We start from the raw sequence: 144,179 nt of genomic DNA, 5'->3' as shown, positions 1-144,179 counted from the left end.
CTTCACCGAAATTACCAGTTTTATTTAGACAGTTGGAATGGGGTAAGAAATGGTCGTGGCGACTTGTGAGGTAACGGGCGAGTTGTGCCGCCCTGGAAATATTCTATGTTTGCAGTTGGGCGGCCGTACAGGACGCTCGTCAAAGCCGCGGCTCGGTAGCAGCTGCGTTATGCGGCACAATAGCTGGACCAATTGGTGCCCACCGTTAACGAGGGTCCAGGCGTGGTGTGGGTGGGAATTCCATGGTGACGCTCTGTTGATGAAAGGGACTCGTATGACGGTAGTGCCAAAGATGGCAGACTTCGTGAAACCATCAGCGCAGACATTTCACAGTTCATATGGAAATTAATAGTAGCCAGAGGAATCATGATACCTTAAAGAAACATGTACGTTACCATTATAAGAACGACGATTCTGATGATGTGATCACATTTTCAATATAATCATCAGTTTAAAGTTTGGTATCTGACTGTAAATTATACAAGTAACACCCAGCAACTAATTTACGAAATCTAAACGGTTCATCCGATTTTGTCGATCGATGTGTATTTAGAAAGCTATTAGTGTAAACCTAAATTGGTATAAATTACACGCATGTAACTTGAATAGTACATGAGTTATTGGAGGTCAAAGTGGCCGACTACTGTCGATCGCGTCACGCCATAAGTACTCCAGTAACACGAAAAAACGGTAGCAGCAGGCTTATAAATATAAATATTCGTCTATGTCTTTGTTTATATCCGAAATATACTACACATGAAGAAATTGGTTAAGGGGCTCCGGAAAGGCTCAAAATCATGAAAAGTTCAATTTTTACTTTTTTGCGTTTTCTGAATATGCAGACTATTACCTTTTAATAGATACATAATTTATTCAATTCCGAAGACCACAACTATTTTTAAATTTTTTTTGAAATGTGTTCTACATGGGCGTGACCCACTGTGGCGCTGTTAAACTGCTGTCAAATGGTGTTATTATTAACGCACGTGTTCATCAGGTACATTTTAGTGATGTGAGATAAAGTATGTGTTGTGGCTAACCTGTGATGGTTCAATATATATCGCTGGTGTGATTGTCGATTGTTTCATGTTTATTTACTCTGTCATTATCTCTAAAATATTCGTAATTAATTCTGTTTCTTGAGTCTCTGTTTTGTTGAAGTATAATAATGAGTATAAGTAAAGTTATTAGAAATCCTCTGAAGGCTTTTAAGAAAAGGAGAAATGTTGGAAAGCCAAAGGTATGTGTTATTACTGTAAACAATAAATACGATAACCAAGTGAGTGAACCTAACGTCTCAAGTACACCTGCCCAAAGCAGTCAAAGTGGGAAAGAAAATACTTCACAGAAGAAGCTTGGTTCAATGAGTGAAAACTATCAATGTTTTATGGGCGAAGCGGATGTGAATGAAATATTTGATATGTCGGTTCTCAAAGGAATTTTTTCAAACTGTGTAAGATGTATTCATTGTAGTGAAGTTGGTCTGGAACTCTTCATAATAAAGCACGTAGGACTTGCTAGTGAAATACAACTGAAATGTGATAAGTGTTCATACATGACCACCTTTTGGAACAGTGTTGCAGTATCTGTAACTGAAGAAAATGGTAGCAAAATCTACGAACACAACAACGAGCGATGCTTGCTTTAGACAAGGAACGCCATCGGGCTGCAGACAGGGCTGTAAAGAGTCTAGAAATACAAGCAAGAGTAAACAGGAGGAGGAACAAGAGGAAGCTGGAAGAGGAGTTTGCAGAGGATGAAGATAATCCATCCTATGGACCTGGGATGCACTAAAAAGTTAATCCAATCTTTGTCGCTCGATTCCCAAAACTTTTATTTTCTCATACTAATTACATGTTTTCTAAGGATCTTCCAAACATATTTGTTTCAAACTTTCAGTAAATGTTACACAGTACCTTCTGCATAATTTAACACAGCCTTTTTCCAAAAAACTGTATATTTTTGAATATATAAATAAAAAATTGCAAAAAAATGTTGTGAAATTTCATTACAATTGAAAAAAAATCATCTTTAATAACTGAACTAAAATTTTGTAAAATCCCTGTGTTAAGTTGTAGCCCATATTCCAATAAATAATCTGTAAAAAGTTCAACTTCCTACCTCAAATACTTTGTGAGGAAAGATGTAATTTATAAGCGTTATTTTAACATTGCAAGTATAGGGCGTCCCGGAGCCACTTAAATATTTACTGAGTTTTAGAAAGCACAGAGACATTAGGATACTGGCCTACCTTTTGTTCTATTCCTTTGATATATGTCTATTTAATCTGTTTATGTATCTAATAATGTGATGGTCCAGTCGTAGGAATATTTATTTAATTTCAAGTTATTTAAATGTAAATCCAATATTTAGAAAGTGTTTCAATATGTTTGTGAGTGTGCGTTGGCTTGGAGACAGGGTGGGAGCGCTCTAGCCAATCACAGCGATCGTTCCAAAAAGGACGCGTGGAGAGACGTATGGAGGTGGGGGAGGAGCATCGTTTCCGTAGAGGAGCCCACGACAGTACTGCGCGGCGGACGCGCGGTCGTGGCAGAGACTTGGAGAGTGTGGAGCGGTTTCTGCATGGTCGTGGCAGAGAGAAATACTTCGGAGTGCTGACTTGTGCACTTGTGAGATTTCCGTGGCGTCTACAGTGAAGACGTAGTGTGCGTTAAGAAATGAATATCTCGCAAGCTATGTTGTTCTTCATAAATCATTACGTGCAGTAGGAATCTATAGCTTCCCTGTTATTCAACTTATATTTTATTTAATTGCTGGACCATCGACACCAATAAGTGTGTGAATAAATATACCGCATTCTCAAAAGTACTTCTTCTTTCGTACTCATCATTTAAAGTCGTTAAGATTTTATGTAATTGCAATCTTTCATTTATGAATTTGTACCATACATTCGCAATTTCTGAATGATAGGAACCTATGACCATCCGATTCATGTGTGTATTCATTTTGTATACTATAGACTCAGCAGTATTTGGCTTGTAATGCGGCAACTACGTATCCCAGCACCTAGACAACGAAACCAGCCAAAACCTTTAAAATTTCAACCCTGAGTCGGAGGGTACGTAGTTGTGGACCATCACATCACATGATCTCATTTTTTATTTGAAAGACCGCACACTGCTCTCCATATTGTGCTGCATACAAGGCATACTCGATCAGATTCGTGAAACGTGATGCAGACTGACAATGCACATATCACTGAAGATCAACAGTACTGTTACGCTCATCAACCTGAAATGACAAAGAGCTGTCGGATATTACACTGAAAAACACTTTACACTGTAAAATTTGTTTGTTGAGGTGCTGAATCGCATTACAAGTTCCCTGGGGAAACTGAATTATGTTAACAGTGCTTTCATCCTCCCCCCTAAAGACAGAGATGTTGTTATGTCCAGATTAAGAGCCAGGCAAATGTAATGAATTATTTTCCACAAGTGACTAGATGACGTGTCGGATGTAGTATTGAAAATTATTCTCTCCCATGTTTTGCCAGGTCAGTGACAACATTTTTGCAACTAAACATCCCATTTTAAAATTTTTTTCCCTAATTTGCATTAAAGTTCCTAAAGACTGATATAAAGAACCGGAGATTATAATTCACTGATAGATGTTACTGCCATTGTTATATATGAATGTGTCTTAGCATTCATCGACTGCACGAGCTACTCTATATTATTTTCGCTTGAAATGATATAGTGTGGTTTTCACGCAGTGCTTGCACGAAACATGACCGATTGGCTCGATAGACAGCATTTTCGGGGATAATAAGAAGCTAAGACTTTGTCGATAGTACTACCGATTACTAACATCTCCTCTAGACGCTTACTTAAAGTAAACTTAGTAACTTTGCGACTTGTGTTGCCGTACAATTTTCTGAATCTGCTTGATCAGGTTGAAGAAGCTCGGATATCAGTAACGTTCACCTCCCTTACAATCCAGAGAGCCTAGTCTCGTAGATTTCCCTCGGTGACCGCGTATTGACTCTCACGAGCAGTTCTAAATCTTTCGAATGGTTTTTCTTTCACACTTTCGCGAGTTTCACTTTATCAAATGTTTCGTACTTTGTGTAAATATTTCTTCCGTTTATACAATTCACTTTCAAATTTTATGAAACGAAACAATTTTCGGAGGCAGCCTAACACAAAGTTATTTCTACCTTCATCGTTTAACAAAGGAATTTCAGTCTTCACTTTGTCTCTGAAATCTATTATCTTCCACGTTTTCTTTGAACTCAGATGGAACTTTATTTTGGTGTGGGCTTAATACAACAATTACCATTCGAACAACAGTTCACGAAATCTTCAGAGTCATTTCCTCTTTCTTCTAATGTTTCCACAATTTTTAACAAATATCGACATCATTCGAATAAATGACAAAGAATGTTAGTAATAATTAACACGTATGTAGATCGTCAGTAGGAGAAGGTGGTTTCGATTGCGTACAACAAGTTTCTCATTTTATCTCTGCAACGTTGAAAGCATTAATTTGGTACCAAATTATGGTGAAACTATGGAACCTGCACAGATAGATGCTATTATAAAGCATTTACAAACAACATACAATGAAAATTACTTCAGCTTTCGCCGGCCGAATTGGCCGTGCGGTTAAAGGCGCTGCAGTCTGGAACCGCAAGACCGCTACGGTCGCAGGTTCCAATCCTGCCTCGAGCATGGATGTTTGTGATGTCCTTAGGTTAGTTAGGTTTAACTAGTTCTAAGTTCTAGGGGAGTAATGACCTCAGCAGTTGAGTCCCATAGTGCTCAGAGCCATTTGAACCATTTTTGAACTTCAGCTTTACCTCTATTGTTAACACATAGCGATACCAAAAGACACCAGCAACTTATTATGAATATTCAGTGAGCTGCAGATTCGAGCGAGTAGTAACTGCGAACAATTGTGTCAGTGGAAGTATCATTAGAAACAGAAATTTGCTTCACAATTTACGATCCAGTTGTGCACCGTTATCTGTTTACCAATGTGCCGTCAATCGAGGACAAGTGCCTGCCGTGTTGAGTATGCGTTTCCCGCTACTGTTACAGTAGTGATGTACATTACTCCAGTCACCTGGTGAGCTACATATTTGGCAGTTTCCAAAATCTTTAAAAAATACTTGTAGTGTGTCTTATCAGCCAAAATTATGACATTGCATCTTTTTCTGTTTATTCTTCCTATATAAAAATTTTTTGGTCCATATTCGATATGTCGAACTGAACTCTTCCCTTGTCATTATATTGCTCTTTGCCAATATGTACAATTCGACTGAAAGTGTATCTAAACGTGTGAATGCAGACCTAGTAACCCACAATGACTTTGATTGAAACATAGAACGTTCAGCGTCACGGTACTTGGATGTATTATGCGTAGTACGACAGTCTCGTAGTACGATTGAGTTCATAAGGATAAATATGGCGAATGAATACAAGACATCACATACTCTCTAACAACAGTATGTGAAGCAGTCATACACAACAAACATTCAAGTGTTGGGAATTTAAACGACCGGCAAAATGTATCACTTGTGGGAGCAGGCAGGATGAGCCAATGGTGACCCTATATTACAGCTGTATACAGTGACCTTATTGACTAATTGCACGAGCACAGTGTGAATATAAATCAGTTAGTACCGCGTACAAATACCCGTATTCAAGCAGCACCAAATTATCCATCTGAAAATCCTATGAGCATAAAATCTGTGGAAGCCAAATTTAATGAAGGTCTGCCTATACATGTAACTCTCCCTATGGGTCTGAATACGATTCAAGACTAATTCAACGTATAGAGAAGACAATTATTTGGAGAAAGTTGCAAAAACTGAATGACTGTGAACATGCGCATCGAAAAAATTTTGTAGAAAAGTTTTTGTTTGTTTGTTACCTGCTTCAATCCTACCCTGGCAACAACAACTTTTATAGTGATGTGATCAGGGTCTCTTACAGATAATAGCACTAAGGTAACGAATCAAATAACGGTTTATCAACAACAACAACTATACATTTTTCAAAGTAATTTACAATGGTTTCTTAATAATTATTCCTTTGAATGAAGCCATTGAGGGACCAGTTGTGGTGGGTATAAAGACAATCTTGAGCACACGCCTGCAAAGGCCCCTTGAATCCGGTGTTCAAAATAATGCTACGTAACAGCGTTAGTCAACAGTTAAATGTTGATACTTGTCTTTTTTGACATAGCATAACACGAAAGCTAAGACCTGGAGCAGAATACACTCCAGATATTCTCACGAACGTCTCTGCTCAACCCCACATCTGTTACCACGTACAGCTTAGCATATCCCTTTAAATCAGGTGGTTCGAACTCCTGCCGAAAATTCACCATGGTTCTCACTGTGCATCAGTTATGGTAACGCCTATGATTTTGTTGGTGAACACGGTTATATTTGCAACGTAGTCTCATGGGGTATCTCCATCGAATCGAGGTATTCGTATAGATAATCCATATTTTGTCACAAACTGAAACATTCCATGATCGAATATATGATGCTCTGGTGATAAGCACATCCTCCTCTCACATTGTCAAGAGATGCATGTATGAATCGTAATGAATTCAGGAATCAGAGGGCTATTTATGTCGTCATTTGGTTGGAAAATGAAATATACCATATTTAACGGACTATAAGCACTCCGTTTTCAGGCCGCAAGTGGCCCATCGGGACCATCCGACCGCCGTGTCATCCTCAGTTGAAGATGCGGATAGGAGAGGCGTGTGGTCAGCACACCGCTCTCCCGGTCGTTATGATGGTTTTCTTTGACCGGAGCCGCTACTATTCAGTCGAGTAGCTCCTCAATTGGCATCAAGAGGCTGAGTGCACCCCGAAAAATGGCAACAGCACATGGCGGCTGGATGGTCACCCATCCAAGTGCCAGCCACGCCCGACAGCTCTTAACGTCGGTGATCTCACGTGAACCGGTGTATCCACTGCGACAAGGCCGTTGCCTAACGGACTATAAGACGCATCTTAATTTTGAAGCAGTCTTTTTTTTTTAAAAAATAACAAAAAAAATGGTTCAAATGGCTCTGAGCACTATGGGACTCAACTGCTGAGGTCATTAGTCCCCTAGAACTTAGAACTAGTTAAACCTAACTAACCTAAGGACATCACAAACATTCATGCCCGAGGCAGGATTCGAACCTGCGACCGTAGCGGTCTTGCGGTTCCAGACTGCAGCGCCTTTAACAGCACGGCCACTTCGGCCGGTTAAAAAAAAAAAAAAAAAAAACATTTTTACCGTTTTTATTATCGGATTGCAAAGCCAGACTAAAAAAAATCTTAGCTTATGGAAACCGAACTGATCTTTAAAACCCCTGAAAATCGTCTTCTGAACCTTCTCCTCCTCCTCCTCCTCCTCCTTCCTCTTCGTCGTCATCGGTGTCCTCTTCACCTACGAGATGGTCTTCACTGCCATCGACATCGTTGCTTATGCCACACTTCTTGAAGGATTTAACGATAATGTCTTCCACCACTCTAGACAATAACTGTTTTATCCACTGACACACTAGTTTGATTGCAGGTTGTTCTAAAGCTCCCTTTGGCGTGAATTCATGTCCGGATTAGTCAGTCATGCAGTTCTTCTGTTCCTCTCTCATATACACTTTATATGGTTCACTTATCGAGACATCAAGAGGTAGCATTTGTGAAGTAAGTACTCCCACAATAACAGCAAACTCTGCATTACGCTGTCTCGATTACTCTTTCACAGAATTTTTCAAGGGACTGCTAAATTTATCTAGCATAAGAAGCGAACCCTTCTTCAAAGAAGCACCTTTCATTCTCTGCCACACTCTTTTAACCCACAAATTCATACGAGCTTCGTCCCTCGAATCCTTTTAGTGTATGTGAACATTAACAATTGGCAGTATTTCAGAAGTTCTGGCACTGTTCGGCGCTTGAAATGATCGTCGGATTATACTGAGTACCATCGGCGCAACATGAAAGGACAATAGTGTAGTGCATTTTTTCATGTCCACTTGTTTTTATAGTCAATGTTTTAGCACATTTATGGCAACAGTTCTGTTACTCAGTACATCAGATGCCAGAGGAGTTTATCTATATTCGCTATTTGGCTTAGTTCCACACTGATTTTCTTTCTGTGTGGAGTAATAAAGCGATGGAAGGATAGTGTTTTCTCTTCATATTATTGTGGCATTTTCTGACATATTTTGGTTTTAGTTTGCATGCTAAGTCCATGAAGCTTCATAAACCTGTAGCACCAGCCATTTCCACCCTTAAAGGCTGTTAAGTTCCACTGTAGCACTAACTTATGAGCGTGTCTTTTGATAATTTTCTTACTAATTCCAATGACATCTTGGCGGTGTCCTTGAATCCTTTTGAATACGTCATGTTCTAGTTTTTGCCATTTTACATTCAATCCTCTATTTTCACATTTAGTGATCCTAATATATTTTTCAGTTATTATTTAGCAACGCGCCAATCACAAATGCTTTTTTCTGTTCGTGGTGGGCCAAAATGCCGCTCAGCTGCTCTGTTTTCATGTTCTTTTGCATATGCTGTTACTTTTTATTTTTGCCCAGATCGTATGAATACATCTTATTTTTCCATTACGAAACTAGCAACGACCAAAAATAATGTACCGCTACCGGAAACCCAAAGCACTTTCAATACAAGTTCACCGGCACCGTAGACTGCGACCACGCATCATAGGCTAGACAGTGTTCTGGGTGTGTGGCGGCGGGGATGGAGGGAGACAGTGTTAGCAAGCTTGTGAAATCCCAAAACTCATGTGTATAGCATCGTTGCACTGCTGCTACCACTACTGTTGCTAGATGGAGATAGGTCTCCCGCAGCATCGAATATATGGCCATTTTTAAGGCTGGCAGGAATTTTAAATCAAGCACTGGACATTTCTATATTAATTTCGGGTATAAGATCGACCTGAATTTTGGAGGAAACTTTTCGAAGAAAGAAGTGCGTCTTATGGTTTGTACAATACTGTTGTTTTGTACATTATCATGTACAATACTGACGTTCTTCAATCTGATATCAGCAAAGTCTTGGAAAAGAACGTGAGCATCATAATTGCTCAAATTATGGAAAAAATGGATATGTGTCGTGACAGTTTTGATTTCAAGTTTCATGAACTGCGTCACCACGAAATTTCCCTGTTAGGTGACGTGGTCCCAATGTAGGATTTCAGCTTTTCTATGTAGTGGCAAAGCATAAATATAAGGCATCATTTATCTGAGATTTGGTAATAGGAATTTTTTTGCTGTAAGGAGCTTCAGCACGCTATGCAAGCTTTTCGAACTCAGAGAGTAACCTCTCGCAGGACTATCACCAAAGTATTATTTGGATTTTTGGAGTCTGGAGTCGTACGAGCATCTTGATATGCGGCCACACGCGGTATGTGTCATTTTGTGAAAATGCTGTGCGAGGCAGTGGGATCTCTTTCACAGTGAGCGAAAGGGACTAGCAAACATTCAGAGTTCACAGTGGTGAATTTTCCCAAACTTCAAGAATCTTTAATCCTCACTAGGCACTTCCCCATGTACCAGTTCCTAACTCGAAGAGTCAATCAGATGCCTTTTTACATAAGACATCTGTGCCTAAAAAGTTGTATTTGTTAATTTTGGTTCAGTTGGACAGAAAGCTGGTGAGACATGTTCTTCATCCAGACGTAGTGAAGCTTCTCACCCTTCGAGAATAGCAGTCATCTTCTTCCATGCTGTCTTTATCTTCCTTCTGATCATAAACGTGAACAGAATAATCTTGGTTTTGCCTGTTTAATATGGGAAAGTTTGAGGTTAAGACAGAGAATGATATGCTATTAAAGATAACGTCGTTAGATATTCTATATTTATCCATAATACATGCATGGTCCAGATAATTTTTGGCACAGGACAGAAGTGGCCATGCGAAGCAATATTCATCCACCTCAGCAATAATTTGAACATTAAGACATTCCTGTTTCTTTAGTTATATCGTCTAGAACAGGAATGGAACTGGATCCTAACCATTAACTAGATAGAAAACATGCAAGAACACATCGAGGTGGAGTACGTGTCTGAGCACGTTATCCCTTGTGTGAGCACAAAGTTTTTCATAACATGAGCGCGAAAACGATGTACTTTGTACACATGTATCCTACGGTCGCAGGTTCGAAACCTGCCTCGGGCATGGATGTGTGTGATGTCCTTAGCTTGGTTAAGTTTAAGTAGTTCTAAGTTCTAGGGGACTGACGACCTCAGATGTTACGTCCCATAGTGCTCAGAGCCATTTGAACCATTTTTGTACACATGTATAAAATGGCTCTCTTTATGGTATAGAGATAAACATGGATGAGCCAAATTACGGATTAATTAATCATTGCCTTACATTATATGAGACAAAAAACTGCTTAGTTAAGTAATAATAAAATGGACTTTCATTATATCACTCTGTTCCTGCACTCAGTAACGACCCAGCTCCAAGAACTGAACAGCGCAGTTACAGCAGCTCCCAGCCATTCGCTTATTCTATTACTGCTCATCTCATAAACATCTACCTCATTGTGAGATTGTGCTGCTAGATCGTAGTGTGCGTCACTTTCTTGCATAGACCATAATTTTTTCTCACCTAACTGGCTGTTAATGTTATATTACAGATGCTCACTTGGATGTATGACAACACACCTTAGACTGTGTTAGCTGAAGCAACCTTCAAAGAATGGGTATGGGCTCACAATTGTTAAACAACAATGGTATGGTACAAGGAAATGTAATTTGTGGCCGGTGGTCTTTATTCACAGACAGACCCAATCGAGGCTTAACAGATCCACTTTCCATTATATCAGCAAAATGGCTGAATATGAAGCTCTAGGTAAAAACTGCAAACCCCTCTGCAATTAACTCCTCTTGTAATACCATGGCATCTTTCCCCTAGATTTTGACAGTGCTTTTCTCTACAGGATTATTGCCGCCTTTCTGGGGGTAGCGTGGGCGTGGACGGTGGGGGGGGGGGGGGGGGGCGTTGTAGCGACATAGCGACTTCTCACAAAGCAGAACCGCTTCACCTAATGGCGGCATACTGCAGGTCACACGATTTCAGTGAGCTCCGTTTCGAACACTCCTCGGCAAGCAAGCATTAGCGTTATCAACGTGGCACTGCAGGACCAGACACCCCAGAGTTGTCCAATGCAGCTATCTTAATCGTTCATGAGTGTGTGGATGTCACTGGATGTTTTGGATACTCGTAAGATTCACATGAATGGGACGTTAATAACAGCTGAACGCCTGTATTCAACACACTCAGAAGTTTCAGCTGCAATTCGTCTGGTACTGATATATGGTTTACTTTTCCCACCAATTTAACCAGCACAATTTTATTCTCTCTACTGGCACTCCATGAGTGTATGAATTACTATCTGAAACGCATCGAACTACTATTGGTTCGTACTGGCAATTTAAAATCCATATTTATTATCTTCAAAGGAGACCATTAATATTGTGAGTGGAATGCAGGCACTAAAGCAGTTGTCTATCGATACATCTATAAACCATCTTGCATTTCTTAACGCATTCAGTCATGATGTTGCTGAGACATATGTTTTGAGAATCAATATGATTCGAACATACCTTGTGCACTCGAGCTCGATAACACTAAGTCTGTATCGTGTTTCTTGAAACAGAGAGGCGAATCCAAGAAATGTAAGCCGCAAAGCGTTTGTTGGCAGAGTGCTTCCATCGTTCTTCACGCCCACAAATCCTTCTTACAAATACAGGAAACTTACACAAATGAGTTCATATACACACTCAAAGCATCTCTATCGTATGAGCCCGGAGGTATTGACACAACTATACCACTTCTTTGATGTAGTTTTTTCTTCACCTCGGTATGATGTTATACGTTTCCAGAACTTTCAATGAAATTTGGTTTTGCTTGACGAATATAAGTAGGTAGGTATCGGTAAGCGATACGTCCAGTAGTATAGTTAGGCGCCTTTTCATATGAACGCAGCCCATTCTGGAGTGGATAGATATAAAGTTTTTTTTTTTTTTTTTTTTTTTAACCAACGGTGATGGTCTCCATCATCTTTCAGATTCCTGTAGTTCCCCGTCGATGTTTTCTGCGTCCTGTTCAGGCTATGGCAGTAACTCCTACAGTCAGAGACCCAATTGCTGATAATGAGACCAATGCCGCAACTGGAAACAAAATGATTCCACAAGGTATCTTAAGTACTGGTAAAAAAAAGCTTAAGCGTTTTAACAACACTTATCCTCTCTTTTGCTTCAATGTGCCCTTAGCCACTGCCACCGTTGACTAGATGCCACATGTTTAAAACTGTCTATAGGTTTTTGTTGAGAGTATGATATCCGTTCATATTTTACTTCAAATTTATTCAAGCATCCAGTTCAAGTCTGGCACACATTGCTTTATCAACTACGAATGCCGCAATACGTTGTCCTACGTTTATGTGCCTTCTTCAACGTATTTAGTTGACTTCATCAGCTACTACTGCAGACACTGTCTAGTATATTCATTCCATTATCGGCTGAGATACACATTTTCTCAGTTTCGTACCAGATCCACAGTAGTTTTATCCAGGGATATATACTTTAACTGGCGACAAATTCCTAACACAATGTCATGTTACAGCAGGGTTGGAGGTTTGTCCTTTTTATACACTAAATCGTGGAAGTTCACCCAATTTTGTGATTTGCTGGTAGACCGATCTTGTTAACTAAAGCTTTGTTATATGAACACCTCATGAGACACGCTACAAGGAACACTTCTTGTTCTGTGCTTTCTGTAATTCCTCTATGTATAAACGTATCGCAAATTCTTCAGCTTCACAGTCCTTTAAAATGTAAGACCTCGGGTCTGTTCGTGGCAATTTGGAAACTGTAAATATCTGCAGTGACCAGTTCAGCAGATAAGTCTTCTCAAACGCAGTTTCGTATTTTGAAATATATACGAAATAAATTACATTAAATTTCTGCTTTTGTGAATCAGCCAACTTAATGTGATAGCATACTGCTTTTAGGAATCTATTATAAAATACATTAATTGGTCTCGTTTTAAGGGTATGGTTTCAAATAAGATTATACTGCTCAATTATATATGGGAGAATCTCTAGCCATATAAATGTGACTTGAAGATTACGTTTAACCCATATATAGTTACTTTCATCCTCTTCAAACGTTCTACAATTGTTGCTTTCGTGGATATTTGTTCCGTATCGGTCAATTACCGACGTCAAATGTCTATTGTAAAATCACCTTCTTGTTCAGACTGAAGATTGTCAGAACATCGATTTGTCCCCATCCGTTCCAGTTGTTTAAACATCTTTGCAAATTCCTTCCCTGTCTTTGACTTCACAAGCATGGTCCGGGAAAATTTGGAATGCATGTCGAGGACCATTAAAATATATTTGATGCCCATATTCGAATTTAAATACTGATGTAACTTTATGAGATCACTGTGCCGTAACTCGTTCAAACTTCGTAATATGACACTTCTAAGTGAGAACTATTTGCGTGCAGGTTTGTGAAGCTCATGAACGACAGTCTCAGTACTGTTGATGATATACCTTTTTCTGACCTCTGAAGCAGTTGATATGATTTCGTTCACATGAGTTGTATTTCCTGCTGCAGACGATGCTGTGAATAGTAACCTATTTACGTTTGGTTTTTGGGCCTTATTGTATATATGATCCAGAGGTAGAGTGTGTCTTTCGTATAAATCTCCTTGCCTACACCTGTACCCTTTAAACGTTGCTGAGTGAGACTGTTCACCTTCTGATTTCTGTCAAACAGCCTCGTTCACTCCAATAAATTTACTCTTTGGCGTCAACATGATGTTATATACTAAGCCAGTTTTGTGAGGGCACGCAGATTATATGAACTCTGAGACTGTTTCACATCTTTTGTCTTCATAAAATTATGTGTATCCGTTACTATTGCGTTGCCTTTTTCTACAATGTCATCCTAAATCGCTCCTAGTTCGACAATACTTTCCAGTTCTATTCATTCTTCGTTGATTGTCTCGGTTTTTCTGTCAACGTCCAGACGTACATGTTTCCCAGAATCAGAAAGGGAATCTAACACACGCGTAAATTTGTCCTCAGTGTACACCATCTTTTAAGCAGAAAGTACCGGTAGCTTCGTTTATGCCAACCACCATTCAATTCTCTCGTTTCATTAACAAACAGAAATCCATAAGTGATTGATTCCAGTAATCAGTGCATATGTTAAAAAATTCACTGAATGTCATGCCGGTTCCTAGTTAAACTTAATCAATGCGTTTTAAATTCATGTTGTCTTGTTTGAAGGCTATAATATATCTCGCATTATCGCTTAACGACTGCTTTGGAATCCTGGATTATGGCCGGCCGTGTGGCCGAGAGGCTCTAGGCGCTTCACTCTGGAACCGCGTGACCGCTACGGTCGCAGGTTCGAATCATGCCTCGGGCATGGATGTGTGTGATGTCCTTAGGTTACTTAGGTTTAAGTAGTTCCAAGTTCTAGGGGACTGATGACCACAGATGTTAAGTCCCATAGTGCTCAGAGCCCTTTGAACCATTTTTTTCCTGGATTATGTGTGGCTCAAATCAGAGACATCAGGTTTCATACGTGGGCCGAAACTAAACTCATTCGCGTGTCAGATCGTGGTTTTCCACTGCTACATCATAAAACAGGAATGCAATGTTTGCTTTTAAGTGGTCAGGTCGTGCAATATTAATACTTTCCCTGAATGTCTGGCTGGTTACGCCATGAATGCCATGAGAAATTTTCTGTAGTAGATGGTATTTGGCTGAAATAGTGTTTTTGATAATATATATACAACCCCAAAATGGGTTCCCTTCTGGATGTGTTAATAGCGAAAAGAAGAAAAGTCTTCTTGCTGTCAGATAGCTCAATAATCAAAGAACATGTTTTATCAGGAAGTAACATACCATTTCTCTTCTTTTCACAGTTTCGGATACCATTGCAGAACCAGTTGCTTTCTACAAGAGCCCTGTGGCGAGGTTTTTTCGTCTACTCGGTGATGGTGATGAGTGGTTTACGTCAGTAAACAGGAACTTTAAAGATAATTTTTTATTTATAAATTCTTACATACATAACATATATGGAACTAATTATGTAAGTTCACAGTTCTATACCTATACGTGAAACAATTGCTTCATACATTTCCAATTTTATCCATGCACAGCATAAATCGTAGAATTGTATGGTGGTTTCCTTTGATGGTCGACATATTTTGTGTGTCACCACCAACAGACTAATACTCGATTGGTCATAGAACCAGTAGGTATATGAATGCCAGATTGGTCGACATTCTGTATCATGGTTTATTGTATATCGGGCAAGCATTAGATTTTTAAAGGTGTGGCTCAAGGATGAGGTTACTCAACGAAGCCCACTAACCTACAAGCAGCTACACGAACTCAAATCACTGGAGAATCACAAGATCTCACAATGATGGAGGTTTCTCTGCTTGACTCCAAATGCACTCAACTTAAAGCTTGCAGGATCCGGTTTACGACGAGGTCGTACATCTTGTCCGTGACTCTCTCTCTCTCCTATTTCTTGATAGTACAATGCGTGCTACACTTCTTTGGAACTTCTCGATGTACTCCGTCAGTTCTGTCTGATAAGGATCCCGCACTGAGCAGCAGTGCTTCAAAAGAGGATGGACAAGCGTAGTGTAGGCAGTCTCTTTAGTAGATCTGTTGTATCCTGTAAGTGTTCTGTCAATGAAATGCTGTTTTTTGTTTGCCCTCCTCACAACACTTTCTATTTGTTCTTTCCACTTTAAGTTGTTCGTAACTGTAATTCTTACGTATTTACATGAATTTACGGCATTTGGACTTGTTTGATATATCGTGCAACTGATGATTAACGGATTCCTTTTAGCACTCATGTGGATGACCTCATGTTTTTTGTTACATGGAATCAATTGCCAATTTTCGCACCATACGGATATCTTACCTAAATAGTTTTGCAGTTGGTTTTGGTCTTCTGATAACTTTACTGGACAGTAAATGAACCTACGATGGCTGTTAAGATTCTCTCCTAAATAGTTTATATAGATTTGCAAAAAGTGCCGACAAACTGGAGCTTGCAAAAGTACTTATCCAATACTTTTAGCAGTCTCCCACTAAGCGGAATTTCGTATTTGTTGCAACAGCCTCACACTAGTAGAAATGCGAGTTCAGAACTGCTGCTGCCTAATCTAAATGTGTGGTGAAAAAATACTTTACAAAATCATACTCTAACATATGGGTGCCAGGGTTCTTTCCGTCTGTAGCAATCACAAACGCACAGTAGAGATCACTGCACTCGAATATTTTACTGTAAATGCGCATCCCCACAGCACACACCTTTTCCTGCCAGAACGCACTCATTTACGCACTCGGCAGGTATATATCTGCCTAATGTTTTCAGTTGTTTAGGCTGGTACATCTGCATTTCGGTCTTGTATAAAAGAAATGTTAGCTATTTTTGAATTTTGAATACTTCTCATTTACCGTTTTTGCAGGTAATAAGACAATTATTCGTACTTGTCATTCTACCAGTTTGGCAATTTTACAACTGGTTTTACCCACTTCTGGGCTTGGCGTCCTACTAATTTCTCAGTTTTACAACTAGTTTTTTCAGTTTCCGGTTTTCGCGACCTATCAATTTGCCAATTGTACAGCCAATTCTACGAGTTTCTCACCAAATTTATGGTTTCTGGATTTGGTACCCTTCTCCAAAAGTTGTACAGATAATATTAATGCGTCACTGTTTTAAAGCGTCAAAGTATCTTACCTCGCCATTTTTAACTCTGTTTTTCACTGCAACTTTGTGTAATTGGAATAATAATAATAAGTATTTGGTTACAATAAAGAAAAGCAATTTAATCCTATTACTACAGGTCACTGCACTACGATGGAAAACATATTGTCTGAAACCTGTGCGGCCTCTTTATAATCGAAGAATAGACAGCAAATATCGGTGCTCACGCTATCGAATTATGAAAATAGAAATTGCTACAGGGTAAAGGGGTTGAGCTTGCACGCATTTGGCTAAGACCATCAGTGCTCCCAAGAACCCACAGTGTTTGGTGACGATTGTTAGGCGTGTTAACATGGGGCTGAAGAAGGCACTCATGGCAAAGAGCATGGGTCACATGGCAGTGGTGCCAGTTTGTCAGTAGATCGAGTTTCACTAGGCATAGCCTGCACCTCAGTAGGTATCGGGAGGGGAGGCTGGCAAGGCTTATAAGTGGGCCATGGTGGGATCACTCATGGAAAAATTCCTGAAGTTGCTGGTGTTAGAGCTGCAGCTATTTTAGGGTGAGGTCAGCTGATAGGTATACTTGCTTAAAGGATGTCCCTCTAACTAAGGAATCACCTTCAGAGGACGTCATGTTTCCAAGTGCCGAAGGAATTAGCGTATTTCATTAAAATATAAGAGGTATTAGACATATAGTTAGTGAATTGCCTATAGATGTTGACTCTGAAGTTATTGGTGTATCGGAGCTCCACTTCAATAATTTGACAATTCAGAGGCTTCCTTTACCAGGATACAGATTAGTTGGCTGTTTTTCAAGGAGTTCCTTGCGAAGGGCGGAGTGGACGTGTACGTGCAAAGACAGTATTCCATTTGAGTAGATAGACATATCACGGCACTGCAATGAACAGATATTTGAATGTTGCGCAGGGACAGTTGAATTTGGTGACATTCAAGTTCTAATTCTTGTTGTTTATAGGTCCCCTAACTCTGACTTCAGAGCATTTCTGCTCAAGCTAGAGGGGGTTCTTGACTCAATTTATAAGAAGCACCAGAAATTAGTTACATGTGATGACTTCAGTATTAATTTTGTATACGATTGTGCAAGAAAAAGGATTTTGCTAGATCTCCTAAATTCATATGATCTGATGCAGACATTTCTCATGCTCCTTAAGAGTTGCTTTCCATTAGAACGTTCTTCCGGTAAAAAGCAGACTGCGTGGCTGACTAGTGGGATAAGGATATCATGTAGAATAAAGCGAGAATTATATCAAAGTGTTAGAGGTAGTTACAATGAAGTTACGGTAGCCCATTACAAACAGCATTATAAAGTGCTTAAAAATGTTATTAGGAAGGCAAAGAGTAAGTGATAAGCAAACAGAATAACTAATTCACAGGATAAAATTAAAACCATATGGTCAGTTGTGAAGGAAGTGTCTGGTCAGCAGCACAAGGTCGACAATGTAAATTCAGTTCGTAGTAAAAATATCTCTGTTACTGAGAAATCAGTTATATGTGCAGTATTTAACAATCATTTTCTGATCATTTCTGATGAATGAAACAAAAATCTAGCTTCTACAGGAAATCATGTAAGTCCTTTAGCAAATGCATTTCCAAGATTGACGTCAGAGATATTCGTCTGTGATACTGAAAAGGGAGAGATTGAGTCAAGAAATTAATCACCACAGGCTAAGGACTCTCATGGATTTGATAGAATGCCTATCAGAATGTTAAAGTACCTTGCTGCAAATTTTAGCCTTGTATTTAGCCATATTTGTAATTTTTCCTTTAGGAATGGTCAGTTTCCTGAACGATTAAGGTACTCAGTAGTAAAGCCACTTTATAAAAAGAGAGAAAGAGATCATGTAGACAATTTTAGACCTATTTCTACGGCATTTGTTTTCGATAAAGTTATTAAAAAGGCTGTCTCTGTGATTATAATTGATCATTTTATATCACATAATTTACTATCGAATGTACAGTTCGGCTTCAGAAATCGTTTAACAATTGAAAATGGTATATTTTCTTTTTCTTTGTGAGGTACTGGATGAGTTAAACAAAAGGCTTCGAACGCTAGGCAGGCATATTTTTTTGGCTTAACTGAGGCGTTTGATTATGTTGACCACAAAATATTGCCCCATAACTTGAACCAGAGTTGAGAATGACTGTGATGTTGGGTCTGGCTTTGTACACAAGGCAGACCAACAGGCATTACATGCATTGACCAAAAAATGGATAGTGCATTGCAAATGGCTAGTTGCTAGCTGAAATCTAGATCTGCCAATAATTATTCCAAAGGGCGACTGATAGCTGAAATCTATTATTTACAAATCAAAATGACGGTCGCTGCGTGCAACAGCGTCTGAATAGAGGGTAACCTGAAAATAAATCTTGTTCAGACTGAAAAGCTTATGTGCACGAATAAGCATGGTTTTAGAAAGCATCGTTCGCGCGAAGCTCAGCTTGTCCTTTTCTCACATAATATACCGAGAACTATGGATGAAGGGCAGCAGGCAGATTCCATATTTCTAGATTTCCGGAAAACATTTGACCCGGTGCTCCATTGCAGGCTGTTAACGAAGTTACGAGCATATGGACTAAGTTCACAGATAAGAGAGTGGCTCGAAGACTTCTTAAATAATAGAACCAAGTTTGCTGTCCTCGACAGCGCGTTTTCATCAAAGATGAGGATATCGTCAGTTATGCCTCAGACAACTGTGATAGGACAACTGATATTCTCTATACACATAAATGATTTGGCTGACAGAGTCACTAGCTGTCAGGGGTCGTTTGCTGATAATGCTGTGGAGTACGGTGGGATGTCGATGTAGATTGACTTTTGGAAGATACAAGACGACTTAGACAGCATTTACAGTTGGTGTGATGAATGACAGCTGGCCCTAAATGTGGACAACCGTAAGTTACTGCGGATGAGTAGGAAAATCAAACCTGTAATGTTAGGATACAGTATTAGTAGTGTCCTGCTTGACACAGTCAAATCGTTTAAATATCTGGGCGTAACGTTGCAAAGCGATATGAGGTGGAACGAGCATTGTGATAGGGAAGGAGAATGGTCGACTTCGGTTTACTGGTGGAATTATAGGAAAGAGTTATTCACCTGTAAAGGAGACAGCAGATATGACATTGGGGCGACCTATTCCGGAGTACTGAGCGAGTATTAGGGATCCGTAACAGGTCGAAGCAGTTCAGAGGAGGTGGGCAGCTACATTTGTTACCAGTTGGACTGAACAACCGAGATGTTTCGGAAACTCATATGGGAATTCTTGGAGAAAATTGACGTTCTTTTGGAGAAACACTATTGAGAAAATTTAGAGAACTCGGATTTGAAGCTGACTGCCGAACGATTCTACTGCCGCCATCATACACTGCGCGTAAGGACCACGATACGAGAAATTAGGCACACAGACAGTCGTTAGGCATACGGTGGCATAAAGACAGTATTTTTTGCCTCACACTATTGGCAAGTGGAACGGGAAAGGAAATGACGTGTAGCGGAACAGGGTACCCTCTATCACGCACCTTATGGTAGCTTGCTGAATATCTACGTAAATGTAGATATAGATTTAGACGTAATTCCTCTTGGCTAACTATGGTTCACATCCATCACATGTTTTGTCTGTTAATAAGAAGTAACATCGCTATGCTAATTGGTAATTATTTTTGTTTTTATCATTATTTCTGGAATTCAAAATCACTGTCATCAAGATTTTAGCATTTTAAAGCCACGTATTTATATTTCTGATTTTTACCTAAATAGGCATAAGTAATGTGTCGACATGCTGAGTTTAAGGCGCGCGACACACACAAAGAGAGAAAGATTAGTAAGATAAAGCGTAGTGAGGGAAAGAGAGGGACAGTCACACAGACACACACACACACACACACACACACACACACACACGCAGATTAGATTAAATTAGATTAGATTAGTTTTTCGTTCCATAGATTCATGCTGAGGCGATCCTCGTGGATGCAGAACATGTAAATTTTTTTTAAAGCTGAAATAACAATACTAATAGTATCAATATATGCTATACATCATTTGTTTTTATTAAAAAATTCGTCAATGGAGTAGAAGGAGTTGGCCACTAGTAAGTCTTTCAGGCTCCTTTTAAACTGATCTTTATTTGTAACTAAATTTTTTATGTTTGCAGGCAAATTATTGAAGATGAGTATTCCTGAGTAGTGGATCCCTTTTTGAACTAAAGTGCTTTTAAGTCCTTGTGCAGATCATTTTTGTTCCTGATATTGTATGTATGAACTGAGCTGTTTGTTGGAAAAAGAGATAAATTATTGAGGACAAATTTCATTAAGGAGTAAATATACTGAGAGGCAGTAGTTAGTATACCCAGTTCTTTGAAGAGGTTTCTACAGGACAAAAGTGAATCTACTCCCCAAGTAATACGTATTACACGCTATTTGACTCTGAAAACTTTTATTTGACTTGAAGAGTTACCCCAAAATATTATACCATATGACATTATGGAATTAAAGTAGGCAAAGTATGCAAGCTTTTTCATTTGTATGTCGCCTATGTCCGCTAACACTCGAATTGCAAATACAGATTTGTTAAGGTGTTTCTACAGTTCTGTGGTGTGCTCCTCCCAACTGAATTTATTATCAAGTTGTAATCCGAGGAATTTGGGACTGTCAGCCTCTTCTATCTGCTCTTCTTCATACTTTATGCATATGCTGGGTGGAAGCCTCTTACAGGTTCCGAATTACATATAGTGAGTGTTTTCGAAGTTTAATGTCAGTGAGTTGGCTTTAAACCATTTATTAATATCCAAGAAAATATCATTAGCAGATCTTCCTAGAAATACACTCGACATACTATTTATTGCAATACTTGTGTCATCTGCAAACAAAACGAACTCTGCTTCTGGTAGTGTAACTGATGAGAGATCATTAATGTACACAATAAAAGGCAATGGCCCTAAGATGGATCATTGTGGCACACCACATATAATTTCTTCCCATTCTGATGATGACTGATGACTTAATTCACTAGTCTCTTGCACTGACACCCTTTGTTTCCTGTTAGCGAGGTATGGCTTGAACCATTTTGCAGCACTGCCCGTGACACCATAGAATTCTAATTTATTTAAAAGGCTGTTGTGGTTCACAGAATCGAGAGCCTTTGACAAATCACAGAAAATACCTGCTGCTTGTAACTTGTTATTTAATGAATTAAGTACATTTTCAGTGTAGGTGTAAATAGCCCTCTCGACATCAGAACCGTTCAGAAATCCAAACTGTGTTCTCGATAATATGTTATTTGTGGTCAGATAATTGAGAAGCTGCCTGCACATTACTTTTTCTAAAATTTTTGGGTATGCTGACAAAAGTGAAATCGGTCTGTAGTTTGATGGTATTTCTTGCTCCCCTTTCTTGAATAGAGGCTTAACATGTGCATATTTTAGCCAGTCAGGAAATGTCCCAGTTACAATTGACTGGTCACACAAGTAACTCAGAAAGGTACTAAACTCACAAGAACATGCCTTAATTAACTTTGTTGATATTTCATCGTAACCACTACAATGCTTTGGTGTTAAAGATTTTATTATGAAAGTTATTTCTTTTGGTGAAGTGAGTGACATATACATGTAGCTGAAGCTATTTTAAAGGCTAGTTTCAGATATTCAAGGGCATTATTTACTGATCCTGACAATCCCATTCTATCAGTAACGGATATAAAGTACTTGTTAAATAGATTTGCCACACTATGACCATCGGTTACTAATGTGTCATTGGAGCTGTTCCTGGTCGACAGATAGATTTTCCTTTTTGTCTTACAGGAAATCTTTATTCCTTGTGTAATCCACGGTTTTATTATAGACTTCGGTTTAATTTGAGTAACTTTTAGAGGAAAACAGTTCTCAAACGTGGTACTGCCCTTGTTCATGAGTGTATTACATTTTTCATTCATGTCATGGGCACTATAAACATCTTTCCAGTTCATATCTTTGAGCAGTTTTCTAAAACACTCAATTTTTAGTTGATTGACTACTCTCCTGTACTCAGATTTAGCAGTCTTGATAATCTGCTTAGAATTTACACCTAAAACAAGGAGCTGCATGTCATGATCTGATAGTCCGTTTATAACAGGTTTTATGATATGATTTTGTTCCTTTGATTTGTCTATAAAAATGTTATCAACGGCTGTCCTTGAGGATTTAGTGATCCTAGTAGGAAAGTTTACAGTGTGAGTTAGATTGAAAGACAACATTACTAACTGCAGTAATTGTTTACTGGAAGATTGCATTAGAAAATCTGTATTAAAGTCACCAGCAATCAAAATTTCTTTGTTTCTTCCTGTTAAATAACCCAAAAGAGCTTCTAGATGAATTATGAATAGATTATAATTTCCTGCAGGTGCTCGGTAAATAGTTACTATTATATGGGATCTGTTATGGAACTCTACTTCTATTGCACATGCTTCTAGATCCTGCTCTGAACAGAGTTTATTAATGTCAATGTTCTTGAATTCATGACAGGTTTTAATAAATGTGGCAACTCCTCCCCCATCCATATCTCCTATGCAGAAGTAGGAAGCTAGCTTCAATCCTGAAATGTCTAACATATCTATACCAGTGGTTACTTGATGTTCCGAGAGGCAGATTATGGCAATTTGATTAGATGAATTCATTTCATCGATACAAATGAGTAGTTCATCAACTTTCTTTCTGAGTCCCGGAATGTTCTGGTGTAATGAAGATAACTGATAGTGCATACTAATGGGATTATAGCTGCTTTGGTGAAGATGAACTGGCAGTGTCTGATTACTTTCTGTTAAAAATTGTTTAAATGGAGGCTCTATGCTAAAATCTGACTCCTGTTCATCTGTTTTCTCAAACTGAGTGTGTCTTCCAATCTCTCTTAAAACTCGTTTTCTTCCCCCCTTCCCTACCTTAAAAAAGGCATCCCTCTGACACCTGTGACCACTGGTATTTTACCACTTCTGACAGTGTCCCCCCTTAAGTTTTCCCCTCCCTTTCCTATTGAGGTGAAGGCCACGTCTGGTGTAGTCCCACCTACCGATAGCATCCACAGGAATCAATCCAATATGGGACACTATATCCGTCCTAAGCAGCCACTCCAACTCCAATTTCACCCTCCCTACGGAAGAGTTCAATTGAGGCCGATCATCGCGTTTCAACACAGACACAAATCCCACACTCGTATGCTTCGTTGCTGATGCTATCTTCACCAGGTCACTCTTTATGGAATATTCAGAGTCTCTGTCAATGCTACTTCTCGGACCACCCACTATAACCACGGCATTCTCTTTTGTGAAATCCTTGCATAAAGAACCTATATCCTCTGTTACCTGACCCAGATCTGCACTAGGCTTGAAAAAGTTTGTGACCTCGTACCCTGGACCTAGATTTCCCTGCAGTAGTTGGCCAACACCTCTACCATGGGAACAAACTAACAACAGACCTTTCTTTCTCTTTAAAAATTTCCCTTCTTTTTTCAAGTCCTTGAAAGCTTGATGTGCCCTTTATACAGCTTCAGCTACATGAGGCTCATCCGATTCTGACTGAGGCAACAGGTCAAATCTACACTCCTGGAAATGGAAAAAAGAACACATTGACACCGGTGTGTCAGACCCACCATACTTGCTCCGGAAACTGCGAGAGGGCTGTACAAGCAATGATCACACGCACGGCACAGCGGACACACCAGGAACCGCGGTGTTGGCCGTCGAATGGCGCTAGCTGCGCAGCATTTGTGCACCGCCGCCGTCAGTGTCAGCCAGTTTGCCGTGGCATACGGAGCTCCATCGCAGTCTTTAACACTGGTAGCATGCCGCGACAGCGTGGACGTGAATCGTATGTGCAGTTGACGGACTTTGAGCGAGGGCGTATAGTGGGCATGCGGGAGGCCGGGTGGACGTACCGCCGAATTGCTCAACACGTGGGGCGTGAGGTCTCCACAGTACATCGATGTTGTCGCCAGTGGTCGGCGGAAGGTGCACGTGCCCGTCGACCTGGGACCGGACCGCAGCGACGCACGGATGCACGCCAAGACCGTAGGATCCTACGCAGTGCCGTAGGGGACCGCACCGCCACTTCCCAGCAAATTAGGGACACTGTTGCTCCTGGGGTATCGGCGAGGACCATTCGCAACCGTCTCCATGAAGCTCGGCTACGGTCCCGCACACTGTTAGGCCGTCTTCCGCTCACGCCCCAACATCGTGCAGCCCGCCTCCAGTGGTGTCGCGACAGGCGTGAATGGAGGGACGAATGGAGACGTGTCGTCTTCAGCGATGAGAGTCGCTTCTGCCTTGGTGCCAATGATGGTCGTATGCGTGTTTGGCGCCGCGCAGGTGAGCGCCACAATCAGGACTGCATACGACCGAGGCACACAAGGCCAACACCCGGCATCATGGTGTGGGGAGCGATCTCCTACACTGGCCGTACACCACTGGTGATCGTCGAGGGGACACTGAATAGTGCACGGTACATCCAAACCGTCATCGAACCCATCGTTCTACCATTCCTAGACCGGCAAGGGAACTTGCTGTTCCAACAGGACAATGCACGTCCGCATGTATCCCGTGCCACCCAACGTGCTCTAGAAGGTGTAAGTCAACTACCCTGGCCAGCAAGATCTCCGGATCTGTCCCCCATTGAGCATGTTTGGGACTGGATGAAGCGTCGTCTCACGCGGTCTGCACGTCCAGCACGAACGCTGGTCCAACTGAGGCGCCAGGTGGAAATGGTATGGCAAGCCGTTCCACAGGACTACATCCAGCATCTCTACGATCGTCTCCATGGGAGAATAGCAGCCTGCATTGCTGCGAATGGTGGATATACACTGTACTAGTGCCGACATTGTGCATGCTCTGTTGCCTGTGTCTATGTGCCTGTGGTTCTGTCAGTGTGATCATGTGATGTATCTGACCCCAGGAATGTGTCAATAAAGTTTCCCCTTCCTGGGACAATGAATTCATGGTGTTCTTATTTCAATTTCCAGGAGTGTATTTTCAAGATTTATGACAAAGCTGTCTGATGCTCTCCTTTGCCTGTTCCCCCCATTACCTGTTGCCACTTCCCACCTGTGTTCACCCTTCTCCCTCTTTAACCTGTCCAGATCCTCCCTTGCCTTGAAGAGCTGCAATTTACCCTTCCTGTTCCAGTATTTTCCTATGTCTACTGCAGATCCTACAATATCACTGGTGAGCCTCATTAATGTCCCCATTTCCCACGCAACTAAATTCGGCCCAATGAAAGAAACTACAGCACCCATCACACCATACCCCGGAATTAACGATCCTACGGCATGTCACACACATCTCACTCATGGTAAAAACAGAAATCGTATAAACTGATTTAAGTACTTACTAAAACGTAAACAAAGGACCCTAGAAACTATTCAGGCAGATATAAATATATTGAAAGAGTACTGAATAAAAAAACTGGTGATTACATATAAGTTTAAGTCAGTGTTTACTTACGATACGCGCGCGAGAAATTAAGCCTAAAATCCGTGCTATAGGCGCGAGAAGGAAAATCAACTTCTTACCCCGTTTAATCTTCTTTAACACTTAACACTTCCACTAATGTGACAACACCTATACTATATTTATACCAACTGGAAACGTCTACCTCTAAGTTTAATTCACTGCTTACTTACGATTCGCACGCGTGAAATTAGGCCTAGGATTCGTGCTACAGGCGCGAGAAGAAAAATACGCTTCTTACCCCGTTTAATCTTATTTTATACTACACTAACACTTCCACTAATTTAACAACACTTATATTATATTTATAACACCTGTACACGTTTAGAAATAGCTTAATAACAGCGCTTTTTATAATTATTTAGTGCAGCAAATATTCGAAGAGTCCACGTCGGCGCAGTGTTGCCAACCAGAGAGAGAGAGAGAGAGAGAGAGAGAGAGAAAGAAAGAGAGAGCTAGAGAGAGAGAGAGAGAGACAAACAAGCGCCCTTGCTTTTAATTGAGTCTTGAGACACACGAGTACCAGAAAAACTACTGCAAAGAACTTTCTGAAATCACGGTAGCTGTTACTCTAATTCGTATGAAACGCATCATTTTTTCGGTTTGTTATACGCGGGAAGCCGTTAAAAAAAAGTTGATTTATTGGATTGCATTGTCCTTCTTCTCTAGAGCCCATTTCAGTGTAAGCAATATCCATTCGATATTTCAAACGGACGAGACAAAACCATTGTCTATTACTCCCATACATATTCAAAATGTCACCACGTACGTTTTTCTTTAACTGAGCGGTACGACGGAATTTCTGACACTCGCTTCCATTTCATAATTATGTTCACTTGCAATCAACAAAATTCCACAGGTTTCTAACGCCATTCGAGTAAAACGTCGATGATGTTTCTCAGTCTGCACCACTCATTTTTAAAACTTCTTCATGTACGTCTGCATCCATATTATGCAAACCACTTCGAAGTGCATGGTAAACATTACTTCTCGCTGTGCCGTGTATTAGAGTTTCGTTTCCGTACGCTGCACGAAAAATATGACTGCTTAAATATTAATTACTGATATCGTTTATTCGCGGTTATTGCAGGATAGATTCGCAACGGTTTATAGTGTATTCCTATATTCCTCACGTGTCACTGGTTCTTTGTCGGGATGGTTGGCGTTACCATCAAGCGTGGGCCATTTCGAATTTTTCAGCATGTCTGTTACACTCCAGTTGGTCAAAAAAACATGTCACAATTCGTGCTGCCCTTCTTTGTGTATTTTCAATACCGAAATTTGTTTTTAATTCGTGTAGGTTCCACATGTGAAAGCCGTATTCTAGGATGAATGGCACGAGTGTTTTTAAGCAATCTGTTAACTAGAGGGACTGCAATTTTTTACTATCCTACTAGTTACACTAAGTTTTGCACCTACATTGTTTACGACTGAGTCGTTATCATTGCAGTTCATATCGCTACAAATTGTCACAAGCATGCGTTTGTGTAAGTTGACTGACTCAAATTGTAACTCATTGATGTTCAACATTTATCATTTTGTGAAATACAGAATTTTACCTATTTGAATTCTTAAATCAAGTTACAAAACTATACACTGCTTTGTAGTGTTACCAAACTCTGACTTACTCTTTGTGGAACATTTTTTTCAGACGGCACTGAGATATAGATAATTTATTCCATTCACAGAATCTGAGTTTACTATTTATGTTATCTGCGAGGTCATTAATATCGAACAAGAACAGCAAGAGTCCCAAAACACTTCTTTGCGACAAGCTGGAACTTACTTCTACTTCTTGGCGGCTTGTGTTGGCTATACGCAACAACTCGCATAAGATGATTTATAGTACTATTAACTAGTTTTAGAGCCACTGAATGCTCGTCAACAGATTGAAGTGATAGAGTAACATTAATCTTTGAATCATATACAGCTAGACACTAGAGACAAGGTGGTGGCGAAAGCAACGAAATTTGGTGTATTACTCACTCAAAGGTTTACGAAAGGAAAATATAAATAAGTTGTACGATACTTATATTGCACTGCCTTGTCGTACACTCCTTCACGCACATACACACATAATTCGGATGCATTTGGATTCGTAGTAAGAACGCACTGAACGTGAATACAAGGAGTATGACACGTTGCTACCTCGTTGTCCTTGACATGAGAAGCATTACATCTATAATCGTGCACTAAACAACTGACAGTTCGTCATCCACAATGCATATAATGTACTTTTTTTCCGTCGATAACTTTCCTTATTAATAAATCCTCAGTCCCCTTCTTCTCTTCCTTTTTCTTCTCCTTTGCCACTCGCACGAGATCGAAGTTCGTGAAAGTCTTCTTCATTATCCAGCAGATGTTTCTCTCACAAGTCCTTACGTACACAGTTTTGTAAAGTCTCTTCGCGTCTTCTAAGGCCTCGTCGCCACTGCAATGGAGACCGAGCTGGCACTGTTGTTACGGTAGGCTGTGTTTGTGAGATCGTGAAACGGCTTCTGGGGCAGTACACAACTAAGAAAATTTCTCCCTGCCACTATTACACAGCTATAACTCAGGTTCAGGTAACAGGATACGAGAATGAAGGTTCTACAACACTAAACAAATTAGTAACGAAGTCCCACAGATCAATTAAAAAGGGTTTACTTACCTTTGTGACTTTTTGATTAACGAAGTCTGCAACGCTGCATGTAATTTAACACAAAAAGGTCCTCACTGGCTAAGTGCAAATAATGGTAGGTAAAGTTCACAGTACATAGCAAATAAAATTTAAAACAACTGCCAGTTTATTTATAAGAGTTCCCTAAACGACGTTTCCTGTCTATGTCAGTCCTGAACGATAATCTATAACCAAGTAGGCGAGACCTGCTCTTCTATCTTCCAAGGAGGCCTCTGTCCGTTGTCGTCCGGCCATTGGCAGATTGTACTTGGCCGGCAATTCGCCGAGGCGACGTGGCGCTGGTGGAACTTGCGCAAGTGGCGAGTCTCTATGGCACTGGCATCGACTCGCATCTTTGCGCCTGTGCTGCCTTTGCCCTGGCTATGTCTTGTTCGGACGACACAGAACACAGTATATTCGTCTTTTTCGTTCATTCTCTTCCTTTCTCACTGTGTGCTACCATTTGTACCACGCTCTTGCCAAAATAGGTGTCGTGCTTCCTCAAGAGGTGCCCATACCACTGCAGTCCTCTGCCTTGAACCGATGTTGATATATCCGTCACAGTAAACCGATCCTCTATGTTCTCGCTTCTTTCACTGCGGACTCTGGTGACGCCACAAATTCTTCTTAACATTCTCATTTCAGTCACATCTACTGACTTATAATATGCCTTAGTTGGTGCCCTTGTGTCTCTCCATATAGCATTCCATACCTCAATACTGACTTATACACCATCCCTTTAATCGTCAAATTTGTTCTTCTATCGCACAATGATGCGACATTTTCCAGTTCATCCAACAAATCAGCATGGCTTTTTCTATATCTGACTTACCATTACTAGGCATTGTTGAACCTAAGTAGGCCTACTTAAGCTACAAACTTTTTCCAACTTTTTTCCATCCAACTGACCTGTTTCCTCTAATTTTTCTTCTAGATACATATACTCAAGTATCTTCCTTACAAAATTTTTCCGCCGCTTTTCTCCATTTTTCAGTCTCACTTCCAGCTCATTTTTGTTGGTGCTACATAACACAGTACTATATGCGAACATAATACGCTCTCTAGCACCTGCTGATGCTAAATCGACGCCAGATTTAAAATATACGGACTCTGTACATAACTTTGATGAAACGTTACTTCAGCTGGTATCCAGTCTGTTTGCCATACATTGCTTTTTATACGAGTTATGGGACCATTATACATGTCCCCAATAATAAGTAGATATTTCTCTGACACTTTACTCTCTCTTGTACAATTCCAAACCTTTTCTACGTCTATAAGAATTACATGAGATTCCTGCTTCTTCTCTCCGTGTTTCTCCAGAAGTTGCTCAACTGCATAGATTTCATGCATTATTCCTTTACCCCTTAAGATTCTGAACCGTTTGCAGGAGCGCTAAGATTGCACCCGCTGTTCCTCTGCCTCGTGATGACTGGGTGTTGTGTGATGTCCTTAGGTTAGTTAGGTTTAAGTAGTTCTAAGTTCTAGGGGACTGATGACCATAGCTGTTAAGTCCCATGGTGCTCAGAGCCATTTTTAGCCATTTTGCACCCACTGTTCCTTTACCCGTTGTGAAGCCGAACTCTTCAGTCCATATTCCTGTTCCTTGACAGAGTCGTGATTCCCTTATCTTCCCTCAGATCTTTGTAGTGTGTACCATTAGTTTCATTCCTCTAGAATTACTACAGTCCTGAATGTCAACGACTTCCTTGATGAATTGGAGTATTGTAGTGTCTGTCAAGTCATGCGGAGTACTTTCTTCCTGGTGTATCTGTTGCATCAAACGCCAGAACACATCAAACCCTTCCCGATCAAGACACTTTCAAGCTCCAACAGGGGTTTCATTAGGACCTAGAGCTTTTTTACTTTTCGTTTCCTTCACAGCTGCTGCCAGTTCTTCGGTGGTTATATCTGCAGCGTTCTCTGGAAAGGAATACCATCTCCAAGAGCTGAACTTGGATTTTACGCATTAACCAGATGCTCAAAATGTTGTTCACATCGTTTCCGAATACTGTTTTATTCTAGGAGCATCATTCTCCCCTCAGTCTTCATGTGTCTTACGTGGATAAAGTATTTTGGTTCCTTGTGTCATGCTCTAGCTATTCTAAAAATCTCAGCACCCATCTTAGTAGTCTCTACCTCTTCATAAACTTTATTCCATGCAACGGCGTTTACTTTTGCCACAGGTCATTTAGCGGTTTTATTTTCCAGCCTGTAACTTTCTGTATTATTGTGGCATACCTTTATGACTTGATTTCCACTTGTACCTTATCGTTTCGATAAATTCAGTCAAAAATTTCCTTTCATACCCTACACGATCGTACCATCCTTAATAAGCCTTGGTATGATACCGAGCCGAATGCTTTTGGAAGTCAAGAAGTGCTGCACGTGCCTAACTGCTCTGATCCATAATTTTCAGGATTTCATACGGGGGAAGTGCCAATTGGTTATCAGAGTGTACAGAATGTCAGTAACACTGGTGCTGGCCAATGGTTTTGTTGATCACTTCTGCTGCTCTTATGGCAGACGGGTGTGATCTAACTACAGAGCACAACTTTCTGTTTCAAGGTTCCTCATTATATTATGCTTAAAATAAGGCCTATCTCAGAAATAAATTATAAAGAGTACAATGGAGAGCTTCCATTCGACAATGCATCGTTTTTACTTTCAGCGACTTCATCTGCTTCTCAAAACCGTGGACTCGGAAGTTCGGGCCTGCTACTGGGACAATTAAATTCGAAGAGTGAAACAAAATGGCAGATGAAAAATACGGGACGTAGTCTTTGTTATTATTTTTCGGTGTTGAACGACGAAATAACAAATTTGGTCTAAGTTATTTCATACAATATTTGCTCATCATGGTTTCAGTAATCGAAGCTTTCGGGACGTGGAAATTTATTTATGCACGTCCACAATATAAACGTTTAGATATTATCTATGCTTCAGCGACAAAGCGATTTACAATGACACGAACCTGTTTGCTATCTAATATTTCTGGATTTACGTAATACTCAAATACTGTAAAACGAAATTAAAGAAGGAGCAAATATGTACGTGAGTTTTAAGCATGGTTTTCGTTGTACGAGCTCTGTTGTAAGTTTTCAAAGCTGTCTAATAATCAGCAAGGCTACTGACTACATTTCCCCGGAGGCGAGTCATGTGATGGATTGTTTTGTCGAGTAATCGTGTGTACTATATCTGCAATATCCAATATCCTGAAGTACGTACAATGAGACTGATAACGAAATTAAGATACCAAAAGATAGCTAAGGTCATTATTCTTCGTGTACCCGTAAGATAATGAATAACTATGACCACAGTTCCAATAGAGCGATAACACGGAAAATTAGCAACATAAATTTGAGTTCATTCGTCGGGATCTTAGGGACGCTGCTGCTTTCACTGTTTCTACATCCCACCTAAAAATATTTGATATAAACTCAACTAGCAACAGAGAGAATCAAGGAAAAGAAATATGTTCCTTCCAGTTCGAAACAAGAGCAATGCGAACGAATACGAAAATAAGAAGCTTGAAAACTTGATTTTATAACTTCAAATGCAGTTATAGTCCCTTGTGCTGGTTCTGCAGCGTCGTGCATGAGGGACCACACAGTGAATCGCATGGCGGCAGCAAATAAAATACACTGGAGGAATCGCATTCAGTTCTTCATTTGACAGTCCCGGAACACGTGGAGTACACTGGGAAAAATAATAAGAATCTTATCATTCGAGTACTACATGTTTCATCGTATAAAGTCGATACTGACAAGTGACTTTTATAACATGTGATATTATTCATCACCTTTATCTGTGGTTTTTAGTTCATGTTTTCTTATAAACATTGCGGTATCTCAATATTCCACACGTGACTTTCATGTAGACGGAACCCCTAAGGTCAATTACTTGTCCCTTCAGTTTACTTTATTAAATTTTCAGATTTCCTCTATGCTTCTTTACATTTAAAATCGTGATCTTTACTGTCATAAAATATATGTACTTTAATTGAGTAATAACGTGCATTTTTCCCAGTGTCATTCATCCAGATTAAAAACTATACAGCTATACTAGAAAAATGATCTACACCTAAATGTTTAATTTATACAGGGTGAGTAAGCTGACGTTACCGCTGGATATATTTCGTCAACCACATTAAATACTGACGAACCGATTCCACAGACCGAACGTGAGGAGAGGGGCTAGTGTAATTGTTTAATACAAACCATACAAAAATACACGGAAGTATGTTTTTTAACACAAACCTACGTTTTTTTAAATGGAACCACGTTAGTTTTGTTAGCACATCTGAACATATAAACAAATACGTAATCAGTGCATTGTAAAATGTTAATTACATCCGGAGATATTGTAACCTAAAGTTGACGCTTGAAACCTCCGACGTTCAGTGGCGTGTTGTAACAAACACGGGCCACGGTCGGCGAGCAGCATCTGCATGTTTACGATGACGACCGTGTTTCTGGCCAAGAGAAGTCTACTAATATCAAATACCGGCCTTAATTTGAGGAAGAAATTTCTGAGGATGTACGTCTGGAGTACAGCATTGTATGGTAGTGAAACATGGACTGTGGGAAAACCGGAACAGAAGAGAATCGAAGCATTTGAGATGTGGTGCTATAGACGAATGTTGAAAATTAGGTGGACTGATAAGGTAAGGAATGAGGAGGTTCTACGCAGAATCGGAGAGGAAAGGAATATGTGGAAAACACTGGTAAGGAGAAGGGACAGGATGATAGGACATCTGCTAAGACATCAGGGAATGACTTCCATGGTACTAGAGGGAGCTGTAGAGGACAAAAACTGTAGAGGAAGACAGAGATTGGTATACGTCAAGCAAATAATTAGGACGTAGGTTCCAAGTGCTACTCTGAGATGAAGAGGTTAGCTCAGGAAAGGAATTCGTGGCGGGCCGCATCAAACCAGTCAATCGACTGAGGAAAAAAAAAAAAAAAAAAAAAAAAAAAAAAAAAAAAAAAAAAAAAAAAAAAAACTTTAATCATCGAGTGCAATTCTGTCAATGGGCATTAACAGAGAATGCGTTGCAGTTCTGCCTGTTTACCGATGAAGCAGGTTTCGCAAACCACGGGGCAGTGAATCTACGGAACATGCATTACTGGTCCGTGGACAATCCTCGCTGGCTCAGACAGGTAGAGCGACAGCGACCGTGGACTGTAAATGTATGGTGCGGAATCATTGGCGACCACCTCATTGGTCCCCACTTCATTGCAGGGGCCCAAACAGCTGCAATAAACATCGCGTTTCTACAGAATGATCTGCCAACGTTGCTCGAAAATGTCCCACTGGAAACGCGTCGACGTATGTGGTATCAGCATGATGGTGCACCTGCACATTCCGCAATTAACACTAGGCTGACCTTTGACAGGATGTTCGACGGGCGTTTCTTAGGACGTGGAAGACGCATAAAGTGGCCAGCCCGTTCTCCTGATCTTACACCTCTGGACATCTTTCTGTGGGGTACGTTAAAGGAGAATGTGTACCGTGATGTGCCTACAACCCCAGAGGATATGACACAACGTATTGTGGCAGCCTGCGGCAACATTACACCAGATGTACTGCGGCGTGTACCACATCCATTGCGCCAGAGATTGCAATTGTGTGCAGCAAATGATGGCCACCACATTGAACATCTATTGGCCTGACATGTCGGGACACACTCTATTCCACTCCGTAATTGAAAACGGAAATCACGTGTGTACGTGTACCTCACCCCTCATGGTAATGTACATGTGCATCAGAGAAAATGACCAATAAAAAGGTGTTAGCATGTGGACGTAATGTGCTGTTCCAGTCTCTTCTGTACCTAAGGTCCATCACCCTTCCCTTTGGATCCCTAAGTAATTCGGTGCTCTCCGATACACACGATCGAACAGCGGAGGAGTGGTACTCAAGCGTCAACCTTAGGTTACAATATCTCCGGATGTAATTAACATTTTACAATGCAACAAACGGCACTGATTACGTATTTGTTTATATGTTCAGATGTGCTAACAAAACTAACGGGGTTCCATTTGAAAAAAACGGGGGTTGGTGTTAAAAAACATACTTCCGTGCATTTTTTAATGGTTTGTATTAACCAATTACACTAGCCCCTCTCCTCACGTTCGGTCTGTGGAATCGATTCGTCAGTATTTGATGTGGTTTACGAAATATATCCAGCGGTAATGTTAGGTGACTCACCCTGTATAGTAGTTGCATGTAGGGTATTTACTGATTAAAGCTTCAAAGCATGAACTCCTATTAAGGATGCAATGGAAAGGTTGATATGAAGGTCAACTAAACAAGGAATACATAATAGATCACAGGAACATGCACATTAAAGAATAAACTCCGCCCGAAGAGGCCACGAAGGCTCAACGGTACCGACCGGCTGCCGTGTCATCCTCAGTCCACAGGCGTCACTGTATGCAGATATGGAGGGGCATGTGGTCAGCACACCGCTCTACTGGCCGTTTCTCAGTTTACGAGACCGAACAACCTCATTAGAGAATGTGGAGTAATACAAGATAAGATAATAACTTATAATACACTTTAACATTGGAGCTTTGTAAGCCACCGTAATGTGTGTAACGCTGGACACATAGTGTATCACTGAGAGCTCTGCGGTTATCTGTGCAACATATCAAGTGGTTGAAGTAGCGTAGCTCCTACAGGCAGATGAAACTTCCCCTATGGTTTCCCATACATTTACAGGTTTAAAGAACAGTTTACCATGTGAAAGAACTTGTGAAATGGCCTTTACTTAAAACTTTCGTCCATAGTGACGCGAATCATTGCAAAAGTTTTGGGTTTTGGTCACGCACAACCTAGTTTTTAAAGCGTCAGTATCCAATACTTCAATGCACATGCCGCCTGTATCTCGACCTGCTGACTTTGGGATGGATGAGGCAGAGATACGGTGATTAACACTTATATGGACGCTTTTGCTATGACTGGTCTTTTCAACAAGTTACTAGCAGCTGATGGGTGCAGATACAACATCGCTGTCACAGTTTACGGAAACCAGTTCACATATGCTGCCTGCTGATAGGATCGTTATAAGACTGGAGATCGCACCCTCAGCGTCAGTTACGGCCAGAATATGGTGTCTTGAATCACCGAAATCGGTAGGTATTTGATAAATAACGTCGAAAGGACTGCTGCAGGTGTTCTATTTTATTACATTCCACATTTGTTCCTGACCGGTGTAATGTCTTTCTATGGTGGCGGTTGTAACTCCCTACGTTTGGTGTTTTAGTAGCTTAAAATGAGTTTCTTTCTAAAACCGGCACGGAGATATTCCCAGTGCAAGGAGTTTCCAGTGAAACCATTCAGCTACCACTGCAGAAACTATAAACAGTTTTATCGGTTAGGTTTTCTTCTCTGTCTTTCTATGTTTCCACTCCGATGACGTATGACAGCACAGTAGTGGAGCAACTTTCTTGGGTTTTAGTGATCCGTTCCTAGGTCACACCAGCACTCAAGAAAGGAAATAAGAGTACTCCGCTGAATTACAGACCCATATCGCTCACGTCGACTTACAGTGCGACTCTCGAACTCTACTGTGCTCGAACATTATGGGTTACCTTGAAGAGAACCATTTATTGACAAACAGGCACTATGGATTCAGAAAATATAATTCTTGTGAAACTTAACTATCACTTTATTCCCAAGAAGTAAACAGGGGATGTGAAACTGATTCCATATTTTTAGATTTCCAGAAGGCTTTTGACACCGTACCTCACAAAGCGGCTTCTAAACAAATAGCGTGCCAATGGAATATTGTCTCAGTTCTGCGACTGGATTCGTGATTTACTGTCAGAAAGGTAGCTCGTAATAACTTATGGAAAGGCATCGAGTACAATTGAAGTAATGTCTGGCATCCCCCATGGAAGTGCTCTATGCCCTCTGCAGTTTAAACGATTTAGGAGACAATCTGAGAAGCCCTCTATGACTATTTGCAGATGATGCTGTCATTCACCGTCTTCAATGGTCATCAGATTGCAAAATTATTTAGATATGATATCTGTATGGTGTGAAATGTGCCAATAGACTGTAAGCAATAAAAAGTGTTACGTCATCCATACGAGTAGTAAAAGGAATCCATTACATTTCGGTTACAGGATGAAACACACAATTCTAAACGCTGCAGATTTAACAAAATACTTTGTGAATACAATTACGAATAAATTAAATTGGAATGATGACATATCATGTTGTGGGGAAAGAAAACCAAAGACTGTGGTTTATAGGCAGAAGACTTATAAAGCACAACAGCTTTACCTAAAGAGACTGTTTCCACCACGCTCTTCTGCCCTCTTCTGGAATACTGCTGTGCTGTGTGGTATGTGAATAACATAGGTCTGACGGTGGATATTGAAAAAGTTCAAAAAAGGGCAGCTCGTTTTATATTATCGGGAAACAGGGAAGGGTGTTTCACGGGCATGACACGTCATTGTGCTGGTAATCATTAAAAAAAAAAAGCTATTTTTCTTTGTGGTAGGGTATTTCACGACAAGTGGCCGCTATTATCCGTGCAAAAGGTGGATATATTGCCTATTATATGGGTGATCATAATGTTCCGGCTGATGAGTGTATAATTTATGTGAGGAATCGCTTAAAAACTATGATGCTTGCTTGAATACTACATCAAATTGAGGATGTAGGAGGGATGAGAGGAATTTAGCGGACCATTTAACATTTGAAGTTATCGTATTATTCCAAGCTTCTTACCGAAGTGTCTAGTTCTTCCAAACTTGTCGTTTCAAATACTTCTTTCCATTTCACTCTCGTTTTCACGATAATGACGCGGTTTCTAACGTTTTCGCAGCTTGTCGACTAATTATATGATTCCAGATCTCTCAGCAAACGATTCCTCTTTTCTCGGGATATTTCGACATCTGAGTTAGTTGTCTTCTAATAGTGCTCTGACCTATGGCGTGAAGTGAGTCATTAGAAGTTCACATTTAAACACTTTATTTAAATACGAACTTGACAAGCCTATGCACAGAACATATTGGTGGATGCCTTGTATCGTGACGGTTATTCCCATTGCTATTCCGTTCGCAAGTGAGGTGAGTGGATGATGACTGTATACTACCATACGGACCTGATTTCTCCCATCGTCGTGGTCCTTATGTCAGATGTGAATAGTAGTGATGTCTATCGATAATGTATACTCTGTAGACTTTCACATTAATGTTCTTCGAAAGCACTTCCACAAGCCTCTGAACTGCTTCGACTTCTTCCTTTCCTCCGATTCTCTCGCTGAAGCTCCATCGTGTTATATTTACATGTGAGCATGTGTAGAAAATTCAAATTCACCTATGCCACAGCTACAATACAAGCCTCAGGGTTCCTTGCTTCCACGAAAGAAATATCAGCCCTTCGAGAGAGATTGCGAGCACTGTCATCGTTTTGTTCTGAATGGAGGCCCATGAGAAATGGAGGCCTCACAACGTACTTGGGACGTCACACTAGTCGGGCTGGCCGCCACACTTCGCGGACGCTCAGCTCCGTGCAGGGCCGATGGGAAATCGAATGTAATTAAAAAGGTACCCACTAAAGGTCTTAAAATATCATGCGCTATCGAAAGCTAGTATGGATTTAAACGCACAATCGAGGATTATTAAATTCGTCTAAAACTGCTACTCGCTGCCCGCCATTGATGGCTGCTGGCACTCGTTAGACTTGGTGTGTCACGAGCTTTGACGTACTCGCCACGGACCGTCTTTCTCATGGGCCAGGGTTCCGGGTATTGCTACTGGTGGTGACAGTGATTGTTGAGTTCCAGCCGAGGGCCACTTTGAGATGGCGATTCACCTATGTTTCCTAACATGTCGCGTTATTGTGTCTCAAATGTTATTGAGAAGGCTATACATATATAATGGTAATTAAACACTTCATTTAACATAATTTTCTGTAAAACTGACAGTTTGGTCAGCGAGGAAGCTTAACAACTCGAACGCTATCCATCTTTCCTAGGTGAGATCAAGACTACAAGGATTTAAAAAAAAAAACTTGCGAATACTTGGGATCATCCTTGATTTTACTAAGGTGACTGATTATGTGGATCACGAAATATTGCTCCAGAAGCGGAACCATTATGAAATAAATGTCATACTTCTCAGTTGCTTCCTCTCATGGAATAATAAAAGAGAGTAAAAGTATATTTTCCACTGAAATCAGACCGGCTATGTGGTCACGTCTGATTGGGGCAGGGTGAATGGGAGAGGGTGCCTCGCGGTTAGGTGCCGGAACCGATATAGTTTCTTGTGTAAATTCGAGTAGCGTTCAATGAACAACGCTCAAAATTTTTCTCGACCACTCTCGGTCAAAAAATGGGACATTTTTCTTTGGCACAGTGAAACATTGCCATCTCAGCCTTTACAATTTCATGAAGTTCCAGCAGGTGGCGGCGCTGCATGTAGCCTTCAAAACGGCATCTGTAACGGAGATGCGTTGCAGGGAGAGACAGGTCATTGAGTTTCTTTGGAGGAAATTGATAAACGTTTGCAGAGTGACTACGGAGACTTGGCAGAAAATGGAAGGACGATGAGTCGTTGGCGGGGTGCCTGGAATCATCGCAATAAGGTAGCACAAACCCGTCCGATCTCCTGCGTGCCGGCCGGCATGTAGCTGCATGCCAACGTTGCACAAGGCGGCAAACGGTTAAAACTTTCGAAGTCCCAGAATCAGGCTACCTCGGTTACATTACGGTGATTTTGACACGAGGCGGGAGTGAAGAATAACATTTCACCATCAACAGTGTGTCAAGGAAAAACAAAAAATTGACGCTGCTGCGAGCCAGAAAACGGACTTCAGGAGAAAAGTAGTAGGCATATCAGCTAGACAGTATTACGATACCTTCGTTATGAGATGAAAGAAACGCTATTGATAATGAAACTGCGTTTACAGAGAGCTTTTACGAATCATTCCTATACTACGACAAAATCGTTAATCAAGCACGCCAGAGTGAGAAGTGCTGTCACTTTCGTAACAACAAGAGTTGTGGGGTAATGGTAAGTGACGTTAGGTAAACATTAGCCACCACTTCACTTCATAAACAGCACAGAATCTTATCTGGTAATGCTGGCCTGAGTGGCCGAGCGGTTCTAGGCGCTACAGTCTGGAACCACCCCACCGCTACGGTCGCAGGTTCGAATGCTGCCTCGGGCATGGATGTGTGTGATGTCCCTAGGTTAGTTAGGTTTAAGTAGTTCTATGTTCTAGGGGACTGATGACCTCAGAAGTTAAGTCACATAGTGCTCAGAGCCATCTGAACCATTTTTTTTTTTTTTATCTGGTGAGGCAGCCAGTCAGGCTGGCATACGTAACTTTCTCACTCGATTCGCTGATTAAGATAATGTGACGTCTGTAACAAGTCTGTTGCAGATATCCTACACTCATGAACAACGACAGCTGATAGTGAGGGAGATGGCCAATATCACCATAACCTCCGTCTCAGATATCAACACCACTGTCTGCCGCTGTCGCAGATGCGTGGGCCCGGGAGTCCTCCTTATCGTCCCGGGTCAGGACAGGAGCGCTCCTGCTACTTCGGTGGACTGATCAGGGAGGGCCCACCTGAACAGTAGGCCACGATCGTCATACTACATGGATGCACAACAGTCATCGCGGTCCGACAGATGAAGAAGGCCGTCCGCGATTGGGAGGGGACAGAGTACCACTGAAACCGGCGTGTATAAATCATTACACTTGTCCTCTTCACTCACTACCACGGCATTGTCGAACAGTTAGTGCTGGAGCCACCGCGGGTAGCAACCACCATTGCAGCAGCCGGCTATGTACGGGGAGTGCAGCGTCAGCAACCTTTAGCCGACTGAATGTCGCTTACGACGTGATTCATCAACGAGCATCGACAACCGATGTCGCCGGCCGGAGTGGCCGTGCTGTTCTTGGCGCTACAGTCTGGAACCGAGCGACCGGTACGGTCGCAGGTTCGAATCCTGCCTCGGGCATGGATATGTGTGATGTCCTTAGGTTAGTTAGGTTTAATTAGTTCTAAGTTCTAGGAGACTGATAAACTCAGAAGTTAAGTCGCATAGTGCTCAGAGCCATTTGAACCATTTTGACAACCGATGTCAACAACGCGTCAAGACACTGGTTGTAACTTACGGAAATAAATACCATTTTTCCGAGAAAAACTGGCAAGGGGCGAACTGTGAGAGTGCCTTCTCGCACAGAACCATCTCCACTTCCGCCCTTCCAGCAGTCTCTTCTTGCATAGCTGTGACTCCTGCAGTGTTGCATCGCGCGGACACTCTCTTTCGAGGTAACTGAGGGATCGCAGTGAAATATTTCGCTACACAGCCGCACGTCACTGTTGGTAATTCTGACACACTCGTCCTCAATTTGGGGTTCTCAGAGGCGTGGGCCCGCTGGTTCCTCGCCGCCTAACCGAAGACATAAAGAGCAATGGAGAATCATCTGGGCGTAATTGCTTTCGCGTTACCTGGTTGATAGTGACACGTTCTCCCGAACATCGTCACAGGCGATGAAACATTGATTCACTACTTCTAACTGGAAACAAAACGGCAATCCATGGAGTGGCGCCACACCACTCTCCTCTGAATAAAACGTTAAAACTGCATCCGCATCCGGTAAATTTATGACGACAACCTTCTGGAGCTCTGAAGGGGTTATTCTGTTAGATGTCCTCTTTCACGGTGCAACGATCAACGCAGAAGCGTATTGTGCAACTTTAAGGATATTGAAGAATCGCCTTCAGCGTGTTCGTAGCCGCGAAAATGAGAAGGAAATTCTCTTTCTCCAACGCAAGGCCTCACACACGTCTGTGCATCCAAGATAGGTTCACCATACTTCATTGGACCTTTCATCCTAGATCACACTACAGCCCGTATCTCGCACCCTCAGACTTCCACCCCCTTGGCTGATGAGGAATGCACTCTGCGGGATGCAGTACGACCACAATGGGGAGGTTATTGATGACGCAAGCCCCGACGTCGACCAGTAGTGACATACCATGCGGGCGTATAGGCCATGCAGTAAGATGGCGGAGGACGCAGCTTTAAACGGAGATTATGTTGAAGAAATAGGGTTTTGTAGCCTAAGGAGGCGGGACTAATATCGTGTAACGGAATCCTGGATGGAACCAACCTGCTTTCAGAAAAAAAGTGTTGTATTACTTATATGATACTGTTACCGAAATGCCAACTAATGTGACACTTGAATCTAAAATATTTATGTTTGCTGATGGCACTGCAGTAGGTTGGTAGTGAGGGATGTTAAGTGAAATATAGGCACTGTATAAAATACTGCAGTTCAAAACATAGGTTCGTGACTTGTGGAAAATAAATTGATGCTAAATCACAACACACCTTAGTTTTTAAAGTTTCCAACACAGTTTTGCACAAACTGAAATTTTGCTTAACAGAATGGGCATATCATTTGTGAGTGTGGACAGTTAAAATTTCTAGGTGTTCAGATAAAGAGAAAAATTTCATGGAAAGTCCATGTTCACCATCTTGTTCGAAAACTTAATGCTGCTATATTTACCACTAGAACTTTATCTGCAATAAGTGACGGTCCAAAACGAAACTTAGTGTAATTTGCCTATTTTAACACTTTCCTGGCATACGTAATTATCCTCTGGGGTAGCTTTTCCCACTCACAAAGTGTTTTTTGGATCAGAAATGAGCAGTTCAATCTATATGTGGTGTCAGATGGTGAACCTCTTGTAGACCCTTTTTGGGAGGCTAGAAATTCTGACAGTGACCTCTGAAAATTTATTTTCTTTCATGTCGTTTGCTGCTAACAATACGAGCTTATTTCCAAGATTTAGCAGCGTTCACAAAATTATTCCTAGGAAGGAACCCAATCTGCATTTTGGTCGCACTCTGTCCTCGTTTTGTTTTATTTATGTTAATTTCATATAATGACTAATTCCATGACCATGACCATGAATTTGGTACTACGGGACTAGAGGTGAAAAATAAAATAAAATAAAAACCGAACCCACTCGGCCAATAGAGATAAGCTTATAATCCTAAAGGACACGCCTGTGTCTTGCACCTAGCACTGACGACTGTTTTTCTCTCTGCGATCTTGGATACAACTATGTTACAGAGGATTTCTACCATAAAATTGTCATTGTTTCAGACACCTGTATTTATACCGTTTTTGATGATAGCTAATCGAGTTAGCATCTCCTACAAGGGTAATTCATTCTCAGTGGTTTTGATACGTGAAGTGTGTATGTATACGGTTGATATCTGTTTGATAAAACTGGGTTTTTGCTATGAACAATGAGTTTTATGCTGCTTTACTAACTACCACATACAAATTCTTCTAGGTGAATTTTAAATTAAACATTGTTGTTTCCTTTCTCGGCGTTTGTGGCATAGCGTATGTTCCTTCTAGAGAACGAGTATGCTTTAATTTTCTCTCCAGTTTAGCTTCCCTCAAATGAGCCATGACTGTAGTGCCACCACAATTAGCGTACTAGTGGCTGAAATATGAACCACTATCCTAACGTCAGGCAGCTGAACTGGCAGTAAGAGTCACGCGAATTCTCTATGCAGTTCTACGACGGCTCTCAAAGAATGGCAGTGACAATGCCGCTGTCCTACAGCAACTAGACAGCTGACGATCTCAGCAGTGCAACACTCCATCAGCATGACTTGGTGCTAGCAGCCTGGCCGTCAGGTGACGAGAACGATGTGGGTGAGTCCGGTGTATTTACCGTGATAGTGGGTTTGGGGCAGTGGTGTCACCTGTGTGGTATTTGTTTGAATAATATAGAAGAAGTATTACAAAATTTATTCGCAACTGCGAATGCGTTTTACATGAGTTAGCAGGTGTGTAAATATTACCGATGACACATGAAACTTCGTGGCTCAAAATGGTTCAAATGGCTCTGAGCACTATGCGACCTAACTTCTGAGGTCATCAGTCGCCTAGAACTTAGAACTAATTAAACCATCCATGCCCGAGGCAGGATTCGAACGTGCGACCGTAGCGGTCGCTCGGTTCCTGACTGTAGCGCCTAGAACCGCACGGCCACTCCGGCCGGCGAAACTTCGTGCCAGACGGGAATTGGAAACCAGATTTGCCCCTTATCGCTCGCAGTCGTCTAACTGCGCGTATGTTCGCTGTGTGTGCACGCTCCCCCGATCGATCCAAATATCCATACGCCACACTATCCACAACCCTGCCGCTCGCAACATACTTACATTCCCACGATATGGTTAATGAGAAAAACATGTTTAACTTTGGTATAATTATAGTCGATTTTTCCATGTAGCCTTTTAATACATATTTTTACGAGTCTAGACTGACAAAACGACAATAATAGTAATAAAGTTGAACCCGTGTGTCCCTTTAACCATGGTGGGGGAATTCATTGATGTTGCGAGCAATAAGGGCAGAGACGCTGTGGTACGTTTACGAATAGCCAAGATGCTTAAAGCGTCTACTCGCGATAACCGGAGAAAATGGGTTCAAGGCCCGTCCGACACAAATTTTTAACTGTCGCCAAAAGATAATATTTCCATACCTAGTATAACTTCTATCAAAATAATTAGTAGTTGCAAATAAATTTCGTAATATTAAAATTCAGCTGCAAAGAGTCACCAACGTTTGTTGTAAAAATCCATATTACAAGCCTAGGGGATGATGATGATGTTTGGTTTGTGGGGCGCTCAACTGCGCGGTCATCAGCGCCCGTACAAAGTCCAGATTTTGACACAGTCCAATTTTTTTTCACAGTCCAATCTAGCCACTGTCAGGAATGATGATGGTGATGATGAAATAATGAGGGCAACACAGACATCCAGTCACAGGGCAGGGAAAAATCCTCCGCCCGGCTGGGAAACAAACCCGGCACCCCGTGATCTACAGGCAGCAACGCTGTCCACTAGACCACGAGCTGCGGACAAGCGTAGGGGAGAAAACGAAGAAATTAATTCTAACGCTAAATACGTTTGCTCGTTAACTCTGTTGTGGGAACCGAAGTAGTGAGCAAATACGATGAAAACGGTGTGGCAGTGGACGTTTGGCTCGCCGGCCGCAGTGGCCGAGCGGGTCTAGGCGCTACAGTCTGGAACCGCGTGACCGCTGCGGTCGCAGGTTCGAAACCTGCCTCAGGCATTGATGTGTGTGATGTCCTTAGGTTAGTTAGGTTTAAGTAGTTCTAAGTTCTAGAGGACTGATGGTCTCAGAAGTTAAGTCCTTTAAAGCTCAGACCCATTTGAACCATTTGACGTTTGGATCTATCCCGAGAGTGTGCACGAGTAAACAAGGTGGTATTTCTGGCTCCAGCTGTAGACTCGTTCGGACATTTAGCTGTCGCCCCGTGAAGTCGTTGCTTACGCCAGCGTTTACTGTTTCGCTTTCTTTGCTGTTTTGTCTGTGTGACAATAGTGTGCGCTTCTACGTCGTTCGTTGCGTGTCTGTCTATTAATTAGTCGAATATTTCTTCTTCGACAGAATTTCGGTTTGCACAGAAATCCCACCATCGCTACACAACATAGCTCCCTCAATCCGGAAGGATACCCTGGCTCTTCGTTTGAAATGGAATCCCACCGAGTTCAACCGACTGCCCTCGAGGTTCACGGCTGGCTGACGGAGGTGATGAGCAATAATTCTGGTTCCAGCCACATAATTCAGCTTGACTCTGAAAACTACTGTGTTTCTGTGAAGTTTTTGAACCAAATAACGGTTGATAAAATTCGCAAAAAATTGAAGAGCTTATTGATATGGAGTGCACTAAAAGTATGGTCTCCATTAAAAGGGCCGAAACAACTTTTCGGATTGTTGGAGTGTTGTACTTACATACTGGTACTGACAATGTGAAAACTAAGGAAGCTATAAAGAAATGTTAAATGAAAGATGGTCACTGTAATATATACTACACTGCTGTGATGGCGTAACGTCTGTTGGAATGGAAGTCAAGACGAGCATCACGTCTCATTTTGCTGTAGAAAGCTACAAGACTAATGTTATTTGTACCGGCCAAATTCAAACTTACCATGGCCATAATGAGTCACGGCGTTTTCGGGCGCTTGCCTCGGTCGTATGTTCGTTTTAAAAAACAAATTTAATGCAGCAGCGCCAAATGACCCTCGAAGAGGTTCTGGCAGCACAGTAAACTGTGGAACCGGAATGCGATGTGATTGAAGAAACTCCATCCAACGTCTCGTCCATTGCTACTGACATTCCACCTCTAGTAATACGACCGAGCCTTGCATCTGTTCTTCATAAAAAAGGAACTACAGAGAAAGAAAGTATCTCTAGAACATAGTGATGAAGCCTCATATTCTGAATTATCACCCAACTCTCACGCAGTCGGAAAACCAAGACTTTCAAACAAAGCAGAATTAGTAGATATGACGGCATGCAGGTGACACCTGATTTACAAATGGCTCACAACGAATCGCTAGTGGAAACAGACACGACAGATGTGAAGCAGAAAACAACAACAACGCTGAATGCCGCAGTCGAAGTATAATAGCCCTTTCGGCTCGACCAGTATAACGAAGCCACTCATAAACACCTGTTCCAAAACAAACCCCTACAACAGGCCCCCAGTGGGAAAAAAACCAAGAGAAAGTGTGTGCCAAATAGCAAGCAGCGAACGTCGATCCCGCAGTAAAATAAACACAGAGTATCGAAAACGTCAAAACAACCTTCGGATTTCAAAATTCTCCACGTCGCAAGATTAAACACCAACCGAACTTTTCCCTTCCTCTCAATCCAGCGAAATCAAATAAGGAAAACCGGACTTGAAACCGAAGATCTTCAGTTTCGAAATTATGCGTGGAGAACTTGAAGACAATCGAGCAAAAGAACTCGATAGTGTGCACTCCCGCATTACTAACTAAATGGTGGCATATCGAAATGTCAGAAAACATCTACATATTTTTAGTTTTACTACAATAATTTGTGTGACGTACTTCCTAACACTGCTCGTAATGTCTAAATTAAGACTAATAGTAGCATGGCCCAACTTACAAACTGGTAACCTCAAGTATTAACAAGTTTCAGTTTGATCTGAATTTGGCTACGCTACTGCAGTTCGTCTATTGCTAATACAGGAAGACGCAACTTCAAATCTAGACATCCCCGGACTCCAGTCAGTTGAAAACATAGCATACGAACTAAATACAGGCACGGCCATGTTAGTTCGGAAAGGTATCAACGTAGCTCGAGTCGAAAATTGGAATTCGGTCGTGCCGTAGGCTTCCGGATCTTCGACGCCACATTCATAAATGTGTTGGCATCATCCAGAAGCAATCAAAAGTCAGCAACTAGCACCTTTTCCAGGATACGGGTATCTGCCTGAAAACGACCCACTTTACATCGTGATACGTGGGGATTTCATCTGCGTTCTACACCAGAAATATCAGAGGCCCCACTTAAAATTCTTGAAACATGACTAAGCTGCAAGATACTTGAGAATTATTTCACCCTACCACTGTCAAATATACGCTTTTTACCTCCACCTCAAATAGTAGCGTAGATGGAATTTGTATATCTTCTAACATAAGCATCCGTGTTATCGACGCTGAAGTCATTCCAAGCTTCTTTACTGATCACTTCTCGTACGCCAGAAGAATAAATGTAGATACACAATAAACGAAAAGGTCCCCTTGGGAATGGATGTGAAACATGGCACACCTGCAAGACGCACGCCTCGAAAACGAAATCCGTTTGACATGAACTTCTTGCGTACTCTATATTAATAGACACAGAGCAAAACTCGAGTGGTGGACCATAGGAACTACAAATTAAATTTGTTTGCAATGGGGAAACGGCATCCTTGTTCCATCTTATCAAACATCGTTCTAATTTGCATTAGATGCTCTGAATTGTGATCACCTTGTTGTCTAAAACGATGTCACACAAGAATTTTATCGTTACTATGAGGACATGTACCCCGTAGACCCTGTCGACAACATCGTCGCGTCTAAAATAATTCAGACACTCAATAGGGACATCACTTAATAGGAGAACATTGAATTCTTGGTGGACTTAGCAGTTGAGAACATTTTAGTATTCATCGCCAGATCCCCAGAAAACTGCTCTACTGGACCGGACGGCCTCACCAATGAATTCTATTTCCAGTTCTAGCACATCATTGGACCAATCCTCACTGCCTGTAATGTTGCTATATTTTGATTACAAGACTATCGCCAGGGTAATAAATAGTAGAACGATCCCGACAGCACAGAAGATAATCACAAACCACCAGTCATTTAACCCACACAGAGACGTTATGAGCATTTTTTCAGAAATCAGGGGCATATTATCGATATTATCGATCACTGAAACAACCAGCATAACAAGTGCGTTCTTAACAGTCGATTTTTCTGAGGACTTTGACAGGGTCAGTCACATGTACAGGATGCAAATCGTGAAAAGGATTGGACTCGAAGACATAGCAGTGAAGGTAATAAGTCAGTAAAGAAGAGCTTGCAGGGACACATACGCTGTGGTCGAGCGGTTCTAGGCGCTTCAGTTCGGCGCCTCGCGGCTGCTACTGTCGCAGGTTCGAATCCTGCCTCGCGCATGGAGGTGTGTAATGTCCTTAGGTTAGTTAGGTTTAAGTAGTTCTACGTCTAGGGTACTGATGACCTCAGATGTTAAGTCCCATAGTGCTTAGAGCCATTTGAACCGTTTCTGACTCATAAACGAAAACACCTGGCTAGTCGTGACTTTGCTATAAAGAATCAAAATTGTTAGCATCTGCATATTCTCCAAAGCTTATTGTCTGGTGCATGTATTCTCAGTACCTAAATAACAGGCGAGAATCGTGATGCAACGAGCCAGCAGGTTCGTGAAGAAGGGGAATATTTTCAAATTACACTTTTCGACGATAACAAAATGAAGACTGGACTGTGTTCTAGGGCTAATGGACTTACAGAGGAAAGTCACTGTCCTTTATCTCAAACAAATCGCGAGACTGTTATACAGTTACACAACGAACATGATAGCAAGGCTGTTCACACTTAGTACACCTCAAAAGCACGCAGCCGCCAGTGGACATAAGCAACATAAGTTTCCAACTGAAGCATGCACGTCAGTATTTCATCGAAGAAAGTTATTAGGCGATACCACCTTAAGAAACACGCATTTAATAACCAGTAACCTATTTCAGAAATGGAGTAAAATGAATGAACCTAATACGTTTCGCGCAAAATACCCGTCTTATAACTCGAAGGTACTTTATAACAACATTACCCAGACGTCGCAAAAACTTGGTATCAGGTGGTGAACAACACAATATATGCTAATGAAAAATTATATAGAATGTGGTTGCAACCTAATGACAAATATGTTAAGTGCAGCCTAGTTGATACATTGCTTCACAAATTCACGTGCTGTGGACTTACGAAAAACTGTCGATGAGTGAGGGAAAAACAATCTCTCTTACCTAGGAACTGGCAGGAAGTCACACGTCCGAGATACTCACAAATCCAGAACAGGAATTCTATCTTATCACAAAAAATAAGCCAGGCGATGTGGCCGAGCGGTTCTAGGCGCATTAGTCCGGAACTGCGCTGCTACTACGGTCGCAGGTTCGAATCCTGCCTCGGGCATGGCTGTGTGTGATGTCCTTAGGTTAGTTAGGTTTAAGTAGTTCTGAGTTCTAGGGGACTAATGACATCAGATGTTAAGTCCCATAGCGCTCAGAGGCATTTTTGAAAAATAAATAATACGGTGATGTGTCTACTAGTAAATTATGTACATTACATGCTCACAGAATACGAAGAATACACTTTAGTCGGTTTTTTGGAATAGATGCCAACCGTTTAAGAATTACAACTAAGAGCAGCTATTCGTAGCTACGCGTAAATTGTTTCTGTAAATATTTTTCAAAGACATTGTAAAGCTACAGTTCAATCGTTTGCATTCAAAAACTTCAGATACTGATGATGATTTAACTTACCTCAATACGGGAAAAATGAAAGCTTTCACAATCTTGAGAACTTGTGAGATATTATATGTTCCATTGCATAATCTACTTTCAGTCAAGCTTCACACAGTAACGCGTACCAAGATAAATATCAATAATTATGCTAGGGCGTATAAACTTGCTTCAAATTCCATTTTACTGAAGGGTGGAAGAAAATAGATATATAAGGATGCTGCAAAAGTAGAGCTTGTGAAGTTAACAGCATTTAATTCGTGTGGAGTGATGCAGCGAGTAAAGTAATCAAACAATAGTCCTACATCAGGATGACCCAACCGAAATGTTATAAATGTGCAGTGACAACAGAAAATTAGTGTTGGATAATGAACCTGTCCCTGCTATCCTCAGTATGACGAGAAAACTCCTTAACCATTAGTCTATCTGAGTACTCACACCTAACCAAAATTTCGTAGCACTGATGACCAGAAAAAGATTTCAGTTACCATTAGGTACTCCTTATATTACAGATTTAGGGCATCTAAACGGTTTGTACTTCATGTCATAGCATGTGCATTGTTTTTATCCCTATCGATATATTCATTACCGTGAACCTAACTAATTTCATGAATTTCGTGTCTGATCCTTCCTAATGAGAATGTAATATATGAGTTTTTTTATCAATAAGTTTTAAAATTTGCGTATACATTTTCTTTGCTTGTCCAAGGTATTTTTAGATGGAGTTAGATTTGAAGTAACTCCTTTGCATTCATAATTAACTATTTCCAATAACTGATGCCAGTGACTATTACATAAATTCTTTTTTACCGTAGTACAGCAGAATAATTTTATTTGTCAGACTTAAAATTTTATTTAAGTTCTAACAGGCCAACTCAGAACAGAGTAAGATAGCAGTGGGCTGATGTGCCGATTGCTATGACAGCAGACCATACTGCCGATGGAACAGGCCTCAGAATAGGGCAGGCAGAAACGCAAGCAACACTGTGCTACGTAATTGGGCACTGTAAGGTAGCACTAAGTAACTACACCGACTGAGCGCCGCCGGGACAAAGTCAAACGTAGACAGAAGGAACCTGTGCTCAAGCAACCAAAGCCACTAAGTCACAGATGCTCGCTCGATTCATTACATAAAGAGGCTTTTGGCGTTCTTAAACACATTATATCGTGCTGCCATTCTGTCCGTGTCGCTAGGATCAGAGAGAATTATAGTCTGTTGAATTTCAGTGAAACCACGACATACTGATCTGTGATAGCCTGCCTCATACTTGTTCGTTGATTTCTACACTGCGAGACAGCCAACCTGGTGCATCCCAAACCCATTACCTGCTATTCCTTCCTACTGCGACATCACGGATGTTAGCAGCTAACCCTCCTCCACAACTGGGTCGTCATCCTCGCAGATGATCTGCAAGCTACCATCTTTGCACTGACCAGGAGTGGCGTGTCCACATCGCCTCCTGGCTGACTCGTGAGCATCTGGTGTAGTTTTAATCGATGCCTGGTTGGTGACCGGAGCCTGGTCTCCACGACAACCAGCATGGTGGACCACAGTCGGCAGTACCCACATGAGCGCACGAAGGGCATCCTTCAGGAGAGCTGAGGTAGTAGTCGCACTGGGTCATCGTAGTACATCTGGCCGGGCTGTGCATTCTTCACCCGGATACCGTCGCCAGCACATTATGCCGCTGGTTCTGACCTGCGGCGGCGAAGTCACGGCTCTCTGATGAGGTGTCAGCAATCTTTCGCGGCACATCTGCCCGGTTGCCGCCTGCAGCTCCAAAGACAGTTATATCTTTCTAACCTCTGCACGACCAAAAATTTTATTACAGATAATGACGTATCACTGACGCCTCTGGTCGTGCACTTAGCTTCTCTCTTCGCTCGACCTCCCGCTCACAACGCTACCCCAGCCCTGGAAAGGTACAAGCAATGACAGAATTGGCTGTCATCACAAGACTTCGGTGGCAACGAAGCTACATTTGCAGCACCCACTGGCAGTCCTACCGCAATGTGTTGTAGGGAGTGAATATTTTTTCGTAGAAACCCTTTGGAGTGGGATTGTCTATTCGAGAGACATCATTAGCGCCCTTAAGGTGTCATTTGTTAAAGCACAAGAGCCTCCAGATTCGTCACTACATGCATGTCCGAAGGAAAATTGCATCGTTCTTCCTAACAACATAGGCATGCAATATCCTATTTATCCTCCCATACTGGGCAACGACGTTCAAAGATGTCCTCTCCTGCATGTCAATTACATATAATGTGTTCACTAGAGCAGGCTTTGACAAAGGAACGACGACACATGAAAGTCTGGGACTGCCCACGGGTCGTGCCAAAGCGTTTAAGGCGATTACGAGCGCAAAGCGTGATATTAAGGTTCGAGTTCCAGTCTGACACAAATTTTCATTGACATCATTATCTTATGCAGCTGATGGTTGTTCGTATTCGCAACTGCGAATACATTTCATGTATTTCGTAACGCCTGTAGTCGCCACAGAGGCTGTTCCTTCGAACATGCGTGCATGTTTTTGGGGAAAACAACAAACCCTATCCCGGAGAGGAATATTGACACCATTACCTCATTTTCAAACGATAGGCGCACATTAAATATGCTCACGCATTAAACCAGAAACTGTAATTATGAAATGACGCGGGGAAGGAAAACTTAAGGGCATGGTTAAGTTTGAGTTACGTCATTGTGACATTTTTGTGAGCGGGACAAATTGTGAGATATCCGGAACAAACTTTCGCCTCGCAGCTGCACTCATGGGTACGATTGTACTCCATTATGTTGACGGAGAAACCGTTTGAGGTACTGCCAACACCACATCTAACTTACCTTAACAACGATATGAATTCTTTTATCATACATACCGTAGAAACCTTGATAATATCTCTACAGGGCAAAATTTTCATGAAGAAAATGTTGCTACAGGTTCAACAGTACGAGGAAAATCGATACCAAAATGTCGTAACCATAAGCGTTACGACCAGTAATTTTGCCATGTCACTGATGCAAATTTGCATATTTCACTTTTGTTTCTAGCGTCGGATTAGCCATCCTCCAGACTTACCCACACATTAAATAACTATCCCGTGGATAAGTAGCATAAGGCGAGCATCGAAGAATAAAGTAATTACTGATCATTATACCCTGTAAGGAAAGTAAATGCGGGTAATGGAACGCATCTGTAAAAATGGGCTTAGTTAACCAAAACTGTAGAATGATAGTACAGAATTAGGAAACAATACCTATAAGCCAGCTCCCACGAGCAAAAAAGTTTTGCACTAAGTACAATTTTGTAAGTGGATGTAAGAAATGATGTACAGGATAAGCTGAGGTAACATTCGAGACATATTTTCCGAAACAGGGGAGGAATGTTGCATAGCAGAGTAATTTATATGGTCAGGTGGAAACTATTGTTAAATTTCAAACAGATGAGATCAGAATAGAATAAGTTTGAGATGAACAGGGGCAGAAATCGTTACAACACAGCTTACCGCCGATGTGACTGACCACGGGACAGGGAAGGCGAAAATTCAGCCACCGCTGTGCTACTTAACAGGGCAAATGAGATATGTAACGGAACAATTACTCCCAAACACATTAATAATATTTTTTTTTCCAAAATTGATTTCTACCTATCGATGAAGCTTGAAACGATATGCCGAGGTTGGCGGTAGATATATCTTTCTAACCTCGTAAATGTGTTATATTTTATATGTGCAATTATTTCTAATGACTAAAGGATGTAATGCCTGTATCTTTAATTGTAAGCGACTGTTCTACTCCAAAGGTATAGAAATGAGCTACTTAAAAGCAAAATTAATACCGCAAAAATCGAGTAATCGCTTTAGACGATTCGCTTGGCATGCTCCGTGGTGGCGTTGCGTAACAGGAAAGTGAAGACAGCCAGTGGTAAAGTGTTGAACAGTGTAGTCGTTTCGTCAATGGCCGCGGATATAAAATTGTCATGGTATTAAAAAGTGCACACAATTTTCATTAGAATGGTGTGGCCTTTGGCTTCCACGTGACTTAATAAAAGGTGAAAATCTGTGAATCGTGGTTACCGCTGAACAATGACTCAGAGACGTGTCGTATTGCTTGGAGTGTATTTATTCATCAGGGACGTGCAGAAGTTGTGTGAAATCATTTTCCTTCACCATTCTGGTGATACAACCATCATCACACTTCCGGTGAAGCAAACCCAGACAAGGCAAGACTTTTATTTTGTTCAGTAAAGTTATTTTCTAAACGGAGTATTAGTCACAAGAGACCAAAGTAAAATAGCCATAATTCGAACATCATAGTACATTAATAACAATAGTCAGACTTTCATTTGGTCATACAATCACTGTTCCGTCCTAAATAATTTCTCATTTATTACGAATAATAACTTGTATGAAAATTAAGACGTTTAGAATAGCAATAACATTTCAGAATTTAGTACGTAGGTACTTAATAAACGGTGTACTTCACTTTAAGATAATGACGTTTTTATAGTCAGCGCAACAGCAAGAGAAGCAACTGACATCACGTATACCATTATATCACATGTAGTATTATACTATAGTACATGTAGTATTATACTATAGTAGATGTACTATTATACTATAGTAGATGTACTATTATTGTCTCGTGTGTGGTTGCTACGTAACATGCGTCCCGTAAACGCACACGCATCGATGCTCGCGCTATCACAGGTAAAACTTAATGACGGCTCGAGAGAGGATGGTCTTACCATCGATGGCCGTTCTCAACATTTTCAACAGAAAGATGCGGTGTGATCTGCGACCTGAGGTCGCTATATCACAACCCTGGAAGGAAAATAGAATTTTTTACCGATTTGAATTATGAATGTTTGCTGGATTGAAATGGACCAGCACTTTTTTTCCGTAACCCCTTTCCGTTGTGCGTGGATGATGGTGTATCGGCAGGTGACTCAAAGTGACTGCTGCATTTGGGTGGGTGGTGGCTGGTCGGTTTCCAGGCGGACGGCATTGCTCTGGATGGCGTTGCAGTCGTAGCAGCTGTAGCATGGCAGATGCTCAGCGTCCAGTGGTGCCTCGCATTTCGGTGGCGTCTTCTCCACTTGAATAGGCTACCTTCCCACTTCCGATGAACTCTACTGTGTCTACTGCTAATGCGGACATTGGGTTTCCTACCATTTCGTTCCGTAACTCTGTTTGGGCCTCGATGGGGCGGTTCCAGTGGTCTGTACAATGGGCCACATCAGAGAAAATTGTGCTCCGTTGTCGTCAAACTGAAAACGAAGGTAGCCTGCTTTCCGTACCACATTGCTCCACTCTGTAGCGTGGCCTCCATTTGCTTCCAGAGTTGCGTCAGGGAGATGTAGAGTACTGTGGGCCAGGTTGTGATTTGAGAAGCTCTCCTGGCAGACACAATGGCTCGCCATAAACCAGCTCCACAGGTGAGACCTGCAGGTCTTCTCCTATAGGACTGCACAACCTCAATAGCTCTATCTGAAAGGCGTCAGTTCAAGAATCCGTCGTGTGGTACCCCATAGCCCCCTTCAGTAATGATGTAGACGCTCCACAATGTCGTTTGCATGATATGGTGAAGTCTTTGTCAGGCATGTCCCATCTATTGGACCATTGCGTAAGATATATCTGCCTGCCACTACCTAACCTGCTCGGGAGTCACTTGTTGGGGACAACCAAGACTTGTAATCCAACCACTGCGGAAAACACCCACCATGCCCCGGTGTGTTTGCTTTTCTATTGAGTATACCTTAGGCCACTTGATGTACTTATCGATCGCCATAAGACAGTGTTGATAGCTACATGCACCTGGGAGTGGTCCTACCAAGTCTAGGTGGATGTGTGACAATCGTTCCTCTGGGATGTCAAACCATTTGACTGGAGGTCGTGCGTGCCGTGCTACTTTGCACTTTTGGCAGGCAAAGCAGGCCTAATTCCATGTACGGCAGTCATTAGTATACCACGCCACAAAAAATTCTTCATTATTAGCGCCCTTGTGGTGCGCATTCCCGGCTGACTGTACCTGTGTAGAGAACTGAAAACCTGTTGTCGTAGAGAAGCTACTGTCGGCGTGCTGACTTGCCAGAGTGTGTCACCTTCACAGCGCCTGACAGTGGCATGCGGCGCCCTGAAGTCCCGTCTTGCATTTCAGCAGGTCTTCAAATTCTTGTCATCACATTGTGCTGTTGCCAGTTCGATGAAATTCACCGGTGAAGAAATGCTTTCCACTCTAGCGGTGACGTTGTCCTAACTATTTAAAGGATGAATGTCTAGTGTAAATTGCAGAAATAATTTAGGTCGTTGATTTGCACTAGGGGATAGTTATTTTTGGGCTGCGAAAGTGTGAAAGTCAGTGGCCAATGAACTGTGCACTCCCACTACGAATCTGAAGTATCAAACTGCTTCATATGCTGCTAACAGTTCTGTGTAAAATGGTGGCCAAGAGCGCTGCTTCTCAGTGCTCTTGTCGGAGAGGAAATCCGAAGGTAGCCAGTGCCCTCATACATTCTGTTGAAACGCAACACTGACAGAGCAGAACGAAGTGTCAGAGAAAATTTCCACTGCAGTGTCAGGATTTCGATACGCAAGGACGGTAGCTTGCTTGAGACACTCCATTCTGTGAGGGCGAATCTTTTGTGTACACTAGTAGCTTTTGCGAAGGCTAAAAATTTCGATCTGTACTACAGTCAAGGTCACGCAGCACGCTTACGTAGACGGAGGATACAGCGTCCGATTTTGCATGCAGTGGTTGATTACGAGGAACAGTAGCTTCCATAATTAAGTTTAAAAGATTAGACCATACTTGGTGAATTCAAACGATGTTGAGATATGCGACAGACAATTATAAGACCAACTGATCACAAAAAATATCAGTTTTGTAATAACTGTCTAACAGAATCTTGAAGCAATTGTACGCAATTTGTTGCCACTTAAAAGCACAACTTTAATTTACGTAAAATCGAGGGATATAGGTCACAGTTACCACTTGTAAGTTCATCGACTGAATACCAGTACGAAGTCAAACATAGAGAGAAAACCCTGTCTTAGGGATCCGTAGTCGTTATCGAAATTACCTAGGCAAGGAGAGCTGTCGGGTCCGATAAATGGGGAGAAAAGCGCTCATAAAACCAGACCCATTACGTCACTGATGCAGGCTCGACTTAATAAACATTGTGCGTTTGGATCTTAAGGACACTTTTGTCGCGTTGCCATTCTGTCCGCATATCTAAAGGACCAGAGAGAATGGCAGCCTGTTGAGTTTCTGCCTACTGGGGCATTGCGGATGAGAGCGCCAGTGAAGGAGCAGCCCTCCTCCACTACTGGGTCCTCACGAGTGGTGTGCAAACTTCCATCTATGCACAAACCAGACAGGCGCGTCTGTGGCTCCTCCTTGCTGACGCGTGAGCATCTGCTGCAGCTCTGAACACAGTTACACCTCCGTGAACTCTGCTCGAACAATAAAAGTTATTACATATAACGCTGAATCACAGATGCATCTGTCCGTTCACTTGACCACTCACCCTGATTCTTGCTCAACTTCATAAGCACAACGCGGCCTCACACCCGCATAGTTACAGTAGTGAGAAGGACATTATGAGTGCAACGATACCTCTGTTAAACATTAATTGCTGATTAGCACAACAAACTAATCGCTGCTTACCAAACGTGTTGAGATCCTTCACAATTTGCACATAGATATGGTCTGAAAAAAAACAACAGAACCCCTTGCCGAGAAAGGAAATGAAACCTTCAGACAAGTATACAATTAAGCAATATGAAGTAAAGTCATAGCCGGCCGCGGTGGTCTAGCGGTTCTAGGCGCTCAGTCAGGAATGGTCGCAGGTTCGAATCCTGCCTCGGGCATGGATGTGTGTGATGTCCTTAGGTTGGTTAGGTTTAAGTAATTCTAAGTTCTAGGGGTCTGATGACCACAGCTGTTACGTCCCATAGCGCTCAGAGCCATTTGAACCAAGTAAAGTCATAATAATTTAAGCAAAGCGAATTCCACGAGCGTTTGTGTGAAAAGAGAAACCGCCAACGTTAAATTAAAGGTAGCTGTCACCTCTATGGACAACATAACAAACACGATATTTCTACAATTGAATACTGATACTGAGTTGAAGTGATTTGTTCACTAACTCACAAACAGAATTCCAAGAGTATTTATGCTGTTTGAGTCCCGTCATCAGTGTGTTAACAACCATTATTTTAGTCACATACTGTTCACGTGTATACTCAGTTCTAGGAAATGGAATCCTTCTCTTGGGAATAATTAAAAAAATACGAACAGAGTACTGAAAATACAGAACAGGTCTTAAGAATAGTAGATAAAAGTACCAGTAATAATACTGCAAAGATTTCTTAAGAACAGGGGGATTTTAACTACAACATATGAATTCATTAATCAGTGATGCACACTAAAAATAACCTTTTAAAATACTGTATTCTCGGCTCTGCCCATGCTAATGGAACTAGATCTGCACTGTGCTTACATTTACCAATGAAAGTGAAACTTGCTGTTAAACGGCCATTTCCAATTTTTCGGTAATTTTATTTCGGTTAAGCGTAAATTTGTCCTTGCCAATACTGTGTAAAGGGCATCTGTAATCAGTACGGATGCTTGGAATGTACTTCATAAATCATACCTACTCGAATATTGCGAACGGCAAATACTAAAATGCATTGAGACGTATTATCATCAGTCATTCGTTTTTCATATCGCAGTTTCATAAAAGAGTCATAACCCCATTCATTCATTAATGTTCAATTAGTCCTTCAATGACTACCATTCATTAGTTTGCGTGATTTACGTAGGTATAAGCTACTCATTTCATCCTCTTTTCATTACTGAAGTCAGAATGCAGCACAAAATAGATTAATTGGGTCATTACTTTGTATGCAACAAGGCATAGTTTCACTAAATCAGGGTTTCATGATTATCCGGGCACTGTTGTTGTTGTTATTGTGGTCTTCAGTCCCGAGACTGGTTTGATACAGCTCTCCATCCTACTGTATCCTGTGCAAGCTGCTTCATCTCCCAGTACGTACTGCAGCCTACATCCTTCTGAATCTGTTTAGTGTATTGATCTCTTAGTCTCCCTCTACGATTTTTACCCTCCACGCTGGCTTCCAGTACTAAATTGGTGATCCCTTGATGCCTCAGAACAAGTCCTACCAACAGATCCCTTCTTCTAGTCAAGTTGTGCCACAAACTCCTCTTCTCCCCAATTCTGTTCAATACCTCCTCATTAGTTACGTGTTCTACTCATCTAATCTTCAGCATTCTTCTGTAGCACCACATTTCGAAGGCTTCTATTCTCTTCTTGTCCGAACTATTTATGGTCAATGTTTCACTTCCATACATGGAGTGTAGACTCCAGACAAATACTCTCAGATACGACTTCCTGACACTTAAATCTCTACTCGATGTTAACAAATTTCTCTTCTTCAGAAACGCTTTCCTTGCCATTGCCAGTCTACGTTTTATATCCTCTCTACTTCGACCATCATCAGTTATTTTGCTCCCTAAATAGCAAAACTCCTTTACTACTTTAAGCGTCTCATGCCCTAATCTAATTCCCTCAGCATCACTCGAGTTAACTCGACTACATTCCATTATCCTCGTTTTGTTTTTGTTGATGTTCATCTTATATCTTCCTTTCAAGACACTGTCCATTCCGTTCAGCTGCTCGTCCAGGTACCACTCCGAATTTTTCCTTTGTTCCCTTTACTGCTTGCTCAATATACAGATTGAATAACTTAGGGGATAGGCTACAATCCTGTCTTACTCCGTTCCAAACCACTGTTTCCCTTTCATACCCCTCGATTATTGTAACTGCCATCTGGTTGCTGTATAAATTGTAAATAGCCTTTCGCTCCCTGCCACCTCCAGAATTTTAAAGAGAGTATTCCAGTCAACATTGTCAAAAGCTTTCCGTAAGTCTACACATGCTGGAAACGTAGGTTTGCCTTTCCTTAATCTATTTTCTAAGGTAAGTCGTAGGGTCAGTATTGCCTCACGTGTTCCAACATTTCTACGGAATCTAAACTGATCCTCCCCAAGGTCGGATTCTATCACTTTTTCTATTCGTCTGTAAGGAATTAGTGTTAGTATTTTGCAGCTGTGGCTTATTAAACTGATAGTTCGGTAATTTTCACATCTGTCAACATCTGTTTTCTTTGGGATTGGAATTATTATATTCTTCTTGAAATCTGAGGGTATTTCGCCTGTCTCATACATCTTGCTCACGAGATGGTAGAGGTTTGTCAGGGCTGGTTCTCCCAAGGCTATCAGTAGTTCTAATGGAATGATTTCCATTCCCGGGGCCTTTTTTCGACTTAGGTCTTTCAGTGCTCTGGCACACTCTTCACGCAGTATCATACCTCCTATTTCATCTTCATCTACATCCTTTTCCATTTCAATAATATTGTCCTCAAGAACATCGCCCTTGTATAGACCCTCTGTATACTACTTCCACCTTTCTGCTTTCTCTTCTTTGCTTAAAACTGGGTTTCCATCTGAGATCTTGATATTCATGCAAGTGATTCTCTTTTTTCCAAAAGTCTGATTAATTTTCCTGTAGGCAGTATCTATCTTACCCCTAGTGATATACGCCTCTGCATCCTTACAGTTGTCGTCTAGCCACTCCTGCTTAGCCATTTTGCACTTCCTGTAGATCGCATTTTTGAGACATTTGTATTCCTTTTTGCCACCTTCATTTACTGCATTTATGTATTATCTCCTTTCATCAATTAAATTCAGTATCTCTTCTGTTATCCAAGGATTTATATGAGCCCTCGTCTTTTTACCTACTTGAACCTCTGCTACCTTCACTATTTCACCTCTCAAAGCTACCCATTCTCCTTCTACTGTATTTTTTCCCCTATTCTTGTCAATCGTTCCCTAATGCTCTCCCTGAAGCTTTATACACCCTCTGATTTAGTAAGTTTATCCAGCTCCCATCTCTTTGAATTCCAAACTTTTTGCAGTTTCTTTAGTTTTAATCTACAGTTCATATCCAATAGATTATGGTCAGAGTCCACATGTGCCCCTGGAAATGTCTTACAGTTTAAAACCTTGTTCCTAAATCCCTGCCCGCATCTCGTGGTCGTGCGGTAGCGTTCTAGCTTTCCACGCCCGGGTTCCCGGGTTCGATTCCCGGCGGGGTCAGGGATTTTCTCTGCCTCGCGATGGCTGGGTGTTGTGTGCTGTCCTTAGGTTAGTTAGGTTTAAGTAGTTCTAAGTTCTAGGGGCCTTATGACACAGCAGTTGAGTCCCATAGTGCTCAGAGCCATTTGAACCAACCTCCTGCCACCGAAATTCAGTAACTCCCACTATATGCAACTGTAACCTATCCAGTTCAATTTTAAAATTTTCTAACCTACCTGCTCGGTTAAGGGATCTTATATTGCATGCTTCGACCCGTAGAACGCCAGTTTTCTTTCTCCTGATAACCACGTCCTCCTGAGTAATCCCCGCCGGGAGATCCGAATGGGGGACTATTTTACCTCCGGAATATTTTTCCGAAGAGGACGCCATCATCATTTAACCATACAGTAAAGCTGCATGCCCTCGGGAAAAATTACGGCTTTAGTTTCCCCGTGCTTTCAACCGTTCGCAGTACCAGCACAGCAAGGCCGTTTTGGTTAGTGCTACAAGGCAAGATCAGTCAATCATCAAGACTGTTGCTTCTGCAACTACTGAAAAGGCTGCTGCCCCTCTTCAGGAACCATGCGTTTGTCTGGCCTCTCAACAGATACTCCTTCGTTGTGGTTTCACCTACGGTACGGCTATCTGAGGCACGCAAGCCTCCCCACCAACTGCAAAATTACTTGATAGTTGACAGCTAGCGCGATGGAGCTGGTTTCCTTCAATGATAGCACTCAACGCCACTCACGAACCTTTCGTCATTGCCAAACTGCCACAAAAATTGGTCAGTTCACTTCCAGTACCTCGCCCGGCTTTCTTTCTTGATCTGGTCATGCATCTGGTACTTTTTCCTTCGTATTTCATCACATACTATAAACACACCAAAAACAACACACACACACACGCACACACACACACACACACACACACACACACACACACACACACAAAGGTGCTAATGAAATACACAAGTTTCATGCGCATAACTAATCACACACTACTCGATACGTCTGTACAAGACGCGATTCAAAGTCACATATACAGTCATCATAATAACAGAGATCGGATTTCATTAGATGAACTTCGCACGACATTGGGCGAAGCCGAATTTTTGAAGGCTGCAGTTCATTGTTGCGACTGCGTCACCACAGCTATAAATATAACTACTTAACGCCGTGTTGTTGCATAGCGTAATGGTTAGTGTATAAGCCCAGTGTACAAAGCGATCCTGATTTTAGGTCTGCCGCACTTTGTTGACCGCTGTTTTTCCAATTACATTGAACACTGTGGTTAGCTTCGGATATGAGATTAAATTCAGGGCTGGAAACAGCGTCGTCCGCCACAGTTTAGTCATTGGTGACTTAAAATGAGCTGTCGACAGGACATCTCGCATTTCCGACGTACCTCGTGGCGGCCGCTTCCTACATTGTTCCGCGCATTTGTGAAGTGATCCACCGTGTTTGTGCGTCACCTGTAACCTAACGGTAGCCGGCAGCCGATATTACATCACTGTAATAGCCAGTGACAGACGTGAACTATGAAGTACTTTTAATCGTACTATAGTAGCTCACTTCCGAAATTAGCAATCACCTTACAAGGGTAAACATAAAACTAAAATCAACATTCTCTAGCACGGGAAAAACCGAATCGGTTATTGCAGGATATCCATGAGTCAACGCTTTTACCTAAAGGAGTTATATATAGGAACTGGGTGATGAAGGGTGGCCGAATTAATATGTACAAGAAGGACAGTGATCAGTCATCAAATGGCGTCAAATCTTCACTCTATGCTGAAAGGTCATAAGTCATTCGCTCGTGCCGTTTTTGCAATGATGCGTATTTAATTGAACGCAGAAGATACTGGTGGCATTGTGCTGCTTTCACGCGTATTTTTTCATCTTAGGTTTGAAACACTGTAAGAATTCTTTGTTATATTTAACAGAATTGTAGTTTCAAATAGTAACCGTCATTGTCGCATTCGGAGGTCACATTCAGGGTGTAATTATGTCTCATTCTTCTTCGGTCTCCGACATTATTCCTGCAGCGAATAAAAGAACAAAAAATGCAGACTAATACAAAAAGCATTCAAAGGTCAAAAGAGTACAATATGTGAATTGGACAGGAGACAGAATTCCACATCAAAGTACAGGAGATGACTCGAAGTGGGTAAAACACGTGAACTTAATTATTGTATGGAATTAAAAGCATATACATATAGCTTGTGCGGCTCAAGCGTTATTGTAATTTATAACTTCGTTTCTTTTAGGAGTAAGAAGAACTGTTTTTATGTGGAGGATGAGGATGAGGAGATAACATCAATGGTCTCTGGCAAAACTTCAGTGATAAAAATCAACAAGACATCTTCCTGCAATGGCTAATCGAAATTCAAGGTGTGAAGACCAGAAGATCCCGAAAAGAAGATCTTAAACTAAGAGGCACACATTTTAGATTTTTCATCAGTACAGGCAATACAAAAATAAACGAAAGTTACAAAGATTGTATTGCTCTGCTGTCTTGCTAGTTCATGTCACAAGTACTCATGATCTCAGGGGGAAACATGTAAAAGATAATGCCATACCTGCTGCAATTCCGACGTGTAAAGTGTGTGTGTATTGACGGCGGAGAGGCTTCCTCCGGCCACAGCCCTCAGTGGTTCACAACCACACAACAGGCAGCACCAGTATCCCCACCCAAAAATGGCTCTGGGCACTATGGGACTCAACTGCTGAGGTCATTAGTCCCCTAGAACTTAGAACTAGTTAAACCTAACTAACCTAAGGACATCACAAACATCCATGCCCGAGGCAGGATTCGAACCTGCGACCGTAGCGGTCTTGCGGTTCCAGACTGCAGCGCCTTTAACCGCACGGCCACTTCGGCCGGCTATCCCCACCCCACCACCGTCGCACCAAAAACACCGAACCCAGGGTTACTGTGCGGTTCGGCCTCAAGCAGACCCCCCCCCCCTTTCCTAGTGAACATCACATAGCAGACGACTGTACCCCAAATGTTAGCGTGGTAGAGTAACTATGGTGTACGCATCGGTCGGGCGGATTCGTGCATGCGACCGGCACGCCTTGCTGACCGGGAAGCAGCGCGTGAGAACGCGCGGCTAGCTGGACGGACGACGTGTAGAATACTAGGCAGTGCCGCGGCTGACAGCCAAGTTTGCGGTCAACCACAACTCTTCCCTGTACTCCACCCGTCGGATTCACTAGAACATTGTTCCGGCTATTGGCTCAATTCTACATTAGTTATTCGTGAAATGTCACACGATTCTTAGAACTGAGTGAACATCTACATCTACATTTACATGGCTACTCTGCAAATCACATTCAAGTGCCTGGCAAAGGGCTCATGGAACCGTTTTCATAATACTTCTCTACCATTCCACGCTCGAATGGTGCGTGGGAAAAAGGAACACCTAAATCTTTCCGTTCGAGCTCTGAATTCTCTTACTTTATAATGATTATCATTTCTCCCTACGTAGGTGGGTGTCAACAAAATATTTTCGCATTCGGAAAAGAAGGTTGGTGATTGAAATTTCGTAAATATATCTCGCCGCAAAGAAAACCGCCTTTGTTTCAGTGAATGCCACCCCAACTCGCGTATCATATCAGTGACACTCTCACCGCTATTGCGCGATAACACGAAACGGGCTGCCCTTCTGTGCACTCTCTCGATGTCCTCCGTCAATCCTACCTAGTAAGGATCCCACACCGTGCAGCAATATTCCAGCAGAATACGGACAAGTGTAATGTAGGCTGTCTCTTTAGTTGGTTTGTCCCATCTTCTAAGTGTTCCGCCAACAAAGCGCAGTTATTCTTTCCCCTTCCCCACAATATTATCTATGTTGTATTTCCAATTTATGTTGCTCGTAATTGTAATTCCTAGCTATTTAGTCGAATTGACAGCCATTAGATTTGTGCTATTTATCGGGTACGCTAAATTTATCGAATTTCTTTTAGTACCCACGTGGATGACCTCGCACTTTTCTTTGTTTAGCGCCAATTGCCACTTTTTGCACCATACAGAAATTCTCTCTAGTTAATTGTGTAATTGGAATTCACTGTCTGATCATTTTACTAGACGGTAAATTAAAGCGTCATCTGCAAACAGTCTAAGGGGCCTGCTCAGAATATCACTTAGATTATTTATGTAAATCAGGAACAGCAGAGGGCCTATGACACTACCTTGCGGAACGCCAGTTTCACTTCTGTTCTACTCAACGATTTAGCGTCTTTCACTGCGAACTGTGACCTTTCTGAGAGGAAATCACCAATCCACTCACACAACTGAGACGATACTCCATATGCACGTAATTTGATTAATACTCGATGGTGAGAAACGGTATCAAAAGCTTTCTGGAAATGCAGGAATACGGAATCGATCTTTGATCCCTAGTCGACAGCACTCATTACTTCATGGGAATAAAGAGGTAGCTGTGCTGCACAAGAACGTATTTGCTGAATCCGTGTTGCTTATGTATCAATAAGTCATTTTCTTCAAGGTGATTCATAATGTTCGAGTACAGTATATGTGCCAAAATCCTACTGCAAATTGAGGTCAGTGATATGGGTGTATAATTCAACGGGTTAATCCTATTTCCTTTCTCGAATATTGATGTGACCTTTGCTACTTTCCTGCCGGCCGGTGTGGCCGGGCAGTTCTAGGCGCTACAGTTTGGAACCGCGCTGCTGCTATATAATATTCATGTTGTCCGCATCCAGAGCTGAGTGGCCAGCGAAGATGGTTGCTAAGGGAGACCCGAGTACGATTCCCGTATTACCAAGGACTTTTCCTCGGTGAACGAGTGGTACGGGTTGTTCTCAGCCTCGGGATGTCATTTGAGAAGCTACTCGATTAAGAAATAGAGGCTTCAAGGTTGGTAAGTCTGAAAAACGGCCGGGACTACGGTTTCCTGATCGTATGCCCCTCCTTACCACATTCACACGACGCCGAATGGCAGAGGATGGACGGTAGGCCTTCAGCGTCTGGGCGATGAGCTCGTTATCATTCATTTCGCATCCTGAAGTTGTAATTGAGAAGCGCTGAGCTATTCTACCAGTACTATGAGCGTAAAAATTCAGGCAGAACAATCCACTGAGTGATAATAATGACACCAGAAGTGGAGAGACATTGGCTGAGAGATGCAAGGAATGTACCCATTTTATCTGTCCGAATAGCAGCTACCAGCGTTTCTCGACGCTACGACAAAGTTTGGGTACTGCCAAGGCGCACGTAGCACTAATGGCGACATCTTTCCCAATCCGATGTAACAGCCATCCTTGTCATTTTAAGGGCCCAGGAGCACGTAATACGATGCTCGTTGCCACATTATACAAGCAATAGAAGCACGTCAACGGTGTCTGCCGAACACTCGTTTACCCTGGCTATCAGTGCGTCACTACTGACGTTATAGACTAAGGAAATAAAGTCATTTCACACCTAAAACAGTAAATGGTACAGAGCGACTGGGTGAAAAAAAGAAAAGGAGGCCAACAAATAAGTTTTGCATCACCTCTGTTCCGAGAATTCTAGAACCTGTACAGAAAATTGGAATAGAGGTCAGCATAGACATCATTTCCACCCTTTTTATTGCTCATGAAAATCACACATTGCATGTTGTACAACCATACAGCGAAACTTTCAAAGGTGGTGGTCCAGATTGCTGTACACGCCGGTACCTCTAATACCCAGTAGCACGTCCTCTTGCATTGATGAATGCCTGCATTAGTCGTGGCACACTATTCACAAGTTCATCAAGACACTGTTGGTCCAGATTGTCCCACTCCTCAACGGCGATTCGGCTTAGGTGCCTCAGAATGGTTGGTGGGTCACGTCGTCCATAAACAGCCATTTTCAGTCTATCCAAGGAATGTCCGATAGGGTTCATGTCTGGAAAACATACTGGCCCCTCTATAATAGCAATGTCGTTAACATGAACGAAGTCATTCACAAGATGTGCACGATGGGGGCGCGAATTGTCGTCCATGAAGACGAATGCTTCGCGAATATGCTGCCGATATGGTTGCACTATCGGTCGGAGGATGGCATTCACGTGCCGTACAGCCATTACGGCGCCTTCCATTACCACCAGTGGCGTACGTTGGCCCCACATAATGCCATCCCAAAACAGCAGGGAACCCCCACCTTGCTGCACTCGTTGGACACTGTGTCTAAGGCGTTCAGCCCGACCGGGTTGCCTCCCAACACGTCTCCAACGATTTTCTGGTTGAAGACATATGCGACACTCATCGGTGAAGAGAACGTGATGCCATCTGTACCGCGCTGCATGGTGTCTTTGTTGCTAATATGGACGTCGGGAGTGAAGTTGCGCATCAAAAATGGTTCAAATGGCGCTGAGCACTATGGGACTCAACTGCTGTGGTCATAAGTCCCCTAGAACTTAGAACTACTTAAACCTAACTAACCTAAGGAGATCACACACATCCATGCCCGAGGCAGGATTCGAACCTGCGACCGTAGCGGTCCTGCGGTTCCAGACTGTAGCGCCTTTAACCGCTCGGCCACTCCTTCCGGCCAGTTGCGCATCATGCAACCTGTTGCGCACAGTTTGTGTCGAAACACGGCGTCCTGCGGCTGTACGAAAAGCATTATTCAGCATGGTGGCTTTGCTGTCAGGGTTCCTCCGAGCCATAAACCGTACGTAGATGTCATCCACGACAGTAGTAGTCCTTGGGAGTCCCGAGCGAGGCATATTATCGACAGTTTCTGTCTCTCTGTATCTCCTCCATGTCCGAACAACATCGCTTTGGTCCACTTGTAGACGCTTGGACACTTCGCTTGTTGAGTGCCCTTCCTGTCACAAAGTAACAATTCGGACGCGATCGAACCGCGATATTGACCGTCTAGTCATGGTTGAACTACAGACAACACGAGCCGTTACCTTCTTCCTGGTGGAATGACTGGAATTGATAGGATGTCGGATCCCCTCCGTCTAATAGGCGCTGCTCATGCATGGTTGTTTACATCTCTGGGCGGGTTTAGTGGCATGTCTGAACAGTCAGATGGACAGTGTGTGTGACACAATATCCACCCTCCATGTCGTACCGTCCATATCAGACATCCTGCAAGTGGTGACAGACGTATGAGCCATTCAGTTCCTCAGCAAGAAATACTCCGTCGAGTAACGTCGAAAACTAACGTAATTGAATTTCATTCAACAAGCTTAGGTCTTCTCTCACGACGACTACGCCGAATCCTCATTCAGATATCGCATATACTCTTTCTTACCGTTACATTACTCCAATTTTTTAAACTCACATTATAAGCATTCTCTGTCGCCATCGGTCTAAGTGATTGCAATTGTTCTTCCGAGTTTCGGGATGGTATTGCTCCTACGTACTGCAGTTAAAAATTTGGAATTTTATAGTATTGGAAGCGGCATGAATTCTTATCAATTACTGTACGTGTGAACGTGGGTCACTTGGCATGTCTAACTTACTGTTTTGGTTCTAAATCATAAAATCGAGAGAGCTAAAACTTCCTTGACATTCATGTTGTACTAGAAACACAATTCTTAAGCATCTTGGTAAGGTCACCATCAATTTCATTACTTTCATATTCGGATTCTTGATACACCATGTCCTCTTTTTATCTTCTGTACACACGTAGTTTATGGCTGTTCTTAACGTTTTCTTCAAAAAAAGCTGTCTCATATGCGTTCAGGAAGATCTCGAGCAACAATTCTGATAATGAATATCCCATTGCTAAACCATTTTGTTTCCAGTAAATTTAAACTAACTTGAATGAATAGACAAACCTTAATAGACCCACAAATTCATCTATTTCTGCTTCTGATATTTTCCCGTGCACTTGCATATTGTTTTCTTTTATGCCTATCGTTCCCCCAGCTAGCAAAGAGTATTCAAAGTGAGCAATCATAAAACAGACAAACTGAATGGACAGTTTCCTGACTGGGATTGGAGGAAAAGGGGTCCTATGGACATGTGTACGGCAATGGACGGTGTTCGTGAAACGACTACGTATCGTCCCGGAACACAGAGCAGAGCTGCATCGCATCGACGACACTACATACCTTCATAGTGGCCTCCACGGGATTGCAAGTGATAGGGTTAGAAACGGTGATCAGGCAGGATACACGTAATAATACTTTGGCTTACGCGATGTTGGTGGGCCACTTGCCTGGAGCTTTTACAAGGGTTAGTTTCAACATTCTGTGAAACCCGGTCTAAATCTGGTGCACGCACGCTCTGCATGTTCGTGTGTCTGAAAGGACCCATGATCACACAAACGCCAAAATAATGCTTTAAATATTGTGTGATGCATTTGGCGTCAGTGAATGTACTTATTTTGGTATAGCCGTGCTGCCTCTTGACCGTTTCCATCTGCTTGGCCGTACGCAAACACGATCTCGGATTGTTCCTGACATAAATACCGGACCACTAGGCTGCTTACATACGCTGAGTCAAACACACAAAGAAAACTCTGCACCAGGTCAGAGGAACTTTCGTTCGTCAGCACCATCTACGTGGCAACGATGCATTTCCGGAAACATTGTCATACAAACTTATTTCCTCCATTTCCAGTCAGGCATCCGTCCCTGCTGTGATTCGATTTTATTAATGTTCATTCTATGCATATTACTTACCTCTAATGTATTCAACTTCGCACCTTCATTCATTTTGCATTCTTGCGTCACTACTGCCATCACCGAACTAAATTTGATAGTGAATGTTTTGCTATAGGTATATCATTTGCGAAGTATTGTTCAATTAATTTAGTTCCAGACCCACTTCTCTCATTGGAAAACACGCATGGGACTAGGCTGTTGTGAGAACTGAGTTTAATAAACTGTATCAGATCAGTGACTATGGGTGTCATACATTGTCATGAGTTTTCGTTCTCGTTTATTTCCACAGTTTTAGCGTGTAAAAAGAAACCAAACGTGATCGAAACATAGTCTCAGCCAGCGTTTTAAATGCACCAATGAGTACGCCTCACGGTCATATTTACTGCCAGCTGCGAGCTTTATCGTTACAGTCACAACCAACTCTGTACGAAATCTCATCAGACAATAACGGTAACACAGTACGCGTTAATGCTATAAGCTGTGCATGACAGCATCAATCTTCGTAATGTGATAATGGTAACCTATCAACAAAGCTTATTTGCACTCTGTCATCACGCTGATGGGTGTAAGTAGCGTAGTAGTCCACCTTGTTAAACTAACAACCTTTTAACTGTTCATTCTACACAGCGTTTTCTCTTTGTTGTACTAAAACAGTCATATACAGCTTTCAGCTATTTATTTCACAGAAGATAAAAAGAACTAATTTTTAAGGCAACAGTTCTATGGGCTAAATTGTGAAATAAAAATTCCTGTTTTTGCAATATTAATGAGTCATGACTGCTTGTAAGGGCTACAGATCTCCTTTCAGAAAACTGAGTTCTTCTACACGAAATTAAACACACAAAATTTGAACACAAAGTATGGCAAGATCAACAGCGTCACACACATTAAGTACCTAGGTGAAGTGCTCGAACCAACAGGGCAGCCGGAGTGACCGTGCGGTTCTAGGCGCTCCCGTTTGGAGCCGAGCGACCGCTACGGTTGCAGGTTCGAATCCTGCCTCGGTCTTGGATGTGTGTCATGTCCTTAAGTTAGTTAGGTTTAGTTAGTTCTAAGTTTTAGGCGACTGATGACCTCAGAAGTTATGTCGCATTGTGCTTAGAGCCATTTGAACCAACAGAAAGGAAGAAAATTGGCCAGAGCAATAGGTTACTGAAAATGAAGAGAGCCTTCTACAAAAGACAGGGTATTTGCAATAAGAAATGTCTGTCCACCTGTACCAAAATTCGTCACTACAAGACTGAAATCAAACCTGAGGTGCTATACACCAGTGACACACTGATCTTATACACGAAGGCCAACCTTGAGAACATTCTCACTCAGGAAAGAAAAACTATTAGGAAAATTATTGGATCAAAACTCACGGACGAAGGATACAGGCTTCACTCCAGGGATACCACAGAGAAGTTCTCCAACATCGCAGCGGACATTAGAAAGAGGCGACTAAACTTTTATAGGCACATCACCAGACTCACCAACAGAATCCTCAAGTACATCCAGGGACCCAAGACTACTACACCCTGAATGACACAAGTCAAAACTGATCTGCAGAGAGCTCAGATAGATTCAGCGGACATCATGGACAATGGCTTCTATGTACACAATGTGTACAAGTGGGAAGTGATGTCAGAGAAAACAGCACCTAAAGCCCAAAGGCCAAAGCGGACTGAAAAAAGGAAGAGAGACTTCAGTGAACGAATTAAGGAGTACTGCAATAACTGGAAGAACAAATACTCATGAATATTCTCTCGTGGTCTGATGAAAGACCTCTAACGTGTGTAATAATGAGTACTGTGGTAGAAATGTGTTACAGTGCTTTCCTACTTCCCTTCCGTTTTCGGAAGAACTGCTTGTCAAACGGTCAGGTCGCACGTTATTGACGGTAGGACAGTTTAACACTCACTTGATTAACCGCACAATCGTTATTTAAAAAGAGTGCACCAGGAATTTGGACTACGTCCGATCACTGTATATCAGTAATGAATTGACTATCTGATGTCTTCCACCATCCATTCTTGCGATTCACTTTATGCGATCTGGGTCTATTTAAATTATTATTTCTCTTTTCAGTAGTCTGAAATGGTCTCCATATACGAGGGCTATTCGGAAAGTAAGGAACGATATGTCGCAAAATAGAAACCACGGTGAAAATGAAAACTGTTTTATTGGAAACAGTTAGCTACACCTCCCAGCTACTTATCTCCACAGTCGCCGATAAGATTTAGACGTTTGTCGTAGCGTTGTACCAACTTTCCAATACCCTAGTTATAGAAGGCAGCCGCCAGTGCTTTCCGCAATTCTCTACGCTGGCCTACAGCTCGTTGTCTGTGCCAAAATGTTGTCTTCATAGCAAGCGGTTCATGTGAGCAGAGATGAAACTCAGAGGGAACAATTACAGGCTGTTATGTCGGTAATCAAACATTTCAAATTGAAAACGATGCAGGAGCATCTTCATTGCCCCTGCAGAATGCGGCTGAGAATTGTCTTGAAGACAACAAACGACAGTTATGTAACATCGGCTGCATAGCTTTAGGCGAAATTTCTCACCAGGATCTCGTACTTGGCGGGAGACACTACTGTTCTAGGTATCTTTATGTGCTCCCTAAGTGCTCAGAACTAAAAAGAACGAAGTAACGCGGTCGACGGGCATACTAGAGACACTGCCAACACAAATGTGCAAAGCTTCATCGGATTTTCACTGGGGTTTCCATTTCGAGACCGATCGTTCCTTACTTTCCGAACAACCCTCGTAGATAAGATGGACAAAATTTTCAATTATGCTCGGTGTAGCGCAGATTAAGACGAGATAACTCAGGGTAATATTACACAGTAAACAAGAATACTGAAATAAAGCTTTAGTAAGTGACCTTCCGGTAGATGGCACAATCATGTCAGCACATTTTTGTGAGCAAATTAAGACGATACATAAATCACTGTAGTGTAAATAAATAACATAAGTAGACTTTATTTTAGAACGATGAAGCATTATTCCAAAAAAATTGCAAGAAAGACACTATGTTTGAAGAAAAATTTCAGCACCAAGTGCACTGCCTACATCAACATCTATACTTTTAAACCGTTGTTAAGTGCCTGTCAGAGGGTACTTCCAATTGTAACACGTACTGGGATAACCGCGTGGACCACGAGAAGCGTGATACAAGGTGACAATTACTGAACTATATGAAATAAAATCGTCATAACTTCTGAACGATTTGTGTTAGGACGTTCAAAGTGCACGGTCGGCCGCGCGGCATGATGAGAATTAGTACGCTCATTATGGTTTGGATTAGCGACGAAGCCAATTTTCATTTGGATCGTTTCGACAGTAAGAAAAATCAGCTCATTTAGTGGACTGAGTATCCGCATTTCGGGATCGAGAAGTCTCTTCGCCCTTAAAGGGTTACTGTGTGATACAATAAATTCTGGATCGGTTGCATGAATGTTTTGTAAGAAATCTGATTTTTACAGTGGTGTCCAAAATTTAAGCAACAAAAGGAAATTTCGCGGGGTAGCGTTTATTTTTGCAAAAAAAAACAGTGTAAACAGATGATAGTAAAGTAGAAACAATCTAACGAATACTCAATGCAGACAACTGCAACACAGAGAACGGTAGACAAAAATGTTATTCACTCTTTCCAACTGAACAGATTTGCACCTACATTCCGACAACTCGTTAATGTGGTCAGTAAGGGGTGTGACCACCTCTGTCAGCAATACAGTCCTGACAACGACGGGGCATGTTATTAATTATGTCATCAATCTCATATAGAGGCAGTAATGCCCATTCTTCCTGTAGAGCTGCTCGCAGTCTTCGAGAGTGGTTGGTGGACGCTTACGTGATACAAACCGTCTCCCTGGTGCATCCCAGACATTCTGTACAGGATTCAAATCGGGAGAGCATGCAGGCAACGCTATGCATGCAATATCATCCCTTTCCCAGAAACCATCAACCACTCGTGCTCTATCAGGTCGAGTATTATCGTCCACAGGAACTCGCAACAAGGGAAGATGAAGTTCCAAGATCTCGTCACGACACCCGACAACAGTTAAACATCTACATCTCCAAATACATTTACACTCCGCAAGCCACCCAACGGTGTGTGGCGGAGGGCAGTTTATGTGCCACTGTCATTGCCTCCCTTTCCTGTCCCAGTCGCATATGGTTCGCGGGAAGAACGACTGCCGGAAAGCCTCCGTGCTCGCTAGAATCTCTCTAATTTTACATTCGTGATCTCCTCGGGAGGTATAAGTAGGGGGAAGCAATATATTAGATACCACATCCAGAAACGCACCCTCTCGAAACCTGGCGAGCAAGCTACACCGCGATGCAGAGCGCCTCTCTTGCAGAGTCTGCCACTTGAGTCTGCAAAAACATCTTCGTAACGCTATCACGCTTACCAAATAACCCTGTGACGAAACGCGCTGCTCTTCTTTGGATCCTCTCTATCTCCTCTGTCAACCCGACCGGGTACGGATCCCACACTGATGAGCAATACTCAACTATAGGTCGAACGAGTGTTTTTTAAGCCACCTCCTTTGTTGATGGACAACATTTTCTAATGACTCTCCCAATGAATCTCAACCTGGCACCCGCCTTACAAACAATTAAATTCATGTGATCATTCCACTTCAAATCGTTCCGCACGCATATTCCCAGATATTTTACAGAAGTAACTGCTACCAGTGTTTGTTCCGCTATCATATAATCATACAATAAAGGATCCTTCTTTCTATGTATTCGCAATACATTAAATTTGTCTATGTTAAGGGTCAGTTGCCACTCCCTGCACCGAGTGCCTATCCGCTGCAGATCTTCCTGCATTTCGCTGCAATTTTCTAATGGTGCAACTTCTCTGTATACTACAGCATCATCCGCGAAAAGCCGCATGGAACTTCCGACACTATCTACTAGGTCATTTATATATATTGCGAAAAGCATTGGTCCCATAACACTCCCCTGTGGCACGCCAGAAGTTACTTTAACGTCTGTAGACGTCTCTCCATTGAGAACAACATATTGTGTTCTGTTTGCTAAAAACTCTTCAATCCAGCCACACAGCTGGTTTGATATTCCGTAGGCTCTTACTTTGTTTATCAGGCGACAGTGCGGAACTGTATCGAACGCCTTCCGGAAGTCAAGGAAAATAGCATCTACCTGGAAGCCTGTATCTAATATTTTTTGGGTCTCATGAACAAATAAAGCGAGTTTGGTCTCACACGATCGCTGTTTCCGGAATCCATGTTGACACCTACAGAGTAGATTCTGGGTTTCCAGAAATGATATGATACGGAGCAAAAAACATGTTCTAAAATTCTGCAACAGATCGATGTCAGAGATATAGGTCTATAGTTTTGCGCATCTGCTCGACTACCCTTCTTGAAGACTGGGACTACCTGTGCTCTTTTCCAATCACTTGGAACCTTCCGTTCCTCTAGAGACATGCGGTACACGGCTGTTAGAAGAGGGGCAAGTTTTTTCGCGTAATCTGTGTAGAATCGAATTGGTGTCCCGTCAGTTGCAGTGGATTTTCTTCTGTTGAGTGATTTCAGTGGCTTTTGTATTCCTTGGACACTTATTTCGATGACAGCCATTTTTTCGTTTGTGCGAGGATTTTGAGAAGGAACTGCAGTGCGGTCTTCCTCTGTGAAAGAGCTTTGGAAAAACGGGTTTAGTATATCAGCTTTACGCATGTCATCCTCTGTTTCAATGCCATCATAATCCCAGAGTGTCTGGATATGCTATTTCGAGCCACTTCCTGATTTGACGTAAGACCAGAACATCCTAGGATTTTCTGTCAAGTCGGTACATAGAATTTTACTTTCGAATTCACTGAACGCTTCACGCATAGCTCTCCTTACGCTAACTTTGACATCGTTTAGCTTCTGTTTCTCTGAGAGGTTTTGGCTGCGTTTAAACTTTGCAGTGAAGTTCTCCTTGCTTTCGCAGTAGTTTACTAACTTTGTTGTTGAACCACGGTAGGTTTTTCCCGCCCTCACAGTTTTATTCGGCACGTAACTGTGTAAAACGCGTTTTACGATTGCCTTCAACTTTTTCCATAAACACTCAACATTATCGGTGCCGGAACAGAAATTATCGTTTTGATCTGTTAGGTAGTCTGAAATCTGCCTTCTATTACTTTTGCTAAACCTTCCTCCCTTTCTTTATATTCCTATTTACTTCCATATTCAGGGATGCTGCAACGGCCTTATGATCACTGATTCCCTGTTCTGCGCTTACAGAGTCGAAAAGTTCGGGTCTGTTTGTTGTCAGTAGGTCCAAGATGTTATCTCCATGAGTCGGTTCTCTGTTTAATTGCTCGAAGTAACTTTCAGATAGTGCACTCAGTATAATGTCACTCGATGCTCTGTCCCTACCACCCGTCCTAAGCATCTGAGTGCCCCTGTCTATATGTGGTAATTTGAAATCTTCATCTAAGATTATAACATGTTGAGAAAATTTATGTGAAATGTATTCCAAATTTTCTCTCAGTTGTTCTGCCACTAATGCTGCTGAGTCGGGAGGTCGGTAAAAGGAGCCAATTATTAACCTAGCTTGGTTGTTGAGTGTAACCTCCACCCATAATAATTCACAGGAACTATCCACTTCTACTTCACTACAGGATAAACTACTACTAACAGTGACAAACACACCACCATCGGTTGCGTGCAATCTATCGTTTCTAAACACCGTCTGTGCCTTTGTAAAAATTTCGGCAGGATTTATCTCTGGCTTCAGCCAGCTTTCCGTACCTATAACGATTTCGGCTTCGGTGATTTCTATCAGCGCTTGAAGTTCCGGTACTTTACCAACGCAGCTTCGACAGTTTACAATTACAATACCGATTGCTGCTTGGTCCCCGCATATCCTGACTTTGCCCCGCACCCTTTGAGGCTGTTGCCCTTTCTGTACTTGCCCGAGGCCACCTAACCTAAAAAACCGCCCAGTCCACGCCACACAACCCCTGCTACCCGTGTAGCCACCTGCTGTGTGTAATGAACTCCTGACCTATCCAGCGGAACCCGGAACCCCACCACCCTATGGCGCAAGTCGAGGAATCTGCAGCTCACACAGTCGCAGAACCGTCTCAGCCTCTGATTCAGACCCTCCACTCGGCTCTGTACCAAAGGTCCGCAGTCAATCCTGTCGACGATGCTGCGTATGGTGAGCTCTGCTTTCATCCCGCTAGCAAGACTGGCAGTCTTCACCACATCAGATAGCCGCCGGAAGCCAGAGAGGATTTCTTCCGATCCATAGTGAAACGCATCATTGGTGCCGACATGAGCGACCACCTGCAGATGGGTGCTGCCTGTATCCTTCATGGCATCCGGAAGGACCCTTTCCACATCTGGAATGACTCCCCCCGGTATGCAGACGGAGTGCACATTGGTTTTCATTTCTTCTCTAGCTGCCATATTCCTAAGGGGCCCCATTACGGGCCTGACGTTGGAGCTTCCAACTATCAGTAAACACACCCTCTGCGACCGCCCAGATCTTGCAGACTGAGGGGAAACCTCTGGAACAGGAGAAGCAGCCATGTCCAGCCGAAGATCAGTATCAGCTGGAGACAGAGCCTGAAAGCGGTTCGTCAGACAAACTGGAGAGGCCTTCCGTTCAGCCCTCCGAAGTGTCTTTCGCCCCCTGCCACACCTCGACAAGACCTCCCACTCTACCACGGGTGAGGGGTCAGCCTCAATGTGGGCAGTATCCCGGGCAGCCATAGCTGTAGTCCGATCGGGGGATGCGTGGGACGAGCTGGCCATCCCCGACAACCCCCCATCCGGACCCCCATTGTGATGCCCATTGGCAACAGCCTCAAGCTGTTTGACCGAAGCCAACACTGCCTGAAGCTAGGAGCGAAGGGATGCCAACTCATCCCGCATCCGAACACAGCAGTCGCAGTCCCTATCCATGCTCAAAACTGTTGTGCAAATGATGTCTGAACTAACCTACAGAGAGCACAAACAATTCGACACAACATTTAAACAGTTATTAAAATACATGATTGCCTAGTAAATGCAGTAATGCTGCTACTTGCGCACTGCTGACACACTGCTCGGGGGCAAAAGGAGACTAAGCGATCTTACACTATTCAGGTACTAAAATGCGATGCTACAACTCTCAAATACTATAATACGCCCGAAATTTATGAATTAAACAATGCAAGGACCCAAAAACACGCAAAAAAATCAAGAATTAAACTATGTAACAAATAAGTGAGCTAAGAGTATACGACTTGCTGCTGGCAGCTGCTTATCCAACAGCGGCAGGGAGCACGTTGTCGATTCACCCGTAATGTCGTGACCTTGCGGTCTAATAACGGTCCTCTGTTTTGAAGTCACATGTGGTCGGCCGTGCCCTGGTTTTCGGTATACGGTTTCGGTCTCTACAAACCGTCACGACATCCGGGAAACAGAACGATTCACATTAAGCCATCGGGCCAAATCAGTTTGTGACTGTCCTATTTCCTTTCTTTCTACGGCCCTCTACCGCACAGAGTTTGGTAGGCATCTTCTCTATGCCATACTGCACCGTCTGTGACACTGTACACAGTGATTGTGAATGTGAGGCTACCCGGCATACACTACCTCGTTTCATAGGTGCCCTGACGTCATCGTTGGCATGGTTGGCCGTTGACTAGAATTCCATCTTCTTTGCAGAACACGATCATACCGACATCTGTTGACAGTCTGTATGATTATAACGTAAAGTAGACACAAGACGGGTAAATAGCGGACTTTTGTTTCAATTTTGGACATCATTTTAGAACAACTGCAATTTACCACTATCTCACAAATGAACCGAAAGCTGCGAACTGCTTTACCTGCTATTGACTCTATGTGGTAACTACATTCCTTATCCACACGAATTATTACGTTCCGACTTTTGTATGAGTTGACTCATTTAAATTGTGACTTACTGATTATGTAGTCGTGGCACTGAGCCTCGTGAAATGCAGAATTTTACAATTCTGTACATTTAAACTAAGTGGCCAATCTTTGTAGCTCTTTGAAGGCTCAGCAACATCTGACTGAGTATTAATGCAGTTTTTATATCAGACAGTACTTCGTAACTGACAAGGGTATCATTTGGAAGCAATCTAAGGTCACTACTGATATTGTCTGACAGATCGTTCATATATAAAATGAGCAGGAAACAACCCAAAACAGTTTCATGGCACAAGCCTGAAGTTCATTCTACAGCCCACGATGACTGTCTGTTAAAGGTTACCGTTGGAGCTCAGCATTTGATTGCTGGGTACGGGCTTCCAGAGCTGGGGACTGGTAGGTGCCACGAGTCTCCTGTCGCCAAAAGCTTTGGGCATGCTTCAGTGACCACCGCGCGGTGCAGCGATGGAACGTTATGAGTCTTAGGGATTGGGCATCTTGGTTTGACCACCCTGGCCGCGAGGATGGTTCAAACTTCTATAAAAAACAAACCCTCAATCTCAAGCGGTGCTGTGTGCCGATGAGATGCATTTCTGTTGAGATGAAACAGTCGTTAGCGTGCAACCTCTGGGGATCCAGTCGCCCCTCACTTGTATAAGGCTTACCCAGATATGCGGGGCCCTGTCGAGGTGGATTTTCTTCCCTAGGTGCTCGTGGGTACACCATGAAGCCTAAATCTCATTTTTCTAATCCCAGCGGTCTGGGTGGACCGTTAGGCAGTATTACCACTCAAACTCCAAAGAGGCCTCATGTGGCTACTATACCTGTCTCATCTCTGACTGCCAACGACAGTAATCCCAATAACAGACCACAACCTGTGGTGGAGAGTGTTTTAGGTTTATCGATAAGCATACTAAAGAACAGCAACCGGAAAGGGCAAGTGCATGGGTGAGGGACGTCTAAAATGTTATGAAAAGGATTGATGGGGAGTTCTACAAGTCAACATTATTTATTCTGACAGTCAATCTTCCGAAGCTTCTGGAGTATATTGCAGCAGCTTTTCTCCACTTTAAGGTACGACCATACGTCCTAAATTCAAAGCGCTGCTTCAAGTACCAACGCTTGAGTCACACCATTATGGGTTGTGACAGTTTGGCTATATAGAGCCGATGTGGCAGCATGGCAGACGAACCAGGTTTCCAGTGCACTGCACCTCCCAGCCCAATCTCCTTCCGAGCAGATATTTTCCTGTCCACGCTGAAGAAACAAAGATTCAGGAAATTAAAAGTCACCCAATCTATCACGTACTCTGATGCGAAGAAGATATTTAAGGCCACTCAACCCCCAATTTTAGTCAAGCCTTTGGTCTCAGCGTTATCGTAGCCTGTCCAGAAGGTCAGTGTTAGCACCCTGACTGTGACTGTTGAACAGGGCACGTTTACCACCAGCCGTTAATGTAATTGCTGGTGCCTGTAGCTGAAGCATTGCCTGTCGCCAAACATAACGTCAGCGTAGTCAGCAAACCCTCACGGCAGACATGAGATGAACTTCTATAGGGTGTTTCTCTTCTATCAGTCTCGCCAACGTCCCCAATTTCCAAGCAGGGGACAAATGCCAAATGGCCAAAGGGGAGCGCTCCGAAGCCATCCAACCATGCGATCTTGCTGTTGTCTGATGGATCTGATGAAGATCGACCCATCACTGGTATGAACGTAGAAGTTTGCCCGAGGGTAGCAGCGAGTCCCTCAAGTGATCCCCCCTCTGTTGCCGTATCGCCTCTGCAATGGATCGAGAAGGAGAAAGACAGAGTAAACCCTCATCCTTAAAATGGCTTCCATACTGCGATAGAACATCAGTCGGTTCAGGACTCATGTGGAGGATCTTCTCTTGTGCTTGTGTTTACAAGAAACACATTTAAGGGAGACGGACATACCTGTGCTACTGGGTTATATGCTATATCGCAAGGATGACCTATCGAGGGAAAGACCCAAGGTAGGGGTCGCCGTATTTGTCCACAATGTGCACCACTCCTCTGGTATCCCCGTGGCTACTGACCTGCAGGGAGTTGCAGTCGAAATTCATGCCCGTCGGAGGATTACAGTTTGCTCGCTGTATCTACCTCACCTAGACGCTGTAGCTTCTGAAGCTCTCACAGTTCTTGTGGAACACCTCTCCCGCACATTTCTCCTCCTGGGTGACTTCAGTGTCCATCAAGTCTTGTGGGGGTCAACTTCTACTTGCCCTCGAGGTCGAGTTGGAGTGCCTCATGATGTCTCACGTGCTGTGCATTCTCAACATAGGTGCTCCCACTCATTTCTGTACTGCTATTGGATCATCTCAGCCATAGACCTCTCTTTCTGCTCTCCCACTGTGATTTAACGAGCATTTCGCTCTCATTAAGTATATGGCCGACAGAGTCAGCCTTCAGGAATTGTGAAACAAACCCTGTCGTCCAGGAACGCATGCCGCATAGGGTCCAGATTCACCACGAGTTGGGGAAATTCACAGATGTCTATTGTCTATTGATGCCTAAGCGCTGTAGTGTGCGAGTGAGGCAGACAAGAACCTACGTCATAGGGCAACCCAGTAGAAAGCTTTTGTGGCCAAGGACACGTAGCAGTGTTAAATATGGCGGACCAAATATCGGTCATAAAGGGAAAGATTTATGAACACTATTTAACTCTGTAGTAGTGCAGGGAATGACGTCACAGTACTTTTAATCTGCCATCCTCCATAAATTTTCATGGTGATCCCAATAAAACTTGAATATTGATCATCTGTATAATAGTTTAGGATTTGCTGTTAAAGTGAAATTAACAAGTATTCTAACGAAGACCTGAATGCTAAAATCTGAAGGGTTTGGTAGATCTTACCGATCGACTTCATACAGAAGCGTATCATTAAAATGACAAACGTTGTAAATGTCAGCTCCTTAACTTTATTTGTTTAAAAGATATAGTAAGTTTAAATTATCAGTATTTTCAGTTAAGCATCAGATCATCATTTCCTCCACACAAAACACATTGAACGATGACAGCATGTCAACTTATTGAATCATTAGGTTCAAGTGTTCAAATGTGTGTGACATATTATTGGACTTAACTGCTAAGGTCATCAGTCCCTAAGCTTACACACTATTTAACCTAAATTATCCTAAGGACAAACACACACACCCATGCCCGAGGGTGGACTCGAATCTCCGCCGGGACCAGTCGCCCAGTCCATGACTGCAGCGCCTTAGCCCGCTCGGCTACACCCGAGCGGCGAATCATTAGGTAACAGAATACCTGTTGTAAGGTTTAGTGCATAATGGTTGCTTTTGCTCTTTATTTATTTATCAGAAAACACATTGGTGCAAGGCTATTGGCCGTGATATTCAAAGTTAAGAAGGAAATTGTATTGGTTTTATGTAAAAGAATATAACGTTAATTATGTAATGGATATTATTGTTACTTTAATTAGAAGGTTTAAGTGGTCAAGCTCTGATTATTTAAATATGTTAACATGTAAGGGAATGTAGAATAAGCTGTAGCCAGCTTCGGGAAAGGGAACTACCCTAGTCAGTTGAACGACGATATTCGGCGCGCGGGAAAAGCGGCCAGGGATGGACAGAGGACAGTGCCGGTTGAGACGCGAAAGCGGACGGTCGGGGCTTAGGTAGCTAAGAAGTGAAACGACTTAGAAAATTTCCAGTCACCACTTTCCACTCTGCATCCCCCTACTTGAAGGGGGACCACCTGCAGTGAAGCCAGCAGGGCTAACTGGATGCTCTTTCGCCAGCTTGCTGTGTTCAACCACCGCGACAGCGCCCACGAATTGATGGACCACATCACACAAGTCGTCCATCAGGCTGCTGACCTGTCCATCCCGAAGTCCTCAGGTCATCTTAGGAGGCGACCTGTGCCTTAGTGGACGGATGAATGCCGTTCAGCTATTCGTAACAGGCGTGCGGCCCTTCGACGACTTACGATTTCAAAGGCGTCCTACGACAGACCACCTCATAGCCTTTACAGTTGCGAGGGCAAAAGGCCGACTTGTGATCAAGGAGAGAGAGCGCGCGCGGGTGTGTGTGTGTGTGTGTGTGTGTGTGTGTGTGTGTGTGTGTACCTTAGCGTCAGTTAGTTAGACTAAGTAGTGCGTAAGCTTAGGGATCGATGACATCAGCAGTTTGGTCCCATAAGACGTTACCACATATTTCCAATTGTTCTATGAAAGTATGGGATGCCATCTGCAGGATTTCTGGTAAATGCAATTGTTCACCAATAGCAGCAGTGCTGACGCGGGGATGTCTCCAAAGAGCGCCCAGAGGCATCGCTCAGACACCGGATGAGAATTTTGCAAGAAGTACTTCAAATGCAGCCAGGACCCGGCGTTCAGTCGCTACCTTGCGACTGCACAGAGGAGGAAGTTGGATTTCAGATCCAACGATTCCAGAACTTAGAACTACCCTGTCTCCATGTGGGAGCTGGAATTAGCCCTGTCTGAGAACCATCATACTACACCCAGTCACGACCAGATCCGGTACAGCATTATTAGAAATTTGCCAGCAGCATCGAAAGAAATCCCTCTGTATATTTTAATTTTATATGGCAGATGGGTACGTGCCTCAGCTCGTGGAGAGAGGCAGTTTTGATTCCTCTCAAACCAGGAAAGGACCGCACATGCCCCCGTAGCTATCAGAGTATCGCCTTAACAAGCTATGTAGGAAAGAGCCTGGAGCGAATGGTTAACCATCATCAGGTCTGGTTGTTTTACACCAAGAAACTCATTAGCTGCCCTCAGTGTGGATTCCGGAGATTTCGGTCCACTACCGACCACCTGGCCCTGCTAGAGGCGGCTATTCGGCAGTCTTTCCTACGCAAGCATCACTGTACCGGTATATTCTTTTGACATTGGTAAGGCATTTGATACTACTTGGAGACACTGTATTCTCGTGCAGCTGCTTGAATAGGGCTTTCGTGACAAACTACCCATTTTCATACCGTCTTTCCTGTCTCACCGGTTTTTTTAGGGCTCGAGTTGATAATTCGCTGGCAGATCGATTTGAACAGGTGAATGGGTCCCTCAGCGCGGTGTTTTAAGTGTTACTCTCTTTGCCATAGCCATAAACAATATCACGTCTACAGTCAAGAGTCCTGTACATTCCTCCTTATCAGTGGACAATTTTGCTGTATTCTGTTCCTCCTCCAGTGTTGCAACAGCGAGGCGCCAGTTGCAGCTTACAGTGTGGTGGTTAGAGGAGTGGACTGCAAAGACGTGTTTTCGTGTGTGTGTGTGTGTGTGTGTGTGTGATGCTGCATGTTAGAGAGTCAGTGCGGTTTCTGGGCCCAATTTTCGACTACAAATTGTCGTGGCTGCCACACCTGAGAAACGTGAAAACCAGGAACCCGAAGGCACTGGGTATCTTAAGGTGCCGTAGCTACAGGTGCCGGCCGAAGTGGCCGTGCGGTTCTAGGCGCTGCAGTCTAGAACTGCAAGACCGCTACCGTCGCAGGTTCGAATCCTGCCTCGGGCATGGATATGTGTGATGTCCTTAGGTTAGTTAGGTTCAACTAGTTCTAAGTTCTAGGGGACTAATGACCTTAGAAGTTGAGTCCCATAGTGCTCAGAGCCATTTACCTACAGGTCTTGGGGAGTGACCAGGGTGCGTCTCCTCCAGTTTTATAAGGCTTTCGTGCGTTCACGGCTGGACTACAGGTGCATGGTGTATGGATCGGCGAGGCCTTCCTATTTAAAGATCATTGACGCTGTTCACCACGAGGGACTCAGGCTGGCTAACGGTGCTTATAGGACGAGTCCCATACCTAGCCCTTATGCTGAGACTAGGGAACCGCCACTTACCATCCGGTGGCAGCTCCTCCTGGTGCATCAGGTGTGTAAGTTCCTCACAGCTCCGATTTCACCTGCACGCCACTTCGTTGCTCGTCCGCCTCTGGAGCGCCTTTTCCCCAAACGCCCACGAGCCACAATGCCGTTTGGGATCCACGTCCAGTGTGTGCTGCAGTCCCTCTGTGTGGAGCCAGTACGGCCCAAAATGCACTGTTTTAACCATCTGCCGCCCTGGTTATTGGGGAGGCCCAGAGTGATCTTGGATTTGGTGCAGTACAGGAGAGATAGCACTCCTGCTTCCGTTTTCAATGCGATGTTTTCTGACATTTTATCTGAGCACCACGACTATGTCGCTATTTTTACGGATGTGTCGGAACAGGGGGATTCTCTTGGTTGCTCTGGTGTTGTCCGAGATCGTGTGCCCAAGATCTGATTGCCGCCATTTGCGGTCTCTGATGCAGAATTGTATGCAATCTTGCGGGCACTGGAGCAGATGAGACTTTCTTCATGTAATAATTTTCTTGTCTGTTCCGATTCTCTTAGTGCCCTTCACTCTCTGCAACGTTTGTACCTAGCAGATAAAGTTGTCCAGACTATCCAGGATAGCCACTTCCACTTACAACGGCGGGGAACGAGGTTTCTTTCTGATGGGTACCAGGACACACCGTTATTGGTGGGAACGAAAGGGTAGATCAAGCAGCCAAGGAGGCATGTCTTGATCAGCAGATATTTCAGTGTGCCATCGCCCTGCACGCTATCACCTCGCTGTTGAGCTCAAGAATCTTGAGTCGGTGGGAGAATGAGTGGCTGGAAGTGACCGACAATAAGCTCCGTTTAGTAAAACCCACGACGCGGGTGTAGTGTAGTTCCTTCGAGCCACGTAGACGGAACGAAATTCTCGTCTCTCGTCTTCGCATAGGCCACAGCCCTATGAGGAATGGGTTCGTGCTCCGGCGACAGGACCCTAAAATGGTTGCTTGTGGCCAAGAGATCAGTGTGCACCTCTGCGCTTTATTTTATGAAACGCGGGCAGCGGATGATTTGCCAACGGATCTGCAATCTCTTTTAGGTAAGAATCAAACGAATGTGGTTAGAATTTTAAAGTTTTGTCAATTGTGCAATGTTTTTACCAATATTTTAGGGAAAGGATTTTAATTCGTTCACAGGATGACTGGCTCACCCATATTTTGCGTAAGTGGCCAGCCAGTGACAATTCCCTATGGAGTTCTTTTAGCTCCTTTCTGGTTTTCCTTATGTTTTAGTTTCTTGTATAGCATCTTTAGTCTTTTCCCGCTGTCTTTGCGTGTATGATCGACCTCATTTTACTAATTTTGTACACATTCGTGTCTTTTAATGTGTGCAGTAACCTCATAACCTCGGCGTAAAGCGCCCGTAAGCAGTAACACACACACACACACACACACACACACACACACACACACACACACACACACACACACTATTAAAGGTACCCTGCTGCCCTCTCTTCTAAGAAATCCAGACTCTTTTGATATCTCACACTAACGCACGTTATTTAATTACGGCTGGCGACAAATGATTTTCGAAACTGTCACCTCTTTTTTGACCTAACCGTGGGTAGTAAAACCACTGGCATCCACTGGTAATCATTGCTCTCCATCTATAGCCACTAGAGCCATCACAATTTGCAAACATCGACCAGTCTCTGTTTTAATGAAACGTCAGAAACTTAACGCTATACTGCTACTATGACCCGCTGAGTTCTAATGTAAAAGGCCTGTCGGCAATATTAAGGTGACAAAACTAGATGAAGCCTTCATTTATTAGAGTCCGGTCCTTATTAGACCTCCCGTAAAACGAGAGATATGAGACAAGTTTGCGAGCAAAGAGCAAAAATATATTCTCTTGATCCAAAATCATTCAGTACAAAAAGAAAACTTGACCCGTGTTTGGTAGGAGCAGTCTTCCCCTAGTAATACATATCTCGATGACAAGATTTTAGACAAAACTAGAAACAGAATATTTAAAGTAGGCATTTCACCCTCCGTTTATATTCATTACAGCCTATATCCGACAAATTAAAAATACAAGCCGGTTACAGCAGTCAGATAGATACACATCCACTCATCCAGCAAAATTTTTATAAGTCATAATGAAGGAATGGAAGCAGAAAACCGGCTATGTAATTTGTCCACCAAAATACGTATTACGTATTCACAGTGGGCATAACCAGCTACATTTCTTTGCCATCGTCTTCATGAAAGCAGTCTCAGACGATTTTAGAGGTGTGAATGGGGCCATTATTATCTTTTTACATTGCGACGTTAAACGGGAAACACAGGTCGTAGATCGCACAGCACACTGACATAATCGAGCCTATACAGGGTACAGAAAGGCTAAGACTATGTCGTGACATTCTTTCCATAGTATTACTGTAACCTCACTAGGTTTTGCAGTAGGACGGAGACACTCGACTTGATAAGGTTCTGCTCAGTTTTCTAAAGGTAAACACCACCACTGGCTGGGAATAATTTAAAGGACGCATCATCTACCCAGATGACAATCACTACTTGTTATTCTGTCGAATTATTATGCTCACGACACCCGTTTCGTCATTTCAAGACATGCTTTTATAGGGAATAGTTATGCAACAGTCAGTACACATGTATGTTATGGTAAAATGGAGGGAGGAATGAGGAGCCTTGATCGTCCCGTCAACATCGAGGTCATTAAAGTCGGAGCATATGCTCGGAATAATTCAAGGATGGAGAAGGAAATCGTCCGTGCCCTTCCAAACCGTCTAGGCAATTGCCACGAAAGAATTAGGAAAATGATGGAAAACCTAAATTTGGATATTCGCGGACATGAACCGCCGTTCTCCTGAACGTTAGTCCAGTGAGCTAACCACTAACCCACGTCCGGCCATACTGATTTAGGTTTTCCGTGATTTCACTAAATCGCTTCAGGCAAATGCGGGGATGGTTCCTTTGAAAGGGAACGACCGATTTCCTTCCCCATCCTACCCTCTTCAGATTGGACCGATGAACTAGCTGTTTGTTCCCCTCCCCCAAATGTACCAACCAACCAACCAACCAGCTAACCACTGCGCCACCTCGCCCCGTGCAGACTGTGGCGGTTAGACTTCGGTGACACAGCTTCATGTACACACTTTTTCATTGCAAGTCTCTTGTTGCAGTGTGCATTCTGGTCATAATCCACTTCATAGACCTGCTATCACTATCAGCCAGCTTTGGGTATCGACCACTGTATTGTCTGGCAAATGTTTTTCTAGGTTTTATTTAAGCTAAGATTACAGTCGACACGCTACTCTTTCGGTTGCTGAGGTAGTAACACGTGAGACCCCAGCACCCACGGTCCTCTAGAAACGTAATGGAGCTTTTAACACGAAACATACGGGGATCGGACCAAATTATGGAAACACTGCGAAATATGCTGCCCTGAACCTAAATGCATATGCTAGCAGATCCTAAAGGTTGCACAGTTGTATTTTACTATGAACAGCACTTTTACAATATCCTCAACACGTCTGAGGTGTCAGTTATGGTGAGAACTATGAACTGTGTAATTGTGAATGCATTATGTCTGAGCTGAGTGAAATGAACGGAGCCGAAGTGTTTGGTATTTCAAGAGGTACAGTAATCAAACATTTAACATTATGCATGGAAAGCGGAAAAAAATCATCCGCTAAATCGAAACCCGAACGAGGATGTGTGTCGAGTGATCATCCGGACAGTCATTGATAAAGATTGTGACGAAAAATCAAAGGAAGACAGCTGCAAAAGTCACTGTGGAACTGAATGTCGCACTCGCGAACCCTCTCAGCACCAAGACACTAAGGGAGATCCAGAGGCAGGGAATTTCAGGATTATGCAGAATTCAAATACCACTCATCAGGCCTGCAAATGCCAGTAACAGGAAAACATGGTGCTGAAGCCACAAAACCTCGATTACGGAACAATGGATAAAGTCATTTAATCAGATGAGTCCTTTCTCACACATTTTCCAACTTCTGGTAGAGTTGACGTTCCAAGAGTGAAACATGGTGGAGTCAGGTGATTATATGGGCTACCATATCGTGGTACTGTAAGCTCCCTACGGTTACACTGCGAGGTCACATTACTGCAAGGATTACATATCTATTTTGGCTTCTCATGTCGACCGCATGTTACAATGTTTGGTCGTCAGAAGTAACGCTAACTTGCCACTGTTTTGAGGGAATAATGTTACAAGACTCTCTTGAAAATCTTACATGATCTTCACTGACATGACAAAAGTCATGTAATAGCAGTATTTACACATACACATGGCGATAGTATCGCGTACACAAGGTATAAAAGGGCGGTGCGTTGATGAACCTGCCATTTGTACATATGTAATTCACGTGAAATGGATTCCGACCTGGTTATGGTCGCACGACGGAATTTAACAGACTTTGAACGGAATGGTACTGGGAGCTAGACGCAAGGGCCATCCATTTTCGGAAATCGTTGGGTAATTTAATATTCCGAGATTCACAGTATCAAGAGTCTGCCCAGAATACCAATTTCCAGGCATTACTTTTCACCATGAACAAAGGAGTCGCCGACGACATTCACTTAACTATCGAGAGCAGCGCTGTTTTCGTACAGTTGTCAGTGCTGACAGACTAGCAATACTGCTTTAAATAACCACAGAAATAAATGGACGTACGACTGACGCTTCCGTTAAGACACAGCGGCGAAATCTGGCGTTAATGTTCTACGGGAGGAGACGACCGACGTGGGTGCCTTTGCTAGTAGCGCGAATTCGCCTGCAGCACCGTTCCTGGTCTCGTGATCATATCGGTTGGGCCCTAGACAGCTGGAAAACCGTGCCTGATCGGACGAGTCCCGATTTCGGTTGGTAAGAGCTGTTGGCCGGGTTTAAGTGTGTCGCAGAGCGAGCGAAGACATGGACCCAAGTTGTCAACATGGCACTCTGATAGCTGGTGGTTGTTCCAAAATAGTGTGGGTTGTGTTTACATGGAATGCACTGGGTCCTCCGGTCCAACTGAACCGATCATTGACTGGAACTGGTAATTTTCGACTACTTGGAGACCATTTTCACCCATTCATAAAGGACAAGAATTATTTCTAGGTTTCGCTTGATTGTTATTATTACTAGCGTTTTCACTCTGTTATGACAAATTGCTGTCGGCATTTCGGAGTATTCTAATTTGAATGCTAGTGTGGTTTGGTCAGTAAGTCCACAGCGTACTCCAACATCTACGCACATTGGATGAATTTCAGCCTTCTTTCACTTATATTTTCAATTTACTCGAGACATTTTCATGAGCCGGAAAAGTATTTCCAACTTAAAGTCTTGGATAACACTATTTCTATAATCATTGACTTGAAACTAAGTTATTGTTTCGTGTAAAACGAGTAACAAGTAATTCTGTTGAAGGTATATATGTGTCAAATCCATCATTGTATCCTACAGTTTATCAACGAATTGCCGTGAGGAATAGACTTCAGTTTGATGTTATCCCATTAATTTCGGATACTGCCTAACACTGTCACCTTCCACATGCATTTCAATCATTTATAAATACTTCTACTACAAGAGCCACTTCCCTGTAACCTCACTCAACATGAAAAGTTTCCCAGTCGCTTCAGATTTTGTGAAAAGTTCTGCTTAAACTCAACTGACGTATTTCAGTCGCGTCACACGAAGGAGAAGATAATGCATTAACAGACACTGTACCCAGTTATGTGCTGGAGTGCATCCGTTGAATCCAATACACCACCTTATAGCTACCAGCAATTACAGTATGGCTACCACTGTGTGTTAGAGTTGTTTGACGAACACACGACAGCGCCGCCCCCCCCCCCTCACCCCCCCCCCCCCCTCCCTGCCACAGGTAATTTCACCACAATCCCATCTAGCACATCTGGGGACATAGGACGATCTTTGAATACCTTGGATCCACGTCAAATCAAAACTCCATGAACTGAGCTAATGCTTTGTGGGTCATAAATAAACGTACTTCCCAAACGGTTTCATTGTCTCGTGGAGTGTATGCCTAATATGACACAGCGTTATTATTTGTGAAATGGTGTTTGTTATATTCGTTTCTGTATTTAGATTTCTCATGAGTGAATTCTACGCAAGACAAGGGCTATTGCTGTTCTTTCGTAGGTTACAATCAGCCTGGGAAAATATTCATGTGTCTAACCAGTTAACCCATTTGTGGTAAATGATGAGAAGTACAAAATCGTTGATGGTATTTGCAGTGGTACAAATGTCTGGTGTTTAAAAAAGAAGTATCAAAAGCAGACCGTCTTCGAAATACGGGGAACACCCACTCCAGCTCGTTAGAGATTTATATCCTCTAGTAAGAATAGATAATGCTTTGGTTTGCCCGCCGTTCTCGTCTGGTGGCTGAGCTACATCTTCTTTTGCTTATAAGAGAGGTCTTCAGAGAATATGCCACAAAACCGAATGTGTCACTTTCAGTTCATTTATAATCCCAGATACCGATTTCGTTTGACACATTACAAATCTGTGTTATATCTTTAATGAAATATTCTTGGGTTATCAGCCGCTATGTGACGTCATTTTGTGGCAACGTTTTGAAGAGTATCTTAATCTTCATCTTTGCTTGAAGAGTAAACTTGTCGAAACGTTGCGACAACACGACGCCACGACTCGGTCGATAATCAGAAGAAGGTTTCATCAGTGAAATATTTCATGACAGCCTCCATTCCAATATCTTAGACTCCTCCATTTTCTTTCTGGATGCATTTTATATGAGGCGGGATTTGGTTGTATTGTATACGGAAGTGACGCTGCACATATACAAGATAACTTCATCGAGTTAATTCATCACACAATGCGTTTTCTTTACGTAAAAGGTTGTTAGTCAGTAAAGAACACCGACTACGCTTACAAAGGAGCGTACACTAACTACAAAGACAAGCATGGAACTGAGACATTTTAGTTGTGAAGCTCGTCTGCCAGTACCTAACAGAGCGTATGGTATACGTCTTTTAATTAAGTAGGTTATGTAATCAGCATACTTACTATCTACAATTGTGTTGTTTTACAGTTGCAGTAGAACATATTCGAGGTGGTTGTCGAACCCATTCTGTTGGATTTAAGATATTCCAACGATGGCACAAGGCTACGTCGGTCAACAAAATCTCCGTTGATCGGACTGTTCTATCGTTAAAGTGAGATCGCTTATAGCTGTCGCGCTGTTTGAGAAAACGCTGAATACACTCAGCAGAATATCTTCTACACTCCTGGATATGGAAAAAAGAACACATTGACACCAGTGTGTCAGACCCACCATACTTGCTCCGGACACTGCGAGAGGGCTGTACAAGCAATGATCACACGCACGGCACAGCGGACACACCAGGAACCGCGGTGTTGGCCGTCGAATGGCGCTAGCTGCGCAGCATTTGTGCACCGCCTCCGTCAGTGTCAGCCAGTTTGCCGTGGCATACGGAGCTCCATCGCAGTCTTTAACACTGGTAGCATGCCGCGACAGCGTGGACGTGAACCGTATGTGCAGTTGACGGACTTTGAGCGAGGGCGTATAGTGGGCATGCGGGAGGCCGGGTGGACGTACCGCCGAATTGCTCAACACGTGGGGCGTGAGGTCTCCACAGTACATCGATGTTGTCGCCAGTGGTCGGCGGAAGGTGCACGTGCCCGTCGACCTGGGACCGGACCGCAGCGACGCACGGATGCACGCCAAGACCGTAGGATCCTACGCAGTGCCGTAGGGGACCGCACCGCCACTTCCCAGCAAATTAGGGACACTGTTGCTCCTGGGGTATCGGCGAGGACCATTCGCAACCGTCTCCATGAAGCTGGGCTACGGTCCCGCACACCGTTAGGCCGTCTTCCGCTCACGCCCCAACATCGTGCAGCCCGCCTCCAGTGGTGTCGCGACAGGCGTGAATGGAGGGACGAATGGAGACGTGTCGTCTTCAGCGATGAGAGTCGCTTCTGCCTTGGTGCCAATGATGGTCGTATGCGTGTTTGGCGCCGTGCAGGTGAGCGCCACAATCAGGACTGCATACGACCGAGGCACACAGGGCCAACACCCGGCATCATGGTGTGGGGAGCGATCTCCTACACTGGCCGTACACCACTGGTGATCGTCGAGGGGACACTGAATAGTGCACGGTACATCCAAACCGTCATCGAACCCATCGTTCTACCATTCCTAGACCGGCAAGGGAACTTGCTGTTCCAACAGGACAATGCACGTCCGCATGTATCCCGTGCCACCCAACGTGCTCTAGAAGGTGTAAGTCAACTACCCTGGCCAGCAAGATCTCCGGATCTGTTCCCCATTGAGCATGTTTGGGACTGGATGAAGCGTCGTCTCACGCGGTCTGCACGTCCAGCACGAACGCTGGTCCAACTGAGGCGCCAGGTCGAAATGGCATGGCAAGCCGTTCCACAGGACTACATCCAGCATCTCTACGATCGTCTCCATGGGAAAATAGCAGCCTGCATTGCTGCGAATGGTGGATATACACTGTACTAGTGCCGACATTGTGCATGCTCTGTTGCCTGTGTCTATGTGCCTGTGGTTCTGTCAGTGTGATCATGTGATGTATCTGACCCCAGGAATGTGTCAATAAAGTTTCCCCTTCCTGGGACAATCAATTCACGGTGTTCTTATTTCAATTTCCAGGAGTGTATGATGCCGACTGCCCCAGGCCGTTTGCTTGCAGAGCGAGACTAAATATTTTCAGTTCGTAAAAGTATGCCCCATAGTAGCAGAACGGCACAGTCCGTTTTTGTTCCCTTAATACTGTAGCTGAAATAAACTTACATTTTTAGGCAAAAATCTCCTAAATGAAAGTGTTTCGTGAATTAGTTTTCTTACTTATCGGTCGATCTTTTAATGAGAATCCGTTTCTGAAGTAGTAGGTGTGCAGATGTCTTAAGACATAAATTGTACAGAACCAACATAGAAACAACAGACATCGTTTGACATGTAGGATGAGAAGACAAACTGGTAATTTTCGCATCCATAATACAAAGTATGGTCATTGTTAAAAGTAAAAGCATAAGTGCGTGCTGATGGGCTAGAATCCCACATTTCGTTAATACACGGAACTGGATTACATCTTGCAGTGCATTAGAATAGCGATTTAGAGTTTTGAGGTCTACCGTGATTCCAGAAGGGACATCTGCTGTACACAGACTCATGCACACGGTGAATTAAGTTTGGCTATGAGCTACCTATTTCAGTCGCAACGTACACTCTTGAGATAATATCCTACTCTGACGTTATAAAATTAGCTTACTGAATAACCTTCACGGTATACCACAGAAAATTATCGATAGGTATACGATCTCGTGACAGTGGTGGCCATGGGACAAGTCCCAGATATAAATTTACGTATGTGGGGTCCTAAGGGGGCGCACAAAAGGCTATTTTCCTGTGTTAAAAGAATGGTTCGGACTGTTATTCGGAGTGGTTATAGCATTCATATCGTATTTACCGTCAATATTCTCATAAACATTTCTCTTATATTTATGTAATCAAAGCTAAAGTCATTAAATATCAAGGTTTGATCACTTGATCAAAAACGTTCTGGTGACATCACAGACTAGGTGTAAGACATGCTATACGTGTGTTACATGAGTGTTAGCTGAAGTTGCTGCGTTTTACGTACTTTTTCAGCAAATAGCTTAGTTATTTAGTGATGGAAAACGCATGTACAACTTTTAAGTAATTTTAGAAAGGAATTTTGGAAACACTGATTGTGGAATCCTTACGAAAATTGATACGTTTGTGCTCCACTCATCTAGAGCCGTGATACGTGCTAGGACGGACTTCGTTTTCCCTGTTCCCTGCAGTGTCATTAAACCCGATCAAAACTAATGAATTATAGAACTTTTGCGAATGGGTCCGTATCTCATATCTAGAATGTCGACTATCAGTCATGAAATACGACCTAAAGCACAATAAAATTATTCTGGGCAAATCTTAGTGCTGATTCCCACTACAGACAATACCAACAGATGGACTGCCTCCAGTACGTCTTTTGTATCCCGGCTGGAAGGCGGCGCGTGGGTAGGAGCAGGAAAAGGTAATACACGTCGGTACTGCAAATACAGTTAAAGCACCTTTACTAGTGTATAAACATATGCAAACATATTACATAACTTTAGGTGACGACACGTACGTGCGACGTTGTGGAACCATCTTAACTAATGCAAAGTCTCAATAGCAAGCTAAACTGAAGCGATTTTTCCTGGCTGTCGGCATCTGATGAAATGGGGAGAATCTCTAGCGATGCTCGTAGAGCTCTCCAGTGCTGAGGGCGCTGTCATCGGTGTTGGTGTCGTAATGCCAACTTAACTGGTATCTAAGCCGTGGCATCGTAGCTATCGATACCACATTCCTCACCCCAGAAATGACGGACCATCGTTGAGTATGGCTTCCGACGGCAGGTGGAGGGGCCCAGGGGCGGCGCAGCTGAAGGGACGGATAGTGGAACTGTCGGGGAGCGCTGTCCACAAGCGACCCCGAATTGCTTGCTAGGGGGGCGAGGAAAACGCACCGTGGAAAACCTGCCCAGGCCGCGCCGCGCTAGTGGGTATACTCGGATGAGGCGGAGCAACGACCTCCATGGGCGACGGTGGCGGCTGCGTGACGGCAGCCTAAGGGTCCATCGGTTCCGGCACTGCGGAGGAACACGGCCGCGGCAGCAGAGGCGGCAGCGGCGGCGGCGGCGGCGGCGAGAGGCGCCCGTCCGGTGCAGGTGACGGGACCGGCAGCGGCGACGACGGCAGGCGCGCCCACGGCGGAGGCGCGAGCGGCAGAGGCGCGAGCGGCGGAGGCGCTGTCGTGGGCGGAGGCGGCGGAAGCCGCGAAGCCACCAATTCTGTCGGAAAACAACCAGCGGCAGAAAACCGAGGACGGCACAAACGAATCTGGTTCCGGCGTCGCTTGACAGTGCCAGAGGGACCAGAAATGAGAAATAAGGCACGGTCAAGCTGGCGAAGAATGCGCCCCTGCTCCCAGCGCTGCCTGCCGGAGAAAATGGCGATACAACACCAAATCGTGCGGCGCCAAGCCAGAACGAGGCGAAGCAGCGGGAGCGCGCGGCGGCGGCTGCAATAGCTGCAGGAGCGACCGATGGGCGCGACCGTGTAGCAATTCCGCTGGGGGAAGGGTGCCGCGCGGCTGGGAGCGATAGGAAGCAAGGAAAGTCCAGAGCGCGCGCCCGCGAGTGTGCGTGGCGCGCAACTTGCTGATCTGCGACTTAAACGTACGCACGCACAAAGCGTTCAGCCTCGCCGTTCGACTGGGTGTGGAACGAGGCTGAGGTCAAATGTCGAATGCCATTAGCAGCACAGAACGCTTCCAACTCTGAGGACACGAATTGGGGGCTGTTGTCTGAGACAATAACTTCAGGAGAGCCCTCAATGCAAAAGGCAGACGTCAAAGCCCGAATAGTACTCGCTGAGGTAGTAGAAGACATAGGCGCAACAAAAGGAAAGTTGCTGTACGTATCAATGACAATCAGCCAGCGGGTATCGCAGAAAGGAAACGCAAAATCAATATTAACGCGCTGCCAACGCGCAGTAAGAGTCGGCCACGCAAAGAAGCGCTGGCGGGGAGCAGAATGATCCTCCGCGCAAGAGCGACAATTAGCAAGCAATTTCTCAATTTGTTTATCAATGCCAACCCAAGTCCAGTGACGACGTGCTAATTGCTTCTTCCGCACTATACGCCAATGTCCAGCGTGCAGTAAACGAGGTACAATCACAGGAGACTGATCATAGTCAGTTCATAAGAAGATAACACCGTGGTGTACAGACAGATTGTGACGAACAAGGGGGTCGCGAATCTGCGAAGCCCATGGAGGCCATTGAGTACGAATATACTGCAAAAGAATCTGCAAAGAAGAGTCGGCAACTGTCGCGGAAGCAATGCGGCGAAAATCCACTGGAAAACCATCAGATAATTCCTTATCTTGCGAATCAATAAACATGCAGGACGGTTCGGAAGAATCAAACACTTCGTCGGAACCTATAGGTAGACGAGACAAAGCATCAGCATTGCCATGCTGGGCCGTAGGCCGAAACAAGATTTCGTAATTTTAGTCAGACAAAAACAAAGACCAACGTTGCACATTTTGTGCAGCACGGGCCGGAACTGGCTTTGACGGGTGGAACAACGACGTCAAAGGCTTATGGTCTGTTACCAAATAGAACTTGCGACCCTACAAAAAATCATGAAACTTAGTTACGCCATATACCATAGCTCAAGCTTATTTCTCGATATGGGAATAGTTTTGCTGGGCAGAACTGAGCAACTTAGACGCAAAAGGGATCTGGCGATCGACAGAATTAATGCGGTGTGAGAGAGCCGCTCCGATGCCGTCAGAATATGCATTAACAGACAAAACAACTGTTTTGGAGTAATAGAACGGAATCAAACAGCGATCACTCAACAAAGCAGATTTGAGCTTGTGGAAAGCAGCATCACATTCTGAAGTCCAAACAAAGGGAACGTTCTTACGCCGAAGGCGATGAAAAGGCGCCGCAATCTGCGCAGCATTTGGTATAAACCGAATATAATATGTAATTTTGTCCAACACAGACTGAAGTTCTTTCAAGTTCCTGGTTGCTGGCAAGTATTTAATCGCACTGAGATGTGACGGCGAGGGGTGTATATCCTGTCCGTTAATCATGTGTCCTAAATACTGAATCTTAGTTTGAAAAAATTTGCACTTTTCTGTTACACTTTAGTCCTGCCTGCAAAATGACGGTAAATAAGGTACGCAAATTCTGCACATGTTCATCAGGGGTGCGACCTGATACAACTAAATTGTTTAGACAATTGGAACAACCAGGGACAATGGAACACAACTGTTGCAAGTAAGACAAAGATAACACGAGCCGAATCACAACCGAACGGAACGTGGCGAAACATGAACGATCGAAGGTGGGTGTTGATCACAAAATAAAGCTGCGACTGTTCGTCGAGCGGAAGCTGAAATTATGCGTCCCGCAAGTCAATCGTGGAAAAGAATTTTCCCGCACCAAGCTTATCAAATATGTCTTCAGGACGCGGTAAGGGAAATGTAGCTACCACTGTCTGGGGAGTTACTGTAGGCTTAAAGTCAGCACAAATACGGAGACGACCATTTTGTTTATTCACACACACTATAGGCAAAGCCTATGGCGAAGCAGAAACAGGTTCAATGACACCAGTGTCTTGCAATTGCGTCAGTTCAGCAGCTACGGCGTCGCGCCGTGGATGCTGGACCGGGCGTGCGCGCCGGAAAACAGACATGGCGTTGTCTGACTACAACATGCGCTGCAAAGTCCTTAGCACAACCAAGTCCATCAGAAAAGAGTTCAGCAAAATTATCGCACAGTGCGGTAACACTGTCTGCATGGTCACTAGCGTTGATGCAAAGTACGTTGTCCTGAACTGCGAGGCCAAAAAGTTCAAATGTGTCCATGCCAAAAATGTTCGTTGCATCACTAGAGCGGAGCACATGGAAAGACACTGTACGGATCGTTGCACCATACGTGGCTTGCAAACTACACACACCCAGCACAGATTTCCTGTTCAGTAAATGCAGTCAGCGTGGAATGCGAACGACGAAGCGGGGGTAAACCAAGCAAGTCATACGTACATTTGTTCAGTAAAGAAACCGACGCACCAGTGTCCAGCTGCATGCGAGCAGATCGTCCACAAATGTTCAGAGCCACAAAAAGTTTCCTCGCATCGCGCTGAACGCGAGAGGAAGTGTCTGGCAAAACTTGATTCACACGACGAGTCGTTGTCGCACGTGCAGCGGAAGGCTTTGAATAAATGGCATTAACGTCCGTCGGCTGATGTGAATCATGATCATGGCGGTTGTCGTTGCGGTGACGCCCACGAGAATCACGCGAACGGGATACAAGTTCGGAACCAGAGTTTCTCTTACTACACACAGCTTGCACATGTCCTTTCTTATTACAAAAATAACATTCTGCTTGACGGGATGGGCAATTGTCCCGTGGGTGGGCACTAAGGCAGTTCGTACATGATTTCAGTTTCTTAGTGGGTGCGTGGTTTGAGGCGTGTATACGTGCGAGCGGCATGGCGTGGCTGGCTGGGTTAGGACCGGGCGGAAGGGACGTGTTGTGCCGCTTTAACAGTGTACACACCAGGGATCACGTCGAACACCGAAGTCGCCATATCTAATGTATATTGTCTGTCTAACAAGTCCACTACTTCCTGCCAAGACGGGTTTTTAAATCTGAGGATTTGTTTACGGATGCGGTGATCCACCACATTCTGCGCAATAGTCTCCTAATCATTATATCCGCATATGAGCGTCCACAAGAGCAATTAAAGTCAGAATCAGAAGTTAGTCCCTGTAGGTCCGCTAACCAAGGTATATTCGACTGAGTAGGGCCACGCTGGAGACGAAAGAATTTGTATCGTGCAGCTACCACATTTACATTGCCAAGGAAGTGGGAGTTCAAAACATCAATCACTTCGTCGTATGTTTTAGTTCCTGGACGAGTGGTGGGAAACAATTTCACGAGCACAGGGTATAACACAACACCCGCGTTGGCAATGAAAAGGCAAACCGCTCTGCACCTGGTATGTTGTATGCTGCGAAGTGTGCCTCGAGCTGGGCGATGTATTCTGGCCAGCGATCAACGTCAGGATTGAAGGCACGAAATTGCGCCGCCATCGACAACGGCGTCGGTACAGGCTGTAACGTCGAAGCCCCCAAAGTAGCTGCAGTTTGTAGTGTGACCAGTCCATTTATGGCAGCAAGCAGCTGCGTCAGTTGCTGAGCCTGAAAACGTACAAGATCGGACAGTGAAGCCTGTTGCTGTGGCGAACCCATGGTTGACACAAATGAAAGTCTATATAGCGAAAGGTGGGAGCACGCAGATACAGTCACTCAAGCACACGGGGGTATCACAAAGAAAACTAAAGCAGTACCAAGCAAAAAAGGAAATGACAGGAAGATGGTCTCGTCGCCAACTTTTGTATCCCGCCTGGAAGGTGTTCAAAATGTATGTGAAATCTTGTGGGACTTAACTGCTAAGGTCATCAGTCCCGAAGCTTACACACTACTTAACCTAAATTATCCTAAGGACAAACCCACACACCCATGCCCAAGGGAGGACTCGAACCTCCGCTGCGACCAGCCGCACAGTCCATGACTGCAGCGCTTTAGACCGCTCAGCTAATCCCGCGCGGCCCGCCTGGAAGGCAGCGCATGGGTAGGAGTAGGACAAGGTAATACACGTTGGTACTGCAAATACAGTTAAAGCACCCTTACTAGTGTATAAACATATGAAAACATATTACATAACTTTAGGTGACGACACGTAGGTGCGACGTCGAGACCCCATCGTAACTGATGCAAAGTCTCATTAGCAAGCTAAACTGAAGCGATGTTTCCTGGCCGCCTGCACCTGATGAAATGGGGAGAATCTCTAGCGACGCTCGTAGAGCTCTCCAGCGCCGGCTACAGGGCGCTGTCATCAGTGTCGGTGTCGTAGTACCAACTTAACTGGTACCTAAGCCATGGCATCGTAGCTATGGATACCACAACGTCCTCTGTGGTGCAACGGATAGCGTATGTGGGTGACTACGTATAAGATGATCACGGTTCGAATCCTGAAAGTATCATAATCCTTCGAAAGTTTTAAACGAAATATGAAAACAGAGTTAGCAAAAACACTTTGTAGCAGTTGTTTGGATGTGTTGTATATAGATTCTCATTAATCTTAGTTTGAGAAATGGAAAACTTAGGATAAATGCATCTACTTTGCTTACAAACAATCAACTTTTTTTGCAAAGCGTTGCTAGAAATGAAGATATCACCACGTTAGCACAGTACAACGAGGTGTAGGACAGAGAGGTTTCGTATGCGGAGAGATAAAAGCATTTAAAACAAGCAGGTAACACAAACGTTAGGGCTCTTCTGTTTGTGAGTGTAACTTAATGTTACGTAAGATGATGAAACTTCAAAAGCTTAAACAATAATTATCGTAACTGGACAGTGCGAAGATAAAAATAAGAACATTGTTTCTAATAAAGAAAAAAGTGTGTGCTCCCATTAGTTAGAAAATATCTTTTTGAAGGCAACGTGCGTGAACAGCTATTGCAAACGTAGGCGCATCTAAATGCCAAGGAAAACACGATTACACTCTGTTTCTAATCGATGTGGCAAAGTTTTGTGTTTGTGATTCGGTTTCACATAAAACGACTGTCGGTTTGTTTAACAAATAATTTAGAATATTGTCGCAGGCTATGTTCGAACCAGTGACCTATGGACGTCACCTTATAACATTCGACTTCCACCGCTCAACCAAACGAGCTGCCAATGATGTACAAGTAAGCGCGTATAACGATAATTTCTGGTAAGAGGTTGGTTTCGTCTACTGAGGCTCTGATTCTTTGTAACAGTGGAAAAGAGAATCTCGGAGGTGAATTACTGTTAACTTCAGAGCGCAAGACATTTTTAATCAAGTAAGGGAATTGGGCATCGACATGGTGGCAGTTTGCCGGTAGTGCAACAAAGTTTTAGGCATCTTCTCTTTCTTTTAAATACTCAAAAACAATTTTCCAAGAGATTTTAAGGATGCATTTATACAGTGTAATACTACACATATTACTACATGCCATTTATAATCCATTTTCCGGAACGGAAATTCCAAAACAAGACATCACTGTGAATTAACTTTATGACAGCCAGTTAGCCAGTGTGACGATACAGGCATCACATGACTCGCATGGAGCGTTTTAGCGGGTTTTCAAATTATTTGATTTGCGTTTCCGTTTACGTAATAGAGCACTGAAAGTTAAGAAAGTGAAAAGCATGTTATGAGCATAAAATGATATAATTAGCCATTTAGGACGATTTCTAGAAAACAGCCAAACACCCTATCGTAGCTAGGGCTCTATCGTTCTCGAACCACGTCCCCTTTTTTAGAGTCTCTTCCAATACAGAAATACGATAGATGTCACTCATCTTCGTCTTGTTGGCATTAGAATCACCCCTATGGTTTCCTCACAACTTCACACTAAATCTGTGCTGGAAACCTATAACCACTTATACATTCGGAACTTATTCTGACAACATATGATTTCTGAGCGAGTGAAAGTGCATTCACAAGTAAATAGAATAAAAGTTGTGAATTGTGGCTGCAATATCCTGCGCTGTAAATGCAGTGGTGTGCAGAACTTAAGGACGAAAGTAACTTTTATTTGATGTGTCACTGTCAAGTAACAAAACTCAGTGAAACTGGTATCATGCATTTAAGAAACTGCGACAGAGTAACATAGACGGATACTGAAAACAATACGCAATGAAACAAACAGAAATTACTCTTCTGTTCGAAGACATTAATTACACTGAAGCTACTAGATTCATTATGGTACCCTCGACATTAAAAAAGATAGGACATGGGTACTAAATATACTAAATAGGATGTGTGATCACCGAGGACCGTAATAAATTGCTCTGCAACGTACTGCCATGCTGGCCGCCAGGTAGATAGTGAGCTGTTGTTGTAGGGCGTACCATTCATCAACTAGCGTGGTTGACGAATGCCGGATGGTCGTAGGTGCATGTAGCAGTGCTGCATTACGCATTACCAACGTATCTGACACGTGCTCGATGGCATATGCGTCGGAGATACTGGTAGGCCATTCCATTCGGAGAATGTCCTCTAGTCCCAACGGCTCCTCTGCCAGCGCTGTTTAATTCAATCGCGCATTGCTCATAAAAACAATGCCAAGGCCGATTGAACTTCCTTGAAGATGCATATGGGGAAGGAATACAGTGTCATAATAACGTTGACCGGTGAGTGTACCGTGTCCCAAGAGTTGGTGGTCAGTACATTTTTATAACATTATACCTGCCCATGCCATATCACCTGGGCCACCAAAATGGTTATGTTCCACAATGCTAGATGTGTGCTCATATGGCGAGAAGTGAGAACACGTAATGAACTCACGAACTATGGCGACAATACCACGGTTTCACGGCGTGGACAGTCTCCTCGTAGTTAAAAGAAATCATTTTAATCGCTGCAGAGTGCTTTTGATAAGACGTTCAGGTTTCTACAGTCTGTTAACGAGTCCTTCACGATGTGGGAATAGCTCGTAAGTGGCAGTTGGTACTGAACACTTCGTTCAACTATTAGTGACTTGACGCTGCATCTGGGTATATGTATTGCAAGGAGAAATATCCAGTTCCCTTACATAATAATTATAATTCGAAGCCTACACTGATTATAGATAAACTTAGACAATGCATTATACGTAGGAAGTAATCGGAATTCGCTGTACCGGGCAGGGTGGCGCAGTGAGTAGCACACAGGACTCGCATTCGGAAAGGCGACGCTTCAACCCCGAGTCCGGCCATTCTGATTTAGGTTTACCGTGATTTCCCTAAAACGCCTCAGGCAAACGTCGGGATGGTTGTTTTGAAAGGGCACGGCCGACTTCCTTCCCAATCCTTCCCTATCCGATGAACCCGATAACCTCGCAGTTTGGTCTCCTCCCTCCAAATCAACCCAACCCTGTCCCTTGACCTCTTCCACGTATGCAACCTTCTTTCATGATCCTTAAACCATGTGTTAGCTATGATTAGAATACGATTAGGAATTCGCTGCAGAAGCTGTAGGACTTTAGTGTAGGCACTAGACGCAGGACATGGACCAAACAAAGTATGTATGGTTCGTTAAGGAAACATTCTAGAGACGTGGTGTTATAACTAAACTAGTATATCTCTTACGCTGGAGCAGTATTACGGCTGCAAGAGGCATATTAGCGAATACTGGGCAGGGAGCATTGGAGACGACTTTGAGAGAATATCAGAAGAACATATGATGTAGAACTGACTAAGATTAATGTGGACTACAGCAACAGCGTAGTGTAGACTACTATTATCTTATGGATTTGAATATATTGGATATATTGCAATCAACAATTTGGTTGATAATGTGGGCCAGTTATAATTGTAGATCAAAGATATATAACAAATTTATATGTCAGATGTGTGACGAAAATTATCAGCACCCATTTTATAATGTGGCCTGATATGCTCCTACTAGAACCATTTACATCTTCCTCGGTTGAAGAACATGGTTTTAATCTACGATTTATTACTGTGGGATGGGTTATTTGAGTTCGTGCCTGTGCTAGGATTGTCTACAACGTATTCAAGCCTAGCGATACGGAAGCAGTAGAGACGTATTATTTCGCCACATTGTGGTCTAATATAGATATTACCGAATTAGGGCTGGTTTTTACAAACATTGCTATAACAGAGGTCTCAAGAAAAAGAGACTATGTTTGGAAAAAACTTAAATTAGTCCCAATTAACAGTTTTTAGTATAAAACCCACATACAGCATAATTGTTATAACTTAAATTTTTCTGGGGGACTGATGACCTTGCTGTTTAGTCCCCCTTAAACATCCCAACAACTACCACTACCACTTAATTTTTCTGTAATAGTAGAGAAATACACGTGGTTCAACTATCGATAACAGTGTGGTAGCGAGTGCCATTATGCATACAGTGGTAAGCGTAGTATTTGCAGTCTCCCTTTCACAAATTTCCCATACATTAATCTAAGTGCTCCGGTTATAAAACGACGTACTCGTGTGGTGTATAGGAATACACACTAGTTTCGATTATATTTCGAAGATGTGATCCAAAATTAATGTCCGTTGATTGACATCAGTTCCCAGGGAAACATGTAAGTATGATGGAATTTAAAAACATATTGCAACTAGTAAAAATACAAATTTACTATACCTTTTTCGGTTTCTTATACACACACACAATGCTCTGAGAGTGACAACACTCACCACATGTTGCAACTTTAAAACGTAGTCTTTCCTCTTCAATTCACACGCATTATACTTCTCACAATGTGAATGACTACATTTCCCACTCACATGATATACTGTTATTCAGTCAACGGCAAAACATAACACGTCATATAACTTGTAGATGTTAGGACATTTTGTTTATTTAACAATACACGGTGTGTCTTATACCTATCCAAAGGTTCAAGTGCTGTGCCATCACACTTAGTTGCTATCGAGGTACTAACCCTAACCCATGCAGCTGACGTCTAATATACATTAATCTATGTTGGAATGTTCCCTAGATAGGATTATAATCACGAATTAGGTAAGGACATGAGGAATAGATCGCAAACCTACATGATACGGTTCCCACACCACACAGAAATACACAAGTAGAGGGCAGAAAACCTTTGCAGTTTGAGAGATCTTCAAAATTTTTCTTCGTCTTTAGTCTTATATTCCACATCACCTACACACTGTTGTATAGGAGGAGATACCACTTCTTGCAACATGTGGTAGATATTGTATATATACCCACTCAACGAGTGGCATGCGTGTTTTCTGTGGATACCACGTGACAACGCGAATCATAATTATAAAAAATGGCGCAAGTAAATGGATCTTTGATGTTCGTATAGCTTTATTGCGCAAGGATGTCATATAAGTGTCGTACAAGAATATGTAAGAGAAAGAAGATGCATTTCGCGCGAAACACTACCGAGGGAAAATGCATTTAGTGAGGACTGATATAGCCGGCCAGTGTGGCCGATTTGTTCTTGGTGCTTCAGTCTGGAACCGCGCGACCGCTACGGTCGCAGGTTCTAATCCTGCCTCGGGCATAGGTGTGTGTGATGTCCTTAGGTTAGTTTGATTTAAGTAGTTCGAAGTTCTAGGGGACTGATGACCTCAGATGTTGAGTCCCATAGTGCTCAGAGCCATTTGAACCATTTTTTTGACGATTGGGATTAGGGCATTTACAGAGGCTCATGAACTATCATTTTCTCCTAGAACAGTACATTCCAGTAGAACAGGAAAGAAACTCGATAGTATTGCGACAATGCGCCCTTCCCCAAACCAGCTACAGCTGTGTGTTTGTTTAGATATAGATGTAAGATGTTCACTGATGATGCTGTCGTCTATAAGAAGGCTTTAGCGAATAGCAGGAAGACCTGTAGAGAATTGGCTGTTGGTGCAAGACTGGCAGTTGGAATGAAAGTGTATAAACGTAGCTGCTGCACATAAATAGGCCTAGAAATCTTCTACTGTGAAATTATACTATCGCTGGAACATTAATTACCGTATAATACCTAAGAGTAAGCATATGGTGCGAGGTAGAGGCACATTTCTGGTTCGTTTATATCTAAGGGAAGGAGAGGGCCACAAAACACTTGTCAGGCAGCTCTTTTTTACGAATATTTGCTAACCAGCCTGAGACCATTATCAGGCTCGATTACTAGAAGCGCTGATAGTTTTATCATAGGACCCATTTAGTTAATACAAAAACATACCTGGGCGATGAACGACAATGAACTTTTGCGGTAAATGCTACCAGAGAGTCATTGTGCATCGTGTAGAAGTCTCTATTGTTGAACTTTTGAGGGCGTACATTATGACACTGTATTACTTCTTCACACATACGTCTTGCGAAATAACCATAACGGAGACTCTGAGTTAATACAGAGGATTATCGACAAACATTCCTTCCACGTGAGTGGAGCAGAACACGGAGTACTTCCGACTGGTAGACACACACCACACTAATGTCGGCTAGTAGATATCCATGTTCCATTGATCAGACGGTGTACACACGATGTTGATCCTCAGCCGGGAATTACAAATCAGGAAGCTCTAACAACTCCAGGTCGATCTTTGTGTGCCAGACATATGTCTGCTAATCCCTTCTAAATGTCACCTAGAGGCCCTAACATACCATTACGTTTCGTATTTAGATAGTTGTGGACACAGTGGGTTTGTCCCCATAACAAATATTACTTCTACCGCAACGCTTATGTGCGCTACCTATGTAGGAGGGGATATACACAACACTTGGCGAAATTCGATAACAGAAGTTAGTCACATCGACCATTACGTTCTCAGATAGTACGTGGATAAAATGAAAAATGCACTTCTTATTACATGATATTTCATCTGCCAGAGAGTCTATGTGTATTAAAATGTGACAGCATGTTGCTCTGTGAGTCTTGGTAACTCAGTTGACAGCTTTGGCAGTACAATCCTAGTTGGGTCACCGTAGGACTGACGAAAGTTTCTACAATCATGCGAAGAGATAAATGAGGTTCCCTTGTACAAATTGTGTGTAACGTTTTGCAGGAGAACGTCGGCAGCGTGAGCATCTCATTGTGGTGGCTTGCTAGGATCGATGTGTCACTCGAAACGATTAAGTCGTCAGTTACAATGTAGAATGTAACACTGGCAGCATGAAGGTAAATGTCAGACTCTGCCTGCTGTTTACCACCCGGCATTTCGAGACAAGCGTTTACTGTCAATTCTGTTGTGGGGCTCTTTGAATGTCGGGATACGTATAGCCCAGGGTTCACTCTCATAATAGTTATAGGTAATGCCCAGCATCTTCCACGAGCTATACTTAAGCCATTCCTCAGACACCCAGTGGAAAAGGAAACTCAGTTTGCTGAGAAAACCGTTCATTTATTTATCTTAAATTCAGCTAACATTGTAGGATATATGAGCAAGTACAAATATGCATGTACGTCTTTCTCAAAATCTGGTAGTGATGAGGCTGTATCATATTTACTGTGTACAGAAGCATGAGACACCGAGAAATTAGTTGTAAATACGTCCTCGGATGTGTCCTTATGGGTCTGCTTTTTAATACAAGCGTGTGTCATACATTTCCATAAAATTCGAAGAAATATTTGGACCACCCAAGCCACACATCAAGGTTTTGAACATCGATTCCAGGAAGTGTGTGCACTCTTCAGTATTCTAGTCCTTGTAGTCTTGGAATTTCCGTGTATTTTGTTTTTACAGTGCAGTTGATACGTAATAAAAGTGTGCCATATGAACCCACAATGCGCTCACGGTGTATTTGGTACCAGCAAGAGTGTATTTATTTAAATATTTTCTCGTGAGAAATGTTAAACAAGGCATATCTGTGTGTAATTTACGTAATATTATTTTCGGAAAGTGGCTGTTTGGGATACTGGAAGGAAATCGGCAAAAATTTACCTCAAAACTATAGCAGTACATTGTAATAACGAGGGTATGAATTTTGTAATACTTACATTTGACTAAGCAGTTTCCTTCATTTCTAAGCCCAGGGAGGGAGGGGAGCTGCGCCTGTTTTCTAATGACGCATCATGATTTTCAGCGAATCATTCATGCACATTTCACGGATGCGATAGGGTTGGAAAAATAAAACAATTTTTGGGAAAGGGTATTATTGCATGATTTATTTATGTACTCTGTCAGTCACTATTGTAAGAAAATACAGTCATCCTTTTATGTAGTATTTATCAAGTAACTGTGTTTTCTGTGACTATAACTCAGGAGGTATGCTCACAGCTTTTGGGAGAATAACATGTATTTGTACCCACCGATAAGTTTAACTTTTAGGGATATAATTAGGTGGATTGTAGGGGATTAAGACACTGCACGGACGCATAATTTGTTCTAAATCATTCACATGAGCACTGTAGTCATGCAGATATACCAGGTGATCAAAAAGTCAATATAAATTCGAAAACTTAATAAACCACGAGATAATGTAAATAGAGAGCTAAAAATTGACACGCATGCTTGGAATGACATGGGGTTTTATTAAAACAAAAAAAAACAAAGTTCACAAAATGTCTGACATACGGCGCTGTGCAACAAAACTGCTACCGTGACGGGTGAGAGGTACGCTAATATGTTACAGAATCGCATCATCCCCAGCCTGGCTGATGAACACGTGCTGGAACGTACGATGTATATGTAGGATGGCGCTCCACCCCATATTGCTAGACGCGTGAAAGATCTCTCGCGCCCGTCGTTTGGTGATGATCGTGTGCTCAGCCGCCACTTTCGTCATGCTTGGCCTCCCATGTCCCCAGACCTCAGTCCATGCGATTATTGGCTTTGGGGTTACCTGACGTCGCAAGTGTATCGTGATCGACCGGCATCTCTAGGGATGCAGAAAGACAACATCCGACGCCAATGCCTCACCATAACTCCCGATATGCTTTACAGTGTTGATCACAACATTATTCCTCGACTACAGCTATTGTTGAGGAATGATGGTGTACATATTGAGCATTTCCTGTAAAGAACATCATCTTTGCTTTGTATTACTTTGCTATGCTAGTTATTACTATTCTGATCAGATGAAGCGCCATCTGTCGGACATTTTTTGAACGTTTGTATTTTTTTTGGTTCTAATAAAACCCCATGTCATTCCAAGCAAGTGTGTCAATTTGTACCTCTCTATCTATATTATTCCGTGATTTATTAAGTTTTCTAATTTGTGCTGACTTTTTGATCACCCGGTATTTCAGAGTCACTGAACAACAAAATGACATAACAGATCACACTGACTCAGCCTGTCTGTCGCAATATATAATGCACTTTCCAGACCAATACGTTCATAACACTTCTATGACGTAATTAAACAAATGAGTCACCACGGTTTACCTCAAGTTCTATATCTCCATAGATATGTCTATGATGAATAACTTCCTGCCAAGGAAGCAGAGGATGATGGGGCTATAGACATCACATGCCACATACATAGTACGAATCAAACCATGTATACTGCAATTTAACACAATGTACGCGTATGTGACAAAAATCTCATGAAATAACGATATGCACATATACAAATGGCGGTTATATCACATACACAATGTTTGAAAGGGCAGTGCATTGACGGAGCTTGCATTTGTGCTCAGGTGATTCATGTGAAAATGTTTCCGGCGTGAATATGGCCGCACGACGCTAATTTACAGACTCTGAACGCGGAATGGTAGTTGGAGCTAGACGCGAGGGCCATTCCATTTTGGAAATATTTGAATTCGATATTCCGAGATCAACAGAATCAAGAGTGTGCCGAGAATATAGAATTAAAGACATTACTTCTCATCACTGATAATGCAGTGGCTGACGGCCTTCACTTAACGACCCAGAGCAGCGGCGTTTACATGGAGCTGTCATTACTAACAGAAAGCAAAACTACATGAAATAATCCCAAAAATCAGCGTGGGACGTACATATCCGTTACGACAGTGCAGCGAAATTTTGCGTCAATGGGCTTCGGAAGCAGACAACCGGTACCAGTGCCTCAGCTAACAACATGACATCTCCTGCAACGCCTCTCCAGGCCTCCTGAACACATCGGTTACACGCTAGACGGCTGGGAAATCGTGACCTGGTCAGATGAGTCTCGATTTCAAAAAAATGGTTCAAATGGCTCTGAGCACTATGGGACTCAACTGCTGAGGTCATTAGTCCCCTAGAACTTAGAACTAGTTAAACCTAACTAACCTAAGGACATCACAAACATCCATGCCCGAGGCGGGATTCGAACCTGCGACCGTAGCGGTCTTGCGGTTCCAGACTGCAGCGCCTTTAACCGCACGGCCACTTCGGCCGGCCAGTCTCGATTTCAGTTGATGAAATCTGATGGTAGGGTTCAAGCTTGCTCACACCCCACGAAACCTTGGATCCAAGTTGTCAACAAGGCACTGTGCAGGCTGGTGGGGGTTGCATAAAGGTGTGGGCTGTGTTTACTTGGAATGGACTGGCTCCACTGTTCAGTCTGAAATGATAATTGACTGTAAGTCGTTATGTTCGGTTACCTGGAGACCATTTGCTGCCAAAGAACGATGGATGACAGTGTGCCATGTCACAGGTCCACAGTTTCTCGAGATTGGTTTCATAAAGATTGTGGACAGTTAGAGCGATAGATTTGGCCACCCTCATCGCCCGACATGGGTCCCATTGAAAATTTATGGGACATAATCGAGAGGTTAGTTCGTACACAAAATCCTGCACCGACAACACTTGGTCAATTATGAACAGCCGTAGAGACAGCACGGCTCATTACTTCTGCAGGGGACTTCCAACGACTTGTTGAGTCGATGCCACGTCGAGTTGCTGCACTACGCCGGACAAAATGAAGTCCTACACGAAATTAGGAGGTACCTTATGACTTTTCCCATCTCTGTGTGTAGCACTGTGACATTCAATGTCTACATGACAGTCTCTATCTGCCTCTATGACTATATTTACACATTTCGATCAACCGAAAGTCAATTTATATGTATTGGTGAGCTGTAGAACATTAGAACCACTTAAGTGCGTCTTGGAGGTTTGAGGGATCTCGGTTGGCTGCGTCTCCTGATACCTAGAACAGTTCCAGACGACATAATTTCAAGTTGTTCGTTGATAAATATTATTAGGTATTTGCGTCGTTTCCTTGCAGATGAACGAGGTGCCCAAGACAATGTTATCAGGTATTCGTCAAGTTTCCCTTGTTTACTCCAACAACAATGGGAAGTAAGGGTACTTAGGTTTTATTTTCATACCTCTTTTAGTTTCTGGACAGTGATGGTTCAAAAATAAGAAATAAATATGTATTTCGTTCACTTATCGTCTGATTTAAGTTATCTAGGTTCCACATAAAGGTAAAAATCTCGGTTTCGGCCTAAAGATCAGCAATATCACCACACGCTGTCGTTAAAAAAATGAAAACTAAAATTTATTTCTAGGAATCTCATGGTAGCGATCACGGAGGATATGGACAGGGACTGCGGATAGGTGGCGTTCGATGGAAATGTGAATCGGCCGTGGGACGTGCCGAGGCAGACCACGCATTTGTGACAACGCTGTCTCCCAGATGGGCAGTGGTTAATGCACCTGCCTCTTAAGCAGGACACCTTCAATTTACATATAATGTATTACCTGCGGATTTTGCGTGGCGTCTGTACTTTCTGGGATGTCCGAAGGAACAGACAATTGCGCATTCACATAATAACATTTTTTTAAAAATTTTCTTTTAAAATTGTTGTACCTGTCTTGGATTTGATGAACTGAAACTAAAGTCTTACTTAATAAAAGTTACGCTTCCTCTATAATGAAATTAGTTCGTTCTTCCATACAAGTAACTGAATTAAATTCTGTCTTCTTGAATGGATATCTTACTGGAAGTCAGCGGTGGTTTGTGGTTCGACCGGAGTAAAGCTGTAAATGCGAAACAAAAATTCTTTCTTCTTGTTGCAATTTTCTTGTTTAAGTTAAAAGGCAGCTAAGGTACGAACGTATTTAATTCTTTAATTGCCTAAATTTATATGTAAATGTAGGATGTAACAGATAAATCTTAAGTGCAAATTGAATTTGGTGACAGTTACTTTCTCATCATACCTCTGTTTATCGGTTTTTTTTCCGTATTGTCCCTTGTGGTTTTTACATAAGATGGGTAAACGCTAAAAACTCTTCCCTGTCCCTTTTATTGTTAAGAAGTCTGGCAGGCCGGTGTGGCCGAGCGGTTCTAGACGCTTCATTCTGGAACAGCGCGACCGCTACGTTCGCAGGTTCGAATCCTGCCTCGGGCATGGATGTGTGTGGTGTCCTTAGGTTAGTTAGGTTTAAGTACTTCTAAGTTCTAGGGGACTGATGACCTCATATGTTAAGTCCCATAGTGCTCAGAGCCATTTGAACCACTTTTGTTAAGAAGTTCCTGTTTTTCATGAACAATGTATTGTTTAAAGCTATTTACAGGCTTTCCTCCTCAGTTAAACGTGCAATGTATGAAAGAATATATAAAAAATGCGAATGTTCTGGTCTTGGACGCTGGAAACGATTCAACGTCCATGAACTTTGTTTTCTTGGTATTTAGTAGATCATCACCCGTTGACAACTATACCACCGATTTAAATGTTATTCATTTACGTAGACCTCTTGTTTTGAAGTAACCTACAGTTCGGCGTATGGCAGTGTCAACCATTCCACAGTAGTGGCTGGACTGATGATTAGTCAGTTTTACTCTCTGTCGTTGCGCACCCGACGGGATTAAATCATCTATAAACATGCAAGTTGCTGAGGGCAACCGTGACCTTAAGGGTTTATAAGCAAAAATTGACCAAACAGTCTTCCACCATAAGGTATGGTGTTTTGTCTCGTTTGCCCTAGGTCATGGGTTTATGTTGCCAAAGGTTTCTAACATTTTCTTTGTCGTATAGAACCTTACGTTGGGAGTTTTATCTAAAACAAATGTTGCAGATTGCAAGGCACGAATTATACTTGCTGTTATCTTCCTTTACCTCTATTTGCCGGCACAATACCCCACCCACATTTTAGTAAGTCCGACGGACTGTCTGGTAATTCGAGATTAAGGCTAGGCAGCCTTCGGTAAGTTATTTCGTCAGTTGATCCCTGGCAACCCGAAACCAACTATGTTTCCATGTAAACCACCATTAGTACATTTTGTCTTCTGCTATATATTTCCAGTCGATGGGTATGATTTGTGCAACATACCACATTTTCGGTAGGGCCATATGTTTACACATTTGTTACCGTGAACGATGTTTACCGTATTTCATGGACTATAAGACGCTACGGACTATAAGACGAATTTTAATTTTGAAGCAACTTTTTTGAATAACATTTATAGCATTTTCATTATTAGGCTAAAAAGCCAGACCTAAAATATATTGTTAGTTTATACAACCGAACTGACCTTTAAAATCACTGAAAGTCGTCATCTGAAGTTTCTCCTTCTTCTTTTCCTTCTTCTTCCTCTTCGTTGTAATAGTTGTCCTCTACATATACTAGATGGCCTTCACTGTCATCAAGAGCTTTACTTACGTCGCACTTCTTGAAATATTTAACAATATTGTCTTTTGTTACTCTTGGCCATGACTGTTTTATCCACTGACACACTTGTTTGATTGGATTTCGTTTAAAAGATCCCTTCGGCGAGAATTCATGTTGGGTTTCATCCATCATCCATTTGTTCCATTCCTCTCTCATACACACTTCAAATGGTTTATTTATCGGGACATCAAGACACTGCTGTTGTGAAGTAAGTCCTCCCGGAATAACAGCAAGCTTTGTATTTACCTTTCTCAGTTTCTGTTTCACAGAATTTTTCAAATGACTACTAAACTGAACTAAACCTGTAAGAAAACTCTTGTTCAATAGAGCAAGTTTCTTCCCCCCCCCCCACCCCCACCCACTCTCTTTCTCTAACCTAAGGAAAACACACACATCCATGCCCGAGGCAGGATTCGAACCTGTGACCGTAGCGGTTGCGCGGTTTCTAGACTGAAGCGCCTAGAACCGCTGGGCCACATCGGCCAGCTGAAAATTATCATTGGATTAAGTTTAGTACCGTCTGCACAACATGAAAAGACATTAGCATGGTGCATTTTTCATGTCCACTTGTTTTTATAGTTACAGTTTTATCACCTTTCGTCCATCCAGCCTTTGTCATGTACGTGAACAACAACACCTGGAGGTATTTCAGAAGGTCTTGGCATTGTTTTGCGCTTGAAAATAATCAATAAATGGTTCAAATGGTTCTGAGCATTATGGGACTTAACATTTGAGGTCATCAGTCCCCTAGAACTTAGAACTCCTTAAACCTAACAAACCTAAGGACAACACACACATCCATGGCCGAGACAGGATTCGAACCAACGACTGTAGCGGTCGCGCGGTTCCAGACTGAGGTGCCTAGAACCGCTCGGCCACACTGGCCGGCTAAAAATGATCATTGGATGAAATTTAGTTACACCAGCACAACATGAAAAGACATTAGCGTGGTGCATTTTTCATGTCCACTTGTTTTTATTGTTACAGTTTTAGCACCTTTCACGGCAACAGTTCTTTTACTCGGCACATTAAAATTCATATGAGTTTCGTCTATATTCCCTGTTTGGCTTAGTTCCAGACTGCTTTCTTTTGATGTTGAATAATAAAGTAATGGAAAGATAATAGTTTCTTTTGATATTATTGTGGCACTTTCTGAGATATTTGGGCTTTGGTTCTCATGATAAATCCATGACACAGCATGCAACAAAACGACGAATGAAGACGTGAAAGAATTCCACTGTAGCGCTAGCTTACGATCGTGTGTTTGAGTTATTTTTGCATCAGCCCCAGTGTCATTGTAACGGTGTCCTTGAATCCATTTTAATACGTCATCTTCTAGTTCGGCCATTTTGGATTCGATCCTGTATTTGCACATGTAGTCTTCCTCATCTTTTTCATTTCTTCTTTATTGCCCTGCCAATCCCGAATGGTTTTTTCTGTTGATGCAGGGCCGATATGCCGGTCAGCTGCTCTGCTTCTTCTGCATATGCAGTTACTTTCAATTTATAACCCGCATCATGAGAATACCTTCTAATTTTGCCATTACAAAAATAGGCGCTAACGAAATATTGTACTATTACCGATAATGGAAAACATTTTCAGTTCAAGTTCACTGGCACCGTAGACTGCCGTTGGTCCAGGGCCATTTTCTGTTGTGCCATTGCCAGATGAACCTTTCCTTCGTCTTTTCGGTATTCTTTCACGCCTTCATTCTTCGTTTTGTTGCGTGCTACGTTTAAACTCGGTTTGTGCTTCCCCCTTCGACGATCTTTCAGTACTTTTTGATTTAAGCTAGAGGTTTGTTCAAAGTCTCTAGCGGTGTTCTCAGCTCAGTCGTCGGTGACTCTGAGAGTTGTTCTTGACGCTTGTCCCGATTTGCTTCCTTCTTTACTATATTCGTTGTTATCTGTTACGGCCTTGCTCAGCTGTTGTATGGTTCTAGCCTGTTGTGTTTCCACGTCCGTCGGCTGCTGTTTACTTTACTGAGTGTCATGAATTGGGGTTTCCGTTACGTCTGCTGAAGGTGAGTGGTGTACATAGCTACCTCCATTGGTACTCTCAATGGGAGCGACCATCTCAATTCCGACGGGTAAAGTCCTTACTTTATCGTATTCCTGTTTCCTTGGTGTTTGTGAAAAAATTGCACCATCGTCTTTTGCTTCTAAGTTCGACTTTTCCTTTTCCAGTGACCGTTTTTTCCTCTTCTGAGGTTCACAGAAAATGAAATGTTCATCCACTATCGTTTCAGTGTCGTATTCGTTTCAATAAATTGCCGTGTCACCTATTTTTGTGCTGGTTTGTTGGGTAGTAATTACAGGCTGAACGTCGGTGCCTATTCCACTTTCTCACCACCTGTATGCACATTCAGTAACGCTTTCCTTGTTGCTTTCATCAAAGGAGGGAAGTCGTCGAAAGTGATCTGGGGTTGTTCTGTATCAGCCATTTGGGTAGCTTCACTAGTATTTCGTTCAGTACCAGTGGGTGTGTTATCCTGTAATTGCAGTCTCGTACATTGTCGTAGATTTTTCCTCGAAACGAACACCCACTGCGAACAATTTTCGCGAAAGCGCCCAGGTTCGTTACAAACATGACACGTTGGCTTCTGACCGGCGTAGATACCATGCGTCAAGGAGTTAGATATAGTACCGTACGTGGGGATGTCAATTTTAATGAACATCTGCACTGATCTTATGGCGTTTTAAGGCTGAAGTTTTTACCTTGTGGACCACTTCTCAAATTCTGCATTTAACCTGGCCATATTTAAAAAGAATCTGTACTAAGTCATTATATCCTAGTACTTGGGCAAGATTCAAAATTCTTGCAGCCTTCAGCTTAATGTTAGCATTAAAAATTTCAACCATGCTAACAAAATGATCACGGTGACAGAACTCAAATTGTCCCTCACTTTTAATTAAAATGTTGGCCAATAAAACAGAATTGTACAATTTGACAAACACACAATACATTTTCACTATCAATCTGTATAAATTCTGCATTATCTCTTGAAATATCGAATTATCAAATAAAAAGTCATGGATTTCTAAGGCAGTGGGCAGAGCATGACGAGTATTCTTGTCAAACGAAAATCTAATTGTGTTCGTGGGAGATTCCGACATGGTGAACTAGTAGGCAGCGGGAAAAGCTGCTCCTTCGCCAAACAAGAACGTGGTTTATATGGTAATGTTAACTATATACGACCTCAGAATATGTGCAGCCGAACCCCTAACAACACTTGATAATAGTTCCACCTAACACTATACGTCACTCTACAAGGCATCGTTAATCTGCGTCCGCACTCGACGAGTAACAAGCTGCGATTGTCCACCACTCAGCGTAAGGGGCGCACAGGAATCCAGATAGTGGCTAAAGAGATCCTTTTGTTACTACGGACTATGCTCCGTGCCAAAGAGAGGGGCGCGAAGCGTTACTCTTATACAAGGGAAGCACCAAGAACATGAAAAGACGTAAGTGCAAAACTAACATACATTTGACATCTACAACAGTTTAGATGAGCGGTAAAGCCACAGTAAGTGACAAGGTCGCGCTGATTTGTACATTGTACGTACGGGTCTTCAACATTATTATTGGGGAAGCGTTTATTAGTCATTTACAAGAACTAATCAACGTTGATAAAAAGTACGACACAGCAAGTGCACAAGAGATTTAGCGGTCTCCAACAATTGTGTCTTGATATACAGGGTATTACAAAAAGGTACGGCCAAACTTTCAGGAAACATTCCTCACACACAAAGAAAGAAAATATGTTATGTGGACATGTGTCCGGAAACACTTACTTTCCATGTTAGAGCTCATTTTATTACTTCTCTTCAAATCACATTCATCATGGAATGGAAACACACAGCAACAGAACGTACCAGCGTGACCTGAAACACTTAGTTACAGGAAATGTTCAAAATGTCCTTCGTTAGCGAGGATACATGCATCCACCCTCCGTCGCATGGAATCCCTGATGCGCTGATGCAGCCCTGGAGAATGGCGCATTGTATCACAGCCGTCCACATTATGAGCACGAAGAGTCTCTACATTTGGTCCCGGGGTTGCGTAGACAAGAGCTTTCAAATGCCCCCATAAATGAAAGTCAAGAAGGTTGAGGTCAGGAGAGCGTGGAGGCCATGGAATTGGTCCACCTCTACCAATCCATCGGTCACCGAATCTGTTGTTGAGAAGCGTAGGAACACTTCGACAGAAATGTGCAGGAGCTCCATTGTGTATCAACCGCATGTTGTGTCGTACTTGTAAAGGCACATGTTCTAGCAGCACAGGTAGAGTATCCCGTATGAAATCATGATAACGTGCTCCACTGAGCGTAGGTGGAAGAACATGGGGCCCAATCAAGACATCACCAACAGTGCCTGCCCAAACGTTCACAGAAAATCTGTGTTGATTACGTGATTGCAGAATTGCGTGTGGATTCTTGTCAGCCCACACATGCTGATTGTGAAAATTTACAGTTTGATCACGTTGGAATGAAGCCTCATCCGCAAAGAGAACATTTGCACTGAAATGAGGATTGACACATAGTTGGATGAAACATTCGCAGAAGTGTACCCGTGGAGGCCAATCAGCTGCTGATAATGCCTGTACACGCTGTACATGGTACGGAAACAACTGGTTCTCCCGTAGCACTCTCCATACAGTGACGTGGTCAACGTTACCTTGTACAGCAGCAACTTCTCTGACGCTGACATTAGGGTTATCGTCAACTGCACGAAGAATTGCCTCGTGCATTGCAGGTGTCCTCGTCGTTCTAGGTCTTCCCCAGTCGCGAGTCATAGGCTGGAATGTTCCGTGCTCCGTAAGACGCCGATCAATTGCTTCGAACGTCTTCATGTCGGGACACCTTCGTTCTGAAAATCTGTCTCGATACAAACGTACCGCGCCACGGCTATTGCCCCGTGCTAATCCATACATGAAATGTGCATCTGCCAACTCCGCATTTGTAAACATTACACTGACTGCAAAACCACGTTCGTGATGAACACTAACCTGTTGATGCTACGTACTGATGTACGTGATGCTAGTACTGTAGAGCAATGAGTCACATGTCAACACAAGCACCGAAGTCAACAATACCTTCCTTCAATTGGGCCAACTGGCGGTGAATCGAGGAAATACAGTACATACTGACGACACTAAAATGAGTTATAACATGGCAATTAAGCGTTTCTGGACACATGTCCACATAACATCTTTTCTTTATTTGTGTGTGAGGAATGTTTCCTGAAAGTTTGGCCGTACCTTTTTGTAACACCCTGTATAGGAGGTATAGGCAGTCAAGTGGTAGTGAGATCTTGTCTTGAGGGGAAAAAAACCCACGGATCAGAACGAGCGTGCTCCGCAGTGCGATCTGTGGACTGATAACTATCGCAAAATACATTATCATACCGTTACAGAGAGTATTATTGTACACTCGGAGGACAATTGTGAACTATGAAACAATGTGCTCCTGACAAAAAAAACTGCAGATGCCACAAAAGCAAGAGAAAATGTTGTTATGCAGTCACAGAAAAGAGATTTGATGAACTAAGCAAAGTGACATTACGAATAGATCATGCGCGGATATAAGACAGCTCTTCAACATCACAAACCTCTGTCATGCACAATGCACATGAATAACCATAGTATTAAGGTACACAATGTTCCTCAATGAAGAAATGACAGACAGTTACAAATCTATCCAGACAGAGCATAGGAGTGTAGGATACATGAAAAGCTCTGGCTTCATTAGAGAAAACCACTAAGGGAAGATGTTGACATTAGATGGAATACCACCACTAAATGATGTTGAATTCATTTCATTCACACAACATGATTTACAATGAGAATTTGCTGTTGGAGAAAACAAGCCTTCTTATTAGCCCAATGTAATGGACGGCATAATAAAATCCCTAGAATCTGTTCGGAAGCCACAGGTGATTTGGAGCGTGAAGCAGAGTCGACCCTGCCTTTTGTAGCACCACAGGCATGTAGTTTACCAGCCACATGCCTTATTGAAGATGACCATCCAGTCCACAAATTGCAGATCTGACGTGCTTCTATTCCTAAAAAACTTAAGTCATTAACCAATGATAGGTTTTTCACTACAAGGCTACATTTCTTCATCCATATTTCAAGTAACTCTTAGTACTGAGTGAGGAAACGAAAGGAAAACGATATCAAACTGATCGTCAGAAATAAGAAAGAATGAAGAAAAAGGATCCTTTCCCTCTCGAGTAACGAAGTTCCAGAGCTGTCATTCATCAATTTCTGAACGTAAAGGTGAACCCTGGGAGATATTTGAACATGGAAGGCCCAGCTGATAACTTTAAAAGAACGTTTCGTGTTTGTGGAAATCCCACAGCTCTGTTTTCCCCAAACTCTAAGGAGCGGTGGAAGATGTCCTATGCAGTACCGCTTGCTGTTGTTACTAAAGTTCCTTCTCATTGCTGTTGTTTTCTCTCGAACACAATATTGTGATTTCCGTAATGAAAAATATTTCGGTGTGTGTCAATTTTGTTGCTATCTTTGGCCATTCTAACATGGTGGCAAAAATTGCACTGTCAGTAGAATCAGTAGGATATTGTTCTTTTACATGGCTACGATACTGCTTGCTTTTTGTATTAACCTGTGCAGCTACTGCGTGTTCATGGCAATGTAATTGAAAAATTTAATGACACTTTGTCAGTCATTTAGAGTTGGTCTCTTCAGCAAGTGGAAGAGAGTCCTTCTTCATTTAAGAAGCGTCACCACCGACGCTCTTTCGGCTCTATAAAATTAATCGTGCACAAGAACGAAAGACTCATTACTTGTGTTGTGGCATAGACTGTATCAAAATCAATATATCAAAAACAGATACGAATGCACGGAAAAAGCGAGAGAAATTACTCTGAATGACTAACTGAAATGTGAAATTAAAGTGTAAGTAGAATATTCTTTACTTGGTGCACACAGTATGCACAGGAATGGTGAAAATCTTACAAATAACAACAGCGCTGAGTGCTCGATCACTTAGCAGCCCTCATAGCTGACACATGAGAGTGCAGTGCCCACAGCACTGAAAGGGCAAACTAGCGATGTCGCAAGCATTCTCCCTCTCCCTGTCTCTCTCGCCGCGCTGAGTGACCGCGCGGTTTGAGGCGCCATGTCACGGATTGCCCGGCCACTACCGCCGGAGGTTCGAGTCCTCCCTCTGGCATGGGTGAGTGTGTTCTTCTTAGCATAAGTTAGTTTAAGTAGTGTGTAAGTCTAGGGACCGATGACCTCAGCAGTTTGGTCCCTTAGGAGTTCACACACATTTGAACATTTGTCTCGCTCAGCAGCCGTCACACCTGTACTCCACTATTATCAAGGCAGGACCATTGTCACCATCAAGTCGTCATCCCCTTGCAGCAACTCCACTGCTGGATGCGCCCAGTTACGGCTCGATGAGTCACGCCATGACACTGAAGATCATAACGCGGACCTATTGCAGAAGGGGCAGGTGACCACAGCAATGTCCACCAGCACGAACAGTGACACGCCAGGAGAAAACCTGCCCAAGCGACGGCGGATTAGCGTTCGCACGGCCCTGGACGAGAGCCAGAGATCTTCAGGGTGGAAGGCGGAAATCAACTGCAGTACTCACCACCCTCCTGCCAGTCCCCCTCCTTCCCCCTCCAAGTGGCCAGTCTGGTAGAGGGCGCTAAGTCCTCAGCATCAGACTGGGCAGCAGCAGATGGACGGCAGCTAGCAATGGTCGACTCCAGAGAGGGTAACTGGCTGAGCCGTATAGACTCATAGATCTGTACACTCGTAGATTCGTAGACTCAGAGTCTCACAGACTGAAGTAAGTCCCTCGTCGCGACTGGTAGCCAGCAGACTGCTATATCTTTCACTAAAAATTACGAGTATTTATTGGGTCTTGAGCTAACCTTGTTTTGCTATAGTATTGATTTTTATAGCGTAGATCACAACATGTCTGTGGCCCGGGTGTGAAGTAATCGGATAGTCGACACTCCAATGATTCTGCCTTCCCGCTGAGTCATTGATCTTTCCACTATAGCTGTGCCCTACGATGTAGTAACGGTCTGGTATCGCAGCGCAGTTGTTGTCGTATCAGCAGCAATTGCAATGGAACAGAATTCGGTCAGCTCTATTCTGACTAGCATACACGATCCCTACTTTAGCCATGGCAAGTTCCTTTGTGTTCACTTAGCTGTGCCCAGCTAATTATTTTCCGCACAACAGTGAAAAGAACTGCAGTAGTCCTCGAGATAGGACAAATGGTATTACACAGAGGAGGAAGTAACACCAATAGCAAAGTACACTACTGGTCATTAAAATTGCTACACCAAGAAGAAATGCAGATCGTAAACGGGAATTCATTGGACAAATATATTATACTAGAACTGACATGTGACTACATTTCCACGCAATTTGGGTGCATAGATCCTGAGATCTACGACCTTTGGCCGTAGTAACGGCCTTGATACGCCTGGGCATTGAGTCAAACAGAGCTTGGATGGCATGTATAGGTACAGCTGCCCATACAGCTTCAACACGATACCACAGTTCATCAGGAGTATTGTGACGAGTCAGTTGCTCAGACACCATTGACCTGACTTTTCAATTGGTGAGAGATCTGGAGAATGTGCTGGCCAGGGCAGCAGTCGAGCATTTACTGTACCTAGAAAAGCTCGTACAGGACCTGCAACATGCGGTCGTGCATTATCCTGCTGAAATGTAGGGTTTCGCAGGGATCGAATGAAGGGCAGAGCCACGGGTCGTAACACACCTGATATATAACGTCCACTGATAAAAGTGCCGTCAATGCGAACAAGAGGTGACCGAGACGTGTAACCAATGGCACCCCATGCCATCACGCCGGGTGATGCGCCAGCATGGCAATGACGAATACACGATTCCAATGTGCGTTCACCGCGATGTCACCAAACACGGATGCGACCATCACGATGCTGTAAACAGAACCTGGATTCATCAGAAAAAATGACGTTTTGCCATTCGTACACCCAGGGTCCTCGTTGAGTACACCATCGCAGGCGCTCCTGTCTGTGATGCAGCGTCAAGGGTAACCGCAGGCATGGTCTCCGAGCTGATAGTCCATGCTGCTGCAAACGTCGTCGAGTTGTTCGTGCAGATGGTTGTTGTCTTGCAAACGTCCCCATCTGTTGACTCAAGGATCGAGACGTGGCTCCACGATCCGTTACAGCCATGCGGATAAGACATCTGTCATCTCGACTGTTTGTGATACGAGGCCGTTGGGATCCAGCACGGCGTTCCGTATGACCCTCGTGAACCAACGGATTCCATATTCTGCTAACAGTTATTGGATCTCTACTAACGCGAGCAGCAATGTCGCGGTACGATAAACCGCTATCGCGATAGGCTACAATCCGACCTTTACCAAAATCGGAAACATAATGGTACGCATTTTTCCTCCTTACACGAGCCATCACAACAACGTTTCACCAGGCAACGCCGGTCAGCTGCTGTTTGTGTATGAGAAATCGGTTGGAAACTTTCCTCATGTCAGCACGTTGTAGGTGTCGCCACCGGCGCCAACCTTGTAGGAATGCTCTGAAAAGATAATCATTTGCATATCACAGCATCTTCTTCCTGTCGGTTAAATTTCGCGTCTGTAGCACGTCATCTTTGTGGTGTAGCAATTATAATGGCCAGTGGTGTACATGTGAGAGGCACCTGGGTTATTTTTAGTCCAAGCAATAGCTTGAGTGCCTCTCATGACAGATCAACAGTCAATACGCAGAGAGTGAAACTGATAGCGTAGAAAGTAGAGACACTTCAGTTGTCCGGATTTTAAAAGCGAATTACCGAAGCACTGGTTTACTATGTCTGAGATTTTACAACTCTCCTGAAAATCTGCTGCTTTCGTATTATACTCAAATACAGAGAACTGGAAGAAACGAGATGTATAAAGCTCGCAAATATTTAATGAGGCGTGGAGAGTACATACACAAAAAGAGCTACACAGTTTTGAAATCAAAGAGGGGAGAGTGTTCATCGCAATCGAATAAAACATACTGTCTAGGAGATTCGAAATTGAGTCTTACTACTACCTTATCTGGACGCCTTATACAGACCTGGTGATTTCAAATTCCCCATCGTATGGTTTTAGTGCGCACATTATTGCGCTGTAACGGTTGGAGGATCATTCAAAGGAAGTCTCCATCCAGTGGCTCGTATGTACCCTGATCACAAAATTCTAGTTGTTGGCAACATTATTCAACCAAACATAGACTGCGACGTCTACGGATTCATTGCAGACTGTATAGACTGACGGCCTTGCAAAGAAGTTCTGATTGCTTTCTCCAAAAACTGTCTTCAGTAGCTATTGGGACAATCCACAGGCAATGGAAATACGAGGGTTGGAACTTTAATAGTGGCAACTATTTATTTACAGATCGTACAAAATAGATACTTGTTTCGAAGTTTTACTGACCTTCAAAGCAGTCACCAACCTTGTGTACAACCCGTTGCCAGCGATGTGGAAGTCGTAGGATACTCTTAGCAGTGCCAGTTGTGTTGACAGTTCGAGCGGCTGGGTCTGTTGCCCGACGAATTTGTAGCATTTCTGAAACTAATGCCATGAAGTGTTTCCTTCAGTTCAGAAATCGAGTTGAACTCACGTGGGCTTAAGTCTGGGGAGTGCAGTAGGTGGTATAACACTTACCAGCACCATCAGTCAAACAAATCTGTAACAGCTTGCACTGTACGTGCTTGTGTATTGTCCTGGAAAATGATGGTCAGGTCTCGCAAAAGGTGCAATTACTTCTGACTCTATGCTGTTAATATTTAGAACACAACCTACGACCATCTGAGAGACAGAAGTGATAACACTTTCTGCAGGACCTGACCATCATTTTTCAGGACAACTGCTACAAATTCGTCGGCCAATAGACCGCACCGCTCGAACTGTCAACACAACTGGCACTGCTAAGAGTATCCTACGACTTGCACATCGCTGACAACGGGTTATACACAATGCTGGCGACTACTATGAAGGTAAGTAAAACTTTGAAACACGTATCTATTTTGTACGAGCTGTAAATAAATAGTTGCCACTATTTAAGTTCCAACCCTCGTATTTTAGATATCGTATGCCTGATTCTGTCGACACTTCAATTATGCAGACAGATGTTGGTAGTCACGATGTCATCATTTCTATCGCGACTGGGATATGACAGAGATTAGGTACAGTTCGAGGAACCAGCTGAGGATGGCTTCCCAACTGTGGCAGTCCACAATGGAACAGTAGTCATGGACAAAATACTAGAACGAAGAAAACGGACCGTAGAGTGTACATGAAAAAGAAATGAGTCCACTGACTGACCAAAAAGAGAAACAAGGACATAGCGAAAGCGTACCATGGAACAACAGTGTATTACGTCTTGCGAGACGATTGGGAGGCGAATTTACCACTGAAAACAGAGTCACAACACAGTGAAACATATAGTAGCATCGCAAGCACTTACTGGTCAGCAAGAGAGGCGTGGCATTGGGGCAGAGAAAGACCAGCACTGCGTCATAGTGCTGCACATGCCCTGTGGCTATCATGAAGATACATGTTTTCCGGCGGGCTTGCAAAGTCGGAGTTCAGAGATACAAGACCCCTCCCCCCTGGAATCAGCACGTATGTCCAGAAGCATCGAGGCCACTGTTTCACGAGAAGAACTGCTATAATTGCTACTGTCCCAGCGAGGAAGCCTGCCAGCAGGTGTTACAGAATGTCTGTCAGAATTCTGGGACTGTGGCGTCCTTCGCTGTAATTATCGAGGCTATGTGAGGACCTATACCTCTATGACCGGGTCCTCGGAAATCACCACCTGTGTTATGCAGCACAATTTATACCTGTGCGGTAGGGAAACTGGCTCAGCTGTACTCCTTAGACCAGAGTAGCCCGCCCATGGCAGTGTTCTTATTAGGCATGTTCGGTTTAGATAGGTGTGTCTGTGCTTGAAATTCCTAGAATGTTAACTGTCGTAAGGTGCTGTAGCCCGTGTCCCATGTCTTTCACACTGGCACTGGTCTGCCGACACGTGAGAAAGGTCGGCGCTTGCAGATGTAGACAAGACCGGAACTAGCCATTGCCGGCGGATGTGTTGCACTCTGCATCCAGATAACGGCACTTGCAACTCTCATGCCACTGAGTGCTGAATAGGGCGTGAAATGGAAGCTTGTGCAAGCAGAGTAAGAAAATTACTGAGCGTTGATAGGCACGTTGTCAAGTTCAAATGTTCAAATGTGTGTGAAATCTTATGGAACTTAACTGCTAAGGTCATCAGTCCCTAAGCTTACACACCACTTAACCTAAATTATCCCGAGCACAAACACACACACCCATGCCCGAGGGAGGACTCGAACTTCCGCCGGGATCAGCCGCACAGTCCATGACTGCAGCGCCTCAGACGACTCGGCTAATCCCGCACGGCGGTGTCAAGTATATTCCCCGAATCTTATGCATTTCTCGAGGGAGTGAAGGCTCATTTGTGTCTCTGCTGGCAATTTTAATTGCATGTGGTAAAGTCTTCAAACTTGTCGTGAGTTCTACATCTACATCTACATCTATACTCCGCGACCACCTTACGGTGTGTGGCGGAGGGTACTTATTGTACCACTATCTGATCCCCCCTTCCCTGTTCCAGTCACGAATTGTGCGTGGGAAGAACGACTGCTTGTAAGTCTCCGTATTTGCTCTAATTTCTCAGATCTTTTCGTTGTGATCATTACGCGAGATATATGTGGGCGGTAGTAATATGTTGCCCATCTCTTCCCGGAATGTGCTCTCTCGTAATTTCGATAATAAACCTCTCCGTATTGCGTAACGCCTTTCTTGAAGTGTCCGCCACTGGAGCTTGTTCAGCATCTCCGTAACGCTCTCGCGCTGACTAAATGTCCCCATGACGGATCGCGCTGCTTTTCGCTGGATCATGTCTATCTCTTCTATTAATCCAACCTGGTAAGGGTCCCATACTGATGAGAAATACTCAAGAATCGGACGAACAAGCGTTTTGTAAGCTACTTCTTTCGTCGATGAGTCACATTTTCTTAGAATTCTTCCTATGAATCTCAACCTGGCGCCTGCTTTTCCCACTATTTGTTTTATGTGATCATTCCACTTCAGATCGCTCCGGATAGTAACTCCTAAGTATTTTACGGTCGTTACCGCTTCCAATGATTTACCACCTATGGCATAATCGTACTGGAATGGATTTCTGCCCCTATGTATGCGCATTATATTACATTTATCTACGTTTAGGGAAAGCTGCCAGCTGTCGCGCCATGCATTAATCCTCTGCAGGTCCTCCTGGAGTACGTACGAGTCTTCTGATGTTGCTACTTTCTTGTAGACAACCGTGTCATCTGCAAATAGCCTCACGGAGCTACCGATGTTGTCAACTAAGTCATTTATGTATATTGTAAACAATAAAGGTCCTATCACGCTTCCCTGCGGTACTCCCGAAATTACCTCTACATCTGCAGATTTTGAACCGTTAAGAATGACATGTTGTGTTCTTTCTTCTAGGAAATCCTGAATCCAATCACAAACCTGGTCCGATATTCCGTAAGCTCGTATTTTTTTCACTAAACGTAAGTGCGGAACCGTATCAAATGCCTTCCTGAAGTCCAGGAATACGGCATCAATCTGCTCGCCAGTGTCTACGGCACTGTGAATTTCTTGGGCAAATAGGGCGAGCTGAGTTTCACATGATCTCTGTTTGCGGAATCCATGTTGGTTATGATGAAGGAGATTTGTATTATCTAAGAACGTCATAATACGAGAACACAAAACATGTTCCATTATTCTACAACAGATTGACGTAAGCGAAATAGGCCTATAATTATTCGCATCTGATTTATGACCCTTCTTGAAAATGGGAACGACCTGTGCTTTCTTCCAGTCGCTAGGTACTTTACGTTCTTCCAGCGATCTACGATAAATTGCTGATAGAAAGGGGGCAAGTTCTTTAGCATAATCACTGTAGAATCTTAAGGGTATCTCGTCTGGTCCGGATGCTTTTCCGCTACTAAGTGATAGCAGTTGTTTTTCAATTCCGATATCGTTTATTTCAATATTTTCCATTTTGGCGTCCGTGCGACGGCTGAAGTCAGGGACCGTGTTACGATTTTCGGCAGTGAAACAGTTTCGGAACACTGAATTCAGTATTTCTGCCATTCTTCGGTCGTCCTCTGTTTCGGTGCCATCGTGGTCAACGAGTGACTGAATAGGGGATTTAGACCCGCTTACCGATTTTACATATGACCAAAACTTTTTAGGGTTCTTGTTTAGATTGTTTGCCAATGTTTTATGTTCGAATTCGTTGAATGCTTCTCTCATTGCTCTCTTTACGCTCTTTTTCGCTTCGTTCAGCTTTTCCTTATCAGCTATGATTCGACTACTCTTAAACCTATGATGAAGCTTTCTTTGTTTCCGTAGTACCTTTCGTACATGATTGTTATACCACGGTGGATCTTTCCCCTCGCTTTGGACCTTAGTCGGTACGAACTTATCTAAGGCGTACTGGACGATGTTTCTGAATTTTTTCCATTTTTGTTCCACATCCTCTTCCTCAGAAATGAACGTTTGATGGTGGTCACTCAGATATTCTGCGATTTGTGCCCTATCACTCTTGTTAAGCAAATATATTTTCCTTCCTTTCTTGGCATTTCTTATTACACTTGTAGTCATTGATGCAACCACTGACTTATGATCACTGATACCCTCTTCTACATTCACGGAGTCGAAAAGTTCCGGTCTATTTGTTGCTATGAGGTCTAAAACGTTAGCTTCACGAGTTGGTTCTCTAACTATCTGCTCGAAGTAATTCTCGGACAAGGCAGTCAGGATAATGTCACAAGAGTCTCTGTCCCTGGCTCCAGTTCTGATTGTGTGACTATCCCATTCTATACCTGGTAGATTGAAGTCTCCCCCCATTACAATAGTATGATCACGAAACTTCTTCACGACGTTCTGCAGGTTCTCTCTGAGGCGCTCAACTACTACGGTTGCTGATGCAGGTGGTCTATAGAAGCATCCGACTATCATATCTGACCCACCTTTGATACTTAACTTAACCCAGATTATTTCACATTCGCATTCGCTAATAACTTCACTGGATATTATTGAATTCTTTACTGCCATAAATACTCCTCCACCATTGGCGTTTATCCTATCCTTGCGGTATATATTCCATTCTGTGTCTAGGATTTCGTTACTGTTCACTTCCGGTTTTAACCAACTTTCCGTTCCTAATACTATATGCGCACTATTTCCTTAAATAAGAGATACTAATCCAGGAACCTTGCCCTGGATACTCCTGCAGTTTACCAATATTACGTTAACTTTTCCTGTTTTTGGTCTCTGAGGACGGACGTTCTTTATCAACGATGATAATGTCCTCTCTGGTAAGCCGTCAGGTATTTTATCGTTTCGCCCAAGGGGGGGTCCCTCTAACCTAAAAAACCCCCGTGTGCACGCCACACGTACTCTGCTACCCTAGTAGCTGCTTCCGGTGTGTAGTGCACGCCTGACCTGTCTAGGGGGGCCCTACAGTTCTCCACCCAATAACGGAGGTCGATGAATTTGCAACCATTATAGTCGCAGAGTCGTCTGAGCCTCTGGTTTAGACCCTCCACACGGCTCCAAACCAGAGGACCGCGATCGACTCTGGGCACTATGCTGCAGATATTAAGCTCAGCTTGCACTCCGCGTGCGATGCTGGTTGTCTTCACCAAATCAGCCAGCCGCCGGAAGGAACCAAGGATGGCCTCAGAACCCAAGCGGCAGACGTCATTCGTTCCGACATGTGCTACTATCTGCAGCCGGTCACACCCAGTGCGTTCAATAGCTGCCGGAAGGGCCTCCTCCACATTACGGACGAGACCCCCCGGCAAGCACACCGAGTGCACACTGGCATTCTTCCCCGACCTACCCGCTATTTTCCTGAGGGGCTCCATAACCCGCCTAACGTTGGAGCTCCCTATAACTAATAGGCCCGCCCTCTGTGACTGTCGGGACCTTGCCGGAGAATCGGCCACTGGCCCAACAGGCGAGGCATCCTGTGGTGGCTCGGAAACGATGTCATCACCACTAGGAAGCACCCCGTACCTGTTGGAAAGGGGTAAGGCAGCTGCCACGCGGCCAGATCCCACCTTCGCCTTTCGGCCAGGCACGCGCGAGCCCACCACTGTCCGCCATTCACCCTGGAGTGATGGCTGACCGGTAAGATGCTCACTGCCGGAAGACGCAGCGACATCAGGGGTTCCATGTGATTCCAAGGCCACCGAAGTAGGCATAGGTCTCACCACAGTTGCCCCAACGCCACTACGAGCCGACGCCTGCGCCTCGAGCTCGATGAGCCTAACAGACAAAGCCTCCACCTGCCCCCGAAGAGTGGCCAATTCTCCTTGCGTCCGCTCACAACAACCACAGTCCCTACACATGACTATGTTTACCCTACTCTATACGGTGACAAATTCCCAAGATAATCTTCTGATGAGCTACTCTGATAATCAAGAAACACTCACTGAAATACGAGACGCGAAGACTACGCTAGGTTTTCCCAGAAAAACTATTTAAAAGCTAAGCGCAGCAAATAAGTACAAAAACGCTTTGTACAAACAGTACTCGCTGCTGCTGGTGCTCTCGCTCTGGCTGTCACAAGACAACTGCTGATTCAAGTGACTGGTGGCTAACGGCCGCGAAACAAACAAAAGACGGTTTTAGGGCGCTTTCTGTTCTAAACGATCAAGAAAACACTAAGAAATCTAACACGAAGACTACGTAAAGTTTTATCAAGAACTGTTAGTTACTATGCAGAGCAGATAAACACAAATAGAATCCCTTCCTTAGTGGAAGGTCGTAAACAAAATGCAAAATAAACGCTTTATACAAACAGTACTCGCTGCTGCTGGTGCTCTCGCTCTGGCTGTCACAAGACAACTGCTGATTCAAGTGACTAGTCGCTAACGGCCGCGAAACAAACAAAAGACGGTTTTAGGGCGCTTTCTGTTCTAAACGATCAAGAAAACACTAAGAAATCTAACACGAAAACTACGTAAAGTTTTATCAAGAACTGTTAGTTACTATGCAGAGCAGATAAACACAAATAGAATCCCTTCCTTAGTGGAAGGTCGTAAACAAAATGCAAAATAAACGCTTTATACAAACAGTACTCGCTGCTGCTGGTGCTCTCGCTCTGGCTGTCACAAGGAGTTCAGGATATCACTGTGAATTGCATGAGGATTTCTCTTTGTGTAATTTATTTGTAGGTTACGGTTTCATCGCACTCACCTAAACCATCTAGTCTTTGCTGGGACATTAGGCTGATATGTTAGTACTGCCTCATGTCAATAATTCTCATTTTTTTCTATTCTATGCGTTTGTTAAGATCTCATGGGTTCTGTAATAACTTCTTATTATTAAATGTGTCAGCTAGGTACTTTGTAATAAACAGTTGTTAATGTGAACCTTTATTTCTGTTCATAGTTATTTGGTTGGGCTGTTTGTCACCTTTTGTAAAATGGAACGCCTGTGTCTCAGTTATGCTGGGACCACACCTTTGCTATTGGTTAACCATTGAATAACACAATTTACTAAATGCTTCTGAACCCGTGAGGAGCGACATAAGTATCGATCAGTCCAACCGGTGTGAATGATTCGGACATCCACAGGAGTACGTCGAAAGCTCACTGTACCCTCACAATGTGTTCACGAAGATCATGAACACTGGTGTGGTGGTGGTGGTGGTGGTGGTGGTGGTGGTGGTGTTGGTGGTGGTGGTCGCTCCCACCACTTTCAACATGTGGTGCTTAAATGTACACACAATACGCTCTGTTTCGCCGGTCTAAGAATGGGGAATTGGCCGACAAATCACGTGTTTTACGTAGTTTAAAGGGCAAAGTTTCTCGAAATCTGGCACCGTGAATTGAGGCCATTGTCTGACACGATTTTTAGAGGAGGCACTTCGATGACGAGAATCTGACTGAGCATATTACCAGTGGCGTTTGTTATGGTGGGCGCCATGCTGACCACATTTGGATAGTTGGAATAAGCGTCCATGACAATGAGCGACATCGAGCGAAGAAATGAACCCGCTAAGTCAAAACAAATTCTGCCAGGCAGACGTCGTACTATTGCACACCATGGTTTCCATGTCGTTGTTTAACCCTGGTTAATAACGTGTCACTTTCACCCATTACATCCCCTAGCGTCCCTGATGGAGCAGTTAAAAACTTGAGGTAGCAGGGTGATCAGGACGACAACACATTGCTTTCTGCCGCAGCTTCAATCAGGAGGGCATCGATGATGCCTGACACACATTAAGAGAGGCGGGTTCCGGTCTGGAGCTCTTGAATGGTGTTCATTGAAATGTGTGTGGGCCACGCACTGAGCACATAGCGCATTAATGACATGTCGCAAGATTGGGTGACAGTGCTCCTATAATGGGGAACCCATCCAGGATTTGTCACCGTTCTATGGCAATGTGAAAGCATGAAATATCCTGCTTTCCAAAAGCCAGGTCTCGTCCAGCAGGTAGTCCAGACAGGGTATCTGCCGTGAACTTGTAATTATTGCTGTAATTTTAGTAGCTACGGAAAAGCACCCACTGCCAAAGCCATTACGCTGTTAACTCTAGAAGATTACAGTGCATCCTGAGGAGCACTACCAGCGGTTTGTGTTCTGTAACTAATACGAACTTAGTCCCTAAACGTTAAACATGGAACTTTTTAATTGCAAAGACAAATGCTAAATCATCCTTGTCTAGTGAGTAAACCTCTTGAGCGGGTGTCAGCCTCTTTGATGTATAGTCAGTCGGTTGCTCAGAGGCGTCTTCGTTCCTAAACGCCAACACTGCACCAGTTGCATATGAAAAGGCGTCTGTGACCTAAAAATCGGGCTCGATGAGAAAAGGGGTACTGGACATGCTGCTGAGCGTAAATTTCAGCTTTGTGAAAGCTCGCTCACAGGAATATGTACACCTGTACTGAAGACCTTTCTCTTCCGGCGTAACCACAATCACCGGCGCGAAGATCAACAGCTTCACAGCAGAGAGGGCTGAGAGATGACGTCAGCTAATAGCACGCTGAGTAGGGCGTCACCGCGGCAGGAGCGGCATCTACATGAAGAGAATAAAAGCTACGTGCCACCTAGCCGCGGGGATTAGAAGATACACTAGGAGAGAGGATTAGAAGAATCGTACTACCAGAGCCGCATTATAAGAGTCATGACTCTGATCCATTGCTATATGGTCACCCATATGAACTGTTGAGCTCCCCACGCCTGTCTAAAACAAGTACACAACTGACGGCTTATAATGGACACGACATTCCGTTCTTTGAGAATAAACAAGCCTTAATGTACCCTCGCATGTGTGAACAGCGACTTATACGGTGCTACAGTCACGCGATTTTGAGAACACATTTCGTCTTGATACATTTCATTTGATTGGCTGCAACATTCAGGACAATGTGTTGTCAGTGTCTTCATTCCATGTAAAAGACAGTAGAGCTAGCTTGCTAAAAGAATTCCCGCAACTCTTTCCTGAAGCTTTAGGCAAGGCTAACAATTTTGTTGCGCATATTACTCTGAAAGGCAATACTCAGCCGAAATTTTGCCAGAACAGAACTGTTCCCACTCCATTACGGGACAAAGTGGCTTCTCAACTTAAAGAATTGCAAGAGACCAGAGTTATTGCGCCAATATCAGCTAGTCAGTGGGCACGTACACTTGTTTTGCTCCCAAAACCTTCAGGTCGCATTCGCCCCTTTGTTGTCTACAGGCAACCCACAAACTGTAATCGGTGCTTATCCACTGCCACGACCAGAGGATCTTATGGACAGATCAGATGCTGGTCTCTACTTTTCGAAAATTTATTTGTGCCACACGTATTTTCAAATACTGCTCGATGAAGAAGCTCGGAAAGTGCGTGTAGTTCTCATTTGTGCTTGTTTAAATATTGCCGTTTGCCTTTTGGCAGTGCTTCCGCATCTGCCATTTTCCAACGATATTTGGAACAGCTGGCTGCGCAAGTACCAAACTGTTCAAACTATTTGAACAATACTGTCGTAGCAGGTCGTAGACCTGAAGAGCATATTGCAAATTTGTGTGATTTGTTTCGTGTGTTATCTGATGCGGCACTAATGTGTAGACTGAACAAGTGTGATATTTTTAAACGTGAGTTGCAGTACCTTGGCCATGCCATGAACAGTCAAGATGTACATCCTCGTCACTCACATTTGTTAGTCACACATGACTTGCCAGTTCCTCGCAATGTTACAGACTTTTAGTCAGTCTTAGGGAAAATGAACAATTATATTCGTGTCATACCCAATGCTGCACAAATCGCAGCTCCGTTGCATCGCTGGCGTCGAAAGAATGTCCCCTTTGTTTGGACATATGAGTGCCACGTAGCTTTTGAAAAACTTAAAAATGCATTACTCTGTGATCGATGCTTAGTTCACTTTGATACTGACAAACCAGCTGTATTGTAAGTTGTTGCTTCCTCTTACGGAATCGGTGAAGTGCTTTCGCACAGAATTGGTGATAAAGACAGGCCAATTCAAATGGCTCTGAGCACTATGGGACTTAACATCTTAGGTCATCAGTCCCCTAGAACTAGAAGAATGTCCCCTTTGTTTGGACAGATGAGTGCCACGTAGCTTTTGAAAAACTTAAAAATGCATTGCTCTGTGATCGATGCTTAGTTCACTTTGATACTGACAAACCAGCTGTATTGTAAGTTGTTGCTTCCTCTTACGGAATCGGTGAAGTGCTTTCGCACAGAATTGGTGATAAAGACAGGCCAATTCAAATGGCTCTGAGCACTATGGGACTTAACATCTTAGGTCATCAGTCCCCTAGAACTTAGAACTACTTAAACCTAATTAACCTAAGGACATCACACACATCCATGCCCGAGGCAGGATTCGAACCTGCGACCGTAGCAGTTCCGCGGTTCCAAACTGCAGCGCTTAGAACCGCACGGCCACCGCGGCCAGCGACAGGCCAATTGCTTTCCCATCAAAAGAGTTGTACAAAGCACCGTGTAACTGTTCCCAAACTGAGAAACAGGCTTTGGCTATTGTGTATGGTGTCACCAAATTCCGCCACTATTTGTATGGCACAAAATTCTGCTTACTAACGGATCTCAAGCCTTTGCAGTCCTTGTTTCATCCGACGAAACCGGTTCCTGTACGAACCGCCCAAAAATTGCACAGATTGGGTTTGTTGTTGTCTCAATACCAGTACGGAATTGTGTATCGCCCGACAGCTGAATTGGTAATGCGGACGCACTTTCACGTCTTCCGATTGGCCCTCATACAGACTTTGGCGCTTCTAATGCATCTTGCAGTCACATCGATGTTCAGGATTCTGATTTCCTTCAATATTTTCCGCTCAACTGTAGGAAAATTGCACAGGCCACGGAAGCTGATTTGGATTAAGACATTTAGCTAAAATACATTCACACATCTTGGTCTCGTTCCTTGGACAGGTTAAAGAACTCTATAGTGCCCCGATACTTGCACGTCGGCATAGCCTCGCTGTACAGAAAGGTGTGATTCTCGTTCAAAATTACAGTGGACAGTCACATGTGTTGATCCCAAAAGCTTTGCAAAGAGAAGTGTTGCAGTTACTTCCCCAAGGATACTGGCGGATTGTTCGTACGAAACAGTTAGCGCGTCGACAACTGTGCTTGGCAGCGAATGGACAACCAAATAGAGCAAATGGCGTCAGAGTATCACACCTGTGGGGAAAACCAGTCCGCTCTGCCACAAAAATTCTCTGTTTGGACTAAATCCTAGTTTACACGACGACACTAAGTTGCAAGCAACTGCGTTACCGGCCACTGCGAATGTGCGCTGCGCGTTTGCGCAACTCGTCGGTGAAACTCAAGAGTTTCATCGTGTTCCAAGTTTGGCGATACTAGTTGCATGAGTTTTGAGGTTATGTTCGTGGAGTGTAGACAAACTGAAATATGAAGTGGGGAACGGAGAATAATGTTCGCTTTTTGTATATCTATGCTTGGCATAGGTGTTTGTGGGATGTCAGTGACGCTAGGCCGGCCGCGGTGGTATCGCGGTTCTAGGCGCGCAGTCCGGAACCGCGCGGCTGCTACGGTCGCAGGTTCGAATCCTGCCTCGGGCATGGATGTGTGTGATGTCCTTAGGTTAGTTAGGTTTAAGTAGTTCTAAGTTCTAGGGGACTGATGACCACAGCTGTTAAGCCCCATAGTGCTCAGAGCCATTTTTTTTAGTAATGCTGGTTACAAAAATAAATAACATATTGTTGCTTCTGGGACCGTCATGTGCGATCAGAACATAGATAGTTTGACAATATGTGAACTGCAGGGCAAAATTTTATTGAATTAGGAGCACATATACAACTGAATTAAGAAAAATACAAGCAAATGTAATTCTAGCTGTAGAAATGCTCCTGTCTACAAAACTAAAATCCCATCGTTCGAGTTGGCCCACACTATTTTTAAGGAATATTGTTAACAGGAGGGAAGGCTACACAAATGAAGAAGCTACATTATTTGTTCAATATTCATCTATTTAAAACGTCGCAGCACTGCTCCCCATTCACAAATGTTTGAATTTTGAAAAATTGCCACTGTACAGATCTGTCTTCAAGAGAGTGGTTGGCAAACCATTCTCTTCTCAATGCGGCCTGCTTCGAATAACTACTGCTGTTAATGTTAATAATTATTAGTGTTAATAATTACTGGTGTTAATGAAAAAGCGTCATAAACTTAAACCTCATATCATAGCATGCCGAGTGTTCTCGATTGTAATGCATGCAATGTGATATGTAATTTCACTTCTAGCGACAGTGCTTCATGCATTACAATATCTTTATTACTTATTGCGTAATTAACTCTATTTAGGATAAATGTTAACAGTTCTAGTGGCATTCTAAGATAAGTAAGAGAACATCTTGGGTCTTCCATTGCAAATTATTTCAGCAAGGATGCTGAGCAACCGAGCTGACGTCTTTTCTTCATTCAGTCACGAATCGAAACACGTTTCTTATCTTTTTCCTAGGCAGCGATTCTACGCTACAAGCTTGAACTCCGTTACAACTCGTGCGACGTGCAGTTGCCAAAACTTTAATTTCAGAGACGACTCAGGAACTAACAAATCGACGAAACTGAAGTACATCTACATCTACATAATATATACCTGTTTCACCGTGTCTAGAGTCAAATATGAAACCATTTACATGCAACTCATTCCACGCAACGAGTGGCGCAACCCAATGTCGTCGTGTAAACAAGGCTTAAGTCGCTATCGCCATGGCAATGTGTGCACATAGACCTTGCAGGACAATTCTGGAACACTCGTTGGCTGATTGTGGTGGACTCGTATAGTAAATTTCCTTTTGCTGTGACAATGTACTATACAACGTCATGTAGCACAGTTCAGGTGCTGTCCTCTATTTTTGGCCTCGAAAGTTTACCTGAAGTCACAGCGGCAGACAAAGAGCCACAGTTTACGTCAAATAAATAGAAACCTTTTGTGAACGTAATGGCATACAGCATCTAATTAGTGCATCCTTCTATCTACAGTCAAACAGTGAAGCGGAACGTTTTGTCAGAACTTTCAACCAACAGATGCCCAAACTTCGCTCCGCACACACCAAGGATCAAACATTGCAAATGTTTTTCGCTTCCTATGGTTCGCACCCCTGAGATGGAATTGCTTTACGGCCTCCGCCATCGGTCACTGCTCCACCTGCTCCACCCTCCTCAGCATCCGGCGCCGAATGATATTGTCTTTAACAGGGTTTTTAGCGCCAGCAGACGGTGGGCGCGAAGCAAGATCGTCCGCCAACTTGCGCGCCGACATCTCAATCAAATTGGCCACTGTCATGTGCACGATAGTCTTTCAGTGTCTCTTACCACAGATTCACGGATCCAGAGGACAGCGCGGCCACAGCAACCGTCAGAGGGTGTTATCAAGTTTGGGCGGGATACCACAATTTCTTCTGCGGTAGACGTAGCGGATGAATGATATTTGCTGCTTGTGACAGGAACCTAGAATAACAAATCACATTTCCTAAGACAACTTGTGGCTAGTGTAAGTTTTGGAGGCAGGATAGAGGGTCGATTGCTGTGATGTGGTCAGTGGGCTGGATATGTTGTTTGATGGGTAGGTTCCTGAGGTAATCTACTTTCTCCTGAACAAAGTGGCATTTGTTCTATCGGAATTTTAGCTCTATGTCACGTTGTGCAATATATAGGGTAGAGAGGCTACACGAGTGGTCCTGACTAGAAGTAGGGGTAACAATTAATTCCTTGAGATAGTTATTACAAGCGGATATGGACTTGATTCACTGTCCTGCTGTCTCTGATAGACTGCCGGATCGAAAGAGATCCCAAAAGGCAAGTGTTTGTACACATACAAGCCGAATGGGGTGTTGGTAACGACAACGTTTTGTGACTCCTCATTCAGTGGGATCTGCAAATATGCGTAAGCAATGTCAGTCTTGGTTCTCATGACGGAGGGTAGTACAGACATAACATTGTCTGACTGCTCCACAGAATCCTGTACGGAGGGTATGGAAATTGGCGTCCCTGGGGGCTGAGAAGCAGCTGAAAGAGTTCAAAAAATTAATTCGCTTGATCCTGATGATAACCCAAATTAGTTTTATAGAGAGTACTTCTTGTCATTACCCCACACTTAACTTACATTTATCGTAAATTTCACGTGTCTTGGAAAGTCTCAAGCGAATAAATAAAAGCCCAGGTGACTCTTGCATATAAGAAGGATATATAACACTCTTCAGTCATTTATCTAATTTTATAATTTTTTTTTGCATTTAAAGTTAACTGTGATATGCAAAGGCTATTTGAAAAGTATGATATGTGATGTTAGAGTGCTCAGCTAATGTATACAGGGTGTTACAAAAAGGTACGGCCAAACTTTCAGGAAAAATTCCTCACACACAAATAAAGAAAAGATGTTATGTGGACATGTATCCGGAAACGCTTAATTTCCATGTTAGAGCTCATTTTAGTTTCGCCAGTATGTACAGGGTTATTACAAATGATTGAAGCGATTTCAAAGCTCTACAATAACTTTATTATTTGAGATATTTTCACAATGCTTTGCACACACATACAAAAACTCAAAAAGTGTTTTTAGGCATTCACAAATGTTCGATATGTGCCCCTTTAGTGATTCGGCAGACATCAAGCCGATAATCAAGTTCCTCCCACACTCGGCGCAGCATGTCCCCATCAATGAGTTCGAAAGCATCGTGGATGCGAGCTTGCAGTTCTGGCACGTTTCTTGGTAGAGGAGGTTTAAACACTGAATCTTTCACATAACCCCACAGAAAGAAATCACATGGGGTTAAGTCGGAGAGCGTGGAGGCCATGACATGAATTGCTAATCATGATCTCCACCACGACCGATCCATCGGTTTTCCAATCTCCTGTTTAAGAAATGCCGAACATCATGATGGAAGTGTGGTGGAGCACCATCCTGTCGAAAGATGAAGTCGGCGCTGTCGGTCTCCAGTTGTGGCATGAGCCAATTTTCCAGCATGTCCAGATACACGTGTCCTGTAACGTTTTTTTCGCAGAAGAAAAAGGGGCCGTAAACTTTAAACCGTAAGGTTCCACAAAACACGTTAACTTTTGGTGAACTGCGAATTTGCTGCACGAATGCGTGAGGATTCTCTACCGCCCAGATTCGCACATTGTGAATGTTCACCTTACCATTAAGAAAAAATGTTGCTTCATCACTGAAAACAAGTTTCGCACTGAACGCATCCTCTTCCATGAGCTGTTGCAACCGCCCCGAAAATTCAAAGCGTTTGACTTCGTCATCGGGTGTCAGGGCTTGTAGCAATTTTAAACGGTAAGGCTTCTGCTTTAGCCTCTTCCGTAAGATTTTCCAAACCGTCGGCTGTGGTATGTTTGGCTTCCTGCTTGCTTTATTCGTCGACTTCCACGGGCTACGCGTGAAACTTGCCCGCACGCGTTCAACCGTTTCTTCGCTCACTGCAGGCCGACCCGTTGATTTCCCCTTACAGAGGCATCCAGAAGCTTTAAACTGCGCATGCCATCGCCGAATGGATTTAGAAGTTGGTGGATCTTTGTTGAACTTCAAACTGTAAATTTTCACAATCAACATGTGTGGGCTCACGAGAATCCGCACGCAATTGTGGAATCACGTCATAAACACAGATTTTCTGTGAACGTTTGGGCAGGCATTGTTGGTGATGTCTTGATTGGGCCCCATGTTCTTCCACCTACGCTCAATGGAGCACGTTATCATGATATCATACGGGATACTCTACCTGTGCTGCTAGAACATGTGCCTTTACAAGTACGACACAACATGTGGTTCATACTCGAGGGTGCTCCTGCATTTTTCAGTCGAAGTGTTCGTACGCTTCTCAACAACAGATTCGGTGACTGATGGATTGGTAAAGGCGGACCAATTCCATGGCCTCCACGCTCTTCTGATCTCAACCCTCTTGACTTTCATTTATGGGGACATTTGAAAGCTCTTGTCTACGCATCCCCGGGACCAAATGTAGAGACTCTTCGTGCTCGTATTGTGGACGGCTGTGATACAATACGCCATTCTCCAGGGCTGCATCAGCGCATCAGGGATTCCATGCGACGGCGGGTGGATGCATGTATCCTCGCTAACGAAGGACATTTTGAATATTTCCTGTAACAAAGTGTTTGAGGTCACGCTGGTACGTTCTGTTGCTGTGTGTTTCCATTCCATGATGAATGTGATTTGAAGAGAAGTAATAAAATGAGCTCTAACATGGAAAAAAAGCGTTTCCGGACATATGTCCACATAACATATTTTCTTTCTTTGTGTGTGAGGAATGTTTCCTGAAAGTTTGGCCGTACCTTTTTGTAACACCCTGTATTTGCTACTTACCTAAAGAAATATGTGAAATGTATAATTTACTACATATTATTTTCTCATGGATTAATGAAATGAAAATGTTTGTGTGTGTAATTTTGTATATTTGTGTTAATTGTCGTTTATACAAACGGTACGCGGTTAGGGACAATGTATAGGATATGGGTTATGTAAAAGACGGAGTGCTTTTGTACTGTACGGAAGTTACTGTGGGCAGCGTAAATGGTGGCGTGGGTTTTTGGCACGCTACCTGTAGAGTGAGCGGGAACGAGAAGACAGAATCGGTAGGGAGCAGTGAAAGAGGCAACAGTCGGACGGAGCCGGCGATGTCTTGCCTGGAAATTGTTGCACAGTAGCCTCGGATGACGACTGATTAATTATTACGGCTCAGGTACAAGTTGTTGAGTTAGGTAATGGACATTAAAATGGCGACAAAATGAATTAATTAGCCCATATTCCAAGATACTAGTACACAGTACCACGGGCAGTGTAGCCGCTATTACTATCCGCCACACCCAACGCCTACACCCAACAGTTTACGAACAGAATAATTAGAAGTGCAGAAGTGAGAATCATTAATTCAAAATTACATTTCTTAAATAACTATTGAGTTAAAACATAAAATTAGGTTCACCCTGTTATTTATTTCTAAACATCCATCTATATAAGGTCCTTTCCAGGTGTTGGATTATACTGTGTCAGCCTGTTATGAAAACATTTGAAGTGCTTTATTCATTATCAACAAGTATTAATTTTCGTCTTTGAATAAATGTCTGAAAATAATTTTTGTGGGCTAACTTTTAAAGTGAAGGTAAAACTACTGTATGAATATCGTACAAGAAATTATGAACTGTTGAAGTATATATTTTGACACAAAGTAAACGATTTCAGTATTCTTACTCCCTTTGTGGCAATAAGTAAGGTGAAAGTGAGCGAATGCGTTTTTAGTAAATTCTTTCAGTTACAAATAAAATACAGTAAAGTACAAAGATTTATGAAAACGAAATTGTTGATGTGGTTCAGTAACATTGAAGTAGGGTTGCATAAAACTAGTGAATGATAATATAGAGCCACTAAATCCTCGCTACCTTTGGATTTTGACGGATCATTTGTTAAGAGAAAGCTATAAACAAAGTGCCTTAATAAATTTAAATGTGTGTATTATGTTATTAGAACATTTAAGTATATAATTTGTTGATGAAATCACGGGGCTCCATCCGGTAGATTGACACTCATCGATACGTCGCGGATTTTCGACGCAGCTACCAGGATGGAAGCCCGAGAAGATTTCATCAGCAGTATACACCTGCATTCACATATAATTTGTTGGTTATACAAAATGGAATCCTGGAAGTCCCCCATGGCCACAATTTTTTTGCATATAGTGATGATTAAAAATTCGTTTTCTTCGTAGATCAAAACTCTGTCCAATAAGCGCTGCTCATGCATGGTTGTTTACATCTTTGTGTGGGTTTAGTGACGTCTCTCAACAGTCGAAAGGACTGTGTCTGGAATACAATATCCACAGTCAGCGTCTATCTTCAGGTGTTTTGGGAACCAGGAAGATGCAAAACTTTCTTTGATGTGTGTATAATACCTCAAGCGGTACTGTGAACAGAATAAAAAATTCGATAGCTTCACGCCTTTGTAGATTGCATTTTGTTGCTGTTCTAAAATCTTTCTTCCGTTTCTGAGTTTTCTGGAATTTAAGTTTTGGTTTGTAAGTCAAATGTATTGAGGTTCAGTTTTACTTCATACGGTAGCCTGTCTTGATTATACTTTACTTTTACATGAAAGTGTATTGATTGCGTGAGAGACGTTTGACTGATTTGCACGGCAGATTGCATTCTTCCTAGTTATCAGTCGTTTGCTACGAAATACAGTATATTTTTAGCACATCCTAGGTGTGTACAGCGTGTGTGACCTCATCTGCATCTCTGTGTAGAGGGAGGGTGCAACGCAGGTGCCTCCTGCGGAGCGAGTGATTGAGCTGGCGCAGTAGGCGGCACTCGTAGCGAAATGTGCTGCACGCTCTCGAAAGACTCAGGAAATATCACTGATATACGTGTCTTTTCACTTATAAAACCATGTAGGTTTTCAAGGTAACTAATGTTCAAGGGACCAGGTGACGTCTTCGACAACAGTAGATATTCTGATAGGTGACCACCCAGTCATTTTCAAGTCACATATGCAATTAGAGAGCGATGTGCAAGGAAATTTAAACCTTTGGTAGACGGAACTACGCTGTACAGGAACCATGATACGGCATAACCAAGAAGATAATACACATGCTGTAAACAATTAGCACAACCACACAAAAAAAATGGTTCACATGGCTCTGAGCACTATGGGACTTAATTTCTGAGGTCATCAGTCCCCTAGAACTTAGGACTACTTGAGCCTAACTAACCTAAGGACATCACACACACCCGTGCCCGAGGCAATATTCGAACCTGCGACCGCAGCGGTTGCGCGGTTCCAGACTGTAGTGCCTAGAACCGCTCGGCCACTTCGGCCGGCACACACAACCAAAGATGACCGATTACAGTTGTTTCCTTTTAATGATTTCGTGATGCATTCAGGTGGCATTCTCTTTATTTAATATACGATTATGCAATTTCGACCGTACCCCGTTTTCAGGTATATAAAACGGAAGCATTACATACCTAGCGAGATGGCGCAGTGGCTGACACACTGGACTCGCACTCGACGACGGTTCTATGCCGTGTCCGGCCATCCTGATTTAGGTTTCCCGTGATTTCCCTAAATCGGTCCAGGCAAATGCCGGGATGGTTCCTTCGTATGGGCAAGGCCGACTTCCTTCCCCGTCCTTTCCTAATCCGATGACACCGATGACCTCGCTGTCTGGTCTCCTCCCCGAAAACAACCCAACCCGGAAGCATTATACATCGGATTCATTAGTGACACTTGTATTTTTACATGGGAACAATTTATATCCATAAATGTACTAGGCGCATTATAATTTATTTTATGGATGATTCTATAGTACTGTATTATGCCACCTAGTCCTTGCTCCTATTACTGCATGTAGTGCTCATAAAATAAATTAGAGAGGTTTTTCGAAATTTTAGGAGCACGTAACTTTCGAGCAGTTGTTGCGGGGCTCTTATATATGAAGTCCATGTTTTAAGTGCTTAACACTGGGAGGATTGTAATTATTTCACAGAATTGGTTAATTAACGTGCATATGCCTTTGTTCTCAATTATATTTAACTGTCGTTCATCATTGTTGTAAGTGTGACTGTATGCAATTTTTTTGAAAACTTTGTAAATATTTGTCCTTTTGTTGTGGGAGGACGTAGTTTCTGAAGAGAATGGCAACTGAATGCATCATGAAATCATTCAAAAAATTCATCACAGCTGCAGACCCTACAGTATGCAAATTGTAGATTACAGATGTTACTGACGCTGAATATTAACTTGGGAAGAGATAGTAACATTAACTCTGCCGCTTTGCTGTTGGACCAAGGAGACAACAGGATTCAAAGCATAATTTAAGCAAAAACTTCCATCTCTACTAATGTCACGTGCTAATTTAGTCTCAGCTGCTTCCTTAAGAGCACACTTTGCTCGAATTATTTGAATATTTTATACACCGAGGGAAAGTCTTGATTTACAGGAGAGTGTATGTTGGCTTTAAACGTACTCGTTAACGAGTGGCTAAGGAAAATTGTTTGACCCTAAAAACTTGTTTAAACTAACTTCACAAAAGATTTAAACCGCTGTGAAATCAACTGTAAAACAGTAGGATCTAACGAATGCCATTAACATATACAGCAAGACACGTAAAACAGTTCTGCATAATACAGAGGTTTCAACTTGGATGAGACAAAAATGTCTGATATAATAACTATTGGAGGTGAAGAGACGACATTCTCGTGTTAACAGTCAGGTAGTCGTTGCTCATTTCCTTAGTCCAGAGTGGTTATAAATATTGTAGACACTCATGGACGTCCCGAATGGGATGTAAGTATAGTATGGCACCAAAACTTGGCAGATATGTTGATGCGTTAATGTGGAATCAATTTACGATGAAAGAAAAGTTAGATTCAATGTTGTCCACCAGATGCAAATCTGATGCTGGTCAAGTGAGTAAGGCATAATGTTGATTTTATTACTAACGCTCGCTTACGCTAGTGGTCCATTATGAGCAATGGATGCGTCAGTGAGGTGCTGTATCCGTAGAAAGAAGTGATCAATGCTTGATCGCAGCAGTTCCATTGGAATTTGACCAACGTGTTCATGTATA

The sequence above is a fragment of the Schistocerca americana genome, chromosome X (assembly GCF_021461395.2).
Source record: "Schistocerca americana isolate TAMUIC-IGC-003095 chromosome X, iqSchAmer2.1, whole genome shotgun sequence".
In the NCBI taxonomy this organism is placed as follows: domain Eukaryota; kingdom Metazoa; phylum Arthropoda; class Insecta; order Orthoptera; family Acrididae; genus Schistocerca; species Schistocerca americana.
This window is presented reverse-complemented; position numbering follows the sequence as displayed.